Genomic DNA, 144,179 nt, shown 5'->3' with positions numbered 1-144,179 from the left:
CTTTTCCACTTATCTTGTAGAACTGATGGTTAATTATAAATCTATGTTTTTAGTGTCAAAAGACAGTAGGCCATATTATCTCTATTGCATTGCAGTCTTTCTTCTTTTTAACCCAACCACACTGAAAAGAAGGACAGGTATCACAGTAGATGCATACGGAATCACATCTTGAAAGATATGAGCCTGGGTCAAAATAAATAACCAAATCTTAATTTATTAATCAGTTTTAATCAGTGTTTATTTACACAAAAGCTTACATAATAGCTTAAAAAATAACAAATGACACATGGCTGCTGGATATTAGCCTGTTCTCCTAGACTACAGCAAAGTAAGATATTCTGTGGTGATGTAAGACTAAAATCAGGGGTTATTTTTCAGTCCTCAAGAAGGAGGTGCAATGCAAAAGCAATGTATGACCTTTGATGTACATTTTTATGTTGATAATTTTGTGATCCTATCACTGTTATAAACAAACCATGCCTACAGTTGGTTTCTATGTTGGCACACAGACACCTAGGGTCCAGTAGAAGTGGTCTGCTGAAAAGTAGTCCTAAGAAATGCCTCAGAGCATGAATGAAGCTGGAGAGATGGACAATTCTTGTGTTGGCCATATTAGAAGTATAGCAATTACAAGACAGTAGTTGGTATTTCATCAATGATGCTATTGAGAAAAGAGCTTGGAACAGAATGCACTTCCTCACACAGCTTTCATTTGAAATGTTACTGATCGGGAAATTGATTGGAGTGCATATAGCTGAACCTTGATTTGGTCCCATACTGATTATTTGTATCATTTGCTTTTGTTTTTCAAATAGTTATCAAATTGCTATGAATGGATGGGAGTGGTACAAACATGGGAAAGAATTATCCACATAATTCCAGTCTGTGAACACGATCTACATTAACTTAAAAGAAAACCATGCTTTCATGTAAGTGTTCTCAGGGCTAAGGAATTTAACAGAGCCTCCATACAAATATCGAGGATTCTGCATTGGGTCCCTTGCTTCAGGTTTGTAGCCAAAATATACGATTATAATTAAAATTTGCTTATTTCAACAATTAAAAAATCCCTTCCCCCTCAACATGTTTGTGATAGAGATTTCATTTTCAGAAAAACAAGGCTTTTTAAATGCCTCAATAGCAGATGTTGCTGTTAACGAAGTATCCCAAGGATATATGCATTATGAAACAATCACCTGGAAAAGATGTAAACTGAGCAAGGGAAATTTGCTGCAGAATCATAAATATCTCATTCTGCATAGAGTAACTGCTTGTTACTGCTATCAATATAAAACTATGGCTGTAACGCAAAAAGAAAAACAAAAGTAAAACAAATTAGCCATAGACACCTGGTCAATAAGAATTGCTGCCAGGGCTAAAGCAAGTAAAACAAAGCTGAAGGCAGGTCACAAAACCTTCCAACATCACAGACCAGACAAGCCTCAGTCTTGAGACCTTGCAAACTCGCTACAAGTACCAGGAATACTGCATTACAGGGCTACCTGGCTACGTAGGTAAAGCAATCATACTAAAGGGTGAAATTTAATAGTGAGTCAGGAGAACATGTAAGGACCACCGATTCCTTAATTAATGAAGTGAACAGATGAATGTTTCAATGTGTAATTCTAATTCTTGTTAATGGTAAATGTGAAGTCTTAAATCGATGCGTGTAATTCTGACCCCATAGTTATTATTGCAGTTGATTAACTCTTTATAGAGAGTCATGATCCTTCCTAAGTATCTCTGGATATGATATTGAATTATTCTGTGTTTTACACTAGCACTGCTGAAATATTTGAAGTGAAACAAAAGTCAACCCCATCTGTATTTCGGGCAATAATGAAATAAACACATTGCACTTCTTTGCACTTGACCTTGTTTATAGGTTTATATTCTGCAAAGAGAGAGTGGTCTTCCATGGCCTTTATAGAACCAGACACCACTAGGAAAGCAATTAAGAGACCAGTCCGAGGCAGCAAAAAGAAAATCAAAAGCGAATCTGAATGAGAACACTTATTTAATCTCATTAGCGTCTGTAAACTCACAGGTTCTTCATGAGCTTGTGAGACACTCTCTTATTCTATAAAAATGAGTGATATTTCTGTAAGGAAGCTGTACCTCCATACACTGTCTGGCAAAAGGCAGTAGGAAAGCTGAGTTGGCATTCTTGTGACTCACCTTGTTGTCAGTTGTAGGTTCACAACCTGCTTGAATATCAACAAGGAACAATACTGCATAAAAGCTCTACGATGTGAGTCGCTCTTTCCCACCTTTCATTTTGCCTTTCTTTCCTGTGTTTGCTTCACAGTCCAAGTTCATTAGCTGCTAAGAGAAAACTTGTTTATTATAAATTCTTTCAAAACTGCAATGCAGTCCAATAGATGCCAAATCTCCTCCTACATTTTGGGTACATCTTGAGCTGCCAACAAAGTGTTGTTGTTTTGTTGTTCTGTGGTCTGCTAAGCTCTTCCACGTGAGCAATTTCAGATTATACATGAATTTTTTTAAAAGGCATGTAGATCTTGTCCTCCATCTCTCACAGTCTACTTGCAAGACATTTTTAAACCTTTCACCTAAACCTTCCATTTGGATATCAACTCTCTCCAAATACCCACAACCTATTGCTATAGAGGTAGCTCCAATTCTTGAGCATTCTTTTTACTAGAACTGTGTATGAGCTAGAAGTCTAAATTCAGTGCTACAGTAGTAGTCTTGAACTCCAGAGCACATATGTTGTCTCAGGTTTTAAGCAGTAGACTCACTCTTCTGCCTGTTGTCTTGTGCTTTCGCACTGTGTGGCTTCCAGTGCACCATCTCTGTCCCTTCTTGCTCTGCATCTCAGTAACCTAGATGAAGGTCATTAGCAAATCTGTCATGCAACCCACCAAGTGGAGCTGGTTCATGGAGCCTGAAGCAAAGCAGAGAAAGCTGAAAGAATGTTTTAAAGGAAGCTATACTCCCTAAAAGTATCTTAACATTGTGGACCAGTTCTAGATACAATACATAAACTTAAATGATACACAAAATCAGTATACAGTCTTTCTGAAACAAGACATCCATGCCAAGAGCTGAAACTTCAGTCTCACAGACTGCTTACTCTTCCAGTAGTTCAAGAAGCTTTGTGTTTTTTTCAGTCCCATAAATGGAACTGTAGTACCTTTATAAGAAATGTATGATTGCTTCTGTCATGTCTTTGTACAGGGTTAACTCATCCCTTCTCCACCAGAAGCTACTGCGTTTGAATTAGGGAACTCCTTGCTGAACTTAGATGCAAAATGGAAGTACACAGAAGGTGGAAACAGGGGCAGGCTGTCCAGGAATAATATAGAAACAATGCCTGAGCATGCAGAGGATGCATGCATCTGTGGCAGGTAGACAATGTCACCACAAGGCTGCTGCCTATCGCCTTTCAGAAGTCATGGCAATTGGGGAATTTCCCAATGACTGAAAGAAAACAACTACTATGACCATCTCCAAGAAGAACAAAAAAGAAGATCCAGGTCAGCGTCATCTCAGTTCCTGGGGAGGCCATGGAACAAACCCTTCTCAAGGCCATTTCTAACTACACAAAGGACAAGATTATTGTGAAAGGCTAGCATGGATTCAGTGAGGGCATATCATACCTGGTTAACCTTATTGCCTTCTGCAATCAGAAGAATGACTCTGTCAGTAGATATTGTATACCTTTACTTTAACAAGGCCATCGTATTCCATAGTGTCCTTACAGCCAAAGTAATGAATATTTGTCTGGAAAAGTGACAATAAGGTGGATGGAAAATTGGCTGAGCTGTCAGGTTCAAAAGGTGTTCACCAGTGTCAGGAATTTCAGCTCATGTCCTGTTATGAGTGGTATCCCTCAGGGATAAATACTGAGGCAAACAATGTTTAAAGTCTTTATTTGTTAATAACCTGTGTAATTTTGCAAGTCCACAAATGACACTAAAGTGGGTGGGAGAAGGGAGAGGAGGGAGGGGGCTCATATGCCAGTGACAGGACTGCTATTTAAAGGGTCCTCCATAAAGACCCATTTTGCTTAGTCAAAATATTCCAAGGCCCTTAGTTTTTAATTGTCTAAAGCATTTTGGTTGATTCATGATTTTGCAAAAGCAGCTCTCCAAGGAAGGGAAATGTGAGGATTTTATGGAGAACAGCAACATGGGAAAACAGCACTGCAGTTTGGCAAAAGCTGATTCTAAAATAAGCAGTAGAGAAGTTGATCCAGTTGTAATCCCCAGGGAGCTATATCAGCAAGTATTGATTTGGCCCTAGGAGCAAAGGAACTATCTTCTTCCTTCTCTTGAACATGTCTCTTACTATCTTTTCTCCACCTGATGATGAGGGGCAGAGAGAGCAAAAGTTATCATGACTCTTTAATCCTGAAGCTCAGGAGAATTTCCTCACTCTATTTTATCCCATTGCCTATGCTTTTTCTTCCTCTCTGTTAAGAAGAATGTCTTAGATTTAAAAACAACAAAATCTCAATTGAAAAACCTGAAGAAAGATGTGACCTACTATTAAAGATAAGAATACCCAGTATTCCTGAGCTAAATCAGGAGTGAGAATACAGACTGTTTAGCTGCATTTATAGTTGTATGCATTATATCTTCTTTTCTTTGTTCCAGCTAAATTTAATTATTATATTTCCATGATCATTTATTAATAATGCAGAAGAAAAATTTAAAAAACTTTTCCCTTGAAATTGAAGCTTTAAACCAGAATAAAACAGGTGCTTTGACCAGAGACTCTGTATCCATCACTGTGCTAGGAGAAGAATGACCACCCCTTTACAGGATGCCAGTGTAGATATGGAATGTTACCATTTGCTGCACAGTTTTATTACATAAATTATTTTGAGTCAATTATTATTTACTCCTGGAATTTAATGCTTATCTGAAGGCAGCCTCCAGAGAGTTGCTGTCTACTCAACTCACTTGGTACTTGCTTACGTTTAATATAATCAAATTGTAGCATACACTGTGGCAAAAAAAACCCAAACAAAACAAAACAAAAACAACAAAAAAAACCCAAACAAAACAAACAAACAAACAAACAAAACAGTGGTAAAGGATTCATGACATGTAGTTGGGCAAAATTCCAGCCATGCTTCATGTCAGCAAAGTAATGTATTTGGGGATCAGCACGGTCCCTGGACAGGATAAGCATTTAAGGTCTGGGAGGCAAAGTTTCTAGATGAGAAAAGGATACCTCTGTGGGGAAGGAAAGTTACAGAGACTCTCTCTGAGTTGATGACAGCCTTTGATTTAGAGGTGGAGATTATAATTTAAGAAGTATCAGCCAAAATGAAAGTGTAAGCAAAACCCCAAGGGACAGCATGGAGTGAGTGCATCTCTTAGGCAGTACTGATGCAATGACCATCACCCTGGCCAGGACCTGCAGGTAGGAATGCTCTTCCCAGGACAGTGTCAGCAGTGGGTGTAGCAGCATGATCTTTATAGCAGCAAGACTGAATGCAATGGGCCTCTGGACCCACATACAGATCTAGTTCTCATGAACCTGTAAGAAATGGCGCATAATAAGAAACTATTGAACTCCTGGAGGGAGTAACTCCAGGTCCATGCCTCTGCTTCAACACTGTTTTCAGGGTTGTGACTATGTGTTACAATGCAGCCTTCAATTTTGTGTGCATAGGTACTTGGAGAATGTTAAGCAGTTTACATTTGTAGCAGTGTTTGTCCTGTGTTGTACTTTTCCATTTACATCAATTTTGCTGTCATTTTGCATGGCATGGTAGTGATTAAGCAATCTGACTTGCTCTATCATCATGACCTAAACAGAAATTCAGTTATTCTGGTAAGTCAGGTTCTGTGTGGCGTGGGCACTTAAAGCCCTCATTTAATTCACTAGGAAAAAAAAAAAAGTATGCTCATTATCTATCAGAATTTGTCCTTTTATTGATTGTCCACCCTTCTGCATTTGATTTTCTAATATATTTCTTACTGCATATTTGAACACTAAAGGAACACTATTTTAATACCACTCTGAAACATAATTTATGGAGTTAAAATTAAGACCCTACTTCATTGTGCAAAATATATGCAGCGAGTGAACCTGAAGTATTTTCTATTTTAACAATTTATTTTCATGCCAGTGATACTTAGTCCAAATCACTAAATTCATCTTCTTGGTTCTTATAAGCTTCAGTCCTAATAGTTCCCCAAAACAGAGAGAATCTAGCAATATTCAACTGTATTCTACTTAATTCAGTGAGTAGAATATTTGTTTCCTTACATTAACATGTTTTGTGGCAGAACGTGCTCGTACTTGTGTGGTGACTGAACTTACTGATTCTTTTAGGTCAGGTATTTTTACAGTTGTATCATCTTTTCAGACATATGTGCTCCATGCACCTTGCTCTTTTTCTAATAAGCATTGCTTACAGTGGCATGGTGCCAGAGTTGGTACCAAAGCTGCTATGGCTTGGAAGCTTCCATATCACAACTATGTGTCTGCATGTGGTGCTGCTTCTGCTCAGTAAACCTCCCTGAGAGCCAGGAGCTGCTGCCACGGTATCAGCAGCACAAAAATTAACCTGTGGGGAGTTACTGCTGCAAGTTGCAATCCATACCAAGCATTTCCAGTAGAGCCAACTCATTCTGAAGATGATGAGGTAATTCATCGTTTCACAGGATAACATTCCCTCTCCAGTGCTATCTTCAATTTAAGAAGTAGAAAGCTGACTGTGATGCTCTAAGTGGTGAGCTGTGGCTGGGAGTACTTGCTACATCTGTGTTCAAAAAGGAACAAACCATTTGTTAGAGTACACCATTGTGCTGCAAAAAACTGTGAGGAAGAGCAAAGAACCTGGAACAGATGCAATGAGAAGGAACTCACTGTAGGCAGGCCACTGCAAAGAGGGGTGGAACAAAAAGGACAGTGTTAGGCCACTAGGAGTTACATTAAAGAGAGGAGGGAGGAAGAAGAGAAGGGTGCTCAAAAGCTGGTTAGACAGATGGAGTGTGCAAGTCTGCAGGGAATCTTCCTGGGAAATGTAAGCATCCTTGCATGAGAAACATGAGAGCAGGGCAGACGTGTAAAATATGTCACCATCCTGTTTCTACAGGTTTCTTCTGTTTTTTGAGGATTTGGTCAAATCTGCAATGACATTAAGCAAACTCAGAACAGTTTTTAGGATAAACGCTGAGCTCAGAGATTAGAAAAATCAGTATTGACAGTAGCTATGCTTCTGACACTTTCCAATATGCCACATTATCTGTTCTCCCTCCCACCCTCCAGGTATTAAACCTGTTTCAACACTACCATATCTTAATGGGTTGCATTATATCAGAACAAGGAATACATGAAGACTTCAGACTTTTGGCTTTTGAGGGTTTTTTTTGTTATTTTTCTTTAATAAGCCTCTCCTCATTGCTTGAAAATGTCATTCTAGCCTAAGATCGTCTATAATTAAAGAGCAAAACTGTCCAACTAATTAGAAGTTTTCTCTTGCCCTGAGCATAGCTCTGGGCATAGAAACAGGGAATTTAAGGCAAACTGCACAGCAGTCGGAGTAATTGAATTATTTAAAATGAATGTCTCCTTTCTAAACCATGTTCAGTGGAAAAAAAATAAACAGCAAGATCAGGAACAAAAGAAAAATGATAAGAGACTTTCCTTAGGAAAGTTATCAAAGCAAAAGTTACAAAATCTTCTCTAAATTGCATTGAAACAGTGGGATTTTGTGAAAGCCGCTGACTGTCAGGCCCCTAGGGCTTCTGGCCTTGATTATGCAATTGCTGCACACTCAGGACTGGCTGCCAGCAGTAGCTTTCATATGAATTTCCTAAATAAAATACTATAATAAAATACAAGTTTAGATGCTTTTCATTCAGAAGATATTGCCTGCAGTAGAAATCCTTGGGGTTGTTCTCAGTTTCTGATGATGGAGGGAGAAAAGAGACTTGTCTAATTAGGCACATCTCAACCAAAATTCCCACTTGCATATCTCCCTTCTCTGATAATGAGGTGTTCCTGCTCCCTCTGCAGGGGCTAAGCAGGCTGCAGTCATAAAACAGGCAGCTTTTGCATGCCTGAGAACCAGGTGAAGGCACAACCCCACCTGTAATTGTCCTCTCACTAGTGCAGCACTGAAAAATTTGCTCAGCTGAGTGTTTGGGCAAAGTATTATTTGGGGTCTTTTATAACTGTCCTTCTCAATGTTTTTTGTAGTGTGGTAGTGGCAAAAAACATGTTAATTTATTCTGTGCTTGTGCTGATTGCATTCTTTGTTTTGCTAGGCTGGTTTACAGAGTATGAAGTGGTATGGCACCCTTAGGGACCGGCAGCTTACCTTCTTTCACTGGTGAAACATCAATGCTATCAATGCTGCTTAGTAGAAAGGATACAGTTAAACGGGACAGAACAAAAGAGAAGCAATATATAAGCACACCTGTGCTAGCTGTAGAGTAAGTTCCTTACAGCAAACTTTGAACAAAACTCTGCTTCTTGTACAAAGTCCTGGGCTGCACCCATGCATTTCAATAGAGTTTCATTCCTTTAAATGAAGCTGCATTTCACTTATTTACTTTAAAATACTTATGTGGCTGTCACCCGAGTGTTTGAAATACAAATAACAACTACTCCCCTTTCTTCTTCCTTGGAGACAGAAGAAATGGCTTAATTAATTTATTATACATTTTTGTTTGCTTTATGTTTGCATGGATGACTGGGTGCAATGTGCTGGAGACTGGTGGGAATAAATTATCAAAGGAAAGCTAGAACACAGCTGAAAAAGGGAAATTTGCCAATGTTTGTTTCACCTGAGGGTGCTTGCCATAACCTGAAGTGCTTCTGTTAGTGAGTTCTGTTACTAATAGGCTGCATTGCTGCACTTGCTGGCAATTTTGAATTTTCAGGCTATCTGGCTTCCTGTCTATATTTTGTTTGCTACCATCAGTTCTGGCACCCATCACATATATTTTATTAGTTTATACTCTTCCCCATAATGAGCATCATAATTTTCTGTCCCTGGAATTCTTTGAGTAAAATACTCATCATCATGTACATATTTTCAGGCTTCGAATGAAAAAAGACTTACAATTACGTTCATACTTGCTGTGATGTAAATATAGTGTTCTTAGAATAGAGGCTAAAAAGGCATCCTTTCTTTTATCTCTTTAGCTGCGGCAAGTGGAAGAGGACATTTATGCCTTACTTCCCTCTGTGGGAAAGGAAGAGGAGGCTTCCACTAGAGATTGAATAGGTGCCCATCACCTAAGGGAGCTTTTACCTGGAAAATGGAAATTTTAAACTGGTCTTTAAATGATACTCCACGATTATTTGGGCCCAAAGTGGTAGAATTTTGTCAATAAACTCAGTTACAACTTCAGCCTTGGCTTTGAAGCAAGTCTCTTCATCCAAAGCTAATAAATCCTCTTCCAGTGGTGAACAGGCTATAACGATGCCTCTAGGGTAAAGAGAAATGTAAACCGGCCAGAGAGACCTTTCCTTATCGCAGTGCAATAGCAGTGATGGGGAAGAGGGGGAGCATCACAACAAACCATGCCACTGCAAGAAGGCCATAACTGCACACAGAAAATTATGTGAATGCTCGTTCTTGGCATCCTTGATGATTTTTTGGAGTATTGTGTGCATGTACAGTTATCAGCCAACTGCACACAAGCAGCATGAGAGACAAAAGTCCCAATCTGGCACAAGGTAGAGCCTGGAAGCAACTCTGTTAGAAACGCTCTTGAAATATAATGCCTTTTCTCTTGGGGTTGTATAGCACTTTAATGCCCTAAACTGCTTTTGCCTGAATGTCTGCACACACACATTTCACTGGTGCAAGATTTAATTTAATTTTTTCCTAAATGCTGTGGCAGAGAGAGGAACTGGTAACTGCTCTTGCCTGCTTTCTAAGATAGCAAAGATGACCGATTAGTATGAAATGGAATTGCATAACTATATTAAAACCTAGAGATTTTGTAGACAGACTTATCTTTGTATTACACTTCAAATTAGCTTGTGATTTCCTTTAGGTCTTTCCTGCACTATCAATGAGCTTCTGTTTGCCCTTGCTGATTACTTTTTCAACTGTTCTTGTCCCTGCTCCAGTAGAGTACATAGTATAAACAAACACTGTAAAATTCTAAAAATGGCAAGATTAAGAAAGCAGGTAGCCAGCAAGTTAATTTGGAAGGAGGAGGCAGAAAGAATTTAAAAGAGAAAGGAAAGATAAATCAAAACCAGATTTTATGGCTTAATTTATAATTTTTAATTTATAACCCCCCTGACAGAAATAGATTTTTATTTTGAGGCAAACAAACTTCAGGCTATGGCCAAACAAAACAAAACAAAACCACACCACCATAACAAAAAAAAAAAACAGAAGCTAGTAATTGTATATGAACAACCGGAGATACTAGATAGCGACAGAAGTTTTCAGGGACAAGTGGCTAGGATCTTCTGAAAGGTTAAAATTTGATGTCTAGATATCTAAACACTAAATAGTTCTGAAAATTTCAGGCCATATTTGGATGATAGAGTATCATTATTATTTCTGTCTATGGGTTATATGTAAATAGGCAAAATCTATTTTGGGAAACGTAGGATTCTCTGTTCTCCACAGTCAGCATTTCAGAACTCAGACATATGCCCCAAGATTCAGGATGCTCATTCAAATCGTCAAGTAAGTTTTCAGTTAATCTGTCTCAAAGGACTGGAGATCTGCATTAACTCTGCATTTGAACCCCTTTGTGGAGAATCTAGGCACTTAATTTTTAATACATTTATTCTTCTCCTTGAGGAGTCAAAAGAGATCTCTAGATCTTCAGGGGAAATGGCTGGCTTTATAAATTATTGAGGCACAACTGCAATAATTAGCTGGCTTTTGTCAGCACCAGACTTCATATACAGCAGAGCTGCTAATCTCTTACTATTTTTCAGTTGTTTTGTCTCCTTAGCAGATTATATCTGTATGATTGGTTTTGATCACTTTGTAATGAATATTGTATTACAGAGTGCTAAGTAAACTAGTATCAATATTTTACTTACTTCTTTAGGATTAAAATGTATGTGGGTAGTTTTAAAAGGTATTCGCATTGACTGGAAAAATCTAGTGTTTTCTAAACTATATTCTGCAGATTAGAGCAGTCTGATTGTATGAGATATTACTCTGATGTTATTGGGCACAGTAAGTCCACATGAAGCTGTTCCAGTTCTAAATTGGCTCACAATGACAATTCATCATTGTCTCCATCCTGAGATGTATACATCCATCGTGTGCTTCGGGGGATGGTAGCAAGTATTTTAATCCTGCTTTATAGATAAAAAAACCTCAACAATGAGAGCTGAACCATTTTATCAGACATGACAGCACAGACCAAGTGAAGCAAGAAATGGACCTATGGGATACTCTGATGTCCTAAACATTAGAAGTATGAGGCCTTCCTAGAAAAGCTGGATAAAGATGGATCTGCATTTTATTTAATTATCCAGACTCAGCTTTTGAGAACTTCTGACTGAGAAATTAATCCGATTAATTTCAGCATGCTAATAGCTGCAAGTGTCTCAGATGTAAATCACTACATCCACCCTCCTGGCTTTTCTCTTTTTACTTACACAGTGTTAGTTTGTGCTGGCTTTTAAAAACTCCTAGGGCATGTGAAATTTCTCTTCTGTGGCAGATGGTGCTATGTTTGCGTGTTACGAAGTAATGATCTTCCTGAGCATGGCCTCCTAACATTTCAGTGGTTTGCTTCTCCCATCACCATGCTCCAATGGGCCATAGAAAATAGCATGGGGCAACATGTAGGCCATCGTACACAATGAAATACAGTAGAGGGTAGAGAGTCAAATACCAAATTTAACGTTCAGTAGCTCCCTGATTCATCTGAGAAATAAAAATGAGGCCCAGGAAACATTGGTCAACATGTGCTGAACTGAGCCTGTAACTTCTGCATCTGGTTTGGATGCTCTTCTACAGGGTTGAGCAGGCATTGAATCCCAAATGACAGACCCATTTGTCACTACCATCTGAACCATTCTTTCAACGCAGAAGGTCTGTGAAATGAATCAAAATGCTGCACTCAAACTCTTGAAAGCATTTCACACACAGAGTATCGCTCTGTTTAGCACATTTCAAACTACAGTAACTGCTAATAAGATTAAAAGCAGCGACGAATCAGAGAATATCTCCTCCAACAATCATGCATGACTTACTATGGCAAACACATCCTTGCTGAGGAAGGAGAGTGCTCAGCGTCCATTTCAGGCCCCCTGCTGTAGCCTTTTATGCTTTTTATTTTTATCCCATTTGTCAAAATAACAGCCCTTTATCAGTGCTGATTGCAGAGATTTTGACTCCTCGCCTGCTGGGTTCCCCCTCTGCTCCATAGGGGTTTCCTAATTGAGTATTTCCCTTATGAATAGAAAAGCTTTGAGTAAGAACAGGAAAAAATTATTAGCAGTCTTTGAAACCTTCCCCAAGTCTTCCAGCCCAGTCCTGCATACAAGCTCCTTTTCTCTCCCCAAAGTGCCAAATATTCTTCTTTCAGTGAGCAGCCTCAGCTCTTTTTCTGAAGCTAATTACATTTATTATACAGTCAACATCGTAAATGAACCGCAGTAAGATCCTAACATGAGGAGGAGGGAAAGGAGAGAGAGATATTACACAGAATCACAGAATGTTAGGGATTGGAAGGGACCTCAAAAGATCACTTAGTCCAATCCCCCTTCCGGAGCAGGAACACCTAGATGAGGTTACACAGGAATGTGTCCAGATGGGTTTTGAATGTCTCCAGAGAAGGAGACTCCACAAACTCTCTGAGCAGCCTGTTCCAGTGTTCTGTCATCCTCACTGTGAAGTTTCTTCTCATATTTAAGTGGAACCTCCTGTGTTCCAGTTTGTACCCATTGCCCCTTGTCCTATCATTGGTTGTCACCAAGAAGAGCCTGGCTCCATCCTCGTGACACTCACCCTTTACATATTTATAAACATTAATGAGGTCATCCCTTAATCTCCTCTTCTTCAAGCTAAAGAGACCCAGCTCCCTCAGCCTTTCCTTATTCATTTAAAATAACTTATAAAAGGTGTCTGGTTTGGCTAGAGTCACTGACACTTCATTCCTCACATCTGTGAGTCAAAAGCCAGAAACATTTACTGTCTATGTTAGAAACCTTGCATTAACAATTTCTGCCCATGTGTTGGTGGATGGCATAGGACTTTGAATTCATCGAAGGATGAATTGTAAACTCTCTTTTCTGGCACTATTATTCCTACTAGATCATCGGCAGGCTGCATGCTGTGGTTCACTTGAGGAAAGACCAAAAACTTGTGTTTCTGCTCGTGATGTGTGTGGGAGTTGGTACTTTGGATTAAGACAGAAGTAGGACTTGATCTGCCAAGTTCTTACCCTGACCATGACAGCTACAGTAAATGCTCATGTTTCCTTTCTAATCAGAAGCTACTGCTCAGGTGGTTTCACCACATCCCTCAGCAGATGAGGCATGAAAAGTCACAGCTTCAAAGCCAAATATGCAGAGTGGAACCTACTTTGCTTTTGTGTTAAAATAAATTAATCAATCAATCTATCAATCAGGCTCTTGTACACACCTGTCCTCTTTGTCTTCTTTAAAGCAAGGCAGACTTTTCTAGAAAAGGGAGGGTCTGCCATATTGTTCACTGGAACTTCTCAGCTAAGTGTTTCCTGAGTTTCAGAAAACTCCCTACCCTTTTACACGCAAGATAACTAGCTAAATAAATAGTAAATGAATGGAGAGGATATATGAAAAAGGAGTGAATCAGAGAGGACAGATAAGCATGAGAAGGATTTAAGAGGGCTGAAGGGAAATTCTTATCTCTACATCCTTGCTCCTTCAGCCTCTATGCCATCACGAATTTTTTATTTTTTTTTTGCATTTTTAAAGGGGGGTTTGTTCTTCAGATGCTTGTGGAAATAGTCTCACAAAGTTATTCCTTGTAATCTTTCAATTGCAATAGCTCAAAATAATGAGAAAAACCTGAGGTTTTTCCACTCTCCAATTTAGGCCAGTTACATCTCAGCAAGGGAGGGCACGTTCTGCTCCTGCTTTCCCACCTCCAGGGTTATACATCCTTTAGCCTTTTCCCATATCATTTCACCTCTGTATGGAGCAGGCTGATGAATCCATTAATCTGTTATCCAGCTGCATGTGTAACAAGAAGATTGCAGCAGGGAGTTATCTCTCAAAGTGAGAGTAAGCAAAGGGGCCCTCCTCAGTACCCATCTTCAAAAATCATCTGTTCTCTTTTCAAGTGACCTGCTGTTGAATTTCGGCTTTGAAGTAAAATCATCTTGAAAGGAATGCCTGTTAGAGATACTTAGCCAGACTCTAGTACTCCCTGTAGATTATTAACAAAAGGTTAATTGCATTCTAATTCCTTGAACAAGCCAGATGAAAAAAAAAAAAAGCGGATTTCAGTAAGTTTCCCTGTGTGTATACATTGGTCTACAAAGCCAACGCTGGTGCAACAGAAAGGGAAGACAGAGAGACCTGAGTCTGCTGCAGATCAGGCTCAGGTGTTTCCAGGTGGGTAGGCAACATGGGATTCTGGTTACAGGACAGATTCAGCCACCACCTGAGAAGGAGGATGGGCTGGGCTAGATGACCAAGGTGGAGAGTTCCTGTGGCAGCAGGCTGAAACCATTATGGACAGTCAGGTTTAGAGGAACTCTTTAGCAGCTGAGTCTGCTGTCATTCCTGTCACCATGAGAGCAGGAGACAGTTGCAGTCACTTCTGGGAAGCACTGAACGGAGGATGCCACCTTACTCACCAGCTCTGCTTCTGTCCCTTATCTGAGCAAAGCAGCAGTGGCTCTGACTTTGTAGGGTGTATGAGCAACAGGGAGAACAAGGTCCCGGACATTCAACTGCCCCTCAGAACTTGCTGACAATTTTTGATTGTGCCTGGAAACAGCCCTGGTTGCAGGCAAGAAAAAGTAAATAATTCTTTTGTAAATGAAGAAATTTTATGCATCGTAGAGAGACTAAAAGTGGGACCAGAGCTTTGAATTCCCACACGTACTCTTGAGAGCAACATGCTCCTTCTTATGAGGCCCCACCGGATATGTGCAAGTGCATAGCAAATGTGCTTTGCACTGTGCGATTTGCACTCGCATATGTTGAGTAGCAGAGAAATGGTTAAAGGCCATAGCAGAAGGATGCATAGTGCTACTCGCTGTGGTTCTTCTGGCTGTTCACAAATTTCTCTATAAGTGCAGCAGGAGTGAGCTATTAATAGTTCTGCTCATCATGGCTGCACAGTGAAACATCATAATCCTAGCACGAGGGAATATATGAGCCATGAACTGTAAAGCAAAAACTTCAGGCACAGAAGACAGCCTCAAAAATATGTAATAATTAAGAGGGGAAGAATATGTTTAATATGGGCTATTTGTGAAGCTACAGAAAAACGCCTCTTCATTAAATAAAATTGAAATGAAAGTCTGCACTTGAGCCCAAGAGCAGTGTCCCAGCTTACTCTCACAAAATCTATAAATGTTTTTGTGAACAGATCATTTAAAGTGTCTGGCACACAGATGCCTAATAAATATTATATGTGATGGAATATGTTCATCTCATTTTGATACACATCTGTGTCTTCATGAAGGTTCAAGTGTGCCCCTACAGCTGTGAACTTCCATGAGTTCTACAAGTCATGTGCTTTTAGAAATTGTTGGCAGAAGAGTGCAGGTCTGCATTTCTATCAAAACCATTGACAGAAAATGCATATATATTCAGTTTAACAGTGTCCTCAGATAGTACTTTCCAATGAAGTCTGTGACAAAATAGTATAATTCCATTTTTGTACATGTTGAAGACTTACATAAATACACATCTAATTTTACTGCATAGAGTGCATCCACGGTTTCCTGAAATTGCCAGTGCTATGATCATGACTTTCAGGCAGGAAGAAGAAAACCCTATTAGTGCATTCACATAGAGAAAAACAGTATGTTTTGGAATAACTGAAGTCCTTGAAGATTATATATGTAGGACATAATATTCAAGTAAATATCATAATATTTCTATGTGAGTATTATACAGTATATTTATGAAGAAAGTTTCTCTATTAAATGCTTATGCCTTGAATTAAATCCTCTAAAAAATGCTAAGTATATTTTGAAGCAGACTTCTATTAGCACTGTACAACATTTGGATCACTTGTATTCAGAAGGTATGCAAATGACTTCAGCTGGGTCATCTTTAAGCTGGTATTTCTAACACATATAAAGCCATGGGGCATTCCTATTGTCAGAACACATTATCTAAATGATCATGGCTGTATTTTTTCTTCACATATTCTGCTTTGATGATATGCTAAATTCTCATATTTTCAACAAACATTTACAATGAAATCACTTTAAATACAATATGTTTTGATATATAGTATATTTTATCCCTCATTTTCAGACATTTGAAAGTATTAAGTTTCTGACAAAACTACCACAGTGAACAAATTGGTTATAGCCCCTCTACATAGGTGGAACTATCATTGATGTTGGGCAAAAATATGTCATAAATGTTAAAAACAAGTACAATAAAGTATGCAAATGGTCACATACAGACTTTAGAAATGACAGAGCTGGAGGCTACTTACTTCAATATTCCAAATTAACTAAGAATAACAATTTCAATCTATAGGAAATGTTATTGTTGAAGAATTTGTTTTAATTCAAGGTCTGGAATAAAAAGAAAAAACAATTTATACTTTAAAAAAGGGGAGTTGAATATGAATTCTAACCCTCTAAAATGTCTTATTAATCAAACCTTAATGTCATTTCTATTACTGCTCTAACATGAAACATCATTTTGAAAAAGAAATAAGAAGGTATTTGAAATGTCCTCTACATCCTAGCTGTCTGGCTTTTCAGATGCTAGGCTAATAACTCACTTCTAATGGTTCTCATTTGTTTCATATTCTCTCAGCTTTCTAAGCTTTCTATTATGGCTTTATCAAAATTATTCTTTTTTTCTTTTTTTTTTTTTTTTTCCCACTCCCTTCTCTCTCCAAATACACTAACATTAAGGTTTGAAAAATAGCTTTCCTAGGAAGGAAATACATCTGTACTACAGCATCTAAAATGTTTTTTATAAGGTTTATCAGAGGAGAAAGCACAGGATTATGAAAGAATAAAAATCAAGATATACCAGAGGAGGGTTTTTTCTGAGTCATCATGCTCCTCTAGAAATAGCTTACTTGCAATGTACAGGAAAAGAGATGTAACATAAGTAATTAATACCAAATTCATCTAAATCTTGTGTCAATGATTTCATTAATAATGTGATTAATATACTGTAACTTTTGTCCTGGTTGTAAAAATGACTATCAAATAATTAATTTATCCTTCTATGATGAGTAATAGGCAAGATTAGCCAAATATGCCTGGACCAAAATCTAGGCAGCGTAACATCAAGTGGCATCCTGTCAGTAGAGTTGTTGTTGATGGGAAATGCCCCAACTGGGTGCCAAACAAGCTCTTCTCTGTTAGAGCCCATGACCTTAAAACCAGATTAGGGTGAGTTTGGTGTCCTATTTATATGCCTATATAGGCATGTACTTAAATGTCGACATTTTATGGGTATTCTATCAGTTTGCTACAGGCAGTATGAAAATATTGGAAAAAGCAAAGTCTGCAATGATATTGGGGCCAAATAAAATTTTCAGAAATTGATCTTGATTGTCTGGATCTCTATTTCCATTTAACCATGATTGCAAAGCTTGAAGGCTACACTGATGGTACTACAGACTAGATACATTTCTAGGGAATCCAGTCTCTGGTCTCTGCTAGCCATAAAACATTCCCATAGACAAGATGAATTATTTTGAATCTGCCATGTTTTGTTGTTTGGTTTTTTGTTTGTTTTTCATGTTAATAATACTGCAGTCCTTTAGCTTCTTAAACACCTCATGCCATTTGACTGAGAAGCAGCTCAGAGGAGGACAAATGAGGATATGACTGTATAGGGTAGCACCTCTGATGGTGAGGGATGATGCTCATGTCTGCCAGCATCTGTCTTTGGGCTGATGCCACCCTCCATGTGTTTCACGGCTCTGTCTTGAGAGCACGCCACCCTGGGGATCTACAGCAGGAGAGGGGCTGGCATGGTTTGGAGAGGAGCAAGGCATCTGGCCAACCCCTTTCATTTTCTTTCAATGATGTAGTATGTTTTCCAGAAGAAAATATTCTCCAGAGGAGCCCATAAACACTAAATATTTACTTCTTAACAAAAAAGAGAAAATAGTTTTCATTAATTGTTTCAGTAGTGTCGATGTATTAATCCTTGTATCTTAGACTGATACCAGTCCTTCCCACACTTTATGTACTATAATATATTTCCTTAAGAAAAAAAAAAAAAAAAAGCTGTGAAATAAAGTGATGTGCTGTTGAGCTTGAGCCAGATCCTCTGAGCGGGGCTTGTTGCTATTTGATGTTAGTAAACTAGGGAAGAACAAGCACAGAGTTGCTTTAATTACTTGAACTATTCACCTAAAGCTTCAGATAAACTTCCTCTCCAAACGAAATCACTATTTTCTTTGCTACTGGAAAGGGAGATGCTGACCTTAAAAAAAAAATAATAATAAATAAAATAAAATAAAATAAAATAAAATAAAATAAAATAAAATAAGTTAGTTTGCCTGAGATTTCTACCCAGAATTCCTCCCATGACAGCTGGATAAGGGAAGTGAATATTCAAGATGCACAAAAACCAGATCACATTTTCCCATTTTTGGCAGGACAGGTACTGCCAGCAGCACCCTCTGCTCTCCAGTCTCTGTCTTTTATCAATAGGAGAGAAATGACACAAAGCTGGCACCTCCTGTGATAACCTGCAATACCACTGCCTTTTTGTTCCAGCATTCCGGGACAGTCTTCCCTACTCAGCTACTAAAGCTGAAATCATGAGAACTGACTAACATTTTCCCAAGGAGCTGGAAACAGTTTTGCTTGAGGACACCTTAGATTTGAAGAACAGAGGACTGTGTTACTGGAGAACTGATAGAGGCCAGTGGGATGTGCTGCTTAGTTGTTTAGAGGTAAGAAAGTAGTCCAAAGTTCTCTGGTCTGCCATTTATCAGCAACTCCCTGTGGATCTCTCTTTCTGTGCTTGAGTATATACCTTTCCTACCTATGGGTAGGTCATACTATGTTTTTGTGACTCCTTTATACTAATGCAGTAAACTTTGTAGAACAGCTCTTCTTTTTTGAGTATCTGTGCAGCAATTACTTGTTGATGGAGACATGTCAGCAGACTTCATCAGGGCAAGGCAAGAGAGAAATTATATGGCAAGGAGACACCTACTTACTGAAAGACAAACCACAAAAGGGGAAGAAGGAGTTAATTGCTGTTGAAGTTGCTTCTGGTAAGTGGTATGTTTTGTTTTTCATATAACTAGTTACTGTGTTTCTGCAAGTTGAGGCTGCATCTTCCATAACAGATTGTTCCTGGATGTCCTAGAAACTAATCAGGAATTAATTTCAAAGAAATAACAAGATATGGAGAGGTAAAGTCTATTGTAACTGTGAAATCCTGTTTTTCTGCAACATTAATCAACATGGCTCAGCCTTTGGGTATAATTTTTTCAATTTACTTTTTACATCAGAAAGTGCTAGAAAACACACAGCCCATTTTGGAAATATTTAAAGTACAACACACAAGAAAGACAAAGTCAAAACCAATTGCAACAAATTCTGAAACTGGACTCGCGCGGTTATACAAGACAAACTACTGAAGCTCATGCAAGCCCCTTTGCCCCAAAGAGGCTACCAGAGAGTCTCCTAGGCTGTCAAATAAAGCTGGAAAGAAAGTTGTGTTGTTCATCTTTCAAGCTGATTACTGTGACAATATGAATGATTTTCTCATATTTGACAAAGCAGACACAAAAGAGAAAGAGACAGTGTAGCAAAAAGTAGGGAAGCATGTTTCTGTGTTCATGTTCTCAGGGTAAGTGGCAGCTGGTCAGTCACAGATGGATGCCCTGGGCTGGCAGGTCGGTCATGACAGCTGTTGCTTTAAACTTTGGCTTGCTTCCCTGGTCTGAAGCATCATCAGGATAGGGTAAATAAACCTCTTTCCTTCTCTCATTCCTTGCAGGCTAGACACAAGTGAAAGGATAATTCTGTAGCATGGTGTTGGTGCAGTGCAATGCAGCTCATTTCCAGGTCAGGAGGAATGACGAGAGAGGGGATAGGACAAGGTGGGTGTCAGGGAAAGATGTACAATCATGAGATGACGGAGCAAGAGCTCATGTAGCTCAGAGCAACCGAGCTAGATATCCCAACAGCTTAGGCTTTTGCATAAAGATCAGAGTTACCCAGCCTTGTCAACATTATGCCAGTGTATCCTGCAGCAACTCATCACCTTTTTATTTTGGTCCATAGTGTTTTGTCTCTGTTTGAGTGTGTGTATATAAAGCTTCTTAGACTCTAAAGTACATCTGATATAAATAAAGTAATATATATTAGAGTCACCAATTAGGCCTAACTTTTATCCGTTACTGAAAGGTCTTGATAACACCCCAGCCCTTGAAAATTAATAGTTTATTGTATTTGAATTATCCTATAATTGTCTCTTTTTTGTATTCCTTCTGTCATTAGTCATTAGAGACTATCTAATGACCACTGACTACTGCCATAGATAATGACATACAACATACAATGAACTTTCACCAGTTTCCTACAAGTGAAATAGCAGATCAGTGGCCTCAATTAGTGGCAGTATCTTTGTTACAGATGAATGCTACTCAGAATCAAGCATTTGTTCAGAAGATTGCAATCACAAAAAGAAGAAATAAGAAAAATATTACTGATAGCTCTGTGTTCCTTGCCCCAGATCTTCCCAGAGACAGTTGTGTACTAAACGTCTATAAATGTTCCTTTCCTCTCCCTCTTTTGAATGCTTGCAACCTGTGATCCAGCAGTCACTGCCCTCATGTCACCAGACAGGACTGGCTAAATGATCAGTATTTTGAAGTCTCACCTTAGGCCTTCCTAAGCCCTGAGCCCCATGGGACACACCTTTGCAGTGAGACATGCTACAACGTGGGATATCTGATGTCAAGACATTGCTAAAAATATCAGCTAGCTGTGCTTCCTTGGTAGGAAGTCCCATGAGGAGAAACTTCCTATCTTAGATGCAGAGCTGTAAGTTCTTTACTGCTTGGGGACCACAAGAGCAGCTGTGAGAACCTCTGGCAGGGAAGAAGAGAGGTAAGGGAGGGACAGCTAGATGAACCCTGAGTTGGAGGTGTAAGAGATGATGTCTGATGTGTCAAATGCTGCTGGACAGAGTGGGAAAATATCTGTGTACTCTGAGCTCACAGCTGCCAAGACAGAAATGTTTTATTCATCATTTCTAACAAAGTCTGGGAGCATATGTTGAAGAACCAGAGGAGCACTGTTGCCTCCAGGAAATTCCAAAAAACTTTTGGATTTTGGTGAAATCATGACTGGGAACTCGTGAAAGACATTTGCTTCAGTACACTGTACAAGGGGCAAGCACAACTGTACTGTGTTTACTTCCTTCACTTAAAATGTCATCTACCTCACTGTTCTGGTAATAATTGTTGAGGGATAGGTATGATCACAGTCAATGTTTTCTAAAATAGACTATGCAGACGCCAATCTACATACATAAATAGTGTTTCAGCACAGTTAGTATTCAGTAAAATAATGTTCACAGTCCTCTGTTGGTTTGGAATTGGAACATATTTATTCATTTGTATTATTTAAAACTGGTTCTTTACACAAATGCACTCACTAGAGAAATAATGTTCTGTACAGCTGAAGAAATAAAAGGATCTTTAACAATTAATCTTAAAAATGGGATTTATATGTATCTAATGCATGTATACATAACATTTATATAAGTATGTGTGTATAACTCCAATATATGTGCAGATTTTTAATATGGAAATTCAGGAATGACGCAGTGTTTTCAGTTCAAATAGCATGAGCATATTAATTTTAAAAGCATAAACAAGAGCAAAATATACCATTTGGTCTTCCAAACATGAGAGAATATTCCATTTAAGAGAAAGTGAGGGCCAAAGCATTCCAGCATTTGGAGAATGCGAATTATCACATTGTTAATTTACTCTGGGCAGATGAGCTGCATTTCCTAGAGGGCAGGGCCTCTCTCTAGAGTAAAAACCACAGGGATTAGATCGAGTTTATATTTATGAGAAGGAAAAGTTAAATTTGTTTACAAAAACTGACTACAGGGATTTTCCTACGTGCAGAAAATGATGTCTTCCAATTTTATTATGCATGGTCTTTGCTATGGTGGGAGTCAGGAGCTAAGTAGTGCTTTTCTCTGCTCCTCTACCCCCGTCTCCAAGGCACTTGGGCAAATTCTTGGCACCCTTCAGCTCCTCAGGGCCTGGTGCAGAGACACTGGCCAGCCTCTTTGGTTTTGTAGCCTGTCACAGATGGAATAAAAATATAAAAACAAAATGGGATTCCTGAAAAGCAAATTTGATAACCTGGCCTCAATAGTAGCAGAAGAGAGATTTGTGCCTCTGACACCCGTTGCAGCCAGGCTGCCCTGCAAACGAGGGAGGAGGGAGATGTGCTTTGTACTGAAACCTGTGTGACCTATACCTTGGAGCAGCCCTGATGAGGAAAGTACACCTTCCTCTCTGCTCTCTGCCCAGCAGAGCAAAAGGGGAAAACCAGCTTCTCCCTCAGTGCCTTCAGAGCCCTGCTGACAAGGAAAATAAGTTGTCAATGCTTCCGTTTAACAAAACTTTGGCTAGACAACTGGAGAAAGATTTTTCCCACAAAACAAGGCTTCCTTTACCCTCTTTCTGCAGGTTTTGTGTGGCAAATTTGGGTCTTTTTAATATAAAAGTAAGTCTAGATTAACTTTTCTGAAGAGAATGAGACTATGCAGGGTTAATTTCTGTTTCAGAGAGGAAGATGAACTGAAAAATGCTGAAAGTGAATAGATGTGTAAGAATTTCTTCAGTGTATATATTCCTCTTCAGCAGATTGTTCAGCCACGCTGTGTGTAAGACTTTATCTGCTGAGGCTGTGGTTTTTAATTTCAGTTTTATTTTAAGTAGCATCCATAGGAATCTTGCCAAGCAAAACACTTGTGCCAACTCATATGCTGTGTATGGCCTGAAGTGCTGGTCTCTTTTCTTTGGGCATGGGGAAGAGAACAATGTTTTGGTTTGCACATACGATCCCCAAGTTCTCCCATTTCCTTGAGTTTTCAGGAAATGAACATATGGCTTTGGAAAATCCAGCTCTTCATCCTGGGCTGTGTCAGCTGTAATGACGAGAGGAGCAGCACAAAACACAGGCAAGCCACTCGCACATATGTGTCTAGCACAGGAAGGATGCCTTCAAAGAAAGCTGAAGGAGTCAGATATTTCATTTGGAAGACAGCACTAGGATTTGGCTACTAAATACTGTCATCATCTTTCTGGAAGTCAAAGCTGTATGTTTTCAGAATGTGCTGTAGAAGGGGCTGTAATGATCTGTTGTGCATCATTAGCGAGAAATTATTACAATCTCTTAATTCTCTAGTCAAAAAACAGGTCTTCAGCACAAAGATAAATGCTCGTCTTTGTGAGGGTTGGGCTTCAAGCTACAATTTTTCTGTGGTACTGCTCAAAAAGGTCACAATTAATTTTCTTTAACATAAGGAAATACTTTCTTTTCTAACCCTTGTTCACAAGTGGCTGAAACTGTAATATTTTCAGACTAGAGAATGCAAACACAGATAAGCAATTGAAACACTGGGGATTTTCAGCTTGATAGCTGAAATTTTACTAAGAAAAGAAGATAACTTAGTGTGTCTGTGCACTGTGGAAGTGAAGGGGAGCTCTGCTGTTTGCTGCGATAAGTACAGACCAGGCCATCCACTAAATATCACTAGCCCTGTTGTCACATGCTGTATGAAGAGAGTGGAATTCTGCAATAATAAGAAAAAAAAATTTTATTCTATTTATATTATTTTCAGTAATTATTTCATTTGTATTCTTTTTTATTTTTTTTTCTGGATTTCTGGACTAAGGACTCATATCACACACGTCAAGAAAATAAGCAGTTCCTGAAGAATTTCTAAGCCTGTCGGAAGTGTCAAGCTCTGTATTTTAAAATCCATTGTCATTAAACTAAATCTCAATAACTGATTAATTCCACTATTATACAAATATATATTTCCACTGATGGAGGAAAACTACTTTGCTAGTCTGCTTCGAGCTTTGCTGCTAAATGAATGGTTGTAGCTTGTTGCTTCATGTATGGTATCTTCACAGTTTTTACCCAGTGAACTTAAAAGGGTAGACAGTTGAAATGAAAATGTGAATGAAGTCAAGTTCCCAGTATCACATAGGCAGTAAAATACAGCTGCAGTTCTGAGGACTAGAGGACCAAGATCAACCACGCTTCAGAAGTTCCCTGAAATTGTTTACAGCCATTAACGCACAAATGCCTTTGATTGGATGTGAAACTAGGATATTAGATTTCTGCTCTTGTTCCAACATCTCTTAAATGAACAAGCTTTAAATACATTGTTTTTTATACACTGCACTTGTGCTACCTTTTATGCAATGGATTATTCAGAGCACTTTCTTTGGGATAGAGTTTGTCAGTCAGATGGAAGTTATTTGATTTCACAAATACATTCACATAACAAGACGTGTGCCTTTTATACTGAACATTAATGCAAACACATGCATTCTACCAAATTCAAGGAGACACCGTTCTGTTAGAGCTCCCATGCTAATCTGCAGCTTCGCTCTGGCCCCTTTACACAAAATCAAATTGAAGAAAACGTATGAAGATGTTCAAAAGTCCCTGGCAATAGCAATAGGCTAACTCCTCTGACCATGCACAGCAGAAAGCAGTCATGAAACTGTCCTTTGAGTATTTAATGCAAGTTTAAACATGGAAATACGAAGTGTAGGACCTGACAGACAGGTATCAAAAATTACACACAGTTTTAGGGTGAGTCTGTATTACATGAGACAACACCCAGGGGAGATCACTGCACTTCAGACATTCTCAGAGCTAAGTTATATGGGGTCCAGGGTAGACAGAAATGCACAAGCATTTATGCCCTATTATGACCTGATCTCAATTTAAGAGTGCTGTTGTTCTTTCTACTAGTGGATAGGAGGATGAGGCTCACTATGATCTGTATTGTATTTTTTTTTCCCTATAGGGATTTTCAAGCCAAGAAGAGGAAAAAATCAAACCTGCTGCAGTGTGTTATGTAACTTCTTTTTTTTCTTCCACATGAAAATGTGTTGATCCTTTCCTTTTCACAAGTTGGCTTCCCAGCTGCTGGCTTCCTCACTTTTATTACAAAGCTCTACTATTTTAATCAGATCCTTTTGGTGTGCTACATCATTCTCTCACTTTAGCTTGTGAAGTATATTCCAAGTGGACTTCATTTATTTTAAACAAATTGACTGCTTTCTGCTTTAACCAGGCTGAAGTTGTGATTGTGTGTTGTTTACCCATACTATGAAGGGGAAAAATCTTTTTCGCTTGGGAGAGATCAGAGGAGATCATTTAGCCTAAAGTGTCTCCACTCCCAGGACTGAGACTTCCTTAGGTAAGCTTGCTGACATGTGGAACATCAATTTCCTTAATAATTTGCATTTTTTCCTATCATTTTAATATTACTACCCCCATATATCAAGGTTATATGCTACTATCATGAGATGCAATTTATTTGCTGCTGAAAACAGTTAAGATTCTGTAGCATCCTATATTATTTCTTCATACATCACAGGCAAAAAGTGGTATATTTTCAAACTGTTTCATTGTTTCTCAGCTCCATCAACACAGCTGCTTTCTGTGCAACTACAAACATTTGAAAACGTAAGGCTTGTGCATAACAGCCAGAGTCACTTTGTAAGAGGTGCTTCATGGCCTGTTAACAAAGCTGTCATATATGACTTGCCTTTAATTAAATATTGATAGGGATTTAGTCTTGGTGCAATATTTCAGGCTACTATAGAAAAATCCTTTCAACCTGCATAGCAGGTCAACATGCCACTACACTTCTTATCCCTGTACTTCTGGCTGCATGAAGCTGACACACAAAATGAGAATGTTGTTCAGCTTTTGGTCCCAGTTGAATCCCTACTGTCTCCTAACACTACAGTTAAGGATGCCAGTTAATATCAGTGATCATTTATGTGAATGGTCATGTATACACTATGGTATTTTAACTTCCATGAGGGGAATCACCAACCTGTTTCACAACAGTTTATCAGTAGGGCTTTTTTCCTAGGTTTGAATTTACTCCCGAAAAAATAAGAGGTCTGTAGAAGTTCCACAGCTCAGTATCAGCCTTACAAAGTTCAATAAATAAATAGTTTTCCAATTGAATGATTCCATCCTAAGAAGAATTTCATTACCTGCTGCCCACTCCCTTGAGCAGGGCAGGTACCCCTGAAGATCGCATGTCTCTCTGGAACACTTGCCTGTAAGTTAGTTATCTTTGTGTGCAATTGCCATTGCTAAAGGGTCTTATGTGACTTGGATGATCAATGCTGTAGTGCACAGGAGAGAGAGGAAACTCCTCTTTTTTTAAGCCACAGCCTGTGTATTTGGTGATTCCTTCAGTTTTAGGCCCGCCTTTTTTCATTAGCCTTTTAATAAGTACTTGTAACAAGTGAGCTGTAAACTTTTTTTTTTATAGCTCAAGGAAAAAAAAAGATAATGTGTTGACTGGAAATTTGAGTTCAGTATTTAAGACTTCTTTTAAGTTTTTTAAAAACACATTTCAGACTCAGGAGATATTCCATAAATTCCAGTAAATTCTGACAAGTATGAATTATTCATTTACACTGTTGTCCTGATTTTGACTGGGATAAAGTTCATTTTCTTTCTGGTAGTAGGTATAATGCTGTGTATTGAATATAGTATGAGAAGAATACAATGATGTTTTGGTTGTTGCCAAGCAATATTTATACCAAGCCAAGGGCTTTTCAGAAGGCTGCAGGTGGGACAGCTGATCCCAACTGACCAAAGGAATATCCCATACTATACGATGCCATGCTCAGTATATATTTTGGGGGAAGAAGAAGGAAGTGGGGGATGTTTGGAGTGATGGCATTTGTCTTCCCAAGAAACCATTATGCATGATGGAGCTCAGCTTTCCTGGAGATGGCTGAACACCTGCCTGTCGATGGGAAGTAGTGAAATAATTCCTTGTTTTGCTTTGCTTGCATGCACAGCTTTTGCTTTATTTATAAAATTGTCTTTATCTCAACCCATGAGTTTTCTCACTTTTACTCTTCTGTTTCTCTCCTCATCTCACTGGCGGGGGGACCAAGTGAGCAACTGTGTGGGGTTAGTTGCTGGCTGAGGTTAAACCATGAGTACTGTATTTTTCTACCGTGTGGTGCTCATTTCTTCTGATGCTTAGCTTTACTGGCAAAATTGTCTTTGAAGAGTACAAATGAGCTACTACCTGGATGTATAACATGCTTTGTATTGCAACTTTGCATGAGTTAGTTGATTAGTCTACTTCTAAGACAGATTTCTTCTAAATTTGCTTTTCTTCACTATATTCAATCTCACTTAAATATTTTCCTTCCTGAAATGACACAGAATTCAATTAAAGAAAAATATCAACAAGCTTAATTCTATCCCTTAGAGCATTTTATTCTTTTCATATCTCATCCATAGGAATGACATTCTTTTCTCACTCCTAAGCTTATAAACATCAGCCATAGCAGCATTATACAACATAAGCATAAGTAAAATGCAGGTCTAGAAACATTTAACTTTAAGAACAAGCAATTTCAAGTGAGTTGCTTGTTGGAATCTGGTCTGTAAAATCTGGTCCAGGCATTTTGCTCAGGAAATGTTTCAGGCCAGTGGTGCTCGACAGAGGTCCTGTTTGCTGATATATATCCAAGTGCTGTTGTTACTTGATCATATAGTTCTACACCTGTCTTCCTCCAGTGAGGAAACTAGTGTTTTTAAAGGAGCGATCTCTAATGCTATGGTAAATGGACTCTATTTCTTCATGCACTTACCATGTGGTTTTGATCTGTAGTGAACAAACAAAGCCTATAGCACTAGGTGTTCTTTTAGGATCTAAGCACAGGTTGGAGGTAAATCCAGCTCTGCAGATGTTTTCTTTTGGCAGGGCTCATATTGACAGAAATGGTACTTTGATTATTAGGAATGCTTCTTCCAGCACTCAGTTCTGAGTTGTTAGTTTTTGGAACCCTGTCCTGAGATAAAAGAGGTTCTTACTTTATTGCCAAATCCTTGAGAAGTGGGTAGTCTTTATAACTGTTTCAAAACTCCTTCACATTTGTGTTCTTTTGGCCTGCTTTGCATCTGGATGCATCTGCGTGATCTTACATTAAGTAAGAAAAAAAATACAATCCAAAACTAAAATTAAACTAAAAAAAAAACCCTCAAAACAACAAAACAAACAAACTTCATAACCCCCAAGATGCTTCACAGAGAAAATTAATAGATCCTAGTTAAGCATTACTTTGTATTGGGGAGTCACAGAAATGTTAGGCAAACAGGCACAACGTGAGTAAATCTAATAATTCTGCAAGGCATAATGGTAATATTAGTCTATTTAGTAGCTATTACAGAGTGGAAAAGATGAAAGAAACTCATAGAAAGCAGAATAAGTCATAGCAATTTTTTTTCAAGAGAGTTTAAGAATCCTGCTTATTCTGTAAAAATGAGTTTTATTCAGGGATGCTGAATAGCACTTGTAAAGTTGAAGACTCCAGCAAGAGAGGGTGAATATTACAGGTTCAAGAATATATTGATTACTGCAGCAATGAGAGAGGTTGTGCCAGTGAAACCATGATATCTTCATTCTTCTGAATCCAAATAATGGGACTGTGTGTGGTGCCTCTGCAAGAGGTATTTCAGCACATATAAGATTCACTAATAGGTCTTTATTATCCTCAAATATGTATGGGATAGATAAACAGCTTCCCTATTCTGTACATGTAGAATTGAAGGGTAGGCTCGATTAAGAGACCTTCCCAAGGGCATAGAGGTAGACTGAATCCAACTCTTGTCAACTGGTGCACCATTTATCAGGTTGCTGATTATGTGGAGAGTCCTACATTCTATTATTGGTGATGCTGGTCTGACAAGAAGAATGTATTAGCCCTGGTAAGGTGGCATACAAATGAAGCATGTTAATTTAAGTACCATTAGAAACACAAGACAGAAGGAAGAAAATCAATGCTTTGTTTTATAGTAAAGAAAAAATCAATAAGGAAAGAAATGGTATTTTCTAGGAACCCAGAAAATGTGTTGGACAATGGGGAATAGTTAGAGGGAATTAGAAGTATTTAATAAGTTTCTGGTGTCCTTTTAGAGAATGATAGTCTAGAGCTATCGTTTTGTAATAAAAGTCTGAATAAAATCCAAACATATAAAGTTGTGAGAAGAAAATAATATCAAGTAGAGGCTGGTGGTTGGTGGAGTTTGTTGTGGTTGGTTGGTTTGTGGTTTTTTCCATTGTTTTGTTTTATTTTGGTTTTGAGTTTGTTTTGTTTTAAAATAAACTGGCAGCCAATTGCAGTGAATCTGTGAAAATTGCAGAAAAGATGCCAACAAATAAAGTTAAAAAATAAATATATATGTCAAATGAGAGACTACATGTTATCCCCAAAAAAGACAAGGCAGGCTTATATACAAAAACAGCCAGAGGTCCATTTTTAGAGTTGTTTTTGTGTATCTTATGGTAGTCCATAGCAGACAGCTAGGTAAAAAATGTAAAAACAGGCCAAAAACAGTAAAAAGTTTTCATGGCGCTGACTCTTGTTCTTGGCAGTCTGCAGTTTAGAGACATCCTGACCAGAAGCTGTATCTGGAGTGTCCTATTTAATAGTCTTTGACATTGCTTTCATAATTTTTAACTGCTTTTTAACAACAAGATTCTGTCAAAACAAATCCCACCATTTAAGTATGTATTATACGAAAAATCAGTGAGTTTGGTTTGCATTAAACTTGTTTATTCATCATTGTGTACCCCTACTTCCTATAGCATGACAAATGCTAAAAATTGTTCCCTTAGCTCCTTCTTCAAATAGTTTCATAGTTCTGCAACAAATTTCTGTTTCTCCTTTCTTCCTGTGCTCAAAAGTCGTATCTGTTGTGGTCTTCAGTATTTATTTTCTCTGAAATATAAATCATTAAATAAATTGTTCTAAATATAATTTTGCTCTTCAGTTTACCTTTGTAGGTAATTTTGGTACCATACATAACATTTGGGATACGAATTTATGCAGTGTCATAATCATGGCCTCCTACTTGTTTTCTGCTTCTTCCTGATTTTTTTTTTTTAATTTTTGACTGTCAGAGAGTTTTGTACAGTAGATTTCAAATACCTACCAACAATGGCTTAGGAGTCTTTCCTAAGTGATAATATACCTGATGTTGAGTCCATCAGCTGTTTGCCCTTTGTTTCAGTGTTGAATGTCACACTATATGAAACTTTCTCATTCTTCTTTTCACTCCTTCTCAGGGAATGCTGCCACTCCTGTCTACCTGTCTACCTGTCTGTCCATGCTGTTTCCTGCATTTTAGCCAATTTTCTGTACAGAGTAGTTTAATTTTTTTAGCACCTTTCGATGAAAGATTTTGTCTACAGTTTTACAGCAAACTGCAATTTAGTCCGCCTCACTAGTTGGATCATTCTTCACCAGATTTCCATGTACTGTTTTTTTGGAGAGTTTTAAGTAATTTGTGAGGCATGATTCATTCCTCATTATAACACATTTGCCATCTGCTTATACATTCATGTATGTATCATGGCCTCACATAAATTGTATATTATACAAATCAAAGTTGCTCACTTACAGGTACTTTCGGATGCCTTTTAAAGATATGTAGCTAGCATTATAAAGATATCTTCTATTTATCTGACAACAAGGAAAATATAAATGATACACTGCAGATTACTTAACTGTAACAAATTTAATATTTAAATTCCATTAGAATCCCCGGAATTCCATTAGAAATCTTAGAACTCTGTTTTGATGGTTTATTAAGAATTTGATTTATTTGTTGCAAAGGCTCTTCTGCTGATACGTCAGTTTTGGCCACAGTTTCATAAACTAGTATCCTGTAAAGGACTCTGGCACAGGAATCTATCTAAGGCTGTCTGTTTCATGGACATAAAACAAGATTACTTTGACTTTTTTTTTCCCTACAGTCTTATGCCCCTGACTACTCCTATTGTATCTCATATTCTATTTGGCATTTCATTAGTTTTATCCCTTCTAATGTTTCAGAGAAGGTTCTTAACAGACTTGAATTGTTTTAACAAGTGTTCTATAAAATCCTTTTTTGGTCTATCATGATCTGAGTTTATATTTAAGTTGTCAGTTTTGTATTTATAACATCTCTGTGTATATAATACATATATATTGTGTTAATATTATTATATCCCTAGAATACATTCTGTATTGTATACAATTTATTTTATGTGGTATTGAAGTTCTACATTTATATCACCAGCTTCATATTTCCACCATTTGAACACAATTTCAAACTTAGAAGTAATCTACTAATTCCATTAACCTCTTCTACTTTGCTGTTAAAACTATGCCAACTTTATCTTGTTGTTCTAGTAATGTCTTCTTGATAGGCAATTTCAGTTTAGTCCAGGTCACCAACACAGTGTCTTCCTGATCTTTCAAAGAATTTTGTCCTTTCTAATGCTTCTTTCAGTCCTTTTCTGTACCTTTTGATGTAATTCCCTTTACTAATTGTTAGGTAGTGGATGTTTTGGTGTTTTAAGTACTGTGACAGAGCAGATCACTGTCAGATACACATTTACCAGGTTCTGTGTTGCTCGGATTAGATTTTCTTTTTGTAAATTTTTATACTTTCAAGAAACAATCTAACATAATATGCAAATCATTACCATGTCTAAAAACTTAGTCTCTGCATCAGTTCTTGTGAAATGTAGCCAAATGCTTGCCATTGGGGATGAGTTCTTCTATTATTGAATTTTCTGTACTTACAGTATGTGTAATAATTTTAAGCATTATGCAGTTTTTACCATCATACTGGTTAGGTGGTCAGTTATATCTTATGTAACACATTTCTTATATACTGATCACATTTTGGCATGGAACTTTAATATGTAATGATTCTGTACAGTCAAGATCTCCCGATTCTTTCATGTTTTATCTGTATCTTTTTGCTCCATTCCACCTTCTTCTTTTTCTCTTCCCTATATTTAGATAAAACAGTTCTAAAAGGCATACCATTCATGGAGATTAAGCACTGCATTGTGCCAGAAGTTGCATTGAAACTGGGAGACACCCACCACCCTGAACTTAAGATTAACTTCAGAGGAGCTAGGCACTGTTGGGAAACACTTTCAGAACATGCAGAATTATTCCTGAAATAGCACTTCACAGGCCTCTTAGAGGAGAAGATGGAAGATACACAACCCCTTGCTAGTGCAGTAAAGGACACAAATACAGCTGTTGTATTCTAGATTAAAACTCCAAAGTTGGGTATTTTCCCTCTGAAGGGGGACAGCAGTATATGACAAAGCGAGAGTAGAGCTAGCACACCATATAGCTGTATGTCTCTAAGTCAGCTTGTTTCCTGAAACCATTTCCATCCACAAGATCTTTGGCAAGCAATTTCACAGTTCAGTATGGAAGATATGGTCAAAATACGTCTTCATTTGCTTTCTTCTAATTCTGATACTATGAAAAAGTGTGAATCATCATTCTCTGTTTACCTTCTTGGTGTCACTCCTGACTAACGTGTTTTCATAGAGTCATCTCTTTTATAGGTTGAAGAGTCCTGGTATATGCAGTCTCTCCTTGTTGGCTGAATTCTTTGTTTGTGCTTGACACATTTTTCAGTTCCTTTCCTCAGCCAACTATATTCATTAGGAGAAGATGGAAATCAAAAGTGTGTGTATGGCAGTTCTCCATACTTTTCAAAATAATGACTAACACCCTAGTCCCTTTTTGGTTAGCATCAAGCTGATATTTTCTTAGAGTTATCTATTATAACTCCAAAATCTCTTTCCTGAGTAGCAGCAGCTACTTTACCTTTCATCATTATGGACTAGCTGGAATTTTTTTCCTCATGCTTTGTTTTAATGATGCAGAATTTTGTCTGCAATTTATTCATTTTTTTTTAGTTTAAGACATTCTCTGCAATGGCTCTCGGTCAGCTTCTGTTTTTACTCCTCAGACTACTTCCTCCCTTTTCTAGATCATTTATGAATACAGTAGATTGAACAGGCCAAGCACAGATGCTTATTTCCTTCCACTATGAAAACTAATGCTTTATTCCTGCCCATGTTTTCCTATGTTTTAGTCCATTATTAATTCATGAGAATGCCTTCCAAAGCTTTCTTTCCTTCAGATTAATGTTATCAGATCACATTCATCTACACACTTTTTGGTTTCCTCAAACAATCCCAACAGATTTGTGAGGCATTTATGTCCTTCTTGACTCTCCATAGTACATTATTGTGTTTACATGTCTACTATTTTTATTCTTCACTATTGTGTTAGCCAGTACATAAGTCAGATTTTCTTCTACAGATTTGCACATTCCCAGGCTTTTCTGCTATCTCTGGAACAGAAGTTCACATTACATTCTTCTGATACCAAGGCTGTTGTCAGAAATTGCACATTGCTATTATACATTACTATTAGGCTAGAACTCTTGGCTGAATCCTGAAAAAGGGTTGCTGTTCTTATACCAACTTTGTTCTGAAACCTTCAATTTGAGATACTACCTGGGATGCACCCCTGTTTAAAAAAGTTTCCCACAGTGAATAGACATGAAAAATTAATTTAGCCTCTCTGTTATGGCCTTGATTCCTCCAAGAGCTCCTCATGTAGTTTGTTTCAAAGAGATGTCTATGTTTCTATTTCCTTTGCAAAACTAAAATATTGTATTCTCCAGTGAGAGGAAAGAAGGAACAGATTATTCTGGGCCATCCTGTTATGGTCACCACCATGAACATACATGCGCTGACACAGACACGCACACTTGGTTGTACCTACATTTTGGATACTGTGGAGGGAAAGGGTGTATGGTATAAAAGGGGAAAGATGGGAAAAGTTATTCTATTCTTACTTTACATGTGCACAGGAGTAATTCTGCTGAAGCAGTTGAATAAAATCAATATTGTAACTAAGCACAGGTACTCAAAGAAGAGGAGTGGAGGAGAAAAAGTCTAGTAGGTCTGTCTTGAGGTAGAAGTGAAAGCAAGAAACAGAAGAGATTCTCTTCTCTCACAAGTCAAAGCCTTGCAACAGAGTTCTGCACTCTCCTGGAAGAAGACTTTTTAATGAGAAGTTTCTGTCAAGCAGTCTTGATTGACTGAGTTAGACTGAATGCAGACATACAGGTGTAGCTGCTTCAGTGGGATTTTCATCAAGAGGTATTTGGCGGTAGAATAACTGTTATTTGGTGGCTGAAGCAATTGCATAGGATATAGGAAATCTTCGTGTTTATGTTTTACTGCCCTCATAACTTGCTAGTGAGTAATTTTCTGCACACCTATGTAAATAACCCTTGATTTGGAGAGAATGCGAGGTCTATAAATCATGGATGTGGGGCTGGGCAACATGAAGATGCAGCACTGAGAGTGTTACTGTGGCTTTGGGGAATGAAAATCAGATATTCTGGGATGTCATTCAGCCCTTCACGAACAAATACAATTTAATATGAATTATTTAACTTTATTACAATCCAACTTTCTACTTCTCAAAAAGAATGGGAAATCACTTTGCTTATTAGACATCAGTGATCCAGAAACACTGCAGAAGTCTCCCTCAGTTGTTTTCTCCCTCCTGAACACATTCTTTCATATTCTGCCTTTCATGGTGTGTCAATCTCAAACAAAACCCTAGACAGAGACAGCAAACCAGAAGATTGGGCTAGTTCAGTAAATTTTCTAACCATAGTTTTCTATTCATTTACATACCTGTCAAAAACAAAAAGGTTTTGCAAACACAGTGTGATGATGCTGAAGTTCTCAGCCAACCCTCCCCATGAAACCCGCCTGCTGGCCCTCTGCCTTCTTCTCGGTTCCCTGCTTTTCTCCCAGGCAGGCCGCTTGCTGCATTGCCAGAGCAATTCTCCAGACGGTGTTGAGACACCTTTTATTTTTCATTCCAGTGAGGTTTTATTGTGCGAGGGAGGGAAACGTTTGGAGGAAGGCGGAGGATTTTTTCTTTTGTTGCCGGGAGGGTGAGTGGGGTGGGATGGAATTCTGTTTTGATTTAATGTTTAGGGTATGCAATTCTGGGACGACATTTTCAGGTCTGTTTTCCAAATTATTCTTAGATGACTAGAGCTAAAATCATTCATTATTTCTTTATGCTAGTTCTATTGTGAGTATGAAAAGTCCAAGCTGTGATGCCCCCCAAAATTTGGGCAAAGCATTCCAGCTTTACCTGTGTTACTACTTCTTTCTTTCCCTGATGCAGCATCGGTGCAGCTGACAAAATGTTGCATATATCTGTGCTGAGAGATTTGACCGGAGGCTTGTCATCAACCTCCTACAGTCTACATATAATAGACTGTTTGGCTTTGACAGCCCTTTTCAGCAATTGTATCAATTAACCCTAGGGACTGAGGACTCCTCACACCAGCACAACACTAAATTTCTCTCCTCTAGACAAGAACTTGATGGATCATCTAAAGTAGGTTTCTTCTTGAATCACCTACTGAAACCTCTGTTTAAGATGGAGAAGAATCGTGGGACCTGTTTCCCATAACTCAACAACCAAATAATAAAACATTTCTAATAATTCAAGAGCCCTTGATTGTCCAGCTGCCAACTGACAAGCAGAAAGAGTAACATACCTATCCACGCAGCTTCTTTTATCTTGTGGTGTGTTTGGGAATCTTGAGTTGCTAAGAATAAGGGTAAGATGTTATTCTTTAATTTGAACCCAACTTTCTGGCAAGTTTATCTCTCTCAGGTACATATCAAAATAGAGAAGTTTTTTCTTGTGTAATCTCAGCACTGCAGCACAAAAGAGTACAGAAATTAAAATAAAGTTGTGATCTGTGCAATGTAGACTCTAAAAAGCAACCTATAACACCAAACCTGGAAACCAAACATATGAACTAAGGCAGCAAAGGAAGCTGTGAACATATTCTCATTAAATCTTGCTTCTATCAAAAGCCTGAGTCAACCTATCAAATAAATCCCATTAGTACCAAAGCAAGAACCTAGATACAGACCTGGTGAACTACTACTGGATTTTTGCCTCTGCTTCAGGGATTTTTTTTCATCTACAATTCACCATGGATTTGTTTAACAGCAGGAACTGTTTGTTTAAAAACTCAGGTGTGCTTGATATTTTCTTTTTCCAAAAGCAGTTATAACCTCTGTTTTTATAAAGAAAAATTAATCCCAGCTGAGAAAAAAGCACTGGAGGAGGAAGGAGGAGTTTTTGTTGGTGGTGTTTTTTTCCTTTATCTCGTTCAATTCTGTCTAATTGAAAAAGCAGAAAAGTTCTGAGAGCCTGCTCTTACATGTTTACTTCTTACTTAAGTCTTCCCTAGAAAAAAAAGAAAGGTGTTTTAAAATAAACTCCAGGCAAAAAACCTTTGAGAAGGAGAGTTGGGAGTCTGTGCTGTATCTGTGAAAAGCACAAAAGTGTTTTTCACTAGGTTTTTAGCCAAAGATAGCTAGCTCATATTAATAACGTATTTGTACTCTGGGAGAAAACCAGCCTAGGGGTCTGAGCTATAGAGGAACCGGTCATCTGCAGCTCTGATCAACTTCAATGGGAAGTAGATGTCTCTGTAGATCAGAATTCGCTGAAATAGAAATTCAGCCTCAGGATAAAATGAGACTTTTTAAAGAAATTTAATTTGTAGAGAGAAATGTGACTGCTCAGGGTGGTTGCAAGCTGCTGTGAAAGGATCTTTCCAAAGGCCCCACCCAGCAAGTGTTTGATGGACTAATGGCAAGGGCATCTACTGTTGTGGCTACAACTCATATCAATTGTTAGTTTCCTTAATTAAAAAACAAATCAAAACAAAATGAACAACAACAAAACAACCAAACAAAAAAAGCTACAATTGGAAGTGATTGATTTCCAGCTGATACAGGAGGAAAATGAAACTCCAACAGAATATCAGGCATAAAAGAGTGAATGGTACAATACATTTAGTGCTAGGGAATAACTTAGGTTCCCAAATCTTTGAATGATCTTTATGTAGAAGTTACTGGTGTAAAACAAAAACTAATTTCTTCAATAAAAGTTCTAGAATTCATCCCAATTGTCCATGAAAATTGTAAATGTGCAAATAAACACCTGTTCTTGAATCTGTCAGGAAAAATAAATTTAAGTGGCACCTTGCAATAAAAAGAAGACAAAAGATGACATGAGGAAAAGAAGAATTGTAATTGCCTAAGTTTCAGAAATCAAACAGCTGGTACAACAAAGCTCATTTCCATGTCAAACCCTATATTGCTTTCTCAGCTGACAGTTATATTTGAGAAAAAAGTGATGGGGCTGGACTATGGTTAGGAACCAAGTGAAAGAACTGGGCAGGGTTTTAGGGCAAGCTAGGGGCTAAATTTTCATAAGTCTTGGACATTCATGGCCACTGTGATACTGATTGTCACATTTTTCAGAGCAGCTCAGTGCCCAGTAGGCTGAGGTCCTTTAACAAACTGGCACTTTGTTATTGTAGTTACTTACTTCAGTAACTAGGACTGTGGAAAGCCTTCCTGAGTCTTGAAGGTATCAGATGTATTGATCTTCCTTTCCTTTTCTTCTCTATGGCTGCTGCCATAGAGAAGGCAGAAGCTGAGGTATACCTCTGTATGAAATTATTACACCAGTACAGCAGGCTGAATCTGCTTTAGGAATCAGTAATCATGTTAAAGCCTCATTAATTTTAAAAATGTGGGAAGGAAGGATGTATTCTGAAAACCTTTAAAGTCAAGAGTTTAACACTCTGAGGATTACCAAGTTAGGGCTGGTTGGTTCAGGAAAACTAATTTGTGGCTGATTTGGTTTAATAGCCTTATATGTCTCCAACAACCATTTTAGTCCTAGAACAGGACGCAGCTTTTTATTTTTTTTTTAGCCAGACTTTTTGGCAGTTCTTGGTTTATGGCCTCTGTTCAAAAGCAAGTTGAACATGGTTTGCAGAAGTAGGGACTGACACCTTAGAGCACATGAAAATTTATTTGGGTCATGTTTATGGAATATGTTCTGGTTAGGGTTATATTTCACAGAACTATTAAAAGAAAACATGCCTAGAATCCAATCATCTGTTTCTAAGATCTGAGCAGATCTGTAGACCAGCATTAGACAAAGTTTGCTTACATTTTCCTGCTGGAGTTGTTCTGCCATGACAATGGTGATGACTGAGTCCTGAACTCTCCTCCAACAAATTGTTTCGTAAGTATAAAGCAGAACAGTATTAAGTGAGAAATTAGTCGCCAGTAGCCTGGTGGTTAGGGAAGGTAGGACTATGGGGTTAAATGTCCTCAGGCAGGGGAGGGAGGGAACTTGCAGTTCTGTATGGTGTTTGGTCTCTGATTTACTGGTCTCTAGTGTCATAGGGAAATTTTTGTGAGCATCTAAACTGTCACTTTCTTTGCTGATCTTGCAAGCAACTAATCTGAAAAGTCAATTATTTACCAGGTCGTACTGTTATTAACTCTCAAGCAGTACTGTGGGTAGCCAGGGACATTGCATTGTTCCCTGTTATCTTCTCCCAACACATAGTAAACTCAACTAGCATGACCAACTTGCATTCATTATCACAATTACAGAATATGTCTTTTTTCCTTCATATTAGACCTTGTGCCATGGTACTTGAGCACCCTGTTCCTGACAGTAATCCTAAGGGCATCAGTACATCAAGGCCTGCTGGTAGCAACCAAACAAGGCACCAAGTTTTTGCACAACTGAGAACCCAAATTTTTGTACGCATTTAAGGGACATAGTGTATCAGCTATTCAGCTACGCAGTCAATATCTTATGAAGGCATAAGTCAATGTGGACTAGTAAATGGAGCATTGAAAAGGGAAGATGAGAAGGGAGCAGGAGCTTTACATTAACTTCTCAGCTCAGTTACTGACCCGCTGTACGATTCCAGGACACTTGTTTCTGCTCTCCTTTCCCTTCTTTCCTGGTCACTGGAGGATGTACAGATATAGGGATGCCAGTCAATTAAGAGTTTGTGCAGTGCCTACATATGAGGAACTCAGTTGCATCTGGGGTGTCTAGGTCCTGTGTGCAAACACAGAATGGTGGTGTTTAGGGCTTTTTTTCTCCATTTCCTATCTCAAGTTCTAGACCATGACTGTTTCTTTTTTGTTCAGCAGTTTGTTCAGCTCATAGCCTAAATTATGATTTCTGAGCCATGTAACATTTTTCAATAGAGAGAAAACTTTATCACCAGCCTCTGTGGTCACAGAAGCTCCTGAATGTAATCATCTCCAGTAATTAGATCTAGAGACAGAACACTTGGGAATCTGCAATTCATGAGACTTTCAAAATGTAACATTTTTCCCAGTTTTTAAAACTATGACATTATCAAAAGCGTATGAATTAATTCAAAGGCCTCACCAGGCCTTCAGCTTAAAAAGAGCAACAAAATAATCCATTGCTTACCTGGTACGGTATCAGAGGTACTTGCTAAGGGACACAGAGACTTCTATGATAACGCAGGGAAAGGTAATGAGGGGAAAGCAAAATAATCACAGAATCACGGAACGTTAGGGATTGGAAGGGACCTCGAAAGATTATCTAGTCCAATTCCCCTGCCGGAGCAGGAACACCTAGATGAGGTTACACAGGAATGTGTCCAGGTGGGTTTGAATGTCTCCAGAGAAGGAGACTCCACAACCTCCCTGGGCAGCCTGTTCCAGTGTCTATCACCCTCACTATGAAGAAGTTTCTGCTCAAATTTAAATGGAACCTCCTGTGTTCCAGTTTATACCCATTGCCTCTTATCATTGGTTGTCACCGAGAAGAGCCTGGCTCCATCCTCGTGACACTCACCCTTTATATATTTATAAACATTAATGAGGTCACCCCTCATTCTCCTCTTCTCCAGGCGAAAGAGAACCAACTCCTTCAGCCTTTCCTCATAAGGGAGATGCTCCACTCCCTTCATCATCTTTGTGGCTCTGCGCTGGACTCTCTCCAGCAGTTCCATGTCCTTCTTGAACTGAGGGGCCCAGAACTGGACACAATATTCCAGATGTGGTCTCACCAGGGCAGAGTAGAGGAGAAGGAGAACCTCTCTTGATCTGCTAACCACCCCCATTCTAATACACCCCAGGATGCCATTGGCCTTCCTGGCCACAAGGGCACAGTGCTGGCTCATGGTCATCCTCTTGTCCACCAGGACCCCCAGGGTCCAAAAATAATTTGAATGCCAGAATTAGCAGAACTTTATTGTAGATTGGTGTATTTGAATAAGTCAACCCCAGCATCTCAGAAGGTATAAGCCACAGGTGCCTGGCATAGTCTGGGCATCTCTCTGGGTACCGGCTCACGTGGAGTTGCTGGTGCATAACAAGGGATGAGGTCACAGCACGTCTTCGGTGACAACCAATATAACATTGCTCTTCTCTACCAATCCACCTCTTTTTATGAAGCTTTAACAATTAAATTCCTTTGACAAGTTTGGTTGAACTTAGCCAGTAGGTTCAAAAAGCAAGGGGACAAGTATGCATTATGCATGAAGTGTCATTGCAAAAGCTTCAGTTTTTAAAAATTGGACAGTAACAAGGAGAGAAAAGGAGGACAAATAGAAAAAGTTTGAAGATGTGTTCTGGAAAGCATATCACTGAAGGCTTCACATCTAGCAGTTTATGCTCAGTAAGCTCTGGAAAGTATCCCATAAGAGGCATGATGGTTCTGTGAGTCTGCAAGCAGTTATCTTACAGGATCAGATGGCTGGTAGTTATACTCTAATTCTAAAGACCATGGGAAGAATGCAGCCTTTTGCACGGATACTGTGAATTGCTTAACTTTTGAATTCTTGACTTTGCAAACTTAAGTTCAACATATCACAGAATCACAGAATGTTAGGGATTGGAAGTGACCTCAAAAGATCACTTAGTCCAATCCCTCTGCCAGAGCAGGAACATCCAGATGAGGTTACACAGGAATGTGTCCAGGCGGGTTTGAATGTCTCCAGAGAAGGAGACTCCACACCCTCCCTGGGCAGCCTGTTCCAGTGTTCTGGCACCCTTACTGAGAAGAAGTTTCTGCTCAAATTTAAATGGAACCTCCTGTGTTCCAGTTAATACCCATTGCCTCTTGTCTTATCATTGGTTGTCGCCGAGAAGAGCCTGGCTCCATCCTCGTGACACTCACTCTTTACATATTTATAAACATGAATGAGGTCACCCCTCATTCTCCTCTTCTCCAAGCTAAAGAGACCCAGCTCCCTCAGCCTTTCCTCATATGGGAGATGCTCCACTCCACTGCTTCATCAGCTTCTCCAACAAAAATGAAAAAATGGAAAAAAGAAAAAAAGAAAGGTTCAGTTGTGATATTAAGGATTTTACATATTTGATGATGAAAAAACTGTGAAGACTTTTTAAAATTAGTTCTTAAGAGCTTGTCTTTGTAGGAGACAAGAAATTATAATTACCAACCAAACAATAAATGTTTTTATGCTAATAAAGTCAACATGAGTATTTGAATGTCTTTAAAAAAATCATATATATATATACACACATATAACATTTAGAAAACAATCTATGTTGTTTTTTCAAGTAATTTAAAGAAAAACAAATTCTAAACAGTACAATTTCTGTTGTGGAAGCTTTAAAGACACTTAGAAAATGGAACTAGATACTGTTGTGAGTTACAGTGTTGAATCAGTTTTTACAATAATAGCTTTTCTTTTTCCCTGTCTTCCTGTAGGGTAGAAAAGAATTTTTTTGTTTAATTCCATTTATTCATCAAGTCCAGTTCAATGTTTAATGCAATAAAATTCAAGAAATCCTGTGAGAACTGAGGAGAGAGCAAGACTGAAGTTTTAGGTTTTGGGGGTTTAGTTGTTTTTCCTCCATAATATTAAAAAAAACAGTGAAAGCATGAGATCTATTAACTTAAAATGTGAAGCAATACAGAAAATTTATTTTTTTTTCATAAACCTTGTGATAGTTGATGTTGCTTTTATCGAAGAACTTTACTGTAAACACAAATATATCTGGAGAAACTTAAATATAAATAAAACAATAATACAATTATAAATAATAAAATGAAAAGTTAATACTAAGCTGTTTTTCAGATACCATCTGAACAGAGCTAAACACAAGCTTAGGAAATACTTTGTTCAGTTTTCCAACATAATGACAATGTAAAAACTAAAAATGTTAGTAGTGCCTCCTTTGGCTTTGCAAAAGGGAAGAACAAGGTATAGTATTAAGTTTCTTGTTATTTTGTGTATGTACCTGCAAAAATTATTTGTTACTTCTTTTTGAGCAAAAAGGCACAAATATCCAATAATACTGTGAGCCATGATTAACATCCAATTTCCCCAGGCTACTGAAATTGTGGTGAAAAGAGGTGCACCAAAATCCATTTATAATTACCCTTGTGTTCTGTAATTACAAGCACAAAATACTGCACTTTGAATGGGCAATTAATTTTTTCCTCAGAGTGAGCCCATACACACAGGTCCTGAATTGAATCCTCCTCGCTCTCCAAAGGTTTCACTATGCAAATTTTTATATTATTTAACTATTGTGATTAAGACAGTAATAACACATTGGCAAAACCTCCATTAGACATGCAACAGGTATGTCAGAATAGAAAAGTTACTTGAAGTGATAGAATTGCAGACATCTCATATACAAAAAGGCAGCATGTTTTTTGCTGTCTCTTTCGTGGACTTAGAAGCAAACTGTTACTTAGGTGGAGGAATACATGCATTAGAGTCTCCTCGGAGCTGGGAGGGCAGAGAAATTGATCTCACCAAAGAAACAGAGCTTTTCTGAGTTGATGTAAACAAAACCAGTCTTCTCCCCCACATTTTGGAACAAGCCTTGTTATGAATAATTTTAATGAAGGATATTTTAAACTAAAAAAAAAAAAATCCATTATATTTACATTTGGCTGAATAATGAGAGATCATAAGCTAAAGGGGGAGTTCTTGGAACACCAACAAGTAGCAGCAAAAATTTCCTTTAAAAGTTGTTTCATAAATTTTTGACTTCTAAAGTTTAAATCTCCCACTGGTCTACAGAAATTTTGATGTTATATTGGCAGTAATAAGTAAATAAATAAAATATAAAATTTAAAAAAAATATATTATTTATTTCCCAGCATGCAGACTGTGATTTATGTAGAGTGTAGAGTCCTTGCACTGAAGAGCCTAAACTTTAAATGACAGAGGTTGTTGAAGTTTTGTTTTCATGCACTTGAAGCAGAAAAAAATAAAGTTGTAACATATCATTATCTGTGACAAAGTGAATAATTTTAAAACAATTAATGAAGACATGATTGTAACTACAGCTTGTGTAATACTTCTTCAATAACTAATGATCAGTCAACTAACGAGACAGCAGACTAGTGAAAAAAGAAAGAGCTGGAGCAGTATGTTTTCAGTATCCTTTGACAAGTGGCATCAGGAAAACAGAAGAAATAAAAATGAAAAGATGAAAGCTAACTTAGTTTAAAAATAGTTATGGAAGCTTACTTTTTTTTTTTTTTGAGAGTTTTTTAAACTGCTTATTTATAATCCAGCCTTTAAAATACACATGATTTGTTAGAGTAATATGTACCTTGGCTTTGTTTCTCTCTTTCTGTCTTCAGACTGACTGCTGTTTGAAGGCCTTATTTTATACGGCTGGACTAATACTATTGCACAAATTGCTACCTTTCGAAAGCTGTGATGTGAACCTCCTTGAACAACTGCTACTTTAGTGCCACAAGAAAAAATGCCTTTCATATAACAACTCTCTTCCTTTCAGAAGGAATAATGAAACCAAGCAAAATAAAAACACGGCCGTCCTTTTTCCCAGAGGAGTCATGCTTTGGGGATGTTTTCTCCTGTCTCAAGTTCTGGAGCTGCTGAGCTGAGATGGGCACAGGTGGTTCACCCCTCCTAAGGCACTGTTCCCCCCAAGCATGCCCTGATCTCACCAAGCGCTCAGCAGAAACCGTGTCACCAAAGCCCATCTTGCTGTTGTGTGGGGTTTTCTAAATACCCCCCACATCCCCAGTTACACTGGAGGTCCTCTACTGTCCCCCACCTGTCATGCCCTGCCTGGCTCCTCAGGCTTTCATGGACCTTCCTCCTCTTTTCTTTCCCTCTCTTCTCCCTGAAGACAGGGGACACTAGAGGATACACCTTTAATAAAAGTAGGGATGATGAGGCACGCTCCCTGCATGAGTTCATGTGAAGGGATGTGTGTGTTAGGGTGATCCCCTTGTGGTGTGGGGGCTGCATGCCTATGCTGGGGTGAGTATGTGCGTATCCTCACTTTACCTATTATTAGGATAAAAATGGTTATCCTCAGTGCTCTCAGATGTCCAGATGAAGTGCCTGCATAGCTGTGAGGTTTTATGTTTATATAGATATTAACCAGGCAAACAACTGATTTTAATTTGATAAAGAATATATCTTGTGCTTGGGTGCCAATCTTTCACACCAAGGTTACTCTCAAAAACATTGTTCAAAATTTCAGTCTCCCTAATCTCATGGAGTAGATGTTTAACTTTTCCTGACTAATAGCCAGCTATCTTCAGCAAGGATGTCTGTTCTCACTGTCTCGAACCTGATCTAATGGAGATGCTCATCACACCAGTTCTACTTAAGTCATTCCTTGCCAGCACCATTTTTATTTCAACTACTGTGTTATTGTTTGTTTTCCATTCGGCTGTTCCTAGTAAAATTAAGCCAATTCCTAGTAAAATTAAGTTAAACCAGCACAGACTGTTTTGTGCACAGGACAGCTCTAATTTAGCTAATGCAAAGTTCTCATCACATAGACAAGACCCAGCAGAAGGGAAAGCATCTTGAACAAGATGCAGACTTTGATGTTCATCCAGAGACACAGTTGTCCTTCCTACTGCTGCCTGGGGGGAGAGCAGAGTGGCAAGACCTGGGCCTGTGGTTTTATGCTGTTATCTACTCTGTGAATAAACACAAGGACTTCAGACTCCAGGGTTTTCTGTGTTATACCAGGACTATAAACCTCCCATTAAAGATATTGCTAATAGCAGCCTTCAAGTAATACATTCTCATGTTTCTCTCTTCTTCTAGTTCAGAATTCACACTGAAGGAAACACCAAACCTTTCTTAAATATCTGCTGTTTGACTATAATATATGACACTTTGATACTAGGGCAATGGTCTAGTCTCAGTTCTGCAAGGGTCCTAATGTCAGGTACAATCTGTCACTTAATATACCTATGAATCTGAATAAACAGAAGCTGAAGTCCAATGAGAAATATTTTAGATAAAGGAACGAGGGTATTTACCTCTTACTTTGCCACAAAGCTTATGATGAGCTGCCGTTTGTTGCTATGAAAGTGCTCTGAGGCTTTGCCCTTCTTATTACACAGTGGTATCTTGAACTTTCAGCCCTGGCTGATTTGTGTGCCATATAATTAGATCTGGGTGAGGCAGACCTCCTACAAAGAGAGGTCTGGATGCTGAAGATCTCAGGTCTTGTACTGAAGTTTCATCTGGAAACATGAAAATGCTAGAACCATAAATTGTCTTCTCTCTCCTCTTTATTACAGAAGTAGCATTGCCCTCCCAAATCCCCCACTTCCTTCTGTCTTGCTCTAGCTACAATTAGCTGCTGTTTGACAGCAAAACTTACATGCTTGTAAATAGAAAAGTTCAAGTTGTTCTTCTAGAATTTGCGATGCAGTGTGCTGGTTGCTCACCCCATGTCAGAGTTTAAGCTACATAAGTCATAAAATTACTGGTTTTAGAAGAGGCAAAGATTCCATTCTTTATTCAGAGGTCATTAGATGATAATTTAAAGACAAATACTTCTTAATTATTATTAATCAGGTAATGAGAAATGTCCACCTTAACTCTATAAGACTTAGTCTAGAAGCCCCATAGCAATCTGGAATTTCATTTTACTAGCACAACCTACAGAAATATTTGAATTCTTGGTATCTTTCAAAACTTTAGTCTTGCATTTTAAAGTTTCAGAAGATTAAACCATTGTTTAGCTGGTGAATATCTGACTGAGAGATATGAGATGGTGTCAATAGAAATAATTTGGTAGACAGGACTCATAGATGTTTATAGCGAGAAGCCAGCAGCCAAAAGAGTTTAGCACCTGCATCCTCCTGTGGAGGAGTTTGAGCGTCTGGGTTTTCACAAATAACAGGCACTCATGAAGGTACTTAACAGTGAAACATCAGTATCCAGCAGATTTTCATTGCTCTTCTGAGTACCAATATTGCAGTGCTACCATTTTAATGAAAAATTTAAAAAATCTGAAAATTTTACCTAGCCTTAAAATTTCAGTTATAATGCCAAGTACTTTGGGAAAACCAGCCCTAGCTCTGAGTAGGGCACAGCAGGATATGCAAAAGAGCTACTGCGGCAGAAGAGTTAGTGTGGCTGGAACTGCTCTGGAACATCTGTAAAGCAAAACTCATAGAAGATTATACCGGTGTGTCAGTTAATGCAGCTTAAAAATAAATAAACACATAAATAAATAACCTTTTGGGTTCCAAGCCTTTGCTCAGCTCCAGAACAAAAACATCAAGCTTGAAGATCTCTGTCTATCTTTTCTTTTGCATTTCTGTCCCAACAGTGTCGCTATCTGGGTTTCAGCCATCATCTTTATAACAGACCATTCTGCCCATTTTCTGTATCAAAAAGTATAAAGGAGGAAAACATCATTATATTTAAGTACAAAAGCGTTCATCAGCTATTCAAAAGAGCGGGTAAATATTTCAACGAGCAAATCATATACCACTTCATGGCTAGAAAAGGCTGAAGACAAGAGGGAGTTAAAGCAGAGCGATCTGATGCTGCAGTGTGGACAGAGACGGGCACAGCCTGCGCTGCCCCGATTAAGCGCTGCTTAACCACCACCGCCCGCGCCCAGGGCTCGGCTATAGCGCGGGTTTGCAGCTGAGCCCCGCAGGTGCGTGCGGCGGTGCCAGCCGGGCACCCGCGCTCCTCTCCCGAGGGGGCAGCCTCGGCAGCGGGTACGCGCCTCACGCAGCGGGGAGCGCGCCCATCCCCGCCGCATCGCGCCGCAGGCTTTGCGCGGGTACGGAGCTCACGTCCCGAAGCGGCACCGTTACACCGGCAAAAGTTTCAGCCGTCGTTGTGCGGGACTGACCCCAAACGAGCCCGCGCTGCACCCCCGTTGCCTCCCCACAGCCGCTCGCCCTCCTGGTGCGCTAGGCTCCCCCCTCCCCCGGCGCGGCTGAGAGGCCCGGAGCGTGCCCGTCGTGGAGCCCTGCGGGACGAGTGGGTTTGCCCCCCCACGCACCTCCCACACACACACACGCCGCGGGCGGGGAGGCGCGGGTAGGGACGCTGTGCGGCCGCACCAGACGCTGCCGTCCCCCGCCGAGCGGCGAGTCCCCTCCCCGCCGGCCCGGCAGCGCAGCGAGCGAGGGGGCGCACCCGCCGTTCTGCCCCGTTGCCGCCGTCCCCGGTGTCGGGGGCGCACGGCCGCCATGTGAAGGAAACGGGGGCCACGGCGGAGCCCGCCCCTGGGGCGGCGGGGCCGGATCGGCTGGCCGCCGCGCTGCGCTGCAGGCTTTGCGGGTCCGCGGAGGCGCGGCGGGCGGGCAGCAACAAGCCGACGCCGGCCGCCCGCCCGCGGCCCCACCATGGGAGCCGGGCGGGGGGCGAGGCTCGCCGTTCCGAGCCGCCGGCGGGGCTGAGCCCGGCTCCAGCGCAGGTAGGGAAGCACCGCGCCGGGCCGGGTCACTGCGGAGGCTGCCGGGCTGGGGAAGGGGCTGGCCCCGGCTCCCTCCCACCCCACCGTGGAGGGGGTCGGGCGGCGCTGCCCGGCCCGCCGGAAAGTTTGGGCAGGCTGCGCGGCGCCCTGGCTCCCCCGCGGCGGCCGGGCAGCGTGTGGCGGGCGGAGCGCGCTGCCCCGCGGTGCCGGCGGTGAGGGCCGGGGGAGGCGGGCGGGCGGGCAGGGAGGCTTTTAAATGGCTTTGAGCAGCGGTACCTCGGAGGTGGGGCCGTGCCGGGAGCCTGGAGCATCTTTGCTTATCGTGGCCGGAATAGTGTACGTATTGTGGTTTGCGGTGTTTTAATTTCTTTATTTTTTTTTCCGATTTAATGTTCAGTGTTTTAAGGACAGGAGCCGGGAGTGCTGCTGAACTCCTGGAATACGTGGGTTAAATTATAACCCTCTGCTGCGGAAACTCTTAACGGCTCTGCTTTGCCTTTAAATCACGGGGAGAAAGAGGTGGTGTGTGCTTGTTTAGGTAGTTTGGAAGCGAAGTAGTTTAGCTCTACTTGCTTTAATGTGCGTGTTTTTAGTTGTCTTTAAAAGAAATGTACTCAGCGGCAGGTATTAAAAAAAGAAATAACCATCACACTTCAGACTGAATAAGAGGTTAATGGAAATACCGTTCATGCAGTCAGCAAATAGGGCTCAATTGGCTGATTTCTGTTCCGCACTCTACTGTGTTTTGGGGAGCTCCATTTAATTTAGCATCCATCCTCTTCACGTCTTGTCATTTGAAAGGAAAAATAGCCCCCATATGTCCTGTTTTTTGCATGCACCTGCCTTTGCACATCCTAACTTCCCGAGTTCTGCGTGGTGCTCTCACAGAGCCGAAGATGCCCGGTCTGTGTCCAGAGCCCTGCTATTTATAAGACTTGTCAGAGCCAGGGAGGAGGGATGCAGCATTAGGCTGTTGTCTGCCTTTTGCATAAACTACCAAGACAGGTTGCATATTGTTTGAGATGTTGTATCGGCGGAGGCGTGGGGAGGGGGAGAAGTGCAGAAGCTGAAGTGTTCCTAATCTTTCTCTTCCTAGGGACTGTGGATCTGAGAAGCACTTCCCTCCGATGTGAATGCAGTGTCCCCTGTGGGATGCAGTAGGTGATGCCCAGCTCTACTGCAATGGCAATTGGAGCTCTCTCTAGCTCTCTTCTCGTAACCTGCTGCCTCATGGTTGCCCTCTGTAGCTCCACCATACCCGTACAAAAACTGGCCAAGGCTCAAGACAAACAGGAGATAAAGGCGAGCCAGGAAAAGAGAGATCACACGTCGACACGGGACAGCCAGACAGGCCCAGGGAAAATGAATGAGATCGGCAGGAGCGGAAGGGAGGAGGGCAGCAGGGACTGGAAGAGCAAAGGAAACAGGAACTACTCCAACAAGGAGTCTTGGACTAAGCAAAAGCAGGCTTGGAGCAGTCAGGGGACGAGCGGTAAATCCAGGAGCATCCAAGTGCAAGAGCAAAGAGACGCCGCTGTCGAGGAACCTCAGGTGGCTGAAGATTCAACTCTCCCAGAAGCTGTTGCGAGCGCCACTCCCGAGCCTCCAGAGGAGTACGTCTACCCGGACTACCGCGGGAAAGGCTGCGTGGACGAGAGCGGCTTCGTCTACGCCATCGGAGAGAAGTTTGCGCCGGGCCCCTCGGCCTGCCCCTGCCTGTGCACTGAGGAGGGCCCGCTGTGCATCCAGCCCGAGTGCCCCAGGCTCCACCCTCGCTGCCTGCATGTGGACACCACGCAGTGCTGCCCGCAGTGCAAGGAGAGGAAGAACTACTGCGAGTTCCGAGGGAAAACCTACCAGACCCTGGAGGAGTTCATGGTAAGGGCTGGAGCCAGAAGTCGTTTCTGTGGGTCCTTCTTGTCGTTGCGTTCTTCACGTGCTTTCTCAGAGGGCGTTCTGGGCCTCCCCCTCCCTGCTTCATTTCTGTGTTAATGCTGCTTCTGCAGCACTGTGAAATAACCCCCTTAAACACAACCTTTCTTGCTCTACTGTAACATCTTTTAATGAGGTGGCTGATCTTGATGAGTTCCTTTGGTATTTACAGTAAAAAATGCGGCTTGAGAGGATGGTACTTGGTGGTGACATGGATTTTACAAGAATTTCCAGCATTATGTTTGTTTCTTGTGAAACTTGCACCTTGCAGGAATCAAGCAGGGTTTTGTGGGCTGACTTCTGTTGCTAGTATTCGATCTGTGATGATACCGTTTTCCTAATGGTAATTTTTCTTTTGTTTTTGTTTTTGTTTTTTTGCTGTTTAAACTGTGCTGCCGATGTTGCATAATGTTTGCTTTCCAAGAATGACTATGGACCTTCTTGTTCATAAGAACATGGTTCGCAGTCTGCATTACAGTGATACCTAAACAAAGGACTTGAAAAGCTTTATGTTGAGGGAAATCCTTTTAGAGTAGGACCTTTTTAGCATCACTGTACAAGGTTATTGTCATTGGAAATGCAACCTATTATACTACACTGAAAAGTTTTGGGAGTTGAGGCCAACTCCCTGGTTGGCCACTTTCCTTTTTTCCCATTAGGATTTTATTGTGGCTGACATCTGCAAGCACACTCTTAAGAACTTGCATGTGAGTGACTGTTAGGTACAGGGATGGTTCAAAACCCATTTCTGAATACACCTGAGATTTTTGAGCTGAATATATTGAGGAGAGTACAAAGTCCAGTTCGGGGTTCTAGCAGCTTGAGTCTCTCTCAGGATGGAGAAGAAGAAATGTGTTTGTAAAGGGTGTAAATAAGTTGCTGCCTCTGCTCTCTGTGGTATCTCTGTGTTCTTGGAAGCTTAATTTTGGTTCATAATGTCTTTCCACATTATTCAGCCTTCTTGAAAAATAAACAAGTACATTAAGGAGAAGAATCACTCTCTCTGGAATAAATCACAGTGTTTCCCCTTGTTCTCTTTAGGCAGTAGCGTGTGGATTGTCAGTGATTTTTCAAAGCATGGCAGAAAGCATCATGTCATCCTTCCCCTTTTTCCATGTCACCCTCAAGGATTGCATTCAGCTTCAGGGTGACAGTACTTTAAGAGGGAGAAGGTACTTCTAACAGCAACTAGTTGGTATGACCTTTTTGGAGATGGATTGTGAGATCCCTCCTTTTCCAGAGAAGTTAATTCTGAGGGGTGGTTCAAAACAGTGATGCTTCTGCACATGGACTGCGTAAGTCTCCCTGTCCAAGTTTTAAAGGCTTCTCCTGCATGCTCTTCTAATTAGTTGCTTTTCTTTATATAGTGTAAAGCAAGCCTAATGTACCTTATTGTACTGAGCATGTAGTGAGAGGATAAAACCATAGGGCTTCTTGTTACCTTGGAACATGTCTGGCAGCCTTGATAAAAAGGGAATGCCGACCGGTGACATTTACAGAAATGTTCTGAAAAGACTTTGGCTTTCAGTTTTCTATTTAACCACATTCAGCCTTTAGCTCTTGTGCTGATACCGTCTTGTAATGAAACATCATTTCCTTTCCTGCTTTGTTTTCCCTGCCAGCTTTGGAAACATGAGTGAGAAGGGATGCCCACTTGGGATGTACAAGGAAAGTTACCAGCGCAATTAGGCAGTGGAACTGCAGCCTGTTTATTTTGACATATGAGGGTCTTGATTTTAAGTTGAGCTTCAATGTTGGTTTCAATATTGTGAGTACAAAAAAAGTAAATGCAGCTATGTGCCCATTCTACTGCTATGTGGAGAGGTAAAGTACAGATGTTATCAGATTGCTGCTGCTCTGTGGAAGCCATTGCAAATGCAAGTAGTTGCACACAATTTCAAAGGTCGTTTATAGAGTTTAAAGTTGATGGTCTTGGAGAGGTCACTAATATGCCGTTTCTTGATTAAGGTCAGGGAAGGTGTTATAAATAGATAGCAATCTGATTTTTCTCTGTATCTGCACCTACTGTTTGTGGCAAAGAGTACTAGAGATCACTGAAGGAAGGAAGGAAGGAAAAGGTGACCTCCTAACTTCTAAGTGACAGTACCTGCACAAACATTTATGTTTAGTTTCATAAATATGCATGCAAGTTTGGGAGTTTGCTTATATTAAATTCATATATGGCTTGGCATGGCAAAAAAACCTACCCTGACCAGAGCCAGTGCTAACTTGGAAACTGAGTATGCCAGGGAATGGGAGGTTTGATGCATTTCTTCTTTGATTCACAGACTTTCCTGCAGGCTTTTCTCATGTGTGTGTGTATGTGCATGTGTTTTTCTGTTTTCAAAAAGGACATGGATGGTGACACAAAACATGTGTGGGGGAAGGATGAGGTATCGTAAAGCTGTTTCCATCAGCACCCCCTCTACTCTTCTGTGCATATCATAAGGCAGAGTGGCAGAGGGATCGCAGTGTCCACGCGAGTGGGACTGGGAGCAGAAGCCTTTATCGGTGAAATGGAATGAGAATAATATTGTACGCTGGGGCTGGAGATTGCTGACCATGTGCTCCACTAGATGTTTTGTAATCTCACAGTAAGATTTGAAAATGCAGGCTGACTTAAAACGTCTTACAAGGGCCATAAATTCTCTTCAGAAGTATAATATGGTTTGGGAAAGACCTAGTGGTTGTGAAAGCTGTTGTTTTGTGTGTTTTGTTTAGAATTTCTCTGCTACTAAATTCCCTATTTATTTATGAATTTATTATGGAAATCTGAAAGTCAACAAGTCCAAATGGATATTGAAACATCTGTGGCACAGAAGGCACAGAGAAGTAAAAACAAGGCTGATATGTTTATTCTTGTCAGCCTAACCCCATTCTTGTTCTCCTGAGATGTATAGACAAGGGACTATTACTAGAAATTCCAGGACACTAGCAAATGAGTTTGGGATTACGATTGATTTTTTAAAAAACTTCAGTGTTTTCAAGACTCAAGGAACCAAATGCACAATATATATGTTTATATTTTTTAATTCAAACTTTTTGTTGGTTTGTTTTTGGATTATTTTGTTTTTTAATTAGAGTTTGACATGAAGAAAGGGGGAAGAGAAAGCTCAAATTACTTTGGACCAGGACTTCAATGAGTGCAAATGATTTGTCATTTCTTAATTATGGCAATTTACACTAAGTTTCTGGCTAAACCTGCTATCCTTACTAAACTACTGTTTTCTTCATGGCCCACTAGTGGGAAGTATACCTGTTTACACAATGGTATGTTTGCTTTCTTACATCATCTGCAGCTCTATTTATACATCTGCTCATAAACTTCCCTTTAAACAGTTTTAAATACATTTTATTTTGTTTGTTTGTTTTTCTTTTTTTTTTTTTTTTTTTTTCCTTTTTTTGCCGTATGTACTCTATTTTCCACAGGTTTTACAGCTGCCTGGTGAATAGTCAAGACTTCTGTGTCTCTTGTTTTCTTCCCCCAGGTGTTGCATAGGCAGAACTACTGCTGCTGTAGAGTTAATAGCTTCATCTATAGGCCACGGAGAGGTAGCATCATCAGTCTTCAGAGGGAGGTTGATAGATGGTGTTATTTCCAGTCCAGCCTGGTTACGTCAGATGTGCTGAGCCTGAGTGCTACTGGGCTGGTGGTTTCCAGATGTGCAAATGCTCACTGCATTGGCTATCACTGGGAACTGTGCTGCAGGGAGTGCTCTTACCTTGTAGAAATAGAGGAAAAGATATGAAGAACCAAATCTATCTTTTCATTTTGATTCATTTAGCTGTTGTTTAATATATACGCGCTGTCTTATTTCCTCTCTCCCTGTCCCTAGTGATGATTATGTCTCCAAGTATTAAGCTGCCATTAAGATGCAGAAAGAAGTGGCATTTTTCTACAGTTTCTGCTACATCCTGATGATATATAAAAAGCCATACACTACCATTTAGTCCAAAGGCTAACAGATAAAAGTTGATGCTGGTACCATTTTAGCAGCCACTGTGGTTCACTTACATGCCGTAAAAGAGCTTTGTATAAATAAGCATGTGGAGACCTTCCTTAACTCTGCCACCATTACTTGTATCGGTGGATTGTACAGACTACAGTAGTTCTTAAAGGTGTACTGCAGTTATTCCTCTGAAATCCCATGATCTATTATATGGGAAGGGTATTAATGACTGCAGTATCATGTTAACAATGTTCTCCATTCATGGAAGACGAAGTCTTCAAGTGTATGTGCTATATAGGATGGAAATTCATTATTCTGAATAATTGTTGTTAGATAAATATTAGATCACTGTTGTTTCTCACTCAGTACCCCATTTCCCTGATAATAAGACCTAGCCCAAAAATAAGCCCTAGCATGATTTTTCAGGATTTTTGAGGATGCTCAAAATATAAACCCTACTCCAAAAATAAGCCCTAGTTTCAGTTCATTAAAAAAGTTAAGTTAAATAGTGTCCAGGCAGCTATCCATTTAAAAAAGTAAATATATTTTGGAGCAAAAAATTATATAAGACCCTGTCTTATTTTCAGGAAAACGTGGTAGTATTTTCAATGCTTCATTAAGTGGCTTCTTCTTCTAGGAATATTAGGCTTCTGTCAAACGTAGAATTCTAGTAAACGATCTAATTAATTAGAATATGTTTGAATTTTACAGTTGAGAGATTTTAGGAATAACATCTATGTGCTGTCTTATTTCCTGATTATCATCAGATACTCTAGTTTCTAATATTGAGTGGCATAGCTACTAAGTGGAGTCCTGGGAGAGGGAATATCTGTTGTTGTAGTTACTGATCTTGTTGAAGTGTGGTCATTGGCAAATTGTCATCTTTTTCAAGTGATGGCAAAAAATGTTGAAAGCAGTTGAAAGCTATAGATTTGCCTTGTTGAGCCTTATCCTTGGAATGAAGGTCTAGTAGGATTAATTGGGTAGGATTAATTTTTAAAAAATTGATCAATTCTCCCCAAAAAGCATGTTTTCTCAACTTAGTAGCTATTGCTGCTGAATTTAACTCCAGAGGGAAGGCTTCTTACTATTGACTTACAGATAGTTAGGAGCTCAGGTTTGCTGATGTTCAAAATTTCACATGCAGTTCAAGTGATTACCTGGAATACCTGAGCCTCTCAATTTTGAACACCGGATCAGAAACCTCCTCAGCCACTGACACTGTGGTTCTGCAAGTGAACATGGCACTTTATAAACAATTGCAGGAGAAATTTTTTGTCCCAAAGCCTGCAATAACAATCTGCAGTACTGGGCTGTCAGCCTCCTTACTGCATTTTATAAATGTGTGGTGTGGTGTTATCTTAGGTAGAGTGTAAAGAGAAAACTGGAAGTGAGTAGCTGGCAAAGGAAGCCTTAAAGAAATAATAGCAATAAAAGCAGAAAGCAGCACAGTAAGAAACCCTGTTTAGGCTTTCTAAGCAGAGGGGATGGCATGAAAAGAGACGTGAGTGCACAAGCAAATAACAGCCCTGGCAGGTGGGAAGAAAAGTGGCAAAGCATGGATGAGCATTTAGTTGGAAATGATGCTGTGCAAGCACCAGCATGTTTGAACTTTGGAAGTGAGAAGGATGTGAAAGAAGCAAGCAAGCAGCGAATGGATCTGAGGAAAAATGTGATGGGCTGCCTAAGAAATAGGGAAAAGAAAGCAGATGATGTGCAAGTTAGATGTCTGGTTGTTTCTTCACAAAGCATATTTTGTTTGAGGTTACTCTGCTTTTATTGGAGAAATGCAATGAATGGTTGTTTGGCATTAACTGGAATCTGGAATGAAAAAGGGTCTACAAAAAGTTACCTCATCCTTAAGTAAACCTAGAATCTGCACAAACTGTAGATTTAGAAGATCACTGATAATAACATTCAGCTGCATTTTCATCCTCAAATCTTAGCGTGGATGCCAGTGTGGGTTTTTTTGGAGTACAGCAGTGAGATTTACAGTATACCATTTATTGCTCTTTAGCACCCTTGCTTCTCTCTACCTCCAGCTCCTTGTGTGGTACAAGAACGCCAGCAATGCAATGTGCAGTGCCTGGTCAGCAACGCTATAGGGTACAGCTGGAACTGTACACGTGGCAAATGCAGACATTTGAAAGTCCGTTTTTTCCTAAATAGGGCCTTGATGTTGTTTTGTTTGGAATTAATTTAATTGAAGTAGGTCATTCAAGTAATCATCTCATGGCACTCCTATTGCATAGAGTTCTTCAAAACCAGTAACATTTCAGTATGTAAAAGGGATGACCTGTATTTTGCTTCACCCATTTCTTTGAATTGCAGTTTCTTTTTGGAAAGTTACTAGTATTACAAGAGTGATCCAAATACAATTAATCTATGGGAAATACCTGTATTCAAAGAATGTTTCTTTCCTGACTTCTCCCTGAAAATGATAATTTTCAATAAAATGAATCTTCCTGGTACCAAAAAGCTTTCAAACCTGGAAAAATTGCAATTAGTATTTCTATGAAAGGAAGTTTCATATTTGATTTAGCAAAATTTTACTTCCTTAAATACAATATTTTTTGCTGAATTACTTTTGAACCTCTAATAGAATTAAACAGGATTTCATCTCAGTTATGAACTTTATTTACTGGAAGTTCATTAGAAATGTGTTAGGGAAATTTTTGCTTCCTTTGTGTTAAAAGTCTAAAGTGTTCTTGTTCCCAGGATCCCTTTGACTTTCCCATTTGGTGCGCACATTCAGAGCAGAACCTGTGTTGTTTTGTGTTCTGGTTTTTGCTTTTCAAGAGCCCAGCTTCAACAATCTCTGCATTATTCAGACCAAAATAAGCTTGTTTTGTTTTGTTTTGTTTTAAGGGGGGAAGAAAAAGAGGTGAAAGAAAGAGCAAGGCAGATGTGAAAGTAGTCATTGCACACTTCAGGAGGGCATTAAGTGAAGAGAGTTAAAAGATGACTGGATTTGTGTTTCAGGTTTCTCCGTGTGAGAAGTGTCGCTGTGAAGCCAATGGTGAGGTGCTGTGCACTGTCTCGGCTTGTCCCCAGACGGAGTGTGTGGATCCGGTGTATGAGCCCGATCAGTGCTGCCCTATCTGCAAAAATGGTAAGCGACAGCTGCAGAACTAGATGGGGGCTTCTGTCAGAGAGATCCAAGTTGCTCTGCTCTGGATTTGAAAAATAGTTCAAATATTTTCCTTTTTCACCAAATGGAGATGGAATAGACTTGTCTATGGGTGGTGTGTTCCCAGTGTGGGGAGCCAGATCTTCCCTTAGCTGCGGTAGACTCGATTATGACCTACAGGGATTTTTGTTACCCAGGAGACAATTCGAGTGTTAATATCAGAGATTTATGCTTCTGAATATAAATTTTGCATGAACTGATTGTGGATGTGTTTTATGTAGGCACACAAAACAGAACTCAGGCTCTTCATGTTACCCACCTTTCAATGTGAGCATTAAAAGTTACTTTTGTTCTCCCTTCTTATTTGTTCCCCTTTCAGAGATTCTTCTTTTTATTTTTTTTTCCTGAGGTGAATCAAGTGTACCTTATTGAGCTCATTTAATTTTCATAACTAAATGAATTAAACTCCCAAGTTTAATTGAATATTTTTCGTAACTAAATTAGACAGAAAGTCTTTCTACTCCCACCAAGGGCTTGCATTAGATCAAAGTCTTGGTCTATTTAGAGGAAAAAATTACATGACACACTAGCTCATCACTTATAAAGAAGAAATGATAATTTATTAATAGAAATGAAAGCTGCAAAATCTCAAATGAAATTATATTTAAAATGAAAAAAGACATTTAAAAATACTCAGATAATTTCCAGCCATATGTTATTTCTTTAGAATAGGTAGGTTCCATTATATTAGCTAAAACAAACTGATTGAAATTGTGGAAAAGCTAGGGGAGGAGAGAGTGTACAGCATATGCTTTCCAAAAATTCAACAGTAGATGACAAGGGACAGTTAATTGCATCGGTGGAGTTTCATTTGTATGGGTATAAAGGTAATTGCTTTACATCCCTTAACTGGTTGGTACAACCCTGCAGGAATTTGTTCTCAGCTGTACAGCTTAAGGGCACTCTGCCTTTGGAGATGAGGACAGGCAAATTTTGAGGCATTTAGTGGCAGTTCCGGAAAAAGGCTGAATTTGGGAGCTGGTGGTGTGATACCTAGCCCGTTCGGAGGGTCCTTTAGCACTTGTTTGATGGCAAGAGCTTTCCGATGTGATCACAGGCTTTTTGTGTGCACCGTGTTCTGCATCTGTTTCCAGGTCGCGGTGACTCTTGGTGGGCAAAAGGTCTGTTTTCAGTAGTAGGCATGGAGTTACAAACATAATGAAGTCTTTGGAATCTTTCCCACTGAATTTCTCCGGTAGTGTTAACACTGAAGCTGGATCGACTTTACATTGGTGCACATTCTCCCACAAGCATTGACACAATGCGCTGCAGTGGCCATCTCCCAGCAGTGGCTTGCCTTTGGATTGAGGAGGTGCAGCAGTGCCGGGCTTGGCTTGGATGTTCACATAGATCCCTCAACATGCTTCCCAGAAATGGAGGCTGTTTAAAAAATTGTGCATAAACATGCCTTGGTTATGAGGAGGCTGCCCTCTCTGAGTGCTAGAGCTGAACTACCCAAGTTCTGCCTGTTGGAAAAGGGTGGCCTTGTCCTCAGCATCTGAATCCCCAGATAAATGCATATTCCTTGGGTACACCCGTAAGCTGGCATCCCTGACCCAGTTTCAGACCAAGGTGACCAGAGCTGACTGTTTCCAGTGAGCTGTACTGTCACTTCTCTGCATGTCAGAGAACTAAGAGTGGCTTTCCTTGTTAGCTTTTAGACAAGGAAAAAAGCCGTTAACAATAACAACAAAAACAGGATATTTCAGAACCAGCTTGAATTTTCTGGTTCAGCAGTTTCAGTATAGCATCACAAAGAAATTTCTGAGGAATCTTCTCCATCTGGGGAGTGCATTTAAAAAATAATATCAGACTATTTGCTTTCCAATCTTATTTTAAAGTATGGGACGTGTAGTATGCAAGGAACTTCAGTGAATTGCTGAATGTTTTTAATTAGGTTGGAGCAAAAACCTACCGAGCAGGAAAGCCTAGCCTGCCTCGTCCCCTCATTTTCAAGCCTACTGGAACAAATGTGCTGTGAATGTGAGTCAGGGAAACAATCATCACATTGTGCTTCAGGGTTGATAGTTGCAGCAATGACATCAAAGATGTCGTGTTAGTGACCCAAGAGAGCTTGGGTGATGTACAGGGAGCTCAGCCGCATAACCTGAGTGGTGGAAAAGGTGGAGCTGTGGGAAGTGTATAAGTGGGGTGACTGCCCTTATGCTCTTCATTCTGCCCTTGGTAGAGCAAGAAGGGGTGGGAGGTGAGGTTTGGGTTCTCTACGTGTGCTAACATTTGTGTGTTAGAAATGCATAAGCTCCAGCTCAGATTTCCCTCCATTTTCTGGCACTCTGTAACTGATAAGACTTTCCCAATTTGCCTGACCTGCAGATTGCGGGCGGTGAACCAACGGTGTCAAGGCTAAGCAACTACATCCATCACTGGTAAGACCACATACAAATGCATGATTAAGAATTATGCAGGAGATCTGGTGAAAGCCTGCCATTATTAGAAATGAATGAATTTTGTCTCTTGGCAGGTGTGAGACACTTTGCGTTATCCCTTGTGGAAAGGAGTCACCGTAGTTCACTTACCCAGCCTGATTCCACAAAAGTGCTGGCAACCTTTCAGTTGAGGGATGGAGAAGTAACTGTCCATCAGGCTTACACAACGTAAGAAGTAGTGAATGGAAAACTTTCAGAGCGAAGAACAGTCTTGTATATAGGATTTAATAATCTTCTGTATCACATCCTGACTTTCAAGAAGGAGCCTAGATACTTCCATAGCTGAAGATGTTTTCTTCTTTGTGAACAGGGACAGGGAGTACTTCAAAGTAGTATGTGCTCTGAACAGTAGTCTATGGAAGGGATAAAAGGTGACACCTCACTGAGAAAATCTTGGGCTGAGGGGAATTCTCTTGCTTTTCATGTCTCAAGTCACTCCAGCTAAGGGAGCAGTTTCATGTTTGCATGCCCTGCAAGGAAGCAGGGTATGGACAGATGGGGATAGAGGAGAGGCTTTCTTCTTGTGTGGGTTGACATGTTGAGCTTCATGCTTTCAGTAAACAAACAGCAGCAGCAACAAGAAAAAAAACATCCAGAAAGTTAAATCTGACTTCAGAGAGTTGCATTAAGTAACACGTGCCCAATTCATATCTCCATCCTACTTTACAGTATTAGCAACATTGTTACTTCTGTGGAAGCTGTACCTGTTCACAGCGATATCAATAAGCTCAGAATTGGGTACAGAGGGTTACGCAGTTTGTATAGAATGAAGGGTAGGGATAATTGGCATACAATTCCCTTTCTGTTAGGAAAAGTCTGTGTACTTGTCACTGATTCATTTGGGGCAGTGGGAGGGGGTGGAGGGTAATACTGAAAGTGAATTATCATGGTAGATTAAATTACCTTGGCTGTCTGTTCCACTTCTGTTTCCAGTATTAGAGCCCTGATAGGCGTACACAGCTGAATGCCACTTTGCCTGAAGCGTGTGGCTGCAGAGCAGTCGGTGGAGTTAAGGGGTGGCTCTGCTCCAGCCAGTGTCTTTGCAGGAGGATTAAACCCACAGCCCACACGGAGTCTGGAAGGGGAGGTGTGGTTGCTGGACGAAAAAACATTTTGTTCTAAGGTCCTTGAGAGCTTTTTATTTCATTATATGGCTGAAAGATTGTCCCAGATAAGATGAAGCTGATCCTGGTGCGTTCCTAGCATTTATCTGTCTGTGCATCAGTGTTGTTTCTGTGTCTGCAGTAGGGAGAGCTGAACTTCTCCTGTCAGTGAATGGTTGTAGCTGACCAGTCGTAAAGAAAAGCATTGGTGCCCAGGGGGTCATGTGTGTCCATGTCTTGTCTGTTCTCACTGGCCTTGCAATAGGGAGACTTTACTCTGGACATAGTCATCTCAGGTGTCTTAGGCAGGATGCGTCAGGACTTCATTTTATATTTAGGTTCACAGTTACGGTTGAAATACATGCATCATGTGGTTGAAATGGTGGCCACTAGTAAGGTGCAGGTCATCTAGCATGATGTGGCCAGAGACGGTGAATGACCATGGTTTTGCATACCAGTACTGTGAGGTTGACTCACTGGAGCTTGCTTTAGTACCTTTATGTACAATTACAATATTTAGGCATGGAGTGACTTGTGAGTGGCAAGTGGGGACCTCCGTCTGTCTGAAAGAGGGGGGTCAAAAACCTGATAAATACTGGCAGAGCTACTGTCTCCTTCTGTGACTGTTGTTACATCAGGACTTTGTCACCACAGGGCTTGAATCTATTAAAATATGTTGCTGGTCGAGGCAGTACCATAGTCCCTGTGAACTGTTATGCCTCTAAAATCCAGGTGTAGAGAGGGTTTGTTGGGCTGAGTGACCTGTGCAGCCATAACAAGCCTGAGGATGCTTATTCTGGGTGGATATAGAGAAGCTGCCCCTTGGCAGTGAGCTGACTTTGCTCTTGCCTACAGCCCCAACTTGGCTCAAGCACCATAGAGAATCTGACCTGTGAAACTGAATGTCTTTCTGCAGTGTGATTAAATAAAATATGATATTCCTTTGACCGTATGTGCCTTGATTTCAGCGATGAAGAAAATATCATAATGCTGTCTAGGTAGAGGTCAAGGAAAGACTGTTGCAAACATCAGGAATTTAAGCTGCTGTGAAATTTAAATAAACAGTGCATTTGATTGTCCTCTCCTCCTCATTCTGTTTTTATTTTAAATGACTTTTTCAGTCAAGCTTTGGCAGCTAACTTATATATAGCGAAGACCCAGAAGTTTTAAAGCCTGAAAGTGGTTCTTCAGTCTGCATTAAGGAAGGGATGAAATCTGGTGGTCATGGCGGTCTCTTCTAGATGTAAAACACAGGAATCATAAGATGATTGTAAAGTCTAGTTTCTAAGATTGAGGAAGTATTTCATTTATGAAAAATGGATTTACATTAAAAAATAATAACCTAATGAACATGAAATCACTTTGAGTAATCCCATTTCCACCCATACTGTGTGCACCAATGTGATTTGTTCCCTTCTGATGTGTTTAGTTCAAGCATTTCAATGCCGGTATATGCATGGTAGTATTTGTTCCATGCTTCTGTGTGCATGAGTTGCTTAACAAAAACTTCTGCACAAACTTCACAGAATCACAGAATGGTTGGGGTTGGAAGGCACCTCTGGAGATCATCTCAACCCATCTGCTGAAGCAGGTTTACCCAGAGCAGATTGCACAGGAATGTGTCCACAACCTCTCTGGGCAGCCTGTTCAGTGCCCTGGCACCCTCAAAGTAAAGAAGTTTCTCATATTCAGATGGAACCTCCTGTGCTTCAGTCTGTGCCCATTGCCCCTCATCCTATCGTTGGGCACCACTGAAAGGAGTCTGGTCCCATCCTCTTGACACATACCCTTGAGATATTTATAAGCACAAATAAGATCCCATCTCAGCCTTCTCCACAGGGCTGTTCTTGATCCCTTCAGCCCCCAGCCTGTATTGATACCAGGGGTTGCCCCAACCCAGGTGCAGGACCTTGCACTTGGCCTTGTTGAACCTCATGAGGTTTGCATGGGCCCACTTCTCAAGCTTGTCCATGTTCGTCTGGATAGCATCCTGTCCTTCAGGTATGTCAACTGTACCACTCAGCTTGGTGTCATCTGTAAACTTGCTGAGGATGCATTTGATCCCACTGTCTATGTTATTGATGAAGATATTAAATAGTACTGGTCCCAGTACAGACCTCTGAGGGACACCACTTGTTACTGGTGTCCATCTGGATATTGAGCCACTGACTACTACCCTCTGGATGCAACTATCCATCCAGTTGCTTATCTACCCAACAGTCCACCCATCAAATCCATATCTCTCAAACTTAGAGATAAACGTGTATATTTTTTACTTTTTTTCACCAGGAAACCATAATGCTTTCAATTGGGAGTTCTGCTGTCAAAAGGCAGCAGTAAGTGTCCCTGAGTGTGTAGCATCCTGTTGTTTTGCTCAGACACATGAGGACAATCAGAAGTTATAATAGTGTTTGCTATTTAAAGTGGTACTTTGTACTTAAGTAGGAGGATATAGAAGAGCCTATTAAAATATAAAAGCAGTGTATCCTATAAGCTTTCCAGAACCCACTTGGCAATATTTTCTCATTACAGGCTGCTATAGTGAGCCTGAGAAGCATTTCTTCGGCAGTCAGTTTTTCTCCTCTTACCTGATACTGCAGGCTTAACTCATATATCACAGCTAAATTCTGCTGTATCAGTCACTTTCATTGCAGCTGTTTGCAGGGGCTGTCACTTTACTGTGAGTTGAAGCAAAAGCCAATGATGATGTGCCCCAAACTGTTATTTAGCAGTGACAGTCCCAGGTGAATGTGGGAAACAAGCTGTCAGCTCCTTGTGGTGGAGTCAGAACTTCAGTGTGTCGTGGTTCCTGGGTTCTTAAAAGATGTTTTACTTCAGCTCCAGGAGCAGAAAGATGAAAATGCTCTCTGTGTTGATAGAAAAAAAGAAACGCTTAAATCCTTGGATGAAGGGAGAAGGAGAGAATAACTTTTCTGACAACTTTCATGTGTTAAAAAAAAAAAGACAGGGAGAAAGAGGTCTGATGTACCTTATGCTGCTCACCGTGGCATTTTGACGTATCTGCCATCCTGTCTAGTCCTGGATGCTGGTCTGGTGCAGGCAAGAAGGTGCCTTTGTGCTAATATCCACCAGGGTACTGGGGTAAACAGTGTGCTAGTGATTGAATTGTTTTCTTTGACAGCATCTCTTTTACACAGAGACACATTTGGGGGTTTGCTTGTTTCCTAGTGAAACAGTTAACCCATGCTCCTCAAAATGAAGTCATCAGTCGCTTTGGGTTTTTGCTTGTTTGTTTTTTAAGTTCTTCATATAAGAATAGTCTGAGTTTGTACTGCAGTTTTATTTACACACATACATGGAGATAGGTAAGATGTTAAAAAGAAATCCTGGAGCTCACAAGGTGCCCCCTTTCTCCTGCACACACTGCCCCCAGCATTCGTTCTTTGCTGTTCAAAGAAAGTTAGAAAACTAACATTAAGGGAGTTAAAGTTTTTCCTACATCCAGTCTTGTTCTTTATGCTGTTCATTAGATAAAGTATTCCCAGTGTTAACTTTGCTCCCCCATTCTGCTATTGCATGTTTGTTTTAATTTTGTGTGTGTCACTAATTGAAATTGTGGCGAAGATTTGGGGGACGTGTACAATTCCAAGGTCTAGAATACTTATGTGCGTCTGGATGTATGCTATATCCTTGGAATAATACTCCCTATCAGTAGAACACTATAGTATTTGATAAAATTATGAGCTCTTAGATTCTGAAACCCTGTTTTGCTCCAGATGGAGTTACCATTGGTTAATGTATTACCCCATGTCAGCTGAGACACTGTCTCTGTCCACGTGAGCTCTCAGTTGTATTCTTTGCAGATAATCCTGTTTGTAAACAGAAACTGTTTACTAGATAGGTGCTACAGCGATACAGTAATAGGACTACATGGCTGATTAGTGTTTTGCAGTGTGATTAAAAGGAGCAATGAAGAGAGATATATACCTTGTGTGTTTTGCTTGGGCTATTTCATTATGTTAAATGAGGCATCCAAGAGTCTGCGTGGGTTTGAGGGGAAGTATGTTAGTATACTGGCAGTGCATCCCTCTGATGATGAATGATATATTAGAAATCTCCTTTTACTTGTAAGCGCAATGTAATTTTCTGTGCTTATTTGTCACAGGAAGTTAAGGTTTAGGCATTGAGGAAGATGCGAATTGATCTAGGTGATTTACTGATTGATGGAAGCAGGGAACTGGCTGATTTCATTAAACTTCATTTCTTGATCCTTTGCTCTTCTATGGTTTGTGCTTTACAAACATTATGGCCTTTCCATGCAGCGCAGAATTTCTAATGCAAGGTCTGCCTTAACTCCTTGTAACTCCCTCATTCTTTGGGATATGTCTTAGCTTTTACATGAGCATGACAGCAATCTCAGAAGTTTTCTTCCGGTCCTGTTCCAACTGCATTTGAAAATGAAGTACAGATTTGATGAAGACCAGGAAAACCTGTTTCCTTTCCTGACATCACTTTGACCAGGGGCTGATTATATGCCTCTGCCTGTGTTGGGAAAAGGGTCTTGAAAGAGGAGGACTGATGGCTAAAAAGTCTTTGGTATTTTTAATTAATATTTGTAAAATCACACTGCTCATTTTTCTTGTTCTAAATAATGTCTTATTGTTTCAAACTACTAAACTGGGGAAGTCCCCTACACTGTGTGCTGTGAGAGTCCTGGATTAAGTCCCTGACCATTACCTTTGCCTAGCAGGTCAAATGTCTTTATCAACTGATGACTCAAGTGCTTTCCTAATTTAAAACCTTGATCTTTAAGTTAGAAGCAGCTTTTACTTTGTGAACCTTTGGATTGCTTCCATGGGGGTAATTATCCACGCCGTTTTGATTCCTTGAGCATGTTCAGCTGTCCAACAGTAACTAAAAAAAAAAAAGAGAAAAGAAAATAACAGTCTTTTAAGTAATTTCTTACCTTCACCAGCACAATTTCCATAATGATTAACATTCCAAAGCTGATAGGCAACCAAAAACTTTGATTACTCCTTCCATTTAGGAAAACACTAATGTTTGTGGCTTTTTTTTTCCTACCTGCACTGGTGCTAGTTAAATTTTAATTAGAGGAGTGGCTTCCCACTGGTAAACATTGCTTTCTTCTAAATGCCCCATTCTTTGACTGAGTCTTCAGCTCTGTTTGCTTGTTTCTGCTGGTAGCCCTTGGATGGAGGGCCTATTAAAAAGTTGCACGTATAAATCCAACTCACCTTACAGTATTGTAGATTATGAACATTTTTCTCCTGCATTATTTCTCCTTGAGCTGCAACACATGACTATTGCACGCTGGTTACTGACCACCTTTCTTTGAAGTACTAGCAAGCAGCAAACCGCACACTCTTTATCACCTGTGGAAAAGATATGTCTATCTTCACTGCATGCTCACCCAACACATGATTTAATTTTTTTTCTTTTACAATGGAATTGATCAGATGGAGCAGTGGCAAGAAGAAAAGAACAAACAATGTATTGTAACAGGACTTAAATTACTGTTTGGTGAATAGCATTGAATAAAGAAGATCTATATCCAAGCAATTGCTTTTGGGCCTCTTGTGTATGAAATACTTGCCTGCAGCATTATCTCCTTTCTCAAAGGTAGTTCCACAAGAGTGTGGTGTTAATTGCTTTTCCCAGAAAAAGTGAAGGTTTTATTTTATACTCCAAAAATAGTTCCTATTCCTTTCTGATAGTATGATTTCAAAGCCCATGGAACATTTTGAGTTCTAAAGAGAGGTCACTGGTTAAGCTAGGCAGTTTTGAGGGAGATAGGCAGTTGGTGAGTCCTATTAAAGACAAAAGAGAAAGCAGGAGTAGTGACTGTTAATAGTATCTTACAACACCAAGTAATAAGACAGCAGAATGGTAAATGAAATTCAACAAAACCATATGTCAGGTCGTGAAAGAAATTGCTTGGATATTTTGATGACCTCTTGTTAAGATTTCTGATAAGTGGTTTTAGTTAAATATCAATGTGAAATGCTGTATGTAAACATCTGTCAGGCTTCATTAAGAAAAGCTTACATTTATTAGAGGTATGCTATTGTATGAAGATTGAGTCCTCCCACCTGATTTGTATAATCTGTGTTTGCTGAGCACTCAGCAAGAAGAGGTTGCAGAAGTACAGAGGAGAGCAGCAAGAAATCTGAATATTCCCCTGTGAGAACAGATGAGGTCTCTAGGAGTGACAGCATATGAATTAAAAATTTTGTGATAAAGTGTGATACTGGGAGAGAGGGATAGTACCAATGAAAATCTTCCCTGTGCTGACAATACAAAGTCAAGGAGAAGCAAGAAAATTGAAAGGCATTGTACATAAGAAAGTCTTTAATGCAGCATGTAATTAATCCATGAACATACTGTAGAAGACAGGTCTAATACCCAATGTCCTATGATTAAAGTAAAAATAATATCTTTGATAAAAGAAATAAAACACTTTAACCTAGCTATGGTGAAACCGCTTGGGCCATAGAGCCTAGTAGAAACCTGCTTATAGGAGTTCATTTTCACATGAGCAGAAATGCAACATTATTGTTCCCTACTGTCCATATCTTAGAATTTCCTTTTTGAACTGCCTCTTTTTAAAACACTTCGCAGAAAAATGATTAGGCTGTCTTGACTTTAGCCTAACCAAACCCATCCTGTAAATACATGGACCTTCTTGTTAAGGCAAGAAGACAAACCCGATGAGATCTTTAAAACAGCAGCAATTCTTTTCCCACACAGCTGTTGCACAGTCATTGCGGTGTGTGCTGGAACACAATAGCACCTTACTCAGTACATGCAGATGATGGTGAAGAGACCTAATGAGGATGTCTTTTGACATGGTCTGCTTTCAGCTATTCTGTCAAACTTTATTTAAATGACCTAAAAGTAGGTCATTTGCCTGTGTAATAGCTTTGCATACTGTCTAAGATTTCTGAGATTGGTCCAAGGACTCTCTGTAGTTACAGTTCATGTGTGTTTAATACAATCTACTGAAGGGCTAATTAAGAAAAAAGGCTCGTAAGAAAAATAAATTATAGCATTTTATGGAGTTATTTGTTATGTCAATGTGATAGAGAACGTGCCACCCCACAATGGAAAGCTCATTATTTTCCTGCCATGGCAGCTTGCTAACCTAATGTATTGCTAATGAACAGTTTAGATGGAGGTTTGGCAGCCCCTAACATGAGCAAGTGATTGCTTTTAAGACCAGTTCATACTGAAGCTGAGGTCCAAGCCACATAAGGATTATGACAATTTAGAGGCAATTTTGCATCTATTGTTTAGTGTTTATATCTCACTCTCTTCTCCCATAGATATTTAAACCTAATTATACATGTACATCCCTAAGCACTCATGCATACAGCTGGAATATATGAGGAAGTCCAGTTACCTAGTTTGTAGCCTAAACATTAAATCTGCAGGTTGGTTTTTGATTTCAGTGTGCTTAAATAAGGCATGTTTTCCTTCTCCCGTGGCTGTCGTGTTTTGCTGTGATTAGGTAAGCTGCTAAAACAGAAGAATCATCGGGTCCAAGCACTGAGAGAAGTGAGGTCCAGGTGTGTTGCCAAAGGCTGCCTGGCTCGCTGGCAAACAGGCGTTCATTAAGTGCACTGTTTATCTGCTTGTGGTGTTGAAAAACAACCACTACCTTGATTTTTCATGCTTGCAGCTCATGCTGCAGACAAGTTTTATCTGTTGTGCCGTTTTCATTATGAGCAGGTGATGTATTTGTCAGTATGAGAGAACTGCTTAATTTCACATCAGTCGAGTGTTTAATCTTCAGTCTTCTTAGTTAAGTTTGTTCTGACAGCTGATTCTTTCCAGTCAAAATGACTGAAGAGTCAAGTCACTTATCTGGAAATACATGGGTTTGTTTTTGTGCCTAGGCATGACTGATTTGGCTTTGCCTCTGAGGTTTCTTGTGGTGCCTGCTCCCTCAGGGCCCTAGTACTCTCTCCCAGCTCTGGTGCTGTCTGTGCAGTCACCTGGCTACGTCTGTGCACCAAAAAATGCTTTTGTGAAAATCCCCGTGGTATCAGCTAAGTGGAAGAGCAGTCTAGAAACCTTTACAGTCCTTGAAGCATGTTTTGGGGAGAGCAGAAGTTCTCTGGACTCTGTTTTTTGAGGACTGCTACCAAAGACAAATATTCGGGATGGATAGCTGACAGAAAGTTAAAATCTCCCCTGACACAAGTTGTGTTAGTGTAAATGAAATACATGGATTACAACATTAGGACAATGTAAAAGGAAACTCACTCGTATTTACCCCAAGCTGGGATAAGCTCTAAAGGTGGTTCTCACCCTTTCTAGCCTCCTAAGCGTGTTCTTTATACGTGTGTGTATACACATCTGTATATATATAATACATATGCTAGAGGGATCATCAGATACCATGCTTAGTGAAAGCACTTCCCACTTTTGAAACTCCCGTCTCGAAATGCTTCCCTGCAGTGGGCCATAGCCGTCACCCACTTATTTCACCTCCCAGACATTGGAGACAAACTCTTAAGTAGGCCTGTAGCGAAAGGGCAAGGGGTAATGGTTTTTAATTGAAAGATGATAGATTTAGACTAGATACAAAGAAGAAATTTTTCCCCGTGAGGGTGATGAGACACTAGAACAGGCTGCCTAGGGGAGTTGCAATGCCTCATGATTGGAATTGTTGAAGGCCAGGTTGGATGGGCCTTCGAGCAACCTGTTCTAGTGGGAGGTGCCCCTGCCCATGGCAGGGGGGTTGGAATTAGGTAATCTTTAAGGTCTCTTGCAACCCAAACCATTCTATGATTATATTCTGTGGTTCTACTATTCTATTATGTGATTCCACATGCAAAGGGAGCAAGGTGGGCTGTGTACTGGCATGCCAGCTGTAACATCCTTACTGCTTTCTTGAGACAGTGAGGTTGCCAACTTGCTGTAATGTGCTCATCTTTCCATCTGGACTATATTAAAATGGGTGTGTGTGTGAAATACCTGCTTCTGTGGGTACTTAGACCATTGCACCCTCGTTTTTCAGAGAAAGCTGCAGGAGTTCTGTACCAAGAGCTGCAAGGCTACTCTTCCTACAGAGTATTAGAGAAGAGGTTGCCTTTGTGTTACAGTTCATGAGATGAAAGATGATGTTTTATTTGGCTGCTTGAAGATGTGGGCACTTGTCATGTCACTAGTTGTGCCTACTTTATACTGTAATACACTTATTACAGTTGCAAGGCTTGAAATTTAGTGTTTATTTTTTTTTGCCTTTTCATCTTTTCAAGAAATGAAAGCAGAGGTTTGGATTTAATAATAATAGTGCATCACCCATAATTCATCTGTGATTGTAACTAATACACATGAGTTGGAGGTCCCTCCTTGCCTGCATGCTCCCTGTGGTGCGGGTAGCTATGGATTTGAGATGCAAGAGCAAGCTCTGTAATTAGAGCAGCCAAAGATGCGTTCCCAACTGGGCAGCTCCATAAGACAGTAAATTCCCACCTATTGTCACTAGAGGTCAGTGTTAAAGTGGTATTAAGGTCACATATCTTAGCATGTAGTGGATTGTCTATAAATTCAGACCGTGGGTGGTTGTGGCTCAGGTAGGACTTGCATGAAATGAGTAAAATACTGAGCTCAAATAGTTGGGTTGAGTCATGTAATATATTCTTGTAACCCCGCTTGTTTTGATAGAGTGACTGCTGATTTACCTCCAGATAAATGACAAGATGATTTGATCTACTTTATTTTGTCTTCCAGCTTACTTGCCTGATTTATAATTAAAAAATCTGTGTTCCTTTTTAAATTTATGGGTTAGTTCATTAGCAGAGTTCCAATTGAATAGCTGTTAAAATAATTTTCAGCCAGGGGCTGGGAGCAGAAGTTACAGAGGTACTGTATCAATTCTGTTGTTATTTACTGTTTTATGGACATCAGCAGCTGATTACTTAGGAGGTAGTGTCCACAGGTGTGAGTGCATCTTGTGTGGAGTCAGAGACGTAAATGGTGACAAACTTTTTCACCAAAGCTCTCATTCTTTGGTGTAGGTCCCTTCAATCACCTTTGAATATCCCAGCCAAAGAAGAACTGTAGGCAGAGCTTGCTGCAAGTTGAATTTCAGTATTTAATTATTTTGCTTTTTTGAGTATATGTGAGTTTTTTAAAATAAGGATTAGCTTTTGATACCACATTTTTCCTTGTGGAAATAATGTATATAGACATAAGTCTTAAATAGCAAGATGAATCTGTTCATGCAAGAACATCCAGCATATGGCCAAGTGGAGCTGCGTCTTTGTGTTGGGGTATGTAGCATGTTTGTAGGCTATACTCATAGTAAGCTTCTGGATAACAAAATTTCTGGCCACCTGAGAATGCCAGACCACAGGGGTACAGGAAAATATGGGGCTCTTGAGGAACTGGTGTTGTCTTTTGCCTGAGAACTTCCCAAGCAGCTGGTCTTCAGGGTTGTGGTGTATGCCTCGTTCATGGCAGATTGTGCTCAACAATAACTGGCACTGTGTCTAACCCTTCCTGATTTAGGGCATCTTGGCAAGGAAAACAAATAATATGACATGACAATGCCTGAAAAATAACAGTGTAGCCTCATATAATTGAGATTATTCATCAATATGCGTTGGAACATTGTGGTACACATAGAGGAAGGAGATATTGACCTGATGGGGAAAGGAAAGAAATCTCCCTGATTTCGGGGAGAGCGCGTTGTCTCATGTGGCCTTCGTAACTCTAAAGTAATGAACTTATTTCCAAACATAAGATTATTTGATTATATTTACTTTTATAATTCCAGATAAAAGTGTTATTTAAATGGGTGTCATGCCTTCCATTTGTGGAAGGTGAAATGGCATTTTCATTTTGTGCTGTCTCAGAGCCTTGACTTCCCCAAAATTGTTTTAGTGTGACAAACCAGCCTCAGTGATAATTAAAGAGAGAATAGCTTAGCATAAATGCATATGTATGTGCTTTCATCATTTTCATAGAGAGACAGCTGAGTAGTTCCCAGCAGTGCCTGTTTGCTGTAAAGAAAATTCAAGAAATACCGAAGAATACCCAGAACCCAGTCATTTTGGCCCTCACGAGATACACCCACAGAAATACCAAGCTGCTGGATGAGTTAGTATAGTTGGGTTTCCATGCATTGTTTGGGAGTTTGATAATATGACACAGATTTATTCAGTCAACCTCATTTTCTGGGGTATTTTTGTTAGGCAGGTCAGTGATCTGTCTGAGCCTAATTATCCCATCTGGTGAACATGCTTGAGGCACACAAGTTTCCTGCACTTCATCTGCACAAAGAAATGATGTGGTTAGCATGTTATTTATTGAGCTCTGACTGCTCTGCTGAACAGAAGCAAAGGTGTCTGCTGGCAGCTGCATTGCCCAGGGTAGCCTTAGATGTGGCTCTGGGAAAAGACTTGAGTTTGCACCTCCAGCTTAATGGGGAGAGCTGCTTCTACTGCTGTGCTACTGAGATTCTCATTTTCATCCTGGGTTTTTTTTGACTCATTCTTTCAGTGTCCTCAAAGGACAGTTAAAAGCGGTGTACTGATTCAGAATTTCTTTTTGATTTTTCAGAAGTTTCTTTCATTCTTCTGGCACCACTAGAGCATTAGGTGGACTTGTCAGAAAGACCTCCAGGTCTTCAAGCTGCAGCATCACGCAGCTAGCATTGTCCATTTTAAGCCTTTATGAAGACCTGCACGAGCACAATATGTAGTCAGCCCAACCATCTCCAACACAGTTCAGCCACATGGTGCCTCTGTAACGCTTGGAAATAGTGTTGGAGAAGAACGCTGATGGAGCAAGTACCATGTCCATGGTCATGCACACACTAGAAATGAATGAAAAAAGGAAATGAACATGCTAACTGTTGGGTTATATATTAGCATACATACTGCTAAAACCTTCCATTATTTCCTGGGGCATCCATTCAAAACACCAGCCAAAATTAATGTGGATTACACTCAGTCAGTATATTTAAGCGTTCACCAAGACTATGTGCAAAACCAAAATCTTCAGACATCATTATTAATGAAGCTGCTCAGTCATATGCAATAATACAGATATATATTTTAAGACATCTATTTCAATGCTTTGTAATCCTATTTCTGCTCTGAAAAGAATGTAATGTAATTCTTGCTGGAAAATGTTTTAGATAAATCTATGAATTCAGTCGAAGCTGTATGTCCTTTATCTGCTGCCAAGCTCTTTCATTAGTGGCTCTCGACAAAACAGTGCTATGTAAAAGGTGACAGTCAAACTGATAAAAATCCAATTTTCTTTATTTAACCAGAAACAGGTGTACAGTCTATGTAGTTTCTCTATGAGTTTTGAGACCGCTGTCAGGATTGAGATAGGTCTATAGCTATCAGGTTTGCAGCCTGAATTCTGTCACTGGCCATTTTTCCACTAGTATGAACTATACCTATTAGCAGAGGCACAGAACAAAGCTGTGCCAAAGTGTGATAAAGGTTATATGAACTAGAACAATAAAAGAAAGCAAAATATTACTGTGTCTCAGGAACATGCTGATAGATAGAGGTTTTGAAAAACTCATAAGGAATGGGATACTTAAAGGACAAGTTTGCTTTTTTTTCTTTTCTCTGCCTCTGTCTAGAATAATTTCATAAATCAGTAAAACGGTGTGCTAGCCCTTGTTATTTCTGTTTGTAAATGTGGAGACTTGTTGAGAGAGGAAACCCATCTCTTCTGGTGCTGCAATGAAAAAGTGGGTGCTTTTTCTAGTACAATCATTGAAATGCAAAATGTTTCAACAATAAGCTTATTGTTCCTTTGTTTGGAAGATAGCTGGGAAACTAAGTCTGGGATAACTTGGCTATATGGAACAAAATAACATTATTTTCTTTTCTGATCAATTTGATTTGGTACACTGGTCCCGTAAGCAATTATAAGTGCAGATAATTTTTTATCATCTAAGCTGATCTTTAATTCTGCCAACATCTTAGTTCAAATAGCGCTTAAGTGATTTAAGGAAAGGAGATGGAAGGCATGGAAATGAGGAAAAAAATAAAGAATGAAGAGGAAGAAAAGGTGGAGAAGGAGTCAAGAAAGATGTGAGAGGGAGAATTAGGCTACAGCACACTGAAGTAAAAGGTTGTGTACCCATGGAGAGGTAGGCGAGAGGCACTCTTAATTGCAGCCTGATGTATGTTCTTGTTATCTGTGTTTGGAGGAGAAGAATATACCTGGCCACAGGGTCAAGTCCAAATGTTTGCAAGTGAAGAATTAGGGAGTACAAGGCATGGGAAGCAGAGCCATGGTAGCCGTATATTCTTGCACAGACCTTGCATCTGCTCGGCTGGCTGTAGCCCCGCAAGGCAGACGGGAGCAAACTGCACAGTGTGAGCATCTCTGTCTTCCCTGAATCTGTCCTGCACTCCTGCGAGCACCAGATTTATTTCATTGTTTTAATCATCCTCAGCAAAGTCATCCATCAGCGTTTTAAAACTTTCCTCCTAGAACAGGAGCTAAGCAGCCATTTTATTGATGAGCTTATTGAGATTTTAAATGCATCTGACAGTGGCTTTCACCACAGCACAGTTCTGTTGCGTTGGCAGGAGAATTTTATCTAAAATATATGAAACAAATGAAAAAAGGCTTAGCACAGCTAAATGTTTATTAAAAAAAAAATTAGAGAAGTTGCTGGTAGAGTGCGGAGTCAGTAGAGGCACTGGGGAATTCAAGAAATAGAACTATTAGCTGAAAATTCATCGGGCTTTTTTGCTGTTTTTTGTTTGTTTGCTTTTAATTAGTTATTGCCTTTAGTCATAATAGATTTTTCATGACCTTGGAACTAATTGTGAGCAGCAGAGGAACTTAAGGAAAGGTTGAATGATTTCACTGCTGAGTTGTTTATCCTGGGTAAACAGACATGATGTTTTTCCTTGTTGGCAAAGGGTTTCAGTGCTGCAGGTTGTAAAGATACCATTTTGTCTTTTGCAAGCACAAAAATCATAGGGAATGTTTTGTTGTTGTTTTGGTTTGGTTTTTTTGGGGGGAGTGATTCTCTTTTTCATCCTCCTTCATTTTAAGGAGACGAAGTAATTTTCAAATGTCAGGTGCTGAAATCAGCATTTTTGATCTGTCTGGTGACACCTGTAGCTTGTGAAGTTTTGGCAGTGATAATGGATTCATTGCTGTGATAAAGTGGCTCTCAGATGCCTTTGCTTGGTTTTATGTTTACTTGCATAATTAGCTCAAAACCGATTTGTAGCATTGATTTCTTGACCAGATCAAGCAATGTATCATGACTTCTAAATGTCTCTTTCCTCAAACCACATGGTCAAAAAACTCTCTTGTTTAGGGAGATTTGAAGTCTCGGCACAGCTTTCTCTAGGCCTGTGATTGGGTTGTTTATGTTGGCAACAGCACTAAAGACCCTAAATCCAGGATCTAGAAATAGATTAGCTAGTAAGTATTATGTGAATGAAGAATAAGAAATAAATCCCTGCTTTAACAAGTTTACAGTGTAAATGCATATTTGTCAGAAGGATTACATTGTGATTTTTGTAAATCCGATTCTCAAGGACAGAGTCTCCACACTGTCAATTCCTAAACTATCAACTGCCTGTCCTCTACACAGAGTAGTTTTCTCACCCTGACACGCCACCTTCGATAGCCACAAAACATAGAGGATTTGGCTCATGCTGAAGGGTGTGGATCCTGTATGGAGGGAAAAAATCTGATCATTGTCATTATTTGTGAATGGAACAACTTGGTGCAGCATATGGGTAATCTTGGGCCAACATGAAGTTTGAAATTACTGAAAAAATAAGAGGATAGCATCAGTCATTTGTGTAGTAGTTTGGCCAGTGAATGAAGCAAGGAACCTTCAGGACAAGCTTAAAAGTAATTATTATTCATTAACATGTTTATTCCAATATAATAAGCTTGCCTATTTGACCTTGACTTCAGTTTCTTTAGTTGTTTTCATTAAGTCACAAAGAAGGTCTAAATGTTTAAGTAAATTAGGAACTTTCCACTTTGTCCAGTCTGTTTATTAAGAATATGTGTACTTAGGCATGTATTAGTGCCATCACTGTTGCCTTGCTGCCTAGTTTATTTGAAATAAAAAGCCTAATAGGTATTCTTAGATAAGGATTTACATCCAAATGAAGGTGAAGTGTCTCTCAGGTTGTTTTCTTGTTTGGTATAATTTTGCCAGCCTTCTGACTTACTCTTTTGGACTGTACCAGGTTAGATTTGGGTCATTGCCTATTTATAGTGTTTTCAAAATAGACAGTGCACATGTTGAATTGTATGTACACTTATAAATATTTCCTGTGGGCTTCTGCTATGTGCAGTACATGAGAATTCAGATTGCCATTGTAATAATCTTACAAATTTTATTTAGCACAACTGCAAGGGAGGAGTTTCTTGTCCTGTATATAGACATGCAGATACAATGACAGAGTTTTGATTTACCGAGACTGATTTGGCTGTACTGCATGGTTTGTGGTCATGCAGTCCTAACAGACTGAAATTAGGACAGACTATTTTCTAAACTTATCTCTGTAGAAAAAAAAACAAGCAAACAAACAAACAAAGAAAACAACTCAAAGAAGAAAACACCAAGACAACACGAGAGCACTTCATCAGGATCCCAGTCTAGGACAAGGTCTTCTGTTGCTGCTCATAGTAAACATCATCAGTTGCATTTCATCATAGAATATGAAATGACTGATGTTACTGCATATATTACAGTCGCTTCACAGAAAAGGGTTGTGTTATTTTATTTTGTATTTATTGATAATGGAAAGACAGCCATGAGGCGAGAAAGCAGACAACATCTCTGAACAACTCTCACCTTAGATAAACAATTGCACAAGCATAAGGAGAAGGGGAGAAGGAGGAGGGTGGCACTGCATTTGCACACACACCATCCTGATGTGTGAATATGCTCTGTAACTCAGTACTTCTTAGTGCTGAAAAGTTTTCACGATATTGAACTATTTGGAAGGTCTCTTTTTCACCTCTGCCACCTGTGAAATTTACTCTCTACCGAGCTGTTGTCCCACATGTCAAGAAATGACTTGGGAGTGTGTCACACCATGGGAGACAGCAGCATCTTTCTGTGCCTCCCAAGCTGAAATGACATGGATGGCTTGGAAAGGTTTCACTGGGAAATCCCTGCACCCTTCCTGTGAGCAAAGGCCTCAGGTTCCCTGTGGCACTGCTTAGTGTTCTCCAAGACGTTCTGGCCTCTCTGTTGCACATCCTCAGCCTATACGTGGGTTTGGGGGGCAGGAGCTCCCTTCCCTTTAGCTCTTCACATCTGGGTTGCTGCCACCTCTTCCTCTGCCTTTCGGGTGTCCTGTTTAGCAAAACAGGGTGAAACTTAGTCCCAGCAGCTTGTGTAGCGTGAAACAACTGGCAATGGAGAAACCAGCGCCTGAGAGAAATGTGACAGGAGTGCAGAGGGTGGTTGCAGGTATGGCTGGATCTGGAGGCACAAGCCGCTGTGGTGCCGGCAGGATCCGAGATGGCCACTGAGGAGAGGACGTGGCACCACATGGTGCAGGGTGAAAGCAAATCATATCTAAACTGCCTTGCAGTTTAAATGGGATATATTGGTATATGGTGGCGTGTTAGGTGTGCTGTCAGATGGTCAGTGACAACTCTGTTAAGCTCTGGTGGAAACCAGGACAAAACCAGCAGCAGAGAGTTGGCACACTAGACCTGTCATTCGTTTTCTCTGAAAGTAATTTTTGGATTACTGATAATTAGAGGGTATGTTGACTCATTTGCCCGTGCTTTGAAGCTAATGGTTATTTGAAAAAGAAATAAAGTGACCCCTGAACAAGGCGGCGTTGGCTGCTCTGACAGAGGAGCTGCCTCTGCAGGAACTGTGCCCCCAGCTGTAGGTTTGGGATCTCACATTGGTCTTTGCTGCAGGTTTCACATAATTTAAAATAAACAGGAAGACTGAAAGGCGTGCATGGGACAAAGAGTAAAGTGCAATGGAAAATTGGATGTCATTAAACTGAAAAATTCTCTGTTAGGAAGCGCACAGTCTTTGATGTCTTGGTTGTTTAGTTCACATAGGATTAAAAATGGGATTAAAAACATCTGCATTTTATACATCATATCTCCACCATTACAAGCACTTTCAAGTTGGAGTCACTTAAGGAGCTTTAACGATAATGACCCAATTATTTTTAAGACTTGGTAGTAAACATATCATGTCGATATTGTAAGCATTTAAATTAATGATTTCAGTTTTACAACTTGAAAAAGCTAATGTAAGAAATAAGCGTGCCATATGAAATTCCATTAGCCAGGCATACTTTAATAATACTCTATTCTTGTTACCACAGGAAGCATTAATTAAAGTTGGAAGCCCATGAGTAATTATTTCTATCCTTGCTTTTTTTGAATAGCATTATTATGTTCAAATCCTGCGTGAAGGTTATGGTTTAGGTGATTAAATGTTAGTGAATAGTTTTTAGTCTTTCAGAGGCGAGGAACCGTGAGCTGGTGTTTTCCTGTATAGGATACTGTCACAGTTGCACGACTCTTTATTTTCTTTAATTTGATTATTAGAGTTTCTGATTAGTTCCTTAGAAGGGGATGAGGGAATTCAAATGTATGTTTTATAATTAGTGTAAGATGACCACAGACTCTTCTGATAGTCTTTTGGGGATTATAGTGATTCTGGACAGATGATATTACAAATATCATCATCTCCTCTGTAATAATCACCCATAAGCACATGCCCAAGAGAACTCCGAAGTAGTTTGTCTCCTTTTTTTTGAGTTTTGAGGAGCAAGCAGCTCTATTCCTTGCAGGGAGCAGACTTCACTAGCTTCTAGCTGCCTGGCACCACAGCCAAGGAAAGTCCTCAACTCTGCTCAGAACTGTAAGATATTCTCTTGAACCAGATGCTTTTGCTGCTCCTTAAAACACCTGCAGTTTCTCTTTTGGGCAAAGGTGCAAGAGAAGGGGCTAAAGAACTAAGAACGGGTTAGTCTACATTGTCCTCCTGTTATTTAGAATGTATTCATCTACATTGTCCTCCTGTAATTCTCTCACGTGTAGTTGTTTTTGCTCCAGTACAACACTGTTGAAATGGAGGTACCCAGCATAGAGCGAGTGAGAGAGGACTGTGCTAGATACGTGGAAAAAGACGTCTGTGCTTGTGCATTCATTTATTTTATTTTGTAAGGGAGGCTGAGCTCTTATTTGGAATTTTCTCGATAGTGGTATCTTTAAAAAACAAACAAACAAACAAAAACAACAACAACAAACAAACAAACAAATAAACAAAAAACCCACCACCACAACAACAAAAAAGCCCCAAACAAACAAAACCAACAAGAAACCAACCAACCAACCATCCAAAAAAACCAATCAACCAACAAACCACCACCGAGTCACAATGAAGCCTATAACTTGAAATTTCATTTTACACAACAAAGAGTCTGTCAGTCTTTTTCTTTTTTTTTATTCTGGCTTTCCTTTGCTCTGAGTTTTTGTGCCGATGAACCAAAGCTGTCTGCTACCAGGACCAAGTATCCAGCTTGTGCCATGGGTGAAAGGACACTGGCAGATCTGAGCTCTCTTGCAGGAATGATCTAAAAGTGAACCATGGAGAGCTGGTGGCCTGAATGCTCTTGTCGTGGAGTTTGGTGTTCCTCTTGTCAGGCTGGTTAGTGGACAGCTATAGCATGTGTATATCCCTGCAACTTGCACACTGCTTTCGTGTTAGAAAAAATGTCAGTTGCTTCTAAAGAAGCACGGTGTGCCAATCCTAGATCTTGGTTAGTTCATAAAAGAAGAAATTATTGTCATTGACAGTCTTCTATTTCCTAATATATTTTAATAATTTAACCATATACATATCTTTTATCTCTGATTTAGAACATAGTAGAATGTTATCTTTTTCTTTACATTTTCTTCAGTGTAGATATATGGTGTAATATGTAATAATTATAAGTACAATATATTATATAATAATGTACTGTATAAAACACACAGCGTACAGTTATGTGTGTGCACACACGCACGTATATGCGTGCACACACGTATTCTTAATGTTGAAAACACTGCTCTTGAAGTGAGTTTTTGTGTACTTTCAGTACCTCAGTGACAAGGACAGGGTATAAGTTGTGTATAAAAATCATCTATTTGTAACAAGATAACGGCAGGATTGCAGTTTAGTCCTATTAGTAATGTCCCCTGGTACAAACTCTGTAGTTGCTTTAATTGTTCCATCTCCCAGCTTTCTTCAGCAGAAAATGCCACTGAAAGGCTGCCATAATACATGGTGAATATATCTCAGGCCATGCGTCTGAACAGGTAGGCATCATCTGCCAGTCTGTTTCAGCCACTGAGCTGTAATCAGAAAATTCAGTGGCTATTACAACCTGAGGTGACAAACTTTTGAGTTGGTTTTGGTTTTGCCTGTTTGTGGGTTCTGGTTTAGCGTGGATGACGACCTCTCGGTTGTAGCCTAGAACTGATTAATACCTTCTTAATGATGGCACCCACCGATATATACGATAGAGACATTTTTATTTAAATTAAAAAAAAAAATTAAAAAAAAAAATAAAAAAAAAAGAGAGAGAAAAAAGGTTAATATAAGTATCCATGGATGACCACTTTGAAATACTAGAGGGGAACTAAATAATTCTGTGACTGATCTGTCAAGAAAGGATGCAAACTCCTTTCAAAAGCTTTGGGCTACTTTGGGATCCACTGAATTTCTAGTCTTGCTTTTGGTATTAGCTATCCATCCATAACTTGTTGGTCCTGGCAGGAGAAGCTTGCATTGCAGGAGCTGTCTCCAGTTGATACTTTCCTTCTCCTGTATGCCAGACAATCAGAGAGTAAATCAGGTTTTGTTTTGGCAAGGAAGAGTTTGTAGGAGTGTTAATTGATAACAGTCATTGTGCTTTTAGAGATGTGGAGGTGGCATATGAATTCCTGAAATATCTGCAGAAGAACAGTGAAAGCACTGTTAATACACATATCAGAAGGATTATATTCCCCAACAAACATTGGTCCAAATGTGTAGATTTCTCAGTTTTCTTTGCCTGCAAATGCACTAATTGATTATCACACCAGAGTGGCATTATCATCTGTCAGTGCTTTGCAGAATTTGAGCCCATACATTATCAATATGATTAATCTTCTGTTAATTTGTGTTGTATGTTCTGAATTTCTGCCATACTGGGCACGATACATCATTGCAGAGCCCAAACAGAATACTATGCGTATATGCGTGCAGCACTAATATTAAGACTGACTTGGGTCCTTTGTATGTAGGATGAAGCCCAAGCAAAGTCATCTGATTGTGGTGTAGAGGTGATTTGAGAAGCAGGATTTTCTTGCAGAGGTCTTTGGTTAACTGGAAGAAGAACTCACTGAAGAGGTGGAGACACTTGTTCTGCAGCTCCTCTCTGTTGTTAGATAGGTTGGGCTGGCATTCATTGACCACAGGTTCATGATTCTTCAGTAAATATTAATGAGATTATACGTTTTTCCCATTGTAGTTGTAACCTGCTGCTGTCTGCTCCAAATGAGTAGTTTTGCCCCATCCTTCATTTTATATAGAACATTTTAGGAACTCTTCTGTTAACATAAAGCATGATGTAAGTTCCAAGGGGTTTTTGCATTTTCAAGTAGACCTGATGGTTGGATACATTCTAGAAACTTTATAGGAGTTTTATTAACACCATCAGTTCTTTGGATCATGTTCATTTTATCAAACTTTAGATAGATGGCCTTGGAAGATTTTCAGTAGGGCTTGTGCTATACCATTCTTCCAAATGAAAGTGTCCTTTGTTTTTTTTGGTTCGTTGTTTTTTGTTTGGTTGTTTTCTGTTTGTTTTGTGGGGTTGTTTTGTAGAATCCCATCCACTGTTACTAGCAAAGTAAGCAAGAGACTGACACACAAGTGTTAGAGACTCTCTTATGTCCAGCACTTTCTGAGTGTTGTAAATAGGTCTCAATTAATTTCTTGAGATCTTTACAGAGTTCTTTCTGCAGAGCTCTTGATTTTTTTTTTCCTATTGGGACACCTAATCACAACGTTTAAGTGAAGGAAAATGGCTTTCAAGTTGATTCTTAATGAAGTTATTGAATGTTTGCTTTTCTACTCTGTGTAGTCAGCATGTCATCAGCAACATCTGGCAGTTAACCAATGTATTAGTAGACTAACAGGACCTGCTTGAGCAGCGTTTGTTGGATTTCTTCCAAAGTCCTTAAGTACTGCAAGAAAAAAGGCCTCAATATCTGAGTGATCTTTTCAGATATTAAATATCTGCCCAACTTGCACCCATCCTTTGGGATTATTCAGTTACAACATGTCCCTCACCAGTCTTGGTCAAGTGATTTGACATCCAAAAAACTATTGTATATCTGTGTAAATTCCCAAGACAGGACCAGCATCCTTATTCACTAGTATTTCACTTTAATTCAAGGTTTTGTCAGGAGCTGCGATTGCACTTTGCATGCACATCTGGGCAGCTTATTGAAGAATATCTATGAATATATGTCCTATAGTGACACCAGCTGAAACTTACATTTTCTATAATGTGCATTGGACTGTCCTGCACAGTTGGAAAAAATGTTGAGAATGTAGCTGCTGCACAAATATGTGATGCTCTTCAAGCAAGTCTTTTTTTGTTTTAAATGACACAAAGCTTTCCTGTGGACTGATAGTAACTGAAGTACAAACAAAATTGACACACAAAATTGACAAACAAAATTGACACTGTGGCATTCAGCTTTCATCTTGGTGACCATCTTGAAAACGTATCCTTTTGGCAAGTCAATCCTGTATAGAAAGAGAATTCTGCTGTACAACTGAAACTTGTCTGATTTAGATTTTCCAGCTCAGATCATAACAGTTCCTCTCTCCTCCATGACTGAGAGTTGAGGACCTGGAATAAGTGTGTGGCCATCACAGCGAGTTAGTGCTGCTCAGTGGGAGAAAACATAGGCTTGTCATTTTGTCACAAATGGCTTGCAGTTGATTTCTGTACTCATGTTACCATATTGTAAATAATGCGGTAACTGTGACTGGTCATAGCTCCCAATGTTTTTGGTGGTTTGGAATCGAAACTTGTCTTATTGCTTTCTTTTTTTAAATTTCTTTTGGAATTTGCTCCCAGTATTGAATTCGGCATTGCCCCACAGTGCACGAACCAGTACTGTCTGTTCTCCGTAAATGAGAGAATGGTGTGTCTAACTTGTGGACTATGTTCTTGCATCAGATATCTTTTGTATGTTTTTGTTACAAGAATCTCTTGCTCTCTGAAAAACTTAAATGAAGGGAGTCTTTTGCCCTAACACAGGCATTCTTCCTTTCTTTATTTTCTCATCAGCCTGTGCAGTGGCAGCAGGACTAAGTACCTAGATAGCAATGGAAGAGTGTGAGGCCAAGTGATGCTGGCTTTCATTCCAAGTTTTTTTTCCACTGCAAGGAACTTCACTGTGTGTATTTCTGTTGTGAGAGCGTGATCCAGCACAGAGTGATGACTGGGGAGGTTACAAGCTGACACAGTGAGTAGGAGACCCGTGGGTACCTGCTGGGCCTGGGGAGCAGACTTATGGCTGGCTGTGCTCTCCTGAAAGTGCTTGGACAAGTTCCATGTTTTGAGCAAGATGGACACAGAATCATAGAATCATTCTGGTTGGAAGAGACCCTAAAGATCATCAACTACAACCATAATCTAACCTAACTCTAGCACTAAACCATGTCCCTAACCATGTCTAAACGCCTTTTAAACACCTCCAGGGATGGTGACTCCACCACTTCCCTGGGCAGCCTGTTCCAATGCCTGACAACCCTTTCTGTGAAGAATTTTTTCCTAATATCCAATATAAACCTCTCCTGGCACAACTTGATGTCATTTCCTCTTGTCCTGTAACTTGCTACTTGTGAGAAGAGACCAACACTTTCCGTGCTACAATCTCCTTTCAGATAGTTGTAGAAAACACTCAGATGTCCAAGAGCAGTCCTTGAGGCACTTTTTAAGTGCGCTCTTTAGCCATGTTTAATTACACCTCTACCTGAGTGAAATTTTCTTTGAGTCCCTGGCGCGTACCTAGACTCATGCAGATTAAGGGGTGTGACACTGTTTCAGACTTGCTGTTGTTTGTCTTGTAATCCTTCAAAGAATTTTTCTCTTTAACTCCTTCAAACAAACGTATTTTCAAAGGGCTCTCTTTGTTTATCGTCAGCTGCTAGAAAAATTTGGCATCTGTGCCTGTTTTTATCACCTGCTGAGAAAAGCAGTAACTGAGAAACAAATACAGGTCTAGTCCAGCATGTCCAGAGATGAGATCCTGAGTGATTACTACTTTTCCCCTAAACTTTGTAGGAGCTAGTGCTAATTAATGTCATTTCTGCAGGCAGTGTAATGCACTGGTGGGGAGAGGGAAGTGATTATTTTGGAGAGATTATTAGGAAAAAATATGTGTATATATGTTTTAGCAGAAAATCATTCTAATAATAAAACCAGGGCCTCAGAGATTTACTATCTTGAAAAGTATAGGTACTAGTGAGACAAACATCCCAGATACAGACATGATAAAAACTGTCAGCTGCAGATGGTAGGAGAATTCTTTACGTGATGTCTGCAGCTTCTGTGAGCAGAACTGAGGTTAGTCAGTCTGCGAGCCACTCATGTTTCTGGAGGTGGTCCAAAGTGTCTAAAAGCTTCATGCTGAGACTTCACAGCTTTGCAGGCTCCTGGTACCCAGTGTTTATCCTGTGCTGTTCATCCAGGCTCTGCAGAAAGATGAGAGAGATGCAGAAGTTGGTCTGTGTTTAGTCTCTCTGTTATCAGCTACCCCTTTTCCTTGTGAGAGCTCTCTGGGGCCCCCACACATTTCCATTTTTCAGTTCATATTCCTCTAGCCGTGCCGTGCAAGGTGCCCACCATGACCCTCAGTCTGGCTCTTCCCTTTCAGGGGCACTGGTCACTGGGAAGGACTGGAGGATGCCCCTGACACTCATGGGTCCCTGAAGAGCTGGCAGCTGGGTCTGCTGCAGACTCACATTTTTATCCATTTCAGATGTTCCAGAAGTTTTTTTTTAACTACAAACATGGCCACTGTGTTAGATCACACTGATCCATTTCAAAGCCTGATCCAGTTGTTCTCCCCAAATTATCACAACACAGAACAAGTGCCTGCATTAGACTGTGCCAGGCTGCATGTCTGTGACTGTTCAGAGCTGCGCACCCCCTGTACCGGCATCATTGCACCGAGCAGGTTTATCTCCCTCAGGCTGGCCACAGCTTTACTTCTTTTCTGTTTGCAAAGGTGCTGCTTATATGCTGAAAGTTTAAGCTTGCCTTCAAAAATAAAATATTAATACTTAAATTCTTGACCTCATTCATAATCGTATAGTTAACGACTATGCAGCAAAATAGCATTGGTTTGCATTCTCAGGAGGGCTCTATTAGTGCAAGTTACTCAAGTTCATACTTGTAAGTCAATGGAGATACTCTGGTGTGTAACAGCCGTGGAGCTGGCTTGTTTTTCACATGCTATGAACATTACTAAAGATGTTCATCCAGACCTCTGCCTTGCCACAGAGTTTCCTTGTGACCTTGAAAAAAAAGAGATTTCAGAGTTCCTTATGTTTAAATTGATTGGAATGGAAATATCTTTCTCTTCTCTCATCTGTTCTTTCTTGCTTGACTGTGAATTATGGCAGAACAAGCTGTATTATACAGTGGAGCATTGTATCATGATTAGGGTCTCTGACAGAGCATTAAATGTTGCTATTCTATATAACTTCCAGTTAAGCAACCATTCTTGCTTTTCAGTTGCTTTCCATGCTGGTTGTCTGTAAATCGTGTTTGTAGGTGCTTCATTTCACATTGCACAGATAGGTAATTTTTAATTTCCTAATAATTTGTGTCTATGTGCATGCCACCTTAACAGAGAAACAATGATTTAAGTTATATGTGTAGTCTAAGACTCATCTGTTTATTGAACAGACCGTCACATTTGAATGTGACTCCAGTATATTCTCACCAATGCAAAGCACAGGTAGGATTTTATTGACTTCATATATTCATTGCAAATGCAAGTTTGAAATACACATAGAAATTATTATATCAGTATATGTTCCTAATTTGCAGTTGATCAGTTTTTGAATTATCATAGCCATATATAACATGTTAGTTAAGTGTAGATGCTTTGATGGTGCAAGTATGGGAAGCCAGGTTATTCAGAATACCCTGTTCTGCCCTTCTTTCTGTCCTCTGTAAAAAAAACTTACTTTCATCTGTCTTGTGCCCTATTTGACTGAATGTGTAGATGCACCCTAAGTCTGGCATCTCGTTTGGTCTTCTGAAACATCAGCACTGCCCATATTGTGCCATGGGCAGCAGGAGGACAGGCTGCCTGTGCCATGTGGTCTCAGGAGCCACCCAGTGTCTGGGGTTCATGGGCTGGGACAGATGCCCCTGTGCGTGGTGGTGGAGTCCATGGTACACCCCTGGTGTAAGGCTGTTCTGGATCATTTGGGAATGGGGTCCTTGCGACACAGCATGCTACATAGCAGGGCAGTAAGCCGCAGCTACCCAGAATGGCAACCCAGAGCAAAAGGTTTCATCTTTCACGTGGTTAAAGCAGGTAAGTAAAACCCTACACAGAAAATACCATGCCCTTTGAGAGATCTCTGGAGATTTACAGCACCAGGGAATTCTGTACTTGATGTGACATGATGGTTTTCCAACCTGCATCAGACCCTTGTGGCTAAACATACATTTGACCACTGTAACTCCTGTCAAAGCGACCTTTTTCATGGCTCTTTGCCATTTTAGAGTATAAAGCCATTCCATGTAGGAACTTCAGAAGGTCTTGCGTGGCAGCAAAAGTTGCAGAGCTGACTTACCTGAGAGGTGTGTGGGAAGCAGAGAGGTTCTGGTTCTGCAGTGGGATCACTCTCATGGAACACGCTCACTAGAGGGGGATTTAGGAAGCATTTGGATGGCCCTGGACTCTTTCTTTGGGAAGGTGTGCATGCATGGTCACATCTGGTGTGTTTGTCCCCCTTTGTTGGCCAAATATCTGTAAAGTATTGCTGTAGTTTTGCTAATGTTGGTGTATCTACTTTGCTCTACCCTAGAGGCACCTCTCTTTCAGTATCAGCTGAAATAGTCTTCATAGGCTTGTACTTACAGGCTGATATATACGTAACTGACTGTTACGTCCATGAAAGATGCTTTTAAAATTTATCAGTTTTATAAGTAGGAAAGAAGCATATGTTCACGTTGTTTTTTGTTTGTTTGTTTGTTTGTTTGTTTTACAAATCTTTCTGATATAATACCCGTGTTGTTGCGAATGTGTGGAAGGGGTTATTTTTTGAGATTTTGAAGTTTTGCTACTAAAACTACTTCCTACTTCCTTTTTCTCCTTTTCACAGTTAAAATCCCTTCATCAATAAAAGCAAAGAGGAAGAAACTAAGAAGAGGTATGGGGAGGCAGAAAGACCTTAATTTTCAAACCCCAAAAAGCTTAAATTCTCTTTAAGTTTTTCAAAAATATTTTTGAAAGAAGGGCTGCTGAGAAGGAAACATCAAGTATTTTTTCTCTCATATTCCATGTAGAAACAGAATAATTTTCTACTATATTTTCAACTTAGTTTTAATCATCTCTAATAGAAAAAAATTTCAACATACCAGATCATGTCTGACGTTGGTGTTTTAAAATACGATTTCTGATGTTGTACTCACAATGATAGTCTGAACCCATAGTTTGAACTTCACTAGTCTGTTACAAAATCCGACTAGTGACATTGCAACAACAATATTGTATATAGGCTGACACATGATAACAGCATTATCATGGTTTGTGCTCTTAAATGTGCTACAGGTTTATAAAGTTGTGTTTTCATAGCAGCCCTTGGCTTCCTTGTGTCAAATATCTGCTTGTAGAGGTTAGGATGGTCCATGGTTTTGCATGCATAACCAACCCCATTTTGTGCTCATATTGGCCTCTGGTGATTTGAAATACGGGATAACTTGTTACTTTATTCATTCTTTTTGCATGTTTTTGACAAGAAGAAAATGGAAATATTATTCTGACAATGAAAATGTTTTCTTGCAAATGAAAGATTAACCTTGTCATAGCGAATGTGCAGCTTGGTATGCTGGCGATGCCTGTCTGCTGGGACATGCTGTGGTCCACCTTTCTGGTCAGGTCTGCTGGCTGTACTTGGACAAGCAGTGTGAAGTTGTGTTATGACACAACAGATGGGGTCCTGGAGCTGCAAGAAAGAAATTAAGGTAAATCTGACTGGAATAGGAAGAGACAGAAAGACTAGAGGTGAAGACCAGAAGGTAAACGGAGCAAGAACTTTGAGCTCTTTATTTACACTAATTTTATTTTACGAAACACAGGTAGGAAAATTGCACACAAGATGTTACTTCTTCTGTGTATGTGGAAGGTGGGGGACTTTGGTAGTCAGAAAAATAATGTGCCCAGGGCACTGCTGGGGACCACAACACAGAGACTTGGCAGTGAGGTAGACTTGAGTAAGCTTATATAGATGTGAGGTGCTCATGCTCCTATAGTTGGAGGGAGAAAGGGTGCTCTTAAGTGTGATGTATATTACATGAGCTCTCTTGAAATCTTTCTAATACCTTGAGCCTGGTTTCCTGAACATGCAGACATGCACATTTCTCTGTGGAGACCTTTCTTGTTTGTTTAATTTCCTCACTCTCTAATTTTTCCACAATTTCTTTTACCATCCCCATTCCTCCTCTGTTGCTTCGTAGCCAAGATGCTCTATTCTCTTAAGTCTCTATGGCTGAATGCCCTGCACAATCTTCCTGCAGTCTTTTCATGGAGCTCGCATTTGAAAACTGAACACAGGGCAGAGGAGCATCTTAAGGGGAAAAAATAAATTTGTCAGGGGTGGAAGCTTTTCTTAAAATCTTTCTTTTAATAGAAAGCAAACAAATAAGAAACCAAGCCTTAAGAAGCCTGTCCATAGTGGAGGCCAAATGTGGTCCAATATGGCTGGGCAGGCTAGCCCTTTCTTTTGTATGTTTGTTTGTTGTGGGGTTTTCGTTTGGTTAGTTGGTTGGTTTTTGTTTTGGTGTGTTTTTTTGTTATTTTGTTTTGTTTTTCCTCTCATTTTTAAGAGCCTGGAAGTGGAATGTGGCTTTTAACCAGAAACCTGTGTTAGAAATATTTTTTAAAAGCAATGTCATGTGCAGGAAGAACTTGCCATGGATTAATTTTTAGGAAAAATAAGTGACTGAGTGCAGCTTTTAAAAGCTCCACTTTGAAAGGAGGTGAAAGCAAAAGAGAGGAAGTGCCAAAGGGATAAAAAGCAAAGTTTTAAGTTTTTCTTGCCACATTCCATTATATCTGACATTTTGTCCTATTTTAAGAGTTTGCTCCTTTCTGACTTGTCAGTATACATGTTCAATCATTACTTGTCAACAGTTTTATTCAATATGAGTATATACGCCATAATTAGCTAAAATATGAGTCTTGTAATTACAGGTGTAGGAGTTTTTTATTTGCTAAACTTTGTGCCCAGGGCAGATGACACAGCTTGCCAAGAAGGCTTAAAATCTGAAATCTAAGTTGGCCAGTCTGGTTATTTAGCCGTGATGAGGGTATTGGGACTTAGTCCCAGTACCTTGTGACAGTTCTGATGTTTGCAGTACTAGCCAAAGATGCATTTAACTGTATTTTCTTTACTGAAGGCATTTTGAAGAGCCGTTGCTTCTGTTTGCATGTGATTTCTTGAGAGAATCTTATCCTTGCAACTGGATTATTTTGCTCTGCTGCCGGTATGTTTTTACCTGGAGCAGTGTTCCTTATATAGTAGAAAAGAACTGACAGTCATGCTTGAGAGAAGGGACTCCTCAAGGTATTTTCTACCTTGATGTAAGTTGCTCTGAATGATACAAATTCTATATAAAAGTTTAAATTCCAAAGTGCTTTGGTCTGTTTAAAGCATTTAAGTGGTTTTATTCACAGTATTATGGTCAAGGCTTCCATCAAAAATTATTCTGTGTTTTTTGTGTGTGTGTGTGATTACAGTTTAGAAATAAAATGATCCCTTGTTAGCGTGTAAAATAATCCCGGAAACATTATTTCCTTATGCACTTTAGATAGCAAGAATATATCTAATGGTTGTTAGAAATTGCTTAGTGTCTCTGTACTGCAATTTTAAGAATAACTGTCACTTTCTTCTAAAGGATTTAGGTGATTTTCCCATTTTCAAAATGTAAGGGAAAAAGGTATTAAAAACCATTCCTATTCTTGTGCTTAAGAAAGTGAACAGATCCTCAAAATATAAATTCATAGACCTCTGGCTAATCTGACAGCATGTAAGTCCCAAGATATGGTTTGAAATACTTAGCTGGAAGGCATCGTAGAGGAGAAAATCCTTATTATTGAGAACTTCAGCTATTCATCCTCTGCTGTCTCTCACATTAAAAGAACTAGTCTAGCTCAGTGAACTTATTAGGTGAAAGTTCAATGCAAGCAAAGGAAAGTAGGTGCTTTTTTGTACATGGCAGAGGGCAACTCTGGAAGGTATTGCCATGGTTTCTCCTGGCTGTCAGGAGTTTGCATGGATTTGATAACTGGGTAGATACATTCATGGAAAGAAAGTTGAATAAAACAAAATGCAAGGGTCATGGTGGCCAACATACTCTTATGTTGATTCCTGGGAGGGTTGACATCTTCATCAGTGAACCGGCAACCAATGATTTCCATGGTTCTGGATGGTATGAAGCTCTTTTGGATAGTCGGATGCTGTGCCAGTGGCAAAGATCTCCAGAAGTACCAGGAGAGTGCGCAAAAGGGTGACAGACAATGTTCAGTGTACAGCGATGCCCATAGGGTAAATAACCTAGTCAGTGCCCCTGTGCTAGGCTGCGAAGTGGTGGTTGCAGCTCAGAAGTGGTCACTGAGAGATCTCTGAAATCACCAGCTTGATGTGCGGTGGCAGGCGGCAGAGCCAACAAGGTATTGTCCATAATCAGAAATAGAATTGTAGAATTGTTTATGTGGGAAGAGACCTTTAAGATCATCGAGTCCAACTCTTAACCTAGCACTGCCAAGTCTACCTCTAAACCATGTCCCTGAGAACCTCATCTGCACGTCTTTTAAACACCTCCAGGGGGTGGTGATTCAGCCATCCCAGGCAGTCTGTTCCAATGCTTCACAACCCTTTCTGTAAAGAAATTTTTCCTAATATACAATCTAAACAATCCCTGGTGCAACTTGAGGCCATTTCCTCTCCTCCCATCACTTGCTACTTGGGAGAAGAGACCAACACCCTCCATGCTACAACCTCCTTTTGGGTAGTTGTAGAAAGCAAGAAGATCTCTGCTCAGCCATATACTGAGCATAATCAAGAAAGATAATGAGCACTAAGTAGCAGGTGCCCTTTTTCCCCACTTGTAGCAGATACAGAGAAGTGCAGAGAGGCAGAGCTGCACGCTGGAGGGGATGGGGCTGGCTGGCATGAAGAGACTGAAAAGGCTGCCACTCTTTCTTTTGGAAAGAAGGAGGAAAGGACATGCAAGGAAGGTTTACAGAGTCTGCGGAGAAACTGAAATATTTGCTAGCTCCCACAGCACTACAAGTGGCTTTTTAGTGTTTGGTGGATGGAGCTATATATGCAATGCAACCATTGCAGAACCACGCTGTTAATTTTTGAGTGTTAGCTTGTGTGGGTATGTTTGTTTTTAGTGTCAGTGCCCTGAAAGCTCTTCTGGGTGTGGTCATTCCTTGTTTCCTCTAACACATCTGTGAGAGAATGCATTTATGCTTTAATTTTTCTCAATGTTCAGTGAGGTTTCTCACTTCATAATTTAGTAGCTATGTCAAAAAACTAGCACTTAATATTTGGACTGTCAGGCAAAGTCTTAAATAGTCCTATATAAAGAAAAATGTTTGTCACAATTATTGTAATTAACTTCCAAGTTAGGACGGGGGCTTGCAATGTCTTATGCAAAAAAAAAAAAAAAGGAGGCAGGAAACAGCCTCAGCCCTGAAGAGTTTACAGGGCAACAAGCAAGAAAAGGTACAAATAAAATGGAAGGAAATCAGTTTAGGTATTATATGACTCAAACTGTTCTGTGTTTGTGGACTGAATCTTCTGTCCTCCGGTCTTCTTGCATTCTCTAGTGGAAATAAGACCCCTTAAAACTCCTTTCCTGACCATTTCTCCATTCTCTCCTGAAAACCCATCCAAAGCTTTTGTTCCATAGAGATTCTTTACAGAACTCATTGTTTATGCACATTAATACACTGATTTCAATGACACATGCATAAATTACACACATACTTGGAATAAAGAATGATAAAAAAAATTATTAAATCTGCTAATGTAGACTTAACAAGTACATATTGTGCTACTAAAGCTTCTGAAATCAAGTGCGAAGCACAAGGTACTTAAGGAGTGTCAAACTTGTTTTCACCGGGGGCTGCATGTAACTGCTACATTTATACAGTCCTAAAATTACATTCGGCCCTTTGAAGGCAGCCACGAGGCTGATGTGGCCCCTGGTGAAAATGAGTTGGACACCCCTGGTGTATTTGCAGATTAAGCCCCTGAGCAAGACAGGAATAGGTCGCACCTTGCAAAAGGGAACAAGTCAGAAGAGCTGGTGGTTTCTCCCTCTAGGTTTGATATTCCCCCTTTGCTAGGATATTGGTTCTTTTCCAAGAAATATTCCCTTTCCAGGTCTCTGAATCCCACATGTTTTACAACACTTTGATCTACTCTCTAATTAACAGCTTCTTCGTTTAATTTAGTTTTGTCTCCACACCAGCTTCCCAGGTCTTCCTTATGCTTATGCTGTGTATGCAGCAGGTGAGCAGGGATCACTTTTATTACCGCAGAGTAGAAGAATACTCCAAAGACGTGGAGTAGCTAACATTCTGATCATAAATCAAGTGCTTAATTGTTATTTGTAGGATATTTTGGAGTAATAACTTCATTAGAAAAGTAAAATGTAATTTTTAGTTTTGCTGCTTTCATTTTATTTACTCCTCTTTTTCTAGTGCACTAATCCGAGTTTTACGAAAATCAGTTCAAAGTGTCTTGGGAATCATTTACCATTTCCTAAGGCTCTGGTTTTGCCTCAGAGAAAACAAACATAGCTTTCAGATAAACATAAAAGCACCAGCTGTTTTTCCCCCGGAATTTTTAGTTACATAATACTTGCCTTTGGAGATAATTTTACAAGAAGAAATGAATAATATGTGGCAATACTTAAAAATAGGTTTACAATAATTCTATTACTGTAAATACAAAGACCAGACTTCATGCCTCAGTAAATGCTCCAGAGGTCTGATGTGTTAGAAAAGAGAGATCTAGGAAGCCGCCCAGCCTCACAAGGCCAGCTTGGCCATCTTGGGGGCCAGTGCCTAGAACCCAATTTGGTTTTTGCCACCACAGAGTTTTCTGATCTCCTACTCTAGTAAAAGGTGTGATCTGATTTTTTACTTATCCCAGAGCATCTTTGCTGGAGCTTGATGGCTACTTCTCTGCGTAGTAGCTTCAGTGATGTTGGCAGTGCCTGCATCCTCATGTGCTTTTGGCTTAGGGATGGGACATTTAAATAGTTCGGCCACTGACTGGGAATATCTTGTCCCTTCTTAGAGGAGCAGACATCATTGCAAGCTCCATTACAGGAATTTCAGGTGCTGAGATTGTGAGCTTGTGCTGACTGAAGACTGTGGGCTCTAAAAGAGCCCCTGTTTCTTTTGAGGTGTGTCTGTACCCTGCTGTCTAACTGGGACAAACTGTTGTGTCGTCCTGGCCAGAACAGCCTGCCCTCTGATATTATAGTTTATGGATAAATATGCAAACCAGATCCCTTGTTATCTCTTAGAAAGCTAGAGTAGTAATGTTGAAGGAAACATTCAGCTTATCATCATCACCTTACGTTTCCTTCACTAGACCCTGACCCAGCTGAAATACATTAATGTACACACCAATCTGGCTGCTTTAAGTGGGCTGACTCCTTTGTTGTGCTCTTTCGAGTTTCACATGCCTGTGTAATGGAAAGGAAGAGTGTGCACTCAGAACATCACAGGAGAAGAGCACCGCAATATGAAATGATGGTCTTGACTTCGCAGTATATGGGAAAATAAGTGCTGAATTCAGATACCAGAAATGAAAAAGTTGAGCAATATTATGTGGAAGATTCCTTTTGGGTAGTGTATATCCTTTTATGTCTGCCCTTGTGAGTGATATGCAATTTCTGTGCTGCCACACTTCTCTGAGATGAAAGGATTTGTATAACTCACAGACACAATCTTTGCATTTAACAAAACCAGTTCCGGTATCTTTTGTGATTCATGTCTCTCACTTCAAATCACCTGTCTTTCCATCTCCACAAAAAGATGATCCCTTGAAATCATTTTGGCAGTCAAGCTGCCTGCTTTCCTGCCTTTTTCCTTCCTGCTTGCAATCCCACTAATTTGGTTTCTTCCAACATCAGAGTCTTCCTACTCTTTCCCCTTTGCTATGAATCACCCTTCCTTCTGCTGTTAGGTTTTCCACTCTTTCTACCCCAAAGCATCTCTGTTAGCCAGTTGTTGATTCATGAGTTGTCTAAGTGTGATGCAAATGGAAATGAAAGCGAATTAACTTCTGATAGGGATGGATTTCCATGTTCCAGCTTAATATATTTAGATTTGCTTATTCCCTGGCTGCATTATAAACAGCTGTCTTTAGACATGGTCCTAAGTTGAGTATGTGAGGTCTCCTCAGGAATGGGGTCTTAAATTTATAGCTCTGACCTGTTGACAGTTTGTGATCGACAGAATAATAGCTATTTTTTTCGTGCACTCCTTCCTCTGCTATTTTAGCATCTCGGTCTTTATTCTGTGCAAGCCCTCGATAAGGTAAGAGGGCAGCACGATCCCACATCAGAAATTGGGCTGAAACGCCAGGAGGGCACCTGTGCGCTGGTGAAGGGGACAACCCGCTGAGGGCTTGTGAGCAGTTCTGGCAGCAGCTCTCTGAGGAGGTGTCTCTTCCCTTCCTTCAGGGGGCTGCAGGTGGCTGCCTTGGAGCAGATCCCGTGGTTTTAGGTGACAAAGTTGGGTGCCGAGTGGCTCATCCCCAGGTCTGCAGCTGCCCAAGTGGAGAGCGCTGGAGCAGGGACCGATGCCAGACCTTACCCTGGTGGCATCCCGGCAGGCTGTGGGAGCAGGACTGCACAGGGAACCAGGGGCAGGAGAGCTGAGCTCATCAATGTTTATAAATATATAAAGGGTGAGTGTCACGAGGATGGAGCCAGGCTCTTCTCAGTGGCAACCAATGGTAGGACAAGGGGTAATGTGATTTAAGTGGAACACAAGAGGTTCCACTTAAATTTAAGAAGAAACTTCTTCATGGTGAGAGTGACAGAGCACTGGAACAGGCTGCCCAGGGCGGTTGCGGAGTCTCCTTCTCTGGAGACATTCAAAACCCACCTGGACACATTCCTGTGTAACCTCATCTGGGCGTTCCTGCTCTGGCACGGGGATTGGACTAGATCATCTTTTGAGGTCCCTTCCAGTCCCTAATATTCCGTGATTCTGTGAGCTCTTGCAGCAACATTTTTCTGGTATTTTCTCTCCAGCTTCCTGAGTGGATGCAAAACAGAGTCTTTTCAAAGCAAGCTGTCTCAGTGCTGTGCTTCATAACCACCAGGGGAAAATCATTAAAGGGGAAGAAAAGGTAGAATTATTGATTCAGCAGCATGGAGAGCAAAGCATAACTTCGCTTTTGCCCATAAAAGTACTGTGATTTTTCTCAATTGCAGAGTAACTCGGGCACATCTTAAAGTTGGTAGAGATTTTTTTCTTAGGAAAATTTAACATCTCTGTTCTTTATGGGTATATTCACATAATGTTAATATCATGGTAAAACAAACAGCAATTACAGCTGTATATTTTGTAAATTTTCTTACCTAAAAATAGTAGAAATTCATTAGGACTGGTGAGTAAACAGGTTTTTCAGTGTCCATTCTGATTCCCATACACCACACTAGTATTTTAGAAATACAGCTTTTTATTTCAGTAAATGAAACTAACAACTCATGGCAAAGACTGTTGTTCGAATTCATTATATTTTAAAGTGATGTATGATGTGCTGACAATTACAATTTTTTTTTTTGCATAGTTCCCTGTCGCTTCTATCCTTGTAATAAAGGGTACTATTTATCTGGTTTTAGGAGGCAGATTTTTGGAAACATTCTGAATAAAAAAAGGTAGAAGGAGGAAGAAAAGGGGCTCAGTCTTTAGTATATATTAAAGAAAGTCCTTTGTGAAACTGTTTTGTTATGTTTCAAATAACGGTTTTGCTAGGATTGGTCTCAGCTGGGTTCTCACCTTTTGTCATGTAACTCAAAGGAAATCGATAAAAGGAGCATAATATCACAGATACAGTCCAAAAAATGCCACAGGACCACAGGATACATCTCCGCCTACAGAGCTGATCAGTTCTGATGCACTGATCCTCCACTTACTTCTGTTATTGCACGGGCTTTATTCCCTCTAAGAATCTCAACTCCTGCTCCCTTTTCCTGCAGCTGGCAATGCTGCTCACAGCGTGTCTGTGTGAGAGGGTTACACGACTGTTTGAGACCCCAAACTGCTGCTCCTCTGGTGGAGATGCCACCTCGGTTAGTAGGTATCACTCCAGCAGCAGGTTACCTGGAGAGAACCCTCAGGTTCTGTACAGCTGCACCCAGAGCAAGCCAGCTCTAGGGAATTTGGATGAGGGCCTAGAAATTTGTCTGTGCAGCCAAGCCCCCAACTAAACCAAAATACCCAAAGAATCGTTTATGATCGCAAAACCCAAAGTAACAACAAAAAAGCCAAACCAAGCCCTTATAACGCACCTGATTTTGCAAGTGGACTGTTTAATTGGGAGAGTTGTCACTGTCTGCTGTGGCAGTCTTTCTGGAATTGAGTGACACTACTTTCAGGATTTTGATATAAGTCATTCTCAGTAAGAAAGATAACCCCTAATTTAATGATATTCAGTGTATTTATCCTAAAAAGAGGTGAAAAAATGGCTGATGTTTGACTGATAATTATTTGTTGGTTTGACTGAATAATTCCTTGTAGGAATTATGCATACCATATTCTTGCTACTCAGTGTTTTATAGTGACTGGAAAATTACACTGATTTAGATTCCACTTCATTGCCAAAGCAGCATTATACTGTACTTTGGTACCACTTTAGCTTTCAATTTAGTTGAAGTCCTCAGGGATTTTTTCCATAAAAATTCTTGAAATCTTTCCTTCATTAGCATCTTGCATTTGGGATGTCTTTCAGTACACATACTATCCTGTGCCTTACTACCTGGGTTGCTGTACACTTCTCAGCGACCTAACTAACCTGCCTGATAGACACTACAGCCCACCAGCACTGCTGTGTTTTGGCTAATTAAAATGTACTTCTAGTTCCAGTGTTTGCAGCAGGTCTCTGATGCGTTAAATTACTGGCCTGTAGCACATGCTTTTGGAAGTACGGAGTCTATTTAAATTTGCATAATAGTTTTTAGCGTAACTTGTTGAAGATCTTTCCACAAAGGCATTTCACATGGCTTGCTTAGTCTGAAGAGTAAGCTGATGCTTCTCAGTGCAAAGAAGGTGACTTAGCGCTGAGCAGGTCTGTCACCAGGTCCCCAGTAACCCCGCTGAGCCAGGCAGGGTCACTGGGATGAATAAACAGCTTAAGAAAGGAAGGATTAGCCCCGATCAGCTCAGCAGCAGAGCTTTTGAGCCCCCACGCTATGCGCTCTGGGGCAGGCAGCAGCTCACCCCGCTGCAGCCCACACAATATCCCACCACCATTGTCAGTCCATCTGCCCCCACAGTGCCTGGCAATGCTTCTGGAGTTTTTGTGTTTTCTTAGACATCACCGCCCTCTCTGGGCTTCAGAAATAGCTTCCAAGCGACTAGCCGATGCTTTTGCTGTGTAACCCCAATCCCACACAGCTGCTGGTGCTGCCCCACCAAGAGCATCTCTGCAAGATGATGCACTGTGGGTCACATTTAAGACCAGAACCACTCTCCTCTCTTCCAGGCCAGCTTTAGCCCAAGCTGGGTCACCGTCTGGCCTGGTCAGTGCAGGGGGGAGCAGAGAACTGGGGGGGAATGTGGGGGGACACAAGCAGGCAGCTTTCTGTGTGTGTAACACGGGTGAAAACCAGGTTCCACAGGCAGGGCTGGCAGTGAGTTGGGCTGCAGGGAAGCAGCACCAGCCCCTGAGCGTTTCTGTTGTCTGAGGCATCTGAGATGAGTTTTCTCAATGCATTCAAGCCCGCTGTCTCTAATTTCCTAATCGTCTGGGTGGTGACTGAGCTACAAGAAAGCTGAGCACAAAATTGACACAGGCTTGCTGGATTCTAAGTGTTTATGTAATTTTTTTGTAAGATGTACACAGTGTTCAGCTCATGTCTAATTGGTGCCGTTTCTGGGTGGAACACAATATCCCTTTACAAGTCGTAGGACTTTTGAAAATCATTTTAAGTAGTGTATTGAAGTCTTTCTATATTTTCTCTGATAAAGGAAGTTATTTGATGTAGTTTATTTTTATGGCACTTGAGCCTCCTATTTAATTGGGCCCTTTTATGCTCCAAGGCTTTCTGTTTGGCTGATGCAGTATTGGATTGTATAGTGTTCAATGTTCCTTTGCTTCCTTTTGTTCGGTACACAAAAAGCAGATATCTGAAATTCTGCTTCTCTAAATACATATGAAAGTCCAAAAGGACAGCAGTGGCATCAGGATTACAGACTCTTTCCTTCCTGCAGGCAATTTCTATCTGTACAAAAGTAACTCTGCAGCTCTGGTTTTGGGAGCATTGATTTGGTAGCATTGGCATTATCATTCCAGGGATGTTAATGCCACCAGAAAGTGCAAGGCAATGGACAGTCGGAGTTGGGAAGAAGCAGTGGTGGAAAGGATCAGTCCAGTGGCCACAGTGGCTTTGTTTGGTGTGCTGTGGGATTTTTAGACACTCCTCCGATTTCTAGGACTGGGACTGCAATGATGCATGAATCAATAGTGCTGTCACACTGATAAATGAAAATGTATAGCAACAGAACTTAATCATAAATGGGGCTTGTGAGTCTCATAAACGGAATATTAAAACCCAGCTCTAAGTAAGATTGTAGTTTGTTTTATCTTCTGGATTAAAACACATGCACACACATAGGCATGCTGAGACTACAGCAAGTGCTGGAACTTTGATACCTGCTTTGTCACAGTAATGCCACTGAAGACATGGTCACCCTTTTTAGTTACAGGATAACTTCATTGCGCTTTCTTCTGTCTCTCCACTCACAGCAGATGCTGCTATACCTGTCCTTCTAAATCAGGTGGCAAAATGTTGTTTTCAATTATTTTGCCCTTGCCAGATTTTCTTTCAATCTGCCAGTTCCCTGAGCATCTAACAAAACATGACTTTAACAGAAGGAGGGGTTTTATTATACTTAACTCCATCTAACATGAACAAAATGCAGCTTTCAATAAACATAGGCCATTGCACACACTGCCTTTTGTTACTTCCCACAGAAGTGAGGTAAAATTGCAAAATGGATGGAAGCCTTTTTTTTTCTCCTCCCTGTCATATATATGCACATTTACTGGAAGTCTGTTAGGATGTTTGCCATGGTTCTCTGGCTGCCATATCTTAAGGCAGTGATAAACCACAGAAATAGTACATGGTTCTTCAGGGTCCCAAATTGCTCTTAAAATCATGCCTACCTGAATCCTTCTTCTGTGACTGAAAACTCTCTTTTGGACTTGGTTCAGTAGTGTCCAAAGGTACTGAGGCGAGTAAAAGGTTGCACTGCATTGGGAGCAGGAGGCACAGTGACAGCAGCCAGGGTGATGAACTTATTTTTGTGACAGAATGAGAGTCTGCTGTACTCCCAGTCACAGACTGCTTTTGCCAGCTGCTTTTTGTGCTTTATGTTCCCAGCTGACGTTTCGCAGGAGATAGGTGTATTACATATATATCTGCGTGAGAGGGAAACAAAATCAAGATGGGCAGATACAGACCCTTTAGGAGAGATTAGAGATTGGAAAGGCACAGAGTAGGTACCGATACCATCTCTGGAGGAAGTGGTTAGATTTGAGAGGGATGAGGGTGGTAATGCCTGCATCTCGATATCTTGCTGCTGCGGTGCTGCGTGGCAGAGCAGCCTTATTTTGTCTCTCTGTGCGGTGCTGACATGTTTTGAAACGCATCTCAAATATCTCAGCAGGTGTGTCAGGGACTTCATTCCAGGACGCTTTACCCGTGGTTTGGTTGCCCTAGTTGTCAGGTGTAACTTCCAGCTGAGGTGGGGCAGAGTCCTTGGGTTTGTGCTGTGGCATCCCAGGTCAGCAGCAGCAGCAGCAGACTGCTTGAGATGCAGGCAGGGAGTTTGTCTCTATCTCTTCTTTCAGCTCAGTGTTTCATTAGTCTCTCTGGCATCCGCAATAGATCCTGGAGGAAGTCATGAAATGTCAGAAAGAAGAAAGATCTGAAAGATGGGAGGGAAGGCTTCGCTTTCCATGGCATGTTCCCGAAATTACTGAACAACAGGAACACTCTTGCTGTACATGGAAGACTGTCAAGTAGCATTGCTGAAAAGTGGAACTTTTCTGTAATGTAGAAACACTGCAGCAGAATTTGACTTGAGTGTAATGATACATTTGTTTCTGTAAGTTTTCTATGTGGTCTAAAATTCACAGTGTCATGAAAATGTCAGCTCAACTTTTTCATCAGTGGTCACAACAAAAAGATAAATGTCAGGAAGAAAGAGGCAAATGGATACAAAACAGAGAAGATGACTGTGCTACTGTACGAGCCCATGGTGTTTCTACAACTTGAGCGTGGTGCACAGGTCTGGTCCTCACAGCCCTAAAAAAGAGGCAGAAGAACTTGGAGAGGTCTGGGGAGGTCAGCGAGGTTGATGGGGGTGCAGAACCGGCCTCCTCAGGCTGCAGGTGAGGTGTTGGGAGGGATGGGAAGCATGATATAGGTCCATAAGCTCATGAATGGCATGGCAAAAGTGGGGTGGATGTTATTGCCTCTTCCAGTCTCAGGATTTGGGGGTACCAAGCTTAGGTAGCAGGTGGGAAGTATCAGGCAACAACATAAAACTGTTCTAGCCCCTGTGCAAGAGCTGTGGACCTTCTTGCCACCTAGTCTTGTTTGAGAGTTCAGCAGGATCTTGGAGAGATTAATCATAAAGGAATCTATTAACTCCATCCATTAGCTTTGTTTACTCAGCACACAGGAGCCATTCATGAATTCTTTCATTCAGACAGTGCTGGAAGCTGGGTGTACATTTTAAGAACTGTGCTTGCTCTGTTCCCATACATTCCCCATGCACCTCCTTTTGGCTGCTGCTGCGAGTGAACCTCTGATCTCACCCAGCACTGCTGTTTCTTGTATAATGTCATGGTTCTCAAGACTTCCAGGATGAAGTATAGGACCTGTCTTTTCATGTCGTAACAGTTGGAAGTCCATGACATTTGAAAGAAAAAAAATAGGGACTAAGCCAAATGTTGAGGTTATGTCATTTAGAAAGTGCTCTAATATCACAGTGATGAATGCCATGTAGCTGTCAGAGTAGATAGGTCTGCTGTGAGGTATGTTGTGGGTGACCTGTTTGACTGCTGCAAGGAGCTATTAAAAGGGCAGCTATTAGGGAGTTCAGTATAAACCAGAGCCTAAAGCAGTCTTACATCAAAGTGTTATATACCAGAGGTTGCCACTGTAGTTCTAATTGGCAAAAATATGCCGTGACTTATTCTCCAGGCAAACACGTGAATTTGCACTTGCACAGGTTCCTTCATTCATAATTTGATTTAACACATGATAAAAACAGTTGATTAAAACACGATTTACCAAATTGCTGTATCTTGTATTTTTGAACTGATTGGAACGCGTGCCTAGGCAAAAGCAGGGGCAGGCTGCAGAGGAAACGGGCATCACTCTGTAGAGTACAGCTGTGGTTTTGTGGAAGGAGAGGAGAAGCTTCAGAGGGCCTCTTGTGAGGTTGTCAAGGCTCAGGTGCCATTGCTTTTGCCGATGAGTGGCTTGGGCGTTCTCTGCTGATAATTGGTATCGGCTGTTTTCTTCCGAGATAACAAAATTTGCATTTTAATTAGATTGTTGCATTTGTCAACATTGAAGCATAAAATATAAGTCATTGGAAGTTTTTCACAGGATCACTGTAAGGACTTCAAAAAAAATTACAAAACCAGCACTTATCCCAGTAATATTTTTAAACTTTTTTAGTATTATGCATTTAAGAGGTCAGAATCCTGTTGTAAATTCTCAATGAATTAACCACCAAATATGCCTTCTTAGGTCCTCAGGTCCCTGTATAAATGTTGCTTTTGGAAGCTAGGATTCACTGTTTTGGACGCGGGGGAGCTGAGAGCTGCATGCCGATCTGGTGCTCAGCATGAGAACTGAGGATTTGCACTGAACTCGCTGCTTCAAGACATCGCTGAGATGGCAGCAACTGTGCCTTAGCCCTAGGAAAGAAATCTCTGCTGATACCAGCATGGTGTGGCTTAAGCGGAGTCTGATAGTGCCAGGGTATACTTTAGGAAAACAAATGATGTCGTGGTAGATTTCAAGCTGCGCTTGGAATTGGTACAATATGTCACATTGAATTTTCTGCCAGATTTAAGAGTCATATGGCAAGATCTTCATGTGCTGTGAAGATGTGCGGCACCGCTGACTTCCTTAGAGCTAAATAAGTGTGTGCAGTTGGGGATGGGGCCCAGGAGGTTTATGCTATAAGTCAAACAAGTTCAAACAAGCCACTGCTGCACTGAGCGAGTACCGGGTGCTGAAGTCGGGCAGAGTGGTAATGTTAGCAAGCAGGAGCTCAGAAAGCAGGCAGCCTGCTCTGTAGGCCAAAGAGAAGAGATTCACAGCTCCTGCAAGAGCAACACCTGGTCATAAAGCCCACTACTGCTCTGGAGCTGGAACAGCCTTGGTTTACTTGGAGATGCTTTTCATGTGCTGGGTCAGGTAATTTTGCAAACTTTTTTAAAAACTCACAAAATGTCTCACTCTTTGTGATGAGAACTTGCAAATCGTGCAAAATCAACTGCCCAGCCTGAAGTAAAGCAGTAGTTTCAGCAAATGCCGTGCCTTCAGGGCAGCTGATCCACTCTGAATGTGGAGGAAACAACTTGCTTCAGCTTCCCTCTGCTAAGGGAGAGTGAGAAAATGCCACTCTTGAGCCTAACTCCAGCTTTGTGCTCCGCCTCTGCCTCCTTGCCCCGTTGTCTGTTCAAAGTCTTTAATTCCTCAGTTTCTCCACTGTACTTTTAGGCAGATGGAGAATCAACTTGTTAGCTGGTTCATCAGCAGCGTCCATCCGGCTGGCAGAGGCCGGGCAAGGGCTGCTGGAGATGTAGGTGTATATCTGGTTTCTGTATCTGCTCCTCAGAGGAGAAGGAAAGGGATGAGCATCACCTGCTTAGTGAGAAGAGAGCCACAGGACACCACAAACCAGGACTAGCTCCTAACAGCTCCAAAATTGATTGAGGTTTGGAGCGCAGTTCATTTTTTTTTCCCCTAGAATAACTCTGAGGCTTTGGAGAAATGATAGAAGGAGAGCTGTGGAATTACTTTCCTGTATTTGGACACTATATTGTACTGACATTTATGTGCATGGTGTTGCAGTAATATAGTCAGTTCAGCCTTTTCGTTGGTGACCTTTTCTGTAACATTAACCACAATATTGTGCACACACGATATTGCAAAGAAAAAGATGAAGCAGGAATGCCAGTTGACTATTGGCAGCATAAGTACAATATAGAATTTGCAGTTACAGTAATGATGAGTGCAAATGGAGAACCAGAAAATAAGCAATTTTCTACAGAAAAGTTGCATAATAGTAAAAAACATTCTAGCTTGCTCAATAACATACTTTGTTGCTGTCATTTATTTTGTAGGGTCCCTTTCTTGAGTAGATGGTTATTCTGTACATTTGCCAAAGCAATGACTTCACCCTGTATTAAATAGTTTAACAATTTAGGGCTCACTTGTATCTTTACATTTAATCAGTTTTGATGTAAGAAGGACTCATCACACATGGCATTAAGATGCTGCTAATTGTGAATGGAGGTATTTACATTCTGAATCCTAGTGAACTGTATTACGTGTGTTGCACTGTTTTTACTTCATTCCCCAGTTGGGTTTTATAACCAAGTATAGCCTGTAACATTTACTTTCCCAGAATGAAATAAATCCTGCACAGGGGATTAATATCACTTTTGTTGCTCTTGTGCCTTTTACATAGTTTTTAAATTTCAAGTGGTTTTGTAGGTTTCGTACAAATTCTTCAAGGAAAGTAGATTCTGCTTTTAATATTTTAACTCTTTGTATCACATAGCTTTGTAAATCTTGGGTCTGTTACAGGTCAGCCTGCAAAACACTCATGTATCTTTAGCCTAATGTGTGAGTGAACCTATCTTGGGATGAAAAAATTATCAGGTGCAAGAACACTGTGTTTAACGGAAATAGAATTATATAGATTAGAGGTGAAATCTTTCAGGTTTTCAGGTTCCCCTGAGGACAGCATAGTTAATAACGCTGATTTATCTCAGTTGAAAGCTAGGACACCTGCCAGTGTGCGGTGGGACCCAGGAAGAGTGTCTTGCACCCCAAAGTCCTCCTTCCTGCATTGTCCAACCCAGTGGTACTTTGCATGAACAGATGGAGGAGGGTGAGAACACAAATGTACCACAGTAACCTTAGTTAGTTAGTAAAGTTAAGTACGTAACTTTACACGAGATGCTATATTTTACTATCCATTCTGCATCCAAAGACTTGGATGAGCCTGAGGCCATCCAAAACTAGGGAAGGTGCTACATGCTAGAGATCTTTAGCAACAGTCAGTCCTATAACAAAATATTCTTAAATATTCAGAGGTTTAATGGGTATGATTTGGTGAAGCAAATTTCTGCAAGTCTTGCAGGTCTCTTTTTTGATCTTTATTGAGAAAGGGCCTTTGTTGTTGTCAGTTTGACAACTGATTCTCAGGCTGTTGTGTCAGTACACAAACATGCAACCTGATCCAGAGAGAAAACTATTACAATTGATTCGTGAACTATTTGGTTTGTCTTTTAAAATGTGCAGTGTGCACCTACCCTTGTTTTTTGGAGGAAGCACTTACAAAACACAAATACATTGCCTTAGAAAAAGAAGCTGTGCTGTTTGCCTTCGGTCTTACAGTAGAACCCTGGCAATGGAAGACTGAACCTCATCTGTGACTGACTTACTTGTGTGGCAAACAGGTTGGCTGTTGATAAACATTTTCCACACCCATATTCTTTCAAGTGTTTCAGCTGTATCAGATTAATACGATATATCTGGCCCCTACTGCACATCCTACAGGGGTAGACAGTGGTACCAACGTGCTGTAGAGTGGCCAGGCTTTGGTGCCGCTTTGCAAGTGCATGTGGGTTTTCAAGGCAGAAATAGGTTTACTTTTTAACAAAACTGTAGGTAATCCATCACTCACAACCTTCTGTGGCAAAGAGATGCAAGGATGTCACCTTCTGAAAGAACCAGATTTGTCTTGTGAACATTGTGCTGATGGGTCGTTCTTCTGCCTTGTTCTTGGAAATGAAGTTATTTGGGTGTTCTATGAAAAGGGCTGTTTGTAGACTTGCTGACTTACCTAAGATGGAATATTTCATTTCATACATGAAAAGTGTCTTCATACGGAAGAGGCTGGAGCTATTCCATTCTACTGGAAAAGGCCTGGTTTTGCATGAAAAGAAAAATGAACTAATCTGATACTTTAATTAGTACGCAAAATACAATGTTTCTAATGGAGAAAAACTAATAACAGTTACAAACAGCTCTCTAGTAGCTTAGAGTTTCATTGTTAGATTATCAATAGCTGGCTTTTTCTCTAGCTTAAATCTGTGTTAATCTGCATCGTCAGTTTGTGCCCAGGTCTCTGTCACGGTTGCACGTTTTGCAGAAGGGGTTTATTGCGCCCTCCCCTGGGAAGGCAGTGTGGTCTGTACTGAAAACATTCAGCCACAATGAAGGGCAGGATCCTTCCTCTCTTTGCTGCTTTTCTGCCTCATGCGCGATGTTCACCTTTGTTTAATGTGCCCAGCGTTACTCACTTGGTGTTAGGTTTTCTGTGCTGGAGACTAAAACCAATATGTGCTGGATTACAGTGTGCTATGGGTATCGCATAATAAACTCCTTTTTTTGTTATTTTTTTTTAGGCCCAAACTGCTTTGCAGAAACCCTTGTCATTCCAGCAGGCCGGGAGGTGAAAACTGATGAATGCACTATATGTCACTGTACTTATGAAGAAGGCACTTGGAGGATTGAGCGGCAAGCTATGTGCACTAGACATGAATGCAAACAAATATAGGAAATACACAAATCTAAGTACTTTTTCGTGGTTTTTATAAAATATCTCACAGCAGTGAGCATCCTAGATGACCCAGGGAAGTCTGAATGAGAAGATGCTGGTGAGGAGCAAAGAATAAAATATTGATATTTTGTTTTTCAAAGTAACATGCTACTGCAAGGCAAAGAAGTGCATATATTTAAAACGTTTGGACATAAGAATACCTGTCTTAATAAATGTGTTATTTTCACAGTGAGTACACTAAAATACACTCTATAAAATATTCTATGTATTTCTATAATGCCATTATAGAGCTTAAAATAAATGTTTTATATAGACAATACAGATTAAAGTACTGTTATCGTTGCCTGTCCTGTTGTGCACCATGGCTAAAACATTACTTTTCTATTCTACTTTCATCATCTGAGGGTTTTCTTGAGAGTTTTTTTGTTTGGTTTGTGGGTTTGTTTTGTTGTTGTTTTGTTTTGCTTTTTTCTTTAGTTTAGTGGGCCAGGACAGAGCCGGTGTATGACAAAACTTTTATGTTCTCACTTTTGACAAAATGGAGTAGGATATATTTTCAGAGAACATGCACTCATTTATGAATATTGCTGTAGTGTAGAAGTGAGATGGCCTCTCTTAGTTCCAGTGATGCCTCTGTGTTGGTCCACAGCTAGGATAACTTGGAGCAGTGGTTAATATGAAACTGGTCTCTCACAGCAGTTGCTATAAAAATTTAATGGGACAAAATCAGTTTCTAATATTCAGTTCAGTCATAACACAGTGCAGCAGGACAAATTCCTCTGTGACATGAACAACATCACATCACCCAGCTGGTGGAAATGATGGTAAGTAACTATGAGGCATCGTTAATGGTAATGCATAATGAATGTGGAGAAGCACAGCCTGGAAAGACTAGAACAGCCAAACAGGCCTCCACTGATAGGGCTCCTTGTTACCAGTTTATGGGCAGAAGAGCTGGTTAATTGCTGTGCCATTCTTCGGGTCTTGCTCCTGCCACTTTACTGGTGCTGGTTCAACTTTTTGGTCTTTCTGATAGTCTGTGCGGGGTCTGTGACACAGTGTGTTGAGGAGAAAGGTCAATCTATCAAAGGATTTCTAGCACAGAAGCTGACCCTGACTACAGGTGAGGCGAATCACATCTACCTGCTTCAGCCATCAACAGCCTTTGCTTAGATTCACTTTGGTTTTAGTTTAGTTTGTCACCAACTCCTACAACACATCTGTTCTGAATACCTGTTAAGGCAAGGCTTAAGAAAACATAGACTTGCCTTTAAGCTTTTGCTAGAGGGAAGACTCAATAAATCAATATCTAAAACCAGAAGACTATTGCTTAAATTCCCACCTACCCTTTGCTACTTACTCCTGTGGTGTAACCTGGTTACCAGGTTTGCAAGCATACAAAGTATGGCTTTTTGGTACTTCTGAAGACCATGGAATTTTGCCAGTGACTTCAGTGGATCCCAGTTATCACCTCACACCTGTATTTTGAGCATGTGTCTGTCTGTCACTGGGCATTATTTTCCCCAGGGGTGGTACAGGAGAGGAAGAGCAGTGACAGAATCAGAAATCAAGGAATTGTCTCTTGCATGAACAGTCCTGTGGCAAAGCCATGCATGGTATTGGTCTAGTCACAAGAAGAATAAGAGAGAGGAAGACAGATTGTTGGATTTGTATAGTTTCAAGTCACACAAAAATCAAGTAAATAATAACTTTCCCTGAAATGGATTCGCACTATGTAAATATTGTACTGGAAATGCTCTTCTCCAGTAGCTGGAATTCCTAGCAGGGGTGCAGGAAATGTTATGCCTGGGTTGTCACTGAGCCTGCTGGTAGCAGTGGAAGGTGACACAGAGTACAGCTTATCTTTTTTTCTTGGAAGAAGGGAAGAAGTGTTTCATGTCTCATTTGTACCTTGACCATAAGTACACTTCCAAATACAAATACTTCATTTTGCCATTTTATAAAAGGAGTACCTTATTCATTGTATACTACTCATTAACACAGTGAGACACTGCATGTTTGGAAGTAAAGAAGATATGATTTGGCTAAAAATTGTATTATTTTAAGTACATCTGTCCATTTCATAAGATTCAGTAGTTGCCTGATAGACAGCTGGCTTTTAAATCAGTAGGACCCATGCCTCATGGCTGTGTAGGCTTCTGCTTACTGAAATCAAGTATCTGCACAGCTCTGGGGAGGTGCCATGAGTGCCTGTGGTCTTCCCTGTGCATTTTCTCGAGATGAGTGGAAATGGCCACATTGGAAGCGGCCGTGTGGTGTAACAGCAGAGCAGGTGGACTTGCAGCTCGGTGCCCTTCCCAATGGGCTGCTGAGTGTCTTTAAGAGGCACACCCGCTTTCAGTGAAATTATGAGACTCAGAATTTGTGTCTTTCACTGTATGGCCATCATGTTTAAGTTTCTAGAAGTCTCCCCTTGGACTCCTCACCCTTTGCTTCTTCACTGGAGGTTCTTGTGAAACCTTATACTGTTTCCCAGGGCTTAAATTTCTGTTCTTTTGGGAAGTTCTGCCTTTATTGAAATAGTGAGTGCAAAGTTAAGGGAGGGATAATCTAGCTTGTTTCTAGTGTAGTTTTTATAAATATTTTCTATTGCACATTTTTCCATCTCTCAGTCCTGGTACCAACATATTAATGTCATCTTTACTGTAGTGATAGGCTGGTCATTTCCCATTTCATATGGAATATCCTGGGCAAATTCATCTTGACACCGAGCTTTGTGGGTGATTTCTTAAAGAGCTTCTATTTTGAGATACAGTATCTTTCTTTTTTTGAGAAATAAACTTCACGCTAATAAACTTCAAGTCTTTTGAGAGCCTTTTGTTTGGGTTTGGTTTGTTGTTGGAGGTTTTTTTGTTGGTTTGGTTTTGGTTTTGCTTTTTTAATGTAGTGAGGTAGAAGTCATAATGAGCTTTTCACCTTTATGCTTGAGATCACTGGCCACATCCAGCTTTGGCCTGTAGTATAAGAACTCTTTGGTTATCCCTGAGATGGGCAAATAGGCTGAGTGACTCTTCTTGGGCAGATCTCACCAGCTTCACTCAGTGGTGGAACCACAGTTAGTACATAGCGTGTTGTGGGTTAACCCTAGTAGGTAGCTAAGCACCACACAGCTGCTCACTTGCTCCCCCACCGCCCACCCTCAGTGAGGCAGGGAAAAAGAATGGAAGAGTAAAAGCAAGAAAACTCCTGGGTCAAGATGAAAATAATTCAATCAGCAGAGTACAAGAAAAAGTAAAAAAAAATCAAACAAAAATATAAAACCAAGCGCTGCAATGGCAATCACTCATCACCTCCCATGGGCCATTGGGCAGCCAGCCAGTTGCCAATCAAAAGATAGGTAACCTTGCCTAAACCTTGCTCCTCTCTATTTTAGTTCTGAGCAGGACATTATTTTGCATGGAATATCTCTCTCATTATTTTGGGTCACCAGCCTGGTTGTGCCCCCTCTGAAGCTTTTGTGCACCCCCATTCACTGGGGCCGACTGAGAAACAGAAGAGACCTTGATCCTGTGCACACGCTGTTCGGCAACAGCCAAAATACTGGGGTGTTATCAGCATTGGTCACAAACACAGCACCAAGCCCCCTACTACAGAGAGTAGCTCCATCCCAGCCAGACCTGGTATATACGCTGATAACATCAGCAATCCCAGCACAGAGGCAAACACACCTAAAAGCCCAAGAACTAAACTCCAATGGGTGACTGCACCAAGCAGCGTGTGGGCCTTCCACAGTGGAGCTGGGAAGCTGCGATGTGTAGCCTGCTACATAATGTCACTTCACAAAACAGAAACCTTCCTTTTGTTCGAGTGCAAAATGAAAATGTAGAAATAAAAAGACTAATAGTTAAAAATTAGCCATTATGGAATGCAGTAGGAAACCATTCACCTTTAATTTAATCGCTAAGCGAAAAAAAAAAAAACAGAACTGGTCTAGTGGCCACACGTACTTATCTAAATGTTATGATTTGGTCATGTAATACACCTGCTCCTATTTAACCTTCATCATTTCCAGTGAAACAAACTCGAGAATATTGGCTTCCGTACTGAAGCTGGTTTTTGCTTCGGTGTAAACAGTATTATGTGTCCTGCACATGAGTTGTTCTTCAGCTTTGCAGGTGGGTTGTGTCTGTAAAAGCTGTATTTCTGGACACAATGATAGCTCATGAGTAATTTTGTATTTTTGTATTTGAAGGCCTGTTGCCCATGAATATTCTTCTCAAATGTTCTTACGTCGCTGCATTGGCATGAATATGATATTTCTGCTTCTACTTCCCTTGCTTCTTCTTATTTCCCAGTTGAAATCAGCACAAATTAATTCTTGGTTTGGCCTCATCCGTTGTTGTCAGAATGCACGATCATTAACTTGGCTTCAAACCTGTGTCAGTAGGTGCCTGAAGAGATTATATTGTAGATGGTTTCAGGTAATTATAAAATTGCACAGTTTGTGTGCAATAGGATTCTTTATACTACTTGTTTAAAGCACAAAAATGAGTGTGCTGGTATTCACTTAAATACTTAGGAGAGACTGAAAAGAGAAAAGGGGAAAAAGAGGAAAAATACGAGACAACGGAGCTGAGCATTATGATAGGAATGTTCAAAAAAGAAGCAAAATAAAGCTACAATGTCATACAGGAATTTCATAGGGAGATTTTAAAAGAATATTATAAGAAAAATGAGTGAGAAATGTACTTGTGCACCAACTGAAATACAGGAAATTCTAGTTGGAGATGAAATAAAAAATCATACTGTAGAAGTGATTAGATACTGGAGGATGTTGCTCAAAGATGTTGTAGCGTCTCCATTCTTGAGGATGGTCAAAACCCAACTGGACACAGCCCTGAGCAGTTTGCTGTGGCCAAACCTGCATTCAGCAAGGTATTGGACTAGATGATCTCCAGAGATGTAAAATGGAAAGCAGGTTTAAATGACATTGAATTAAAGTTTTAATACAAATAAGAAAGAAAAAGAAATTATCAAAGGTTCCCTCACTTTGGAAAACAATCTCTTCTGTTATTATACGGTTTAATATAAACTATACTGACAGGATTGTAAAGCATTTTATGTTACTTTTTGATGGTAATTTTAATGTCTGAAGTATGATAGCTCCATAATACATAGGAGGCTTTGAAAGGCACATATTATTTAAGAATCTAATGCAATCCAACTAAATGCTCCAGTTATTCTTCTTGTCAGGCAATGAATTTTCTTCAAAGCCTGTGTTACCATGAGTTTTCTGTCTGCAAAAATACACCTGATGCCCGCTGTTCCTGCTGCATTAAAAACAAAGCACAAACTGGGGAGATGCCATTGAACTGAATATCACAGATTGTTTTTCTGGGTATCTAAAAAGTCAAATTTTCATCACTTTTTGATAAAAGAAAGTATTACCTCAGAAAGTTTATAACTTGTTTAGTTTTGAGAAGACAGCCACTCCTTCCCAGAATCCTCTTTCCTCTTAAAAAATACTTACGCTCAACCACAGTGAAAATGTAAATTTACATTTGCCACACAGTGTGGCAAATGTAAATTTTCAGTCTTTTGAAATGTCACATTAAACAACTCCCATAGCAAAGAAAAAAAGAAACACAATCTATTATGTTTTTCCAATTGTTAATATGTAATATGTGCCTCATTCATTTTATACACTTATAAAACAAATACAGAAAAAGTCCCAACTTGTATGTCAATTATCAGTTATAAAGAAGACAGAAGTCTTTATTGTTTACTTGTTGAGCCTATGTGGAAATACTGATATGAATATTAATTAATCAGTAAATAGGAAAACACTGATGTAATTAGCATCACAAACACTGATGTTTAAAAACACCACTCTCAATTTGATATAATTATTTGTCACATTGTTCATTTGGGTCTATTAGCTAATAGTGATGCTACTTCTATAACACTTCACAGTTTCCTGTTTTTAAAAACATCATTGCTTTTAAGAAATATACAGCATGAATAAAACTATTGTTGAAAAGAGCAGGCAGACTATAGTAACGGAATAACAAACCAGTTTTGTTGAAGATGTGTAATCTATTAATCATAAATGTTGAGTTTCCTACTTACATCTGCCAGTAATCTTGTCAATTTAGTAGAACTCTAGAAGTTGGGCTGCTTCATGTTGCTTTGGCAAAAAGGGAAAAATATCACATAAACCAGTAAGCACTCCAGTTCCAGATACAGAGCATCGCTGCAGATTTTGAACAAACTGCAGGACCATCTGCAAAAGCAGAGTGTGCTGAGTGTGTCCTGTGCGCGCAGATTTTACCTTATGGCAAAGAGGTGAATTTATGAAAAACAGGAATGTAACTATCAGTTCCAACACAATGTGGCAAAATAAACACATAGCAGATGTAACGTGGGGAAATGTAAATAAGTTTAACGTGTAATTATTTTGGGGAACAGATAAGCAAGGAAAACTTTTTTCCATGGTCTTATATGCAAAGAAATTACTTTCTTCTGGCTCCAACCATACAAGATACAACCTAAAATATTTTAGCGATGAGAGATGTATATCCAGCATGTCTGCATTGACAAATGGGAATTCTTTTCTTGGTTAAGCCAGCATAAACCAAGAGTAATTTTGAAACCTCGGTTAAATACCGTTAACTGAGATCAGGATTTCTTCCACGGATTGCACCTATCATAAGGCATCTGTACTTGACTGCAATCACTGAATGACAGAGAACGTTCACAAATACTCGTGTAAAGTGCTTTTCTTCATAGTAGGCAGAATTAGAGACAAACTTTTATAACCACTTACTTTTCTTTTTCCAGTAAGCCTTAAAGGATGTGCAAACTTTGTGAATTAAAGTGAATCTCAGCTACCAGGAGGACCAAACCCCATCATCTCTATACTCTGCTAAAATCCACAAATGTACGTATGGATGGGAAATCCAATCTTCTAGTGTGTATAATACCCCAGTGAAAACTACATCAGCTTTATTATTCTCCCTCAAAGTATAGATGCAATTCTAGAAATGTCTTTAATAGACAAAATGGTCTGCCAGCCAGAGCTTTCTCTTTCTGCAGTGCAACAGGAAGGTAAATACATTAAAATGTAAAAACACTGCCTAATCAATGTTACTATGGCCTTCAAAAGCTGCATTCATTTCAGAGGGTAATTCTCAAATCGATTTGCTATCCATCCTGGAGGAAGTTCCACATGCTGATATTATTTTCTTGTGTGGTTATTTAACAAAAACAAAATCTGTATTTTCAGAAGAAAACATACTGCATACTATGCTCTCTCTTTAGCCATTGATAATTCAAACTAATGCTAACTAATTTAGCGCTGTTGTGAGTGGGAAATCATGGACATAACAAATGGACCTGCAATGCTTCAGCCTCATGTAACAACCCTGAAGTCCCTTAATTTCTAATTACAACATCCAAATAAAGAATAGGTAGCCTTCAGACATTCTATGGATTACAGTTAAATAGAGTTTAATTTCTTAACTGGTAAACATTTTTTAACATGCTCTTTCCCAGCTATTTATTTTCACATGGGATTTGATAAAAAAGAGCTATTTTATATATTCTGATAGTTATGCTGTTTATACTTGTGTTTGAACAATAAACAGTGTCACTGTGTAGAATCCTGATAATGCATGTTTTCCATTTTTTCAAATGCCTTGCTTGCATATGTTTTATGAAAAAATTAATTTAGTTCATTCAAACTGGAAAAACAAATCATCCAGTCTTACTAATTACTTTCTGAGGTACTGTTTTCATTTTTTGTGTCCTTCACATCAAATACGATATATTTGGAGCTTCAGGCTCTCTCACATAAACAGTTTATTAGTGGAATCCTATAGTATAGTATCTTAAGATAATGCATCATATTGACAAAATGCTTCTTAGTGTAGCATCGTATTGCTTTTTATTCATTTTTTCAGAGTACAGTTCCTGAAGATATACATATTCAAACCTGTGGTCCAAATTTGTGCTTGAAAAAACAAACACTTGCAAAAGTCATTTTCCAGATAAAGAGCTAAAAATGGCCTTCACATCTAGTTCATTTTTATAAATCAGCTAGATAGGAAGAACAGCTAAGGGGAAAAAGAGTATAAACTCTGTAATATTTATTCAAAATTCGTAATTTGTATGGGGTATGATGTGTAAATACAAAATAAATAGGATTTTAAACAGGATTCTGTTACTGAATACCAACTTAAATAAGGCTGTTTATGAATGACAGTGACAAGGAATGCATTGAGTCAACTGCGTAGTAATTCTCAACAGTCTTACAAAAGTCAAGATGATTGTCATAAAAACTACCACAGTATTTTATGTTACTGTTTGTTTTCTTCACGTAAGACCAAGTGTGTTACGCTGAAGCTGGTATCTTAAAGGTGGAACAGATGACTGTCCCAAGTGGAATTTTACATTCTTTGGGAAGAAGTTACCAACTGGTCAGTAGCGATATTACAATTCATCTTGAAAGAAAGTTATTAGGATGTTTTTGCATTTGAGGCTACATTGCAACATTCATAACCTCTCAGTACTGGATGAATATAGTGCTGTTCACTGTATTCCTCTTAACAAACAACTGCCTGGGCAGGTAAATGAAAACTACACTATAGACTCCTTACACCAGTCCATGCTGAGAGGAGCTGAGGTCTATCAGCAAAGGACTAAGTATGCAAAATACTTCTGCTTATGTATTGATGTGATTTAAATAGCTGTCTCTATTGGTTATTAACCTAGCAGATATTCTAAAGACATTAGAAATGAAGTAGTCCTAAGTGGTATGACCTAAACCATTTTACCAATATGCTGATGAATCATTACTTCATAAAAACAAGCGTATTCTATTGATGTAACCAAACTGTACACATTTTAATATTGTGATGCTGAAATACATAAGAGCTATTGCGAGAGTGCAAATCCCTCAGCCGTTAGCACTTTGTTGCTCCATATATCAAACTGCTGTTACACGGAAGACAGTGCATTCCTTCACTGGGATTGTATGATCCTGGACTGCATACAACTACAGACAAGGAAAAAAAAAAACAAGGAAAAAAGGTCGAATTTAAGTGATAAAAATATTTACATGTGATTAAATTTGATTAAAATGCATCTTTATCTATTTGAAAAAAGATCGGACTTTTTCCAGTATTCGGCTAGTTGCTTATGCAAAAAAAATGTACATATTTTCTAAATCATCTATTTATTACACAATATTTATCTCTTAATCACTTTTCACTGCATCTACTTACAGGGGATATGTCCATCAATTACATTCTAATATGGCCTATATCCAATGATGTTTTAAATAAACTGCTAGAGCTGCTTGTATAAGTAATACAAGACAAAAAGAAACTGAAATCTAAGCTCTTATTAGGTAGTGCAAAAATAATACATCAAACCAGAAATCAGTGTATGATGCAGAACAAGTGTTCTGAATGAAACATTTTTTCTTGCTGGATCACATTATGCCATTTGTCATCTGCAGAATGATTTCATCACAAAAGACTAATTCAGTATTGTGCTCTTGGCAGAAAAATAAGCAGAATTTGAGCTATTTGGTTATGCCTATCCTTCCTGAATCATACTTCAATTTAGCAATGGTAGCTTTTCTTTAATTAACACCATTAGTATTCAGTATGCAAAGGTAATTAAGACCCTTCTCCCTTTTGCAAAGTTGGTGCTTACCTGGTTATTGGGGTTTGCCTGGCTTAATGACTTCTTGGTCAGTACTGCACAAACCTCAAGCAGCATTTTCAGTGTTTGGTTTGGTTTATCTTCATTTGTTGAGGCTGGCAGTATTCGGTTGATCCCCAGTGCCTGTTATTAGCTTGACCTGGCATTTTTGCCACTGCTATTGACTGAAGAGGGTTTTAGAGGTCTTGTGAAATGTAAGAGAGAAGGAATCCTCTGCAGATGATGTCAAAACCTTGCCTTTTTTGTACGTTAGTACACCTGGCGGGTGCACTCGACCAACCCTCAGCCAAATCAGCAACAGTTTGGTCCAGGCTCCAGAGGAGGTAAAGGCCTGAGCTGCAGCCAGGTCAAGAACTCCTTCCAGGAGAGTCACAGGGAAGCAGAATGCACACTGAACACTGGTGGCTTGTGGGAGCAGGGAGTCTCGTGCAGACTTTTCATACTGTATGCAATAGGACAGGGAACTGCTGGAGAGGGTCCAGCATAGGGCAACGAAGATGATTAAGGGAGTGGAGCATCTCGCTTATGAAGAAAGGCTGAGGGAGCTGGGTCTCTTTAGTTTGGAGAAGAGGAGACTGAGGGGGGACCTTACTAATGTTTATAAATATATAAAGGGTGAGTGCCACAAGGATGGAGCCAGGCTCTTCTCGGTGGCAAACAATGATAGGGCAAGGGGTAATGGGATCAAGCTGGAACACAAGAGGTTCCACTTAAATTTGAGAAAAAACTTCTTCTCAGTAAGGGTGCCAGAGCACTGGAATAGGCTGCCCAGGGAGGTTGTGGAGTCTCCTTCTCTGGAGACATTCAAAACCCGCCTGGACATGTTCCTGTGCAACCTCACAATCCCCCAGCAGGGGGATTGGACTAGATGATCTTTTGAGGTCCCTTCCAATCCCAAACATACTGTGATACTGTGAAGTCAACCGCTTCATTCTATAAATACGACAGCCTGGATGAGCTCTCCCTGCTAAACAAGTGAGCTGTATGGCAATGGTTTTACTACTCACAGATCAGTGGATGAGCCCAATTCAAGTTCAATGTTGATCATTTAGCTTAAGTAGATGCACACCAAATGTAATAGATTATTTAGAGATAAAAGGTTGTAAGATTTTTAGTGTACTCTTTAATTCATGTTACATGGTAGACTAAATTTGCTAAAATTTTAAGCTGTAAGGTCCTGCTCATATTTACCAAAAGCAACTGCAGATTACACTAAACACCTACAAGATAAAGTCTAGCTTGCATTTTGCTGGGAAAAAACTGGTCTGACTGGGAAAACAACAATCCAAGGCTAACACAGAGATATCACAGACATCTGCAAAGCAGGGCCTGTTTTGCACTTCACTGAGAAGAAAGGATTTATCCAGACAAAATGGCACCTTCAAGGATATGGACCAAAATCAATGCCTACAACTGAACAAAACAAAGGCCCATGTGGAGTCAGGGAAAAAGGGTCCAAAGGGGAGCAAAAGGACGTGATGGTAAAATTTTGCTATTGGACTGGATCTTGGTGTGAATGGTCTGTAAAGATAGAAAAGTTTGTAGTTTTCTATGCTCGGGCAGACCTCTGCACAGGTACCCAGCTTGAGCCAGCCCTTCTGCTGTGCTACTCCATTAAATTTTTTATTTTTTGAGAATTTTCTTTCCTGAAAGTCTGTTTTGCATGAGGTTAAGGGCCTTGCCTGAAAGTTTGCCACTGGAGCTTTAAAAATAGGCTCCAGAGCAAACGGTTATTAGGGAGGGAAGAATCCTGAACTTTTGCACCACGATGGACATAAGCCTCGCCTGAGAGTTTGCCTCTGGAGCTCCATGACACAGCCCCTGGAGCGAACAGTTATCAGGGAGGGAAGACGCCTGAAAGTTTGCTGTTTTACATCTTTATTGATGATCTAGATGAGGGGATTGAGACCATCATCAGCAAATTTGCTGATGACACCAAGTTGGGAGGGAGTGTCGACCTGCTGGAAGGCAGGAGGGCTCTGCAGAGGGATCTGGATAGACTGGAAAAGTGGGCTGATTCCAATGGGATGAAGTTCCATAAGGCCAAGTGCTGCACTTTGGTCACAACAACCCCCTGCAGTGCTACAGGCTGGGCGCAGAGTGGCTGGAGAGCAGTCAGGCAGAAAGGGACCTGGGGGTACTAATTGACAGGAAGCTCAACATGAGCCATCAGTGTGCCCAGGTGGCCAAGAAGGCCAATGGTATCCAGTCCTGTATCAAAAATAGCGCGGTCAGCAGGACAAGGGAAGTGATCCTTCCCCTGTACTCTGCATTGGTGAGGCCACACCTGGAATACTGTGTTCAGTTCTGGGCCCCTCAGTTCAGGAAAGACATTGAAGTGCTGGAGCAACAAGACTGATGAAGGGACTTGAACATAAGACCTATGGGGAGAGGCTGAAGGAGCTGGGGTTGTTTAGTCTAGAGAAGAGGAGGCTTAGAGGTGACCTCATCACTCTCTATAACTACCTGAAGGGAAGTTATAGCCAGATGGGGATTGGTCTCTTCTCCCAGGCAGTCAACAATAGGACAAGGGGGCATGGGCTTAAACTCTGCCAGGGGAAATTTAGGCTGGATATTAGAAAGAAATTCTTTACAGAGAGAGTGGTCAGGCATTGGAACGGCCTGCCCAGGGAGGTGGTGGACTCGCCGTCCCTGAAGGTTTTTAAAATGAGATTGGACATGGCACTTAGTGCCATGATCTAGTAAACAGACTAGAGTTGGACCAAGGGTTGGACTCGATGATCTCTGAGGTCTTTTCCAACCCAGTCAGTTCTGTGATTCTGTGATTCTGTGATTCTGTGATGAACGGATACAGGCACCTGGAGAGAAGGTAAGCAGCATTCGGCTTTGCATATTTCCCTTATACAGTAAATAACAGAGCAAACCCGCCACCTAACTCTTTAAGATCGCGCTTCTCTTTAAGAAATCTAAACATTGTTCTGCAGCAAGCAGAACCCTAAAATCACTCCCCCGTGACAGTACAAATGACTTTATGGGAAAGAGAAAGCTTTATGCTCTATGTAACTAAAGGTATTTTCCAGCCTCTGTCTGGAAAATCAATCATCTCGTGAACCAGAGGAGTAATTCTATTATTTTTATTGAAGGTTACAGGTACACATCTAGTAAATCCTTCAGAATGTTGTTTATTTTAATTGGAGTAAGGTAGATTTCTCTTACAATGAGATTAAAAATTTATTTCTCAGGAGCATCATCTGTTTACTGTCTAGCAGAACGGATGAAAAAAAAGAAAGGAATCTGATGTACAGACCTGTAGATTATTTATCCAGCTCCCGGAAAGTTTCTTTAACCAGTAAACTTAACTTGTTTCAGTCTTTTCACTAATGCAAAACTCCTACTGTTACACATTCACTTTGAAAGTTTAAACTTCTTAGCAAAATATTCTATCTTTATAGCATATTTTATATAGTTGCCACTTCACACTTCACAAACTGAAATGTGCACAACATCTTAATGTGTTCTTATGTAAACTAACCACTATTTTGCACTCTTATGATTTTTAGTACTATTTCAATATTCTCTTGAATAATGTATTTCCTTTTGAACTTTCAAGATACTATGTTTTAGTAATATAAATAATCACCATACTGTGAGAAGTAACTGAAGAAAACTAAATTAGAACTGACTATTTAGTATCTAGTCTACTAAAAATACCACAGAAGTCAAGCTCTGCAGAATAATAATACAAGACAAAAAATATTTCATAAAGCTAGTACAGGGTATGATATGAAATTGTCCCTCCAGAGAAGCCCTAAGAAACATGACATTTTGTACTGTATTAAACTCACAGCTGCATCTTATTTAAAATAAATATATATATATATATATTTATAAAGCAGAAAAATTATGAAAATCATGTGACTCAATTGCCTATGTTAAGTAAGATTTAATGGTGGAACATACCTCATGTAGCTGTTACCAGAATATTTTATTAAGTTATCCTGGAACAATGTGCTTTATTTAACATAGAACAGGGCTTTAAAAGCAGAAAAACATTAAAATTAAGATAAAAACATATGAAAGTATATGATATTTTTACTCATCAATTCTGTATATTCGAGCCTGCTTTACAGAGGCAGAAGACTAAACAGAATTATTAATTGGTAGTAGCTTGGTGTCTTTAAGTCATTACTTCTACAAAATCACACAGTAAGGGGTTCTTCCTGAGGCTTATCTGGTACCTGCTGAACGAAATTTTGTTGTATCACCAGTGTTTTCTGCTGAAAATATTTCTCTATCGATACATACATCACACACCAACTAATCAGATTAACATGTTTAATTGGACTAATTCAGAAAGAGATTTAGACTAGAAAATGGGAGTAGAAGTTGAGACAATAGCACAATATTTAATGTAATTTTAATATAAAAACAGAGGAAGAAAGAACAAATTAGGATATAGTATGATATAAAAAACCATGAGACTGAAGCATGGAAAAGAAAATGCTTGCAAGTTCTAAGAGGAGATTTAGACTGGCAGATGATACAGTAAGTGAAAGGGTTATGCTTAGTGCACAAATAGGGTGATGGCCGTGTGAAATACATAATGTGTTGTTCACAGAATGCTGCACAACAGCATGGAGCAACCAGAACTACTAAAACACTACATGAAACTAGATATTCTAAAAATAATGTGGGAAGGAGAACAGGTATAACTGAATATCCAGCTATTTTGCTATGTTGGAAGTTAAAATAGAGTAGGTTTGTTTATGAATTCTGCAGAGGATATGCATAGGATTTTTTATTTCTCCATGTTCTTGAGCATACACCAAATCCTTTTCCATTTTGTTGTATCCTTATCAAGACCCAGAGACTAGAAATTGTCACGCTATTCAAAGTTTAATCTACTTAAATTAGAAAGTTTGAGTAGCATCTGTTTCCATGTCCCAAAATAGAACCCTTCCATGAAAGGGTAAAACAGATGATAATCTAAGGCTTGCAATGTGATGATACCCTATGACTTGTGCTAACCTTTGACTGGTAAGAAATGTATTGTAAATTTTTGAGAAAAGGAAAAAAAAATCCATGAAACCACAGAACAGCTGACCAGACTTCTATACTATGTAAAGATTTCATGAATGAATGGCAAAACACATGCAGGTGAACGTAAAGTAATACAATTTGATGTTGGTTTACAATGAAAATAAAAATTAATTTGAAAGCACCTGATATGGCAGCACATACAAATGTAATTAACTCCACAAGATTATGATTACAATGGAAATTTTAAAACAGTACTAAATGATGCTTAAAATGGAAATAAGAGTCAGAGAGAAATTGCTCATGAGCTTGCTCTTAGGCAGACGTTACTAAATATTTCCACTAACAAGATTACCAGAGAAAGCCCCAATGAACAATGCTAACAAAACTGGGAGAAACTGTGAATAAGGACAAGATTTAAATAGTCAGGAAGAAATAAAAGGATGAGAAAGGACTGCACATTTGTTTTTATTAAGGTAGACTGTGAATACAATCAGTCACAATGAAAAGAGGAAGTGTGATACCATTACATCATATAAGAGAGAAGTTCTTCTTAGGACCAAAAGAAAAACACTAATGATGTAAAAGGCACTGGTAAGAGCTCATCTGAAATACCATGTTAAATTCTATTCACCTCTGTGCAAGAGTATTAAACTCAAAATAGAATATGTGAGATGTAGGTTTGCTGAATGCAAACTCCAACAGAAGCAGATAGAAAGTAGTTGACTTGCTCTGATTATAAAACAGGAGACAAAAAAAAAAAAATCTACTTAAGCTAAATCCCATTCTCACTATCAGGACAAATGAGTATGAACTTTCCATGAATTAATTTAGGCTGAAAGCTTGATCTTCTAACTACAAAACAATACTCGCTAAAGAGATCAAGACTCTCAAAATTGTTCTAAAATGTACTTTAAAACTGTTTTAACTGCATTACAGGACCTGTTTCCTGCAACTATTATACAAGGGAGACTATTGGATAACTCAATAAGTTGAACTCTGCTGTACTTCCGTGGAAATGTGTTTATCAAAATATTTCTATGAGTAAGTCCATGTTTCAGAAAAAGCTCCACCACTAACAAAGATGTAGGGAAAATATTTTCTGTTTAAGTAACAGATATTGGGATTACAGCAAATCACAAATAATTTTCCCATGTTAGCATGGTCTCCTGAGGACTACTGCATGAAGTCTGAGGCAAATGAAGAGAACCGATAGTGGACGGTAATCAGGCTGAACAGAGGTCTATCAAACACGACCAAAAAGGCTGAACTTGAGGTGGTTCAGTTCAATAAAGATGATATCAGAAAAAGAAAATAGACACAGTCTTCTAAAATATACAGAAGCTATTTCAGAGATAAATTTAACAGAATCATTTCCAGATTTACTGAGACAGAACAAAAAGTAACAGGTATAAACTACGTCAAGGGAAATTACATTAACATCTCGGGAAAAAAAAAAAAAACAACTTTCCAATGATAAGGATGTGCAGTATTGAGTTATATTCCTTTGTGTGCCTATCTAGTCATTTGAGATTTTAAAGATTATGCAGGATACATCTCTCAAGAATAACTGAAGCTCATATATTGCCTTGAGGTAGAATGATAAGCAGAGGACCCTTTCAGTTTTAGTGCCTTCAATATGGTGGTTTGGATTCTGGGAAAGGAAATTACTAATTTTACCAACAGGTCAACTAAGGAAGAGTGTCTGTTTGACTATGCTGAGAGAATGACATCCTCAGTTATGGGAAGGAGTAATGAGTCCAGTTTCAGGGCTGACTGTTTCAGATTCTCTGGTACCACCCCTGTGTCTGTCAAAAAGGTGTCTGTTATGATCCCAGCTGAACAGGGATCAGCTTCTTGTGTCGACACTGGAGTAAGGCTGTGTAGTGTTCCTGTCTAGCGCAGCAGATAAAGTAGAATGGCAGCTAAGAGAACAATGTTATTTTTTTTACTGCTTATGTTAAGCAGCCACCAGAGCAAAGATGAAAGTTGTGTTTTGAAGAAAACAGGAATACAAATTAGTTCAGAATAGAACAAGATATTCTAGGGGAAAGGCCAAAACAAAACTGCAGTCTGTACAAATCATCCTGAGGAAGGCAGGCTTATCTGAACTCGATTTTCATGTACCTTTCCCTGAAATCCTGTGCAGCAATATTCTGTATTACAATAAATGTAATAAAATTGTTATTTATTTATATATATCCATTCCAGATATTTGTCACTTTTTGCTGAAAGACATGGACCAAAAAATTTAGGTTCCTTCTGATGAAGACAACAAATTGAAAAAAAGATCTCATATGTAAATGTTTCACATATTTCACAATTTTAGATTTGTCTCTATTTTTTCCATATTCTTCTTATTTCTTTTCAAAGTGTATTCCATTCTGTAAACTTTTGTTCAATATGTAATCCAGTGTTTTCTTTCACCATTTCTAGGTCTGTAGGGAATCATCTCCGTCAAAAACTTGACTCTATGTGCCTTGTCTTCCATTGTTCCCTTGAGACTTCAGGCTCGATATTTGGGAATCACAGAATGTTGGGGATTAGAAGGGACCTCAGAAGATCATCTAGTCCAGTCCCCCTGCTGGAGCAGGAACACTTAGATGAGGTTACACAGGAAAGTGTCCAGGTGGGTTTTGAATGTCTCCAGAGTAGGAGACTCCACAACCCCTCTGGGCAGCCTGTTCCAGTGCTCTGATACCCTCACCGAGAAGAAGTTTTTTCTCAAATTTAAGTGGAACCTCTTGTGTTCCCGTTTGAACCCATTACCCCTTGTCCTACCGTTGGTTGTCACCGAGAAGAGCCTGGCTCCATCCTCATGACACTCACCCTTTATATATTTGTAAACATTAATAAGGTCACCCCTCAGTCTCCTCTTCTCCAAGCTAAAGAGACACAGCTTCCTCAGCCTTTCTTCATAAGGGAGATGCTCCACTCCCTCAATCATCTTTGTTGCCCTGTGCTGGACTCTCTCCCTGTCCTTCTTGAACTTAGGGGCCCAGAACTGGACACAATATTCCAGATGTGGTCTCACCAGGGCAGAGTAGAGGGGGAGGAGAACCTCTCTTGACCTACTAACCACCCCCCTTCTAATTCACCCCAGGATGCCATTGGCCTTCCTGGCCACAAGGGCACAGTGCTGGCTCATGGTCATCCTGCTGTCCACCAGGACCCCCAGGTCCCTTTCCCCTACACTACTCTCTAACAGGTCATTCCCCAACTTATACTGGAACCTGGGGTTGTTCCTACCTGGATGCAAGACTCTACACTTCCCTAGTCATATGAAGAACCTTTTATTGGGTGAAATGCAATCTGGCAAAACCCCTCTTTAAAACATTGATCCCCTCCTTAGCATCTAAGGAAGGTAATGTCACTTGTATTAAAATGAGGACTGACAAAAGTAAAATTACCAGAATTCATCTCACCTTTCCTTAGTCAAACTAAACTTTATTTTGCAAAGCTATACAGAGTCATTATTTTATCTGTTATTCTGACTTTACTCAGATCTGGAATGCAGCATATAAGTTTGTGATTAGATGAAAGCACTGCATTATTATGCCCCTTTTTATAAATTTTAGAACAAAAATAATTGTCTTGTGTCACTGTAAAACAGCACTTGAAACATACCTTGCTAGATTACAGAATTTCTATGCTAATTCCAAAAAACCCTACTGCTATCTGGAGGTCTGAACTTAATCTGATTTATTTTAATTTAAATCAGTCCATAGAACTTGTGGGTCTGACTTAAAATCTAAACCAGAAAGGTCTTATGAAAGTTTTACCCAGGTACTAAGCGATTTAGTTCTGGTTACCTTGACAGACTTGACAAGAACACAGTCCAAAACGGTACGGCATAATAATTTTATAAAGTTAAACAGCAAAGTACTAGAGTTCAATCAGAGCAAAAACCATTGTAACACTATTTAATACTTTGTACCATAAATGAATTTGTCACTTACCACAACACTCTGGACAGTCTGGATGCACTACTGCACTAATTCCATACCCTGGATGGCAGCGATCAATCGAAATGAATTTCAAAGTACCATCAATGTAGTATATCTCAGGCAATGGTTCAGAACATGTCCTGCTAATTTTCACTTGTCGCTTAAAAAATGTCTTTATAAAGTGTTTTGCCTAAATTGAAACAAATAATATTTTTGTAGAGTCTTGGACGGAAAGAGGTCAGAATACAAGGAAAGACAAAAAAACGTGGGTTAGGTTAGAAGGATGTACCACTGAATATTTTGACTATAGCTGAATGATAAAAGGACAATCTGATATTCTTGGATATGTTGGTTTTAATTTGGATAAACCTTGATCAATGCAATGCAATGTCTTTGAAAGTGTTCAGGATTATACAAATAGAACTTTAAAAGCTAATGCACAGTGATTTTGCCTACATGAGACATCTGTAGCCTCCCATCAGTAGACTTGCAGCTTTCTCAGCTACATAGGTAGTATTGTTTAGGTCAACTTATGTTTCAGACATACTTTCCATCTTTATTAGCTATTTCTGTACAGTAAAAAGAAAATGCCCAAGTTCTCCTGAAGCCAAGTAAAGTAAGGGGATTATTATTATTATCAATCAAATATAATCACAGAAGACTAGTTCCCTTACTCAAAAAGATTTGCACAGATACAATCCTAGATAGGAAAAACATTCCTTTCAGTCAATCCAGAACCAGCAGCACAGAATCACAAAAATGTTATGATACAAGGGGGCTCTATTCCATCTTATCTACTCCATCACCCTAGCAAAAGGCGATGTTTATTTTTAAAAATCCTTTATTTTCTCTGGATTTGTGGACCATTATTTAATGAAGTGTCTGTGACTGGAATGTTAAAGACTTTAAGTCACACTACTTCAAATTAAAAATGTGACTTCTAACTGGCTAAGAAACAAAACTGGCTATGTAACAAAAAATAGATCCATTAGCAATCAGATAAAGTCTAATGGTAAGAAGTATGAATGCTTTGAATCCAGACAGCATTTCGTTTGTATACAGGGATTGAATATATATATAGAAAGCTAAATATAAAAAGAAAAAAACCCTTTAATAGGCTTGCAAGGTTCAGTACACACACAAATTGGCGAATACAAATTTATTCACAGTCTCCTAAATTGATCCTCTTGTCTGTATATAAAAGATGAACTTTGATCATGAGCTTTCCCGACAAACTTAGGTGTTTTTTTTTCAGTGGAGAGGATGGAAGCTGCTTAATAAGTACAATATTATTTTAGACTCCTTCACCTCTCCACAGGGATCCCAAAGCATGATTTGCGTACCTGTTATTTCTTGGTATTCCTCCCATGCTTCCCTCCTCCTTTCTCCCTTCCCCTTAAGAACCTCTGAATTAACAGTTAACCTAGGAAGCAAGACTCTGGGTTCTTTTTCTCTACTGTAAAAGGCAAATGTCTTCAAGCAGCTAAAATTCTGCCAGATCAATAATAAAATCACTTTGAATTGATGGGAAGGCACTCCCATTGCAAACCAGCATGTTTGATATCTATAAGATAGCATATGTTCAAGTTTCTCAATGTCTTGCCAGTTTTCATGGTCTTAATATATTGTCTTTAATAGAGACTGATAGTGTCATCTCCCTTATCCATAATGGCCGTGGAATATTAGCAATTTTAACTGATGCAAATTTTATATCCACTAAAAATTTTATATCAATTTATTAATTTATTAAACAAAGTATGTTTCAGTTTTTATGTTATTATACTTTATTGTGAGAGTAGCTTATTATGTTAGTTGCCCTTTTATTCTATCTACTGTACCTTGTTTAGTCTATGAGATGCAGCACAAGCCTTTTGCTGACATTTGTGTTTTCCTCTGTGTAAAGGAGCAACTGTAACAAAACACAATCTGTTTATAGAAGAACAAAGTCAATGAAATTAACTTTTATTTTGGTATTTACTGGTTTAAGAGTCTAGCCTGTTCTGATGCAAGTATTTAGGACTTTTTACCATATTTCAGATGTTTAACTTGGAACACTTTAAAGAAATCACAGAGCCTGTCCTCTTTTAGTTATTACACATCTTGAAAATATTACACATATTTTCAGTATACTTATTTTTTTATGGGAACTATTATTTCGTTGTAAATTCTAATGGCAATTAAATATACAATTCTGGACTCTATATGTGAATCCTTTCAAAAGAAACAAGCTACTCCCTCTCTAATTACCTGCCTACTGTTGCAATTTTATGGAGACTCAGGTTTTAAACCAGTCATCCTGGAAACCTAACAGTTCAAGCTTCTGACTGTTCCTGCAGTGGACTCAAGTTTTCTCTCCAGAACAACCAATCAGGGCAATATCTAATGCTTTTAAACATTTCCCCTGCTCCCTCCGTGCACAAACACATCAGCTCCTGAGCATCACCCACTGAACTCCTTACATTCTCATAGGATGCCTGTGACACACAGAAACAAAGAAAGACTTCAAGTACATACTGAAGAAAAAGTGTGGTTACATTTTAGTAATCGATTTGTATGAGTTCACATTCCTTATCAACTGAATAGTACAGATATGTTATGGCAGAGGCTTGGGAAATAGTTAACTAAGCTGCTGCATTGCTCTCCAGAACTGACATTACATTAAGCTGTCATATTAAAAATAAAATTAAATAAATCATACTCAGTAAGAGTCCTTAAATATCCCATAATTTGGTGACATCTTCCCAAGCCACCTAAAGATTTGCTTTAAATTAAGCCAATTCAATATTTTTTGGCAACTCAGTTTTACCCAGGTCTCCTTTAGAGTCCTTTTCTTTTAAAGAAATGGAAAATTATGAAATCTCCCTCTTTTATTGAGGCCACTTAGAGAAGGAAAAGTACGGAGGTTCATCTCATTTAACATCAGTTCTTGAAAATTAGACATCCAGCCTCGGTCTGTCATTCGGAAGCTATTTGTAAAGACCAAGGCACATCCATGGAGTGATTTATACACATGTTGGAGGTGGGTAGATGAAGGTAATCTGGGGAGTTACAGAATAGGCTGTTATAACTTTGCTTCCTATGTTAGTGTGCAACAAGGGACATGATAATGTTTTACGATTAAAAAAACATATCGATCTATCCACGTGTATCAAAAGTTCTAAAGCTCTTCTGAAATAATGTAAATTACGCACTTTTGAATATATAAACTATCTTTTTATCTTTTTGCTGTTGACATGAACTTCACATGCAATACTTTAAAGCATTTTTACAGTCAAGAAACTTTATTATTAAACCCTTGAAATACTTTCTGCAAAGAAGCAACAAGCAAAGACATCCATTATCTATAAAAATTCTAACCATTCTTTAAAAGCAAGGCAGATTCTTACCTGAAAATGTAAAGAAGATTTCATTCTGTAGACTTCCTCTCTGCGTTTTTACATGATGACATTCTGACTTAATTAATTTAACTTCACAAGAAATTCTAGTAACAAGTTTTTTTAGTAGCTGAAGCAATGCTTTCTTAAAAGAAGCATTCTGAGAACTGTTGCAGGGGGCTGCGTGGTACTGGACTGTGAACTCATAGTAAATTTTAGGATCAGAATAAGCTGCAGGAAAAAATGTGGAGGATGATGAGGAACATATGTGAAGTAAAAAGAAGAAAAGTAATTTCTGCATTTGAAAATAAAATCTCCAATTTAAATCCTTAATTTATAAATAAAACCTATTTTGCAATCCTAGAGAATTTTTAATGATAAGATAATGTATGCTGAGCCAGTCGGAAACGCTTAAGACATTTTTACAAATCTACATTCTTATATGTATTCATAGGTAAGTCTTACTATTTATTAATGTAATATTCTAATTTTTAAACCAACAGGAGATTACATCAAAAGGATCAGGAATATGAACGCTAAGGTTAAGCATACAAAATACCCTTTAGTAAGCGGCACAATATATAATCTCACACATTATGGCCAGTAATAGTAGTATTTTTAGTCAACTATTTTAAAGAGCTTAAAATCTGAATCCTCTTTCTCATAGATCAATAGAAGATAAACTAATAAAATGAACAGAAATTTCTTCTCTATGAGGAGAAGTAACTGAAAAAACTTCCATATAGGTTTGAAATTTACTTTTATGGATGGATCAGCTATTTCACCTTTACCGCAAAGCTAAACACCTACCTGGGCACCTTTTACAAATAAGCCACTTTATCATAAAATGGGTGTTCCTAATTATTTCATGAGAATCACTCTACCTACTCTAAACTGAAGATCAACAGAGCACAGTGTTAAATAGAAAACAGGAGCAAAAGAATGAAGAACAGTGGTAATGACATAGGTATAATTGCAGAAATGAGAAGGGGACATTGGAGAAGAAAGAAGGAAGGAATAGAAACTGAACCAGATGAAAGAACAAGCAGAACATCTGATATATGGTACCCAATTAAGACAGCTCATTAGATCCTCTACCTGGCTTTTGCCTCCCCCGTTTCCTTTCCCTTGCTGCTGCATATTCCAGATTTTTTTGTATATATGTATGAAACTTGAATTTTGTATACTAACATGCAGGTTGTATCCTTATTGAAGGATGTCAGTCTGCATTACTGAAAACTTTCACCTTTTCCTTCAAAACTCTTTCAAAGAAACTTTTTTCTTTGCAGTTTTGTCAAGCAAGCTAGCTGCTAAAAGTCATGGTTATTCTGTATGAAGGCTACTGTGTCAAAGTAAAAGTAATTTACATCAGAGGTTAATTTTGGTTATTGTGCTCTACCATGTTTCTAATTGAGCACTGGTGGGAATTTTCTATTCAAGATCAGACATAGCTCCTGCTGAAGGCAACAGGAACTCTTGCCTACATCTCCACAAGAATAAAATATCCTTTAAAGAAGGAGAGCTAGTAATGAATAAGCAACGTTCCCTTTGCAATCTTTCCCTTTATAAAAGACATTTTACCTGCTGATAGAGGGAAATGTGATCAGAACAGGAAAGAATAAGCTACAAATATTACATCATTAAATGATATGTACTTAAAAAACACAATCAGGTAATAATTAAGGCATTAACATCTAGCTGTGCTAAAATTAATCTCATAAAGAAAAATTCAGTTTAAAATTGTGCTATTTTAATGTTATTAAGGATTAGTGCGTATTCAGTTTGTTACATTTCATTGTGTTTTATTTTTCTTTCTTTTAAAAGAGCTGTATTCATATCTTCTCAGTCAGCCACTGAGCTTCATTTGAGGTTCTGTAAATGACATTAAATGAACTGCCTGGTAGTAACTAACATTAAAAACAATTTCCTAGAGAAACAGCATGTCTATATCTCTGCAAATTAAATTCTAAATAAGCCTACTTATTTAAAAACAGCAACACACATTTTAAAAAATAAAACTTTTTCAAGGCACTTACCTAGATTGATAACTTACCATAAATAAGATATTTTATTATGTATTTTTTATGAAGTTGCATTGTTGTTGGTTTATAAACAATGGAACAATTGTAAGCTCCACTCAGGTTAAAGTGTTTCAATATTAAAGTTCCTGTTGGTGCTATTTCCACATTGCTATTTTCTAGTAAACACAATAATGAAATAAATTTAGTTGTCATGAGAAAATGGAGAAAGTAAGAGTTAAAATGTTTATTTACTGTTAAGCTGTGCACAAAATAATAACATGGATTCAGCTGAAGACACAGGACTCGAAACTGAAGCTGAAAAGATGCCAGTTCAGCATTGCACAAATATGCCCTATTGCTGCTGTGTAACCACTTCCAAGAGCAAAAAACTCACAGAAAGAGGGGACAAAGTGGAAAAATAATATCTTTTTATACCTCTCTATAGTCAAACTGATTACTAACTGTTCATTCTTCTGGAGTGCCTCATGAATTAGCTGCTCGTGGCATTTAACATGCAGTAAACTTAAAAGCAGGCAACACAGGAAGTTCAAGTTAAGCAATTACTGTAGAACAGACCTTCCACACATCATACGTATATGTCAAAATGAGAATCATATATGTTTACAATTGTAAAAAAACCTTCTGTATGGAGATATATGCATTATTATGGCACCCAAAATCTTAACGCAACTCCTTAGTTCAAGGCAGAGAGGAAGTAGGATCCTACTTCAAAGGACAAATCATGAGCATGCTTTTTCAGCTAGGGTTTTAAAGAGACAGGAAAGCACAAGGGCAAATTTGGGCACTGATAATGAGGCATACAGTTGTCCTATGTAGCCTGCATGTGGGTTACATTATGACAGCTGCTGAATCCTTTCCTGACTTGAAAAGACCCTAGGCAGTAACAATATAGTTATGGGTTTCCCAAATATAATAGTAATATGTAGCCCATCTTGCTGTCAAAGAAAATCTTGGGAACCACTAGATTAGAGTTGATTACATTAGAATTCAAGGCAAAGTAGTCATTTTGATAGAAAATTGTGAGAATGGATTTTTGTTTCCATTTTCATATGACAAAAAAATAAATCTTTTTAACATCTTAAACAATTTAGACCTTTTATGTAGATGATGGAAGCTTAGACAATTAGTGTGGTATGAAAGCAGTATATTTTTAGACTGAAAAAATCAATGCTAAGGACATGAGATCTATACTACACACATCTTAAGACTTTTACTTCAGACCAGCCCTAATCTGCTTTTACAGACTGAGCACGCATCATTTCTCAAAGCAAACGTTTCCAATTAGTTTCATCCAAAAGGAACCCAGTTTGCATACTCACAGACCAGCCCATGGTCCAAAAGAAAAAAAAATGTAGTAAGTAGGAACAATCAAGTGATTCAGTTCAAAACCACATTCCTACTGAAACCAACATGTTACTGTAGATGCATGCTGATTTTCCTGGTATGCAATTTTAAGAAAGATATTGGGAAAAAATACCCTGATTGAAATGCATCTTTTCACATACTTCGCAGGAGGATATAGGGCAATTTTGTTCCTGAATAAACCATTTAACCTTTTAATTAACTTAATTTTGTCATATGTATCACTGTGTTTAAAAAAAAAAAAAATCAAATGCTGGTTAAAAATAGTATTATTATAAAGACTGAAAGTGCAAAGTCTTTGACAAGAATAGTCTGGGATTCCATATCAGCCTCAGCTCTCATATTAATGGCACACTGTCATTCATTTTTTGGACGATGAAGAAGTTTTTAACTGATGATGAGCTACTCAGGATGCTAAGTCTATAAACTCGGATGGCATTTGCTATTGTATGCTGAAATAGCTATCAGATTAATATTGCAGAAAAGCAGCATAGATTTAAGAACTATAGTTCTGACCTCTGGCATATGCAATTACCCTGTGGGTGAAAAGCAACACCATTAGTTGACTGGATAGCTGGAGCATCTTTAAGTTATATCATAGACAGTTTTGCTTTGCTTCTAAAATGCATTACTGAACTGCAAAGATGACAAGAAGCCTGCAAAAGACAAAGCTTGGAAATCCAGTGAAGAGATTTGGTCACAATTATTTTTTTAAATTCATTATCCATCACTGAATTCTGCTTTGCCAGATTAGGAGACTAGTTTAAGTAGTAAACCAAAACTGACAGTATCGCTAAGCATCAGCAGAAATGGAAAAGTGAAGTGTTCTGGTGGACTGAGTCACTGACTTTATTATAGAATTTTATCCTACCTTGAGCAATGAGTGCTTCATATACCAGAAAACATCAGAATTTTTACATAGTAACCATTAATTATTTTAATGGTATGTCTGTGTGTAAAGAATCTCCTTTTGGATCTTCAAATCATGAGCCTGTTATGCTTTGTTCTGTTTGTTGGGGTTTTGGGGGGTTTTGCTTGTCTTTGTTCTGTTTTTTGGGGTTTTTGTGTGGTTTTTTTTTTTTTTTCTGGGGGTGTTTTCTGTTTTGTTTTTGGGAGGGTTGTTTGTGGGGTTTTTTTGGTTTGGTTTGGTTGGTTGGTTTGTTTGTTTTCCCTAGTGTTATAAAAGAAACCACACTTGAAATGCCTTTCTCCATGGGATTGTCTGGATGAATACTGCTGACTCATCAGATATGTCTGGGTTCACAAAACACACTGTTAGCTGTAAGACAAAATTTTGTAAGTGATTAAGCTACCCACCCTTTTCTTAAATCTAATACTTTTTTTCATGTTACTTCTCTGCAGCAGGTTCAGTAAGAGAGGTGAGCAGAATTTCACATCATAGTTTGTGATGTGAATTACATTATATGATTTAATATGCCTCTATTACACAGGAGGCATTTCACATTCATTATGGACAAAAAGCAATGTGAGCAAGTTCAGAGGTTCCCTAGAGACAGTGAAAACTGGCATGATTTAAAACAGAAGTTCTTTTAAAATTTGTGCTGAGAGAGCAAGCTAGACCATTTCGCAGGATCCTCCAGAACTAAAAAGATGCAAAACAGAGCTATTCCTGTGAGAATTATGTTATGGAGAATAAACCCTTTAACTTTACGTACGCTTGTAGAGTTATATGTAAAACTGAATGTTCCTATTTTTTACTTTCTCTGTTTACTAAGCTTAAAACCAACAGATTGATTCTCCTTCCATTTCTTTCAGTGCAAAAAATAAAGTTAGTCCCCACACTCCCACCCCATCTGTTATTCAGACCAGTTTTACAGTAGAGGAACTTCTGTATTTTGAAACGATAAAGTAAGAACAAAAGTAAATGACAGCAGAATCAGGCCAATGGTATTTTCAGAAACAGATTTTTCAGACATTTAGAAACAGCTATCAATCCAGATAAAATTCTAATAATCAGATTAAACTACTAAGCATGTTCAAATTTAAATATGCAGTATCTAAAGATGTCCAAATAGATACATTCAGTGATTAATTATACACATATAGAAAGAAAAGCTAACACAGCATATAATAAACTTGAGTTCACCTGAAAAGCTTCTTAGGATTCAAACACACTCTGTTTTGTAGTCCAGACAGGACTCTGACAGTCTCCCAGGAAACACATAAAAGTCATGTATCAATTATAAGGGTAACACAAGTATACATATATAAACATACACTAAAAGCAGCTTCATATTTCTTCTCATTCTCTTTCTTTCCCTCTCCACAGAAGAACTGCTTGATATACCCACAGTAAGTTTTAGAATATCTGAGGTTTAGCTTGTAGTTGAGAGGTTGAGTGCAGGTATTTGTCAGCTGCTCTGTTTTAAGAAACTATAGTACACACTATTTTCAGTCCTATGAAAGGATAGTCACAATCTTCTGACAAAAATATTCTTTCTATGCATACATTAGGTGGCATTGTGCATGAAAAGTAGTAGCTTTCCTGTAAATCCAAATTGCTAGGTTCACTTTCACCAAACTTAGAACAGGACTATTCCATTGTTTGCATTTGGAAATAAAGATCAAAATGCTTTCTCTTTTCTGTTCTATTTAGCTGTTCAGAACACAATCAAAAATGCTGGTATATGCAGTAAAATTTTAAGATCTAGAATATAAGAAGCAATTATTTTGAACTTTTTTCCTCCACTTAAAGTATATTTTTAAAACCTCTTCTTCCCAACCAGTCCAACAGCTGTTTAAAAACTTCAAAGTACAATTTCCAGATCTTAGTACAAAAGAGTCCCTATGCTAAGAGAAGAAAAATTACTTGCTAATTTTAAAGTTGTAATGATTCTAAATTACATTTTGTGCAGTATTTAATTTTTCATTACTCTTTCAACTGCATATAAGTGGATCGGAACTATGTGTGAACAAAGCTGCTTGTTCATAAAAACAGAACTCTTTTCTAATGGCAACAAAAAGAAAGTGTTTACTGCTCTTTGTGAGCTTTTACTGTAGTCATGATGTTTGACGTTACATAGCTAGACAGATTTTTGGGGCACAAAACACATTCTTAGGCTGTATGTCAAGAGCTGGTGTGCCTAAAAGAGAATCTGATTTTTCTGACAGATAGTACAATGAAAGATAGGCTCTCTTCCTAAAGATTTTATGCTGAAATATTGCATTTATTTTGAAGAATTCCAAGCAGCAGTATTTTGTTAATCTTTCCTAAAATTCGATTCACAATTCTACATTTCCACTGAAAGGATCCTTTTATTTCCTACAACCACACTGGAAAAATATGAAATAATATATCTAGCAAGGTTTATGCATCCTAGTTTCCCACTATTATGAAGACTTAGTATGACAAGTATTAGAGGACTAACTACTCACACCCAAACCCAGCTAATTTAGAGATAATAATGCTTTGAGAGGATTCCACCCATTCTAAAAGGAGGCTGACTGATCAAATTCTTTTACACAACAAACATTTCATGAACTAGAAACTTCAATTTTTTTTGTCTGTTTGTACTTAAAAATCAGATGTGACAACAGCCCTAGGAGACTAAAAAGTATATTTGTGGTACCCACCCAAAATTGCAGTGGCTGAAGCTGAAGTCCTCTCATGACCACATTTTTAAAATACTTTTTTTTTTTTGTAAAAACCTCTCTCATCCCTATAGAAAGTTATGTCAGGCAAAAAAAAAAAAAAGTTTTCTTCTCTTACCAAAATGTTTGTTGCCCGCCTGCTGCTGATACTAGTACACCTGAATTTGCCACAAAGCCAGGAACCCCTACCACCATAGCATTTTTACTAGTGAACTGAGGTTGGCATAGAAACTTGGGATACTACTGACACAATCTGCCCAAAGAGATTTAAATCTGTCAACTGGAAGCAGTCTGAGGTCTCCATGACTTTCTGTTCTACACTGCTGAAACTGCAATTTGAATAAACAGAAGCCACAAGAGTGAAATGAGCAATTTTTTTTTTAAACTGTACTTTAGGAGGTTGTCTTCTGTCTGATCAAATTAAGCTCAGTACTTAAACACATGACAATATATCTGCTACTGTGTCTGTCATGCATTACAGACTGGGCATCAAAATATATCAGTTACACTGCAGGGCACTCAGCTAACCAGTATATATCCATCTCAAAGGAGACTAACAGTTTCATGTAAAACCACATAACCCACAGGCTTAAGTACAAGCAAAACCACCTCTACCACTTTGAGGAAAAGAATGCTAAAACTTCTGAGGGCGAAGTCTGATATCAGATTCAGAGCAAAATAGAGTGTAGTGTTAGATATCATACACATGTGAAATGTTCTACTGTGAAGGCTGGCATGTAGAGGATTACGAATGAAGAATTACTATTGTGTAAATGGTATTCCAAATTGTATAACATGAAAATATAAGACCAAGAACAGAGTTCTGATAGGCATTAGTATAGACTAAGAGGAAAGCCAATAGGATTTGAAAACTGTAAAAGGATGAATGGTTCATAACCTCAATTGTAAACTAAAACAAGAGATTAAACAGCTCTGTAAATTCATCACAATGATTATTGTTCTTTTAAAAACAAAGGGTTAATGAGACACACAGGGAAGGAAATAAAAAACAGAATTTAGGTTCCCTGCCCAGACTTGGAAAGATATGGTTGATGAGCCAGTCAGGATCTCAAAGCAATCCTTATTTTGCGAGAAAAAAAAAACCAAACATATGTACAAGTAGCCCAACATACTCCACACAGAAACAATGATTTAGGGTTTTCCTGCCATACTATTAAGAGCAGATTAGAGGAATTATTTCATATACAAATACATAGACCAGAATGAGAAATTTCTGAGGATGCTGAGTGAACTAATAATGACTGTTGTCTATTTTAATGCTGATGAGGTCCCAAATGAATAGAAAGACCCCAAAAATACATCCATAGTAGAAAGAGGCAAAGAAGACAACCCAGGGAAACACAGTTCAGCCATCTTCACCTCGACCTCTGCAAATATGATAGAGCTGCTGGAAGTAATTTCTAGATGCTTGAATGACAAGATGGTGATTGAGAACAGGCAAATCATGAACTTGGCAAATCATGGCTGACAATCCCATGAGTCTTCAGGAATTAAATGACTGTCTCTGAGGATAGAAGGAAAGCAGTAGATGTCATATATACTGAAAGCAAAGATTTAGCAAGGATTTCAGTATGTTTCTCTATCACATCTTTGTAGCCCAACTATGGACATACAGACTAGAAGAGTGGAGTGGAATACAAGATGGATGAAAAACTGTCTGCATCATCATTTTTAAGACTGGCCTACCTAGCAGTCAGATATGAGGGGCTTTTCTTGGGACTGATAAAATAACCAGAACTGCTAAACATCTTCACTGGTGATGTACACTACAGGACTGAATGCCGCCTTGTCCACTAAGCAAAAGACATCAACTTGGTGGGAGGACTGATACATTACAGGACACTGCTGACATTCAGTGGAACCTTGCATTACTAGAGAGGAAGTCATCCAGAAACCTCATGAAGTTCAATAGTGGCAAGTGCAAAATCCTGCACCTGGGACAGAATAAGAGCAGAAACATATGCTGCTGAGGACCAGATGACTTGGGAACAGCCCTACAAAAATGTACCTGGGAGTCCTGCTATATTTTAAACCGCATATGAATCAGAAGCACTTTTCTGCAGCAGTGAAGGCTAACTGTATACTGGATTGCATTAGCAGGCTGAACAAATTTGGGGCACTCTGAAACACTGTGTCCGGTTTTGACTCCTCAGTACAAGACAGATACTAACAAACTGGAGTAAGTCAACAAGAAGGTTTTGGAGATGATTAGGGAGTTGGAGCATAGGACAAGTGGCAAGGGAAACTGGGATTTTTACCCTACAAAAGTCTAAAGAGAGAACTGCAGTCCTTCACTACCTACAGGGAAAAAATAACCCATACTTTTTAAGAGATGCACCACAAAAGGACAAGCAGAAAATACTTGACAAATTGAAATCAGGGAAATTATTATTGAAAATAAGAAAAAAAGAGGAACGGGTTGCACAGAAAAGACATAAAATCTCCAAGGATACAGATTCCCCCAAATCAAGTGGTCAAGGCCCTTAACAACTTCATATCTGAATGTAGTCTGCCACTGAGCAGGCAGCTGGGCTACATCACATCATCCATCACCCTATTATTCTTTCCTTGCAGAATGCTCCCAGCTGTCTCTCAGTGCCACAAAGAATGTCATCCGCAGCTTCTGTTGCATTCAATACGCCCTGCTCCATCTGGCACTCTTAAAAGATGGCACCATTCTCTAGAGAGACCTGCAAATGTGTTCTAGTTTGGTTATTCCACCCCATCTTTTCTGAAAAGTAAAAGTTAATTTACATGAATACAATACAAACACTCACAATGTATCCTCAATAGTTCTCCACTTACATTCCCACATTTATAACCTTCATGCTTCTTTGCGGGGAGTGGAGGAGAAGGGGAGAGAGTGCGGGGGGACATGTAAGAAAATAAATCCTTACCTGAAGAAAGACTACCACCTGGTCCGTACCACTGGAATATTGGATCAATAACTTCTACATTTTGAAGATGATTTGTCAGACATGAAATAGGTGGACTGTTGTGATTCAGCTTGACATAAACTTTGACTGAAAAAATATTATCATTAGCATCAAGTATTTATCAATGGTATCTTAACAGTAAGCTATATAAATTTCAAGACAGTAGTTCAAAGATTATCTTGAATGGACTTCTGATTTTGGGACTGGTTCTGTTATCCCTACCACCAAAATGAAATTAGGTTGGTGCAAAAGGAATTCCAGTTTTTCAATTGTTGAAATTTGCTGTTTGATATTGGATACATTCTGAACTAAATGTGGTTATGTTATATATCATTTGAATGCACTTTTCTCACTTCAGTTTTTTTTGCTACTGACTTATTGCTTGCTGTTTATTTTGTATTTATTTAAACTATGGAGATTATGTTAGACAAAATGCAAATTTGAATTATTTTCTTCTTTGAGTCAAAAATGGGTCACAAAGCAGCAGAGACAACTCTCAGCATCCTGCATTTGACCCAGGAACTGCTAATGAATGTACAGTGCAGCAGTAGTCCAAGAAGTTTCGTAAAGGGGATGAGAGCCTTGAAGATGGGGAGCATAGTGGCCGGCCATGGGAAGTTGGCAATGACCAATGGAGAGCAATCATCGAAGCTGATCCTCTCACAACCACACGACAAGTTACTGAAGAACTCAACGTTGACCATTCTACAGTTGTTCAGCATTTGAAGCAAATTGGAAAGGTGAAAAAGCTTGTTAAGTGGGTTCCTCATGAGCTGACCAAAACCAAAAAAAATCATCATTTTGAAGTGTTGTCTTCTCTTATTCTACACAACAACTATGAACCATTTCTCAATCAGATTGTGACGTGTGACGAAAAGTGGATTTTATATGACAACTGGTGACAACCTGCTCAGTGGTTGGACCAAGAAGAATCTCCAAAGTGCTTCCCAAAGCCAAACTTGCACCAAAAAAAGGTCATGGTCACTGTTTGGTGATCTGTTGCTAGTCTGATTCACTACAGCTTTCTGAATCCCAGTGAAACCATTACATCTGATGAGTATGCTCAGCAAATCAATGAGAAGCACCAATCCTGCAACACCTGCAGCCAGCACTGGTCAACAAAAAGGGCCCATTTCTTTTCCACAACAACACCTGATGGCATGTTGCACAACCAATGCTTCAAAAGTGGAATAAATTGGGCTACGAAGTTTTGTTTCATTCGCCATATTCACCTGACCTCTTGCCAACTGGCTACCACTTCTTCAAGTATCTTGACAACTTTTTGCGTGGAAAATGCTTCACAACTAGCAGGATGCAGCAAATGTTTTCCAAGAGTTCATCAAATCCTGAAGCATGGATTTTTTCTGATACAGGAATAAACAAACTTATTTCTCATTGGCAAAAATGCGTTGATTGTAATGGTTCCTATTTTGATAAAAGAGATGTGTCTGAGACTAGTTATAATGATTTCAAATTCACAGTCCAAAACCACAAATACTTTTGCACCAATCTAATATAAAATGAACAGCAGGGTTTTTTTCTCCAGAAAATAAAATTAAGGTAATTCTTTCTAGTTCTAGGCTTATCTGGGTGTGTAAACAAGAACCACAGTGCAGTGTAACATCCTCCCAAATGGATTATGTCACTTCATAACTTATCACAAGCATGGACTTTGGCAGTGTTCTGTCTCAATTGATGTGCAACACATGCATGAAGAGAGTGAAGCTGCAGTATGTTGGTCCAAGATAGTCAGACTTGAAAGCTTGCTGTTCCAATTCTACTAGCACTTGGCTTTTACTGGTGCACAATGTGTTTGCTTAAAAAGGGTTTAGTTTTGTAGCTCTCTAAATGGTGAGCTGCCTATTGTTTAATTTGGAGATAATGAGATAGGAAGCAAACTAAGGTAAAGATTTATTTAGTCTTTTCCCACAGGAAAGCAGGTGTGCATGTTTTTTATTTCCTCAAGGTCACTTTGTTCCATCTTAGAGCAATATGGAAAAAAAAAAATCCATAGTAAAAAGCAGCAAAATATTTGTGTCTTTATTATCATAACCTGCCAAGATGGTAAATTTTGTCCCACCACTGTAAATTTCCATGGCAGTTTTGTAAGCATGTATCATAGGATACAGAAGGGCATCTGATAGAAATAATGGCTGACAAAATATCTACCAGGTATAACCTTATTCTTCTTGCTTTCAAAATAAAGTCTTACTCTTTTAGTTAAAGTTCTTTGCTATTTTTCTTACGTGTTCATATTCTCTTCATTATAAAAATATTTACTTCAAATAGTGATCCAAAAAAGAACAATTATGTCAGGTATTTTTACAAAGTGGGATTTTAGAAGTGCTGGATTGTATTTAACCCACTATTGTTGAAAAAACCCTTAAAATAAAGATGTTAGCCAGCACCTCAAAAGAACACTGGAGCCAAATCTAGTGTACTCACAACAGTCTCTCCCAGAGAAGGTAGAAACTTTCCCTATTAATACTAAATTGTTTAGAAACAGAGATGGGATAAAACATTTTAATCTTGCCTTCTAAATTTCAAATTGCCCTGTACCATTCAAGTAGTAGCCATGTTTACAGACATGAGTCAGAATCAGAAGAGAGAAAAAGTACACCAACAGAATGAACCTTCAGACCACTCAGAGCCATTATTTAACATTAAAGAAGGGCCATTTTTGGTAAAAACAATATTTTCAAGAACATTTCTTACATTATGTTTAAAGAAAAATACCTGGAAATATAACAGATCCCACTATTTCTAAGTCATTGTTGCTTGGCCCTGCACATCCTAAAAATCTCTCTGAGAGTTGAACTGTTAAAAGAGAAAACAATGACATTAATGCAACTATTTAATTTATCAGAAAAAGCAAGCAGCATACATTAGGTTAATCTACACCCTTTGATAGATTTGTTGTTCAATGAATATTAAGTTAGTATTTGCCTAATAGCTTACACAATGCCTCTCATTGAGGCAACAAAAAAAATGCAAAGGCCTGATACCAGAAAAAGCATCTTTATTCTAAAGAGTGCTTAAGTAGATTTAGCTTTAAGATAACAATGGCTACCAGACCTCTCAGCATTTTGTGTTCTTTGTCTCCACCTCCTGCTTGGAAAAAATGTGAGTTACTGGGACTTAAGGTATGCTTGTTATTTCTAACTCTTTTGAGGAATCTGGGTAAGAAAGTAAATATCAAAGGAATAAAAAATCTTGAATACAAAAGACAGCAAGAAAATACCAAATATATCAGTAGCAATTATTTTATGAAGATGGCCTAATTAATTATGTAGTACCAGACCAGTGCTTGTTGCCAACTTAGGCTCAATATTCAAAAATTGAAAGCAACAAAAAACACTCTGGCAAAGAAATAAACTGGTTATAAATTTAGCCATTTGTTGAGGGCAACGAGAAAGATAGGGTCTAGTCCCAGCTTTGTTTTGATTTATGTTGATTTAAGCAATAATGGGAAGTCATCAGTTAATTCTATCTATTATGCAAACAGTAATTGTACTTCTCTACAGTGTTGTTACGGAAAAAAGAAGCAAGGCAGATTCTCCAGTATGCAGGACAAGAAAATCAAAAAGAACTGCCTGTACTTGTCATTTCAGAATGTAAGCAGAATGTGCCATTAAAAATATTTTAAAAGTAGGAAGAAATAAATCCGCGCTTGAGGGGAAAAAAAAAAAAAAAGAACAAAGTAAAAAGAAGATATCATAAGAGTTGTCTCATATGTGATGGATTTCTGTGATTAAGTTTAATTTTCTTCACAAATTTCTGCATTGCGTAACACTTCCACAACTTTGTCTGATGAGCAAAATTTTTCAAATCACTTTCCCAAACGCCACCTAGAAGGACTGGAGGATTTCTATTGAGAAACAAAATGGATTAACATTTTCTCACTGGAATATTTATGTGAAGTCTTTCAGAATGCTGCTGCACTGGCAGAAACAAAACTAATTTTTCACTGAAATTCAGCTCCCAAAAGAACATGATCAGATTCTCTATTGACAAAAACCAGCATATGCTTTGATTTTAATAAAAGCCTACTAATTTACAGCAAATTATAAATCCTATCTGAAAACCAGCGTGTTTTAGAATTCCTTCTGCCACTATGATTTGTCCACATGGTCCATAAATATTTTATGAACTCTCAGGTTGATGTACGTATCATAATAGGAGAGGAAAAACATAATCCACCAAACCCAAATAAATTAATAAGAGAAAAACTGAAAATAACAATCTTAGACAGAAAGTATTCAAAGTTTATCAAAAGGCAACTTAACAAATGCATTTGGAAAAGTTTAGCATTGCAAACTGACAATGTATGAGTAGATCTACATAACTTTATGGAATGCTTAAGCACTACTGAATCAATGTAAAAAGAAAGCAATTTATTTTACAATAATAACTTAAACCCGAAGATGGAGCTCTTGAGCTGTTCATTTTAAAAGAACCAGAAAAAGTGGAAGCAATATAGTTACCGAAGGAAGATTATGCAAAACTTCTGGAATTACTTTTTTGGTATCTTTAATACATTGCATGCTAGATTTTGAGAAAGCCAGACTAAATGCTCTTTCATATGTATACACATTTAACTTGCATAGCAGCCATTTCAGTCAGTAATTTTTTCTGTCCACATATGAATCCCAACTCTCATATACTTTTCCCCTCACTTTCTACACTGCCTTTTACATTTTTTTCAACCGTTTTTTCAGGTTTCCCACTCGAATTCCTTTGCTCTCCTTCTAATCACCTGGAATTTAAATGGCACTTCCTATAACAGTCTCTAGCATAAACGATCTTCCCATTCTCCTTCTCTGTTTTAAGAGTGCATGTGATCAGGTTAAAAAGCACTTTTCATTGAAAAAAAAAAAAAAAACCAAACATATCAAGAGGTCATTAGGCCCCACAGAAAGAGCAACAACAACAACAAAAAAAAACAATAAAGGACAAGGGAACTGCTTAAACTGCATTTTATAGTCATATATATTATTCCATTCCTTCAATCTGAACATGCACTAAACAAGCAGTAAGAAAAGATGTTTTACTCATTTTTGAGTGAATCAGTTTTCTGAAGAGCAGGTTTCTGAATCAATTCCCCAAATTAATTTTTTTAAGCAGCCAAATGCACTAGAAATACATGGGGCCTGATTCCTCATTCTCTTGTACTTCTTACAGGCATTATACAAGGTGTGAGCAACAGCTCCTTTTGCAGAAGAACAAAGATGAAGAAAAATAGATTTACATAACTATCAGACACATTTAGGGATAAGTCTGGGGTAATTCAGCCCCAAGTCCAGGGTGATTCAAACTTCCAAGCTGCCTGAAGAGCCCTTCCCAAAGACTGGAATTCAAGGGTGCTTTTGCTGTATAAATTGTCTGTGTTACTTGAGGATCTATCAGGCAACTTAAATATCTGATGAAATTAAATTCAACAGCTTTACTACTAATTTGTGCCACTGAAACAGGCCAAAGATCCTGCAGTGAGTTACATTTAAGTGTAAAATGCTAACAGCCTGTTTGATGCATTTAAAATCTATGTGGCAGGTGTATGAATTCTACCCAAACACTAAAAGAGAAATTGAGCTCATGTATTTCTAAGGTGTTCTGCCTATAGGAAGCAGAGAAGGCTCAGTTTGAAACCAGAAGTATAATAGGTGGGTTTTACCTGCACAGACAAACAACCCTCCTGCTCCTCTCTGGACAGACAGAGTTACAACAGTGCCAGGTACAGAGAGCTCACCTCGTGCCCAAAGGAGGAATCCACGTGGGTTAATACTGACCAAATGAACAGCTATTCCTATGGCCATTCATTTTAAAGGGAATGCCATTCACCAACCTAAAGTTTCATATAAAGTGTATTCTACTTTTTCATACACTATTTTATTATGAATCTTTTAGTCTTAAAATGAGCATTAAAGTCGCAAAACTGGTAATTCTCACAACAATTCATCAGAAAATTACATTTGGTCTGGAAATTGCAGTGCCAGGAAACAAAGTTTAAAATGCGCTTTAAACAAACAATTAATTTATTAATTAATAAAATACCATATTACCAGAATGTCCAATTGGTATAGTTACCAATTCATTTATTTAGAAATGAAAATCCTATGAAGTGATAGGAAAAGATTTATTTAAGTTATGGTAATTGTTAAATTTTTTTCAAAGTAACTATGTTTTGAGATTATTTTTGTAAAGAGATTTCTGCACCAAAAGAGTATATAAATAGTAACACCACTTACTTAAGTTATTTTTGCTCAATCATGCTAATAGTCAAGTGTTTTTCTATATCCAAGTATTTTAATTACGGCTGGCATTTTTAAGCTGCCTATTGA

The 144,179-nt window shown here is 39.3% G+C and overlaps 1 protein-coding gene across 1 annotated transcript; it reads left to right on the top strand.

The window, feature by feature from the left end:
- Positions 1 to 49,026: 49,026 nt before the first annotated feature.
- Positions 49,027 to 105,892, top strand: VWC2 (von Willebrand factor C domain containing 2; the record flags this gene model as incomplete). Its single annotated transcript, XM_080339315.1, has 3 exons — positions 49,027 to 49,740; positions 56,727 to 56,856; positions 105,705 to 105,892. The coding sequence occupies 3 exons, from the start codon at positions 49,027 to 49,029 to the stop codon at positions 105,854 to 105,856; spliced, it is 996 nt and encodes a 331-aa protein (XP_080195441.1). The 3' UTR covers positions 105,857 to 105,892.
- Positions 105,893 to 144,179: the final 38,287 nt, after the last annotated feature.

Source organism: Nesoenas mayeri (genome assembly GCF_963082525.1).
Source record: "Nesoenas mayeri genome assembly, chromosome: 2".
Lineage (NCBI taxonomy): Eukaryota > Metazoa > Chordata > Aves > Columbiformes > Columbidae > Nesoenas > Nesoenas mayeri.
This window is presented reverse-complemented; position numbering and strand designations above follow the sequence as displayed.